The 144179-nt window shown below is 41.6% G+C and overlaps 1 protein-coding gene across 1 annotated transcript; it reads left to right on the plus strand.

Moving 5' to 3' along the window:
* Positions 1–8191: 8191 nt before the first annotated feature.
* LOC126412392 (transmembrane protein 184C) lies at positions 8192–93619 on the plus strand. The gene is made up of 8 exons (XM_050081969.1): positions 8192–8581; positions 14148–14184; positions 25507–25709; positions 33779–33853; positions 39908–40114; positions 44195–44297; positions 74643–74817; positions 90592–93619. The coding sequence occupies exons 1-8, from the start codon at positions 8319–8321 to the stop codon at positions 90879–90881; spliced, it is 1353 nt and encodes a 450-aa protein (XP_049937926.1). The 5' UTR covers positions 8192–8318; the 3' UTR covers positions 90882–93619.
* Positions 93620–144179: the final 50560 nt, after the last annotated feature.

Genomic DNA, 144179 nt, shown 5'->3' on the forward strand with positions numbered 1-144179 from the left:
ATGAGAGGAATAGATTTACGGCGAGGAGCGTTAAGTGTATTTTACTGACGTGTTTAAACTTCAGTAAATACCGTTGCACTGAATTCTATTCATACCTATTAGGCAAACCTGAGTTGATGAATGAAATTTCATCTTCGAAGAAATATGATTGCAGTGTGGAATCCACAAAACCATAAATTCCTTGTGTTCACGAAGAACTTTTTTTGTAGTGATTGTTACTGTATGTCTTTCCACATTCTGTGTTATAAATGTTACATTTCTTAATAAGTAAATTTCTGAAAACTTGATATTTACTTCTTTCCAGTCTTTCCATTCTTTGTTTGGTTTTGTATACACACACACACACACACACACACACACACACACAAACAAATATCAGTGAAGGCTATATTTGCACAGGAAGAAGAAATGTTAGCATTAAAAGTGATATTTAACGAGAAATAAAAATTGTCCCACTTTTTGGCCAAGAAAATGTATGAAAGTCCCACTTTTGTCCGAAGAAAATATGGTCATCTTAGTTTAACTGCTAGTGGTCTCGAGTGCTTTTGTACACAGATATGGCTAGAACGGTTCCCAGCGAAAGTACCATGTGTTTTGAGCTCGAAAAGGCATCTAGAAATGTGCAATCCAGTTCCCCGTAAATTTATGAACGCATTGATGATATCATTGCATCACCTCGGACCAGATCCACACGGCGTACTATGACATGGCCAGTACTGTTTTTGGGTAAAGTGTCTTAACCCGTAAAGTTGTGCTGAAAACGAGAGGAAAAGCAGAACTCCGGAATCAGGGTCAACCAGTGAGTACAGTGGAAATGCCGATATAGAATTTAAACGGGTTCGATTTTTCAGTTGGCCATCGGAAGTTGACAAAAAAAGGTTCAAATGGCTCTGAGCACTATGCGACTTAACTTCTGAGGTCATCACTCGCCTAGAACTTAGAACTAATTAAACCTAACTAACCTGATGGACATCACACTCATCCATGCCCAAGGCAGGATTCGAACCTGCGACCGTAGAGGTCGCTCGGCTCCAGACTGTAGCGCCTAGAACCGCACGGCCACTTCGGCCGGCGGAAGTTGACAGTTACTTTCTAAAAGACGTCCTTGTAAAATACGGTGACATCAAACAAATCAGAAACGAGAAATGGTAAAGCCAACACAATTACAATACTATAGCAGGGTTCGTTCATTTGACATTAACATTCCCTCGTATACTGTGATTTGTGGGTATCAGATGCACGTAATTTACAACGGACATGTAGGAACTTGCTATATATGTAACGAGAGTGATCACCTACGTGGTGGCTGCCCCAGACGAGTTTTTGTGCTTAAAAATACAGGATGTACATAAAGTCCGGAACACTTTAAATTATTTTTTACACAAGAACCAAACATTGTATAGATATCATACATATGTCATTTTGAAGACGAACCCTGAAAGTCTTTTTTTATATTTTTTATGTATACCGGCACAGCGTAGCTTGGTAATTTGCCGATAGGCAGCGCTAGTTGCAAACATGGCGAGTTCAGGTGCTGAGCGAACTTTCTGTGTGTTGGAGTTGGACTAAAACAAGTGTGCTACAACTGTTCAACGGATGTTTAGAATCAAGTACGGTAAGAAGCCACCAACAAGGAAGGTCATTTACCACTGGCACAACAAATTTGTTACGACGGGTTGCTTGTGCCCAGCGAAGAGAAGCGGACGTCCCAGTGTGAGTGAGGTGATGTGGAGCGCATCCCGTGAACTCGAAATGGCTCCAAGGACAGTGTGGAAAGTCCTGCGACAGAAGCTGTCTATGAAACCACTTAAATTTGAGCTAGTGCAGAAGCTCAATGACGACGACAAAGACAAGCGTTTTGAGTTTTACTCGCAGTTGCAACAATTGAATGAGGATGGGGATGGCATTGTTGATCGCTTAATTTTTAGCGACGAAGCCACTTTTCACACTAATTGGAAAGTGAACAGGCATAATTGTCGAATATGGGGTACAAAGCATCCACACGAAAGCATTGAATTTGAGCGTGATTCCCCCAAAGGCTTTTTTTTTTTTTTTTTTTTTTTTTGCCACATCGAAAACTGTACAGGCCATTCATCTTCATCGAGAGCAGTGTCATTGAATATTCCTACTTGGACATGTTGCAGCAATGGCTGACGCCTCAAATGCAATCGGACTCTCCGTTCATCTTTCAGCAGGATGGGGCTCCACCCCATTTTCATTGTGATGTCCGTGGGTACCTGAATACTGAGCTGCCGTATCGATGGATCGGCCGTGCTGCTGAAGGGGATAGCTGCTTCAGGAAATGTTCCCGGACTTTATGTACACCCTGTACATTGCAACAACGTCAAAAGTTGACGTTGGGAGATGTCCTAACCCTAAACCAGACAGTGGGAGAGATATAACTGCGATACAGTACGTCAGTTACCGAAGGAAATGATCTTACCAAAGAGATTTTCCCGCCATTAGCACAGAGGAACGTTGCCAAGCACAATACCATCTTACTGTAACAAACGCCGCCGCACAGGGGACGATAGCGGTACAAATGAAGAATTGCTAGAAAAAAATCACGCTGATGAAACGGACACAGGAGCTTCCTTATAGGAAACAAATTCCGCGCTTTTCCCATATGACATACTGAAAGCCTTGGATCAGGGCAAGCACGTTCTTGCCGCATTTCTTGATTTCCGAAAAGCATTCGACTCAGTACCACATCCAATGGAGTATCAAGTGAAATTTATGATTGGTTTGAGGTCTTTTTGGTAGGGACGACACAGCATGCATTGTTTGGATGGAGAGTCGTCGTCAGATGTAAAAGTAACTTTGAGTGTGTCTCAGTGAAGTGTGTTGGGACCATTGCTGTTCATGTTGTATATTAATCACCTTCCAAACAATATTAATAGTGAAATCAGGCTTTTTTGCAGATAATGGAGTTATCTGTAATGAAGTACTATCTGAGAGAAGCTGCATAAATCTTCAGTCAGACCTTAATAAGATTTCAAAGTGGTGCAAAGATTGGCAACCAGCTCTAAAAGTTCAGAAATGTAAAACTTTGCACTTCACAAAATGAAAAAACGTAGTATGCTGTGACTGTAATATCAATGAGTCACTGTTGTAATCGGCTAACTTATACAAATACTTTGGTGTAACACTTTTTAGGGACATGAAATGGAATGATCACATAGGTTCAGTGGTGGGTAAAGCAGATGGTAGACTTCGGTTTATTGGTAGAACACTGGGGAAATACAATCAGTCTACAAAAGAGATTGCTTACAAATCATTCGTGCGATCAGTTCTGGAATATTCCTCACGTGTGAGGTTGTCTCCGTACCCGTACACGTCCATCTGCTCGATACAGTTTGAAATGAGGCTCAACCGACCAGGCAACATATTTCCAGTCATCAACAGTACAATGTCGGTGTTGATGGCCCCTGGCGAGGCGTAAAGCTTTGTGTCGGTCAGTCATCGAGGGTAGGCGGGTGGGTCTTCGGCTCCGAAAGCCCATATCGATGATGTTTCGTTGAATGGTTAGCACGCTGACACTCGTTGATGGCCCAGCACTGAAATCTGCAGCAATTTGCGGAAGAGTTGCACTTCTGCCATGTTGAACGATTCTCTTCAGTCGTCGTTGGTTCCAGTCTTGGAGGAGCTTTTTCCGGCCGCAGCGATGTCGGAGATTTGATGTTTTATCGGATTCCTGATATTCACGGTACACTCGTGAAATGGTCGTACGGGAAAATCCCCACTGCATCGCTACGTCGGAGGTGGTGTGCCCCTTCGCCCGTGCGCCGACTGTAACACCACGTTCAAAATCACTTAAAACTTGATAACCTGCCATTGTAACAGCAGTAACCGATCTAACAACTGCCTGTTTGCATATCTCTGTATTTGAACACGCATGCCTATACCAGTTTCTTCGGCGCTTCAGTGTAATAATACTGCGTACGGCCTAATTTAGTTACTGCTGTGTCGTGCTGTCAATTAACTCATTTTCCTGTCTTGAAGCGACAGTAAAGCAGTTTCTGAAAGACTGTAGGTACTATTTTACAAACTGGAAAACACATTTTCTTGAGATATTTAGCATTTCCTGTGCGAATGCCTCACTTTTGTCATCAGCTGTCTACGAGACAAGGCACAACATACGTGTTAGTGGGTGGACCACGTGAGGAACCTGTAACCTCCACCGGATTAATGCCACTAACTGACAAAAAGTAACTGATGATAAATTATATAATCACTATTAGAGTCTTACACAATTGTGATAATAGTAATGATCTTTTGAAAATAATTTAGTTTCACGACTGAAACAGAATCGAATCGTTTACTTCTTATCCCTCAGAAAATATAAAAAGTAAATTTTGGCCCTCAGGTGGTAATTACCCCAGGTTGAGAACCATTGATCTAGATATACACACAGAGAGTAGCTGTCTATACACACAACGACTAACAACTCCCGTAATATGATTTACTTGATATTCCTGCTTGTTCCTGAATTTTTATTTGCATATCTGATCTTTCCAAACTAAACTTGGGAACCGCAAGGGTATTATCGCTGGAGGGGCAAGTAAATTTCATATGGTCCTCGCCTTCTTTTGCTTGCTCTCTTCGCGGTCCTCGAATCTCGCTCCAGTCATCATCCGGCGCAGACCTGAACAAATCGGAACCCTTCGCTCAAGTAACACATTGGCTTCAGCATCCATTCACCGACCTTTGAGAACCTACATCATGGTCAAGGGGCTCCGGAAAGGCTCAAAATCATGAAAAGTTCAATTTTTACTTTTTTGCGTTTTCTGAATCTGCAGACTATTACCTTTTAATAGATATATAATTTATTCTATTCCGAAGACTACAACTATTTTTAAATTTTTTTTGAAATGTGTTCAGTGTGATGTTACAAAATAGAAGTGATGTTGCTATTCAATGGAAAGTTGGAAATTGAGATTTAACTAACTGTTTTATCAATCACAATTGGCGTAAGAATCATGGATTGACCATTGTCATAAAATATTGCATTATGAGATGTGAATAGTTTTTACTTGCGGTTTCGCGTGGCTTGAGGCAGTCACAACTAGCGTGCTATTGATTAAGAAGTTGCGTTATCGTCTTTCTAATTACTTCATGATCGTAGATACGATCATACCCGGTTGTGAAGTTATTGTTATGACAAAAAAAATTTCCTAAGGGACCAGGAAGTTCTTAAGGGCGCAAAAACAACTGTAACATCACACAAAAGAGAAATTCAATATTAAAGCTGATGCAAGAAGACGATAAAACAGTTTTCTTTTTATCAATGCAACACGCACATTGGACTGCTGATCTTGGTGTCTGTAATATTAGCAAAATGCATAATTAAAATGAAAATAATACTGAGGAGATAATAGAAATGAGCACTGCTAAATGATTCAGTATTCCCAGAACAAATATTTATTATAACTAAAACATATATCGTACCTTAAGCTTAATACTACAATGACGGTAGATTTTTATGTCCATATCATGTCCATTGAGCGCTCTTTTATATAGCCATTGTCCTCTTGAGTCGCTCGTGCTTCGTCACGGTAAGTTACAACAGTTCTTCTTCCTACACTTCACTCAAAACTTAGACGGAACACGTTTTTATTTATTTAGTAAAAATAATTAGATCAGACCGCCACAAATCTGCGTCCGTCTTACTCGAGAAAAACAGTAAAAGTCTTCTTAGCGCTCCAGGCTTCATTTGTTCTCCAGCGAACAAAATAGTGAAGGATCGTATATCTATCCGTATTTTTCTGTTTTTATTGCCGCCCAAAGACGACGAATTACATTATCTAGAAAATTCCACCGTCGCCATGCGACGCCTTATTATATATTAATCATTCTTTATAAACAAGTATTTGCCTTCTGGCTGAATTTGCTGTTTTAATTAAGCCAAAAATAGCGAATATCACACTCTCTTCGCGGTCCTCGAATCTCGCTCCAGTCATCATCCGGCGCAGACCTGAACAAATCGGAACCCTTCGCTCAAGTAACACATTGGCTTCAGCATCCATTCACCGACCTTTGAGAACCTACATCATGGTCAAGGGGCTCCGGAAAGGCTCAAAATCATGAAAAGTTCAATTTTTACTTTTTTGCGTTTTCTGAATCTGCAGACTATCACCTTTTAATAGATATATAATTTATTCTATTCCGAAGACTACAACTATTTTTAAATTTTTTTTGAAATGTGTTCTACATGGGCGTGACCCACTGTGGCGCAGTTAAACTGCTGTCAAATGGTGTTACTATTAACGTCCGTGTTCATCAGGTACATTGTAGTGATGTGAGATAAAGTATGTGTTGTGGCTAACCTGTGATGGTTCAATATATATCGCTCGTGTGATTGTCGATTGTTTCATGTTTATTTACTCTGTCTTTATCTCGAAAATATTCGTAATTCATTCTGTTTCTTGAGTCTCTGTTTTGTTGAAGTATAATGGCTCTGAGCACTATGGGACTCAACTGCTGTGGTCATAAGTCCCCTAGAACTTAGAACTACTTAAACCTAACTAACCTAAGGACATCACACACATCCATGCCCGAGGCAGGATTCGAACCTGCGACCGGAGCGGTCGTGCGGTTCCAGACTGTAGCGCCTTTAACCGCTCGGCCACTTCGGCCGGCTTGTTGAAGTATAATAATGAGTAAAAGTAAAGTTATTAGAAATCCTCTGAAGGCTTTTAAGAAAATGAGAAATGTTGGAAAGCCAAAGGTATGTGTTATTACTGTAAACAATAAAGACGATAACCAAGTGAGTGAACCTAATCTCTCAAGTACACCTGCCCATAGCAGTCAAAGTGGGAAAGAAAATACTTCACAGAAGAAGCTTGGTTCAATGAGTGAAAACTATGAATGTTTTATGGGCGAATCGGATGTGAATGAAATATTTGATATGTCGGTACTCAAAGGAATTTTTTCAAACTGTGTAAGATGTATTCATTGTAGTGAAGTTGGTCTGGAACTCTCCATAATAAAGCACGTAGGACTTGCTATTGAAATACAACTGAAATGTGATAAGTGTTCATACATGACCACCTTTTGGAACAGTGTTGCAGTAACTGCAACTGAAGAAAATGGTAGCAAAATCTACGAACACAACAACGAGCGATGCTTGCTTTAGACAAGGAACGCCTTCGGGCTGCAGACAGGGCTGTAAAGAGTCTAGAAATACAAACAAGAGTGAACAGGAGGAGGTACAAGAGGAAGCTGGAGGAGGAGTTTGCAGAGGATGAAGATAATCCATCCTATGGACCTGGAATGCACTAAAAAGTTAATCCAATCTTTGTCGCTCGATTCCCAAAACTTTTATTTTCTCATACTAATTACATGTTTTCTAAGGATCTTCCAAACATATTTGTTTCAAACTTTCAGTAAATGTTACACAGTACCTTCTGGATAATTTTACACAGCCTTTTTCCAAAAAAAACTATATTTTTGAATATATAAATAAAAAATTGCAAAAAAAATGTTGTGAATTTTCATTACAATTGAAAAAAAAATCATCTTTAATAACTGAACTAAAATTTTGTAAAATCCCTGTGTTAAGTTGTTGCCCATATTCCAATAAATAATCTGTAAAAAGTTCAACTTCCTACCTCAAATACTTTGTGATGAAAGATGTAATTTATAAGCGTTATTTTAACATTGCAAGTATAGGGCGTTCCGGAGCCCCTTAAGTAGCAATAAGAACTCCACTGTTAAACATGAGCGAACTATGCAGGTGACAGCAGTGTGAACGAAGTGCACTGTGTTAACAGTAGACGGTAAATTCTTAAACCGTCCTTCCTCTTTTTTATTCGGTCAGTCTTCGTACCACCCGTGTTAGCAATAGACAGTTAATTCTTAGACCGTCCTTCTTCTTTTTATTTCAGTCAGTCTTCGTGCCACCAATATGCCTGCACTCTTCGCGCAGGCACATCTCGGCGGCACCCCAGTATGGCCTGTTAAGGCCACAAAAACAGCAACAGTAAAATGGACAGTAAAGAATAATGGCTAACTTACAGCGTCCAAACCAATTCAGCATACTGCGAGAAATAGCCCATACAGAAAATCCTCCGTCTCTTTTGCGGACGACATACGTACACGTCTTGTGCGGAGTGGTTCTTAAAAAACCCGCGTAATCAATCAAATGCTAAGTACTTCGGTGTCGCCATCTGACGCTGATTCTGTAAATCGGGTGAAGCGTTGTTGAACTTCGTTTGTCGACATTAGCTATGGCGGATGGCAGTCAGCTGCGGATAATACTTTGACATTTGAAGTTGCTCGATATTTGGTTGCTACTGTGTATGTAATGATAGCGAAAAATGTGTGGGGAGTCGTGCCGCGAATTCTTTCAGAAATGGCGGATGTGGATAAGACCTGTCGTAGTGGTTATTTATGTTCTTGTAATAGTTGTAGTACTACCAGTACTTGTTGTAAATGCTATGAACAATGGTTTCACGAAGGAAGACCAAGGGACACTCGTTGGTGGAGTCTTTGCATTAATGGCCTTACCCATCTCGATATGGGAAATCATTCAGCATATGGTATTTTACACAAAACCGCATCTACAGAAGCACATTATCAGGTAAGTCTGTGTTTACAAACGTCTCCTGTCACCTAATGAATGGAAGACAATAACGAACTGCAAGTAAGATCTTACACGTTTGTAATGTCAAACCTAATCCGTAGTTTCAAAATGCCAGGTGAGCAACTTGGATAGTTTTTACCATCATAAAACTGTAATAATTGAACTGGGGCTGATAATTTTTATTATTTTAAAGTAATATCTATGACCTAGACAACTGTTCTGGGTCTTTCTTGGAAGTAGGTATGTTTAGTAATGCAGCTTAATGGCCTGTACCATTTTGAAACATAGCATACTCAGTGCAGGTTTTTAAGGCCTTACAGCAGTCTCCCATTTGCTTACAATTACTTGATTACAGTGTACTGGTACCCCACATAAACAAACTGTGAGTGCCAATTTCAGGTAGATTATACAAAACGTAAATGACAGAATACTAGTAGCTGATATTCTCTGTGACTTATGAAAATCATTTGAATGAGCAGTCCATTGTATTTTCGTAGAGCAGCTCTAGTATTGTGGTATGTGACCACTTCCTGATTACTGGGTTTCATCCAGTCTAATAAAAATAATGCACTGTGTCACATTATGAAATTCAGGGATTGCATAGCTTCCTCAGAATGGCCAATAATCACAGCTGATGTACCCAAGGAACAGTATTCAGTCTGCTACCATAGATTCAAGAATCATAAATTATTCTCTTTGTTGATGATGCAAGTGTTATAATCAAGCCTAATGCAAAAACTTCAGCTCCTGAATATGTGAATAAAATGCCCGTAACAGTTAAGTGGTTCTCTGCACAATGTTAATAAAATATAACAGGCAGAACCCACAGCTCAGTATTGCACAAGGCCTGACCACACCATTATAAGAGAATATTTATTCAGCTTTAAACATGTTGACATGCAGTTATTGTTGCCATGTAAAGGCTATATACATTTAGTTCTAACATTACACTATTCAGTTATGTTACAAAAAGGCATTAACTATAGTAATGCACACTGTTATACATACTGACCTTTGTTCATAAATCTAATATGGTATGCCAAATGAATCAACATGTCACATTAAGAACTTCTTAAAATATTACAATTCATAATTTTATATAGGGAATGTACTCCAGAATCAAAATTCAGTCATTTATTGTACACACTTAAAATCTTTCACCTTATAACATGCTATACCCTTCATCCATTGTATTATTGTGATCTGAAATTTATTCAGATTCACTAAGTGGATATTTTTAGGTAGTTTGTTAAAATATGTAAGACAAAGGCACATACTACTGATGTGGTACTTTGCAAACCTGACATTTGGCATATAGATTACATGTCCATTTGTTGTCTTATGTTAGTCTCTTGACATCCTAAGATCAAAGTTAACCACGCTTTCTTTAGTGTATATTAGGTAACTACAGTATAAACATACATGCAAGAGACTGTCATAATACCAATTCCCTTGAAATAGTGTCTACATGATACCCATGGCACTAGTCCCACAATGTGTATGGCGTCTCATTTTACCATTTAAATACAGGCTTTAACCTATGCGAGTTTCCCCATAGCAGAATTCCTTATGTCAGATGGGAATGGAAGAAAGCTGAGTGGATGTATAGTAAGAAAGTTTCATTAACATAGTCTAGAAATAATGGATGAGGAAAAATCAGTAAATAAAAAAAAAGAAACAGTTGATGTTTTAGGTTTTTACAGAAGGCTTCATTACATTATTTACATTCCATGGGTCCAAGGGAGTGTGGTCTCTGGGACATGGAAAGAAGTCAAAGACATACATTTAATTCAATCTAAGTGCAGTACAATGAAATGGGTTGACTCTATTGTTTTACAGTGCTAATTATAATTCTAAATTAACCTGTGAAGATATTCTTCAATGGTATAAAAGCAGTTGCATAATAGAAATTGGGTAATTCAGTCTTAATTTTCTCATAAATTCTCTACATGACATTTGATGTGCTGCATCAGATTGTTGTATACGTCTGTACCTGTACTCATGACTGTTTTCTGTACTCTCATTGCCCCTTGACGTCTTTGTAGAGCTTGTTTTTATTCCTACTACACTTTTAATAGTTTTCACTCTTGCTAATGATGAATGACATTACTGAATATATGTATTGTGTAGTACTTGTCAAAATACCCAGCTTTTTGAAGAGGTCTGTGTGGGATTGATAAGAACTTGTTATAGTTACTCTGGAATGTCAAAACTCTACAGCTCCTCCCAATTTACATTCAGAACCTGTCTGTTACACTTGAGAGACTGATTGTTGTTGTTGTGGTCTTCAGTCCTGAGACTGGTTTGATGCAGCTCTCCATGCCACTCTATCCTGTGCAAGCTTCTTCATCTCCCAGTACCTACTGCAGCCTACATCCTTCTGAATCTGCTTAGTGTATTCACCTCTTGGTCTCCCTCTATGATTTTTACCCTCCACTCTGCCCTCCAATACTAAATTGGTGATCCCTTGATGCCTCAGGACATGTCCTACCAACCGATCCCTTCTTCGAGAGACTGATATGAGGATAGGAGAAAGTAATTTTTATTTTTCACTGATAACATAATATGTTTCTGTTGCAATTTTCATAAAACAGAATTATATTTTAGTGCCACCATGCTCCATTTTAATCATTCAGTCAAATTGTTGGGTCTCATATTTTACGGATGTCTCTCATGGCTACCAGCATTTCAAAAACCTTAAAGTTCGATCACTCAAAGCATTTTTAAAGTGTATCATTGGAGGAGATGTCTAGGATGCAGACAGGTCTTGTCTACAACAATGCATCCAAGTCTTCATCAACTACTATACAGATTACATTTGTACCATCTAAGTTTCAGCTTGAAAGTTGTATCTAAAGAGGCTGGATGTATAAACCATTTAGGTCTCAGGCAGTCAAAGGAGACTTATAGCTCTGTGGGGACTTAACTCCATGGGGTCACCCGGAACAATATCGCTGCCCTGAGGTAGCTCAGCTAACCTCTCTGGACCTGCAGTTAGTTCGCTCTGATCGATGTTTGTGACAACATGTTTTTTACCTTGTAAGACAACAAAATATATTTCTGTGGAATCATACAACCTGTTAGTTATTATATGTAACTACAGTCCCGAGTATCATACTTCCTACAGCCCTATTCCAAGCCTCTGCATGGAATCTAGTGAACCATCACTTTCTACCTCTTTGAAGAAATGGTGATTAGGGTTGTTGGTAATTAGGGTTGTTCTGCTGGTACTAACATGCATCATAATCAGTTTTAGTAGCAAATGCAGTGACACAGTGTAAGGTCTCCTTGCAGTCAATGATGTAACTGGTGTGAATGTCAGTTATTGGTATATGGAAAAGAGAATTGCAGGAAGAGAATGAGAATGAACATAAACACTTAAACTGATTTGCTTGACCAGGTACTGGAACAAAATAAGAGCATTATAGCTGTACTTGAAGTAAGGTATTGTCATGTGTCCATTTAACTCTGCAGCGGAGTGTGCACTGATATGAAACTTCCTGGCAGATTAAAACTGTGTGCCGGACCGAGACTTGAGTTAGAGTCTCGGTCCGGCACGCAGTTTTAATCTGCCAGGAAGTTTCATATTGTCATGTGACCTGTGGCTTCATACTGCATCATAATTAACTTCAGAAGGCTGCATAAGTGTTGTTAAAAACTGTTAAGACACCCAATCATGAAACTAAGCAGCAGGTTCCTAAAGAGAAAGTCTATCACCAGATACTTTGGCACCTTTTTGGACAAACGACAAATCATAATGCACATATTGAAGAATTGTGCAAGAGAGGCGGTACAAGATGAGCAGAATTATTGGTTTAGCCAGTTGTGATTATAAACTACCAAGACAAATAATAAAATGAATCATTAAGGCTATCCTAACTGTGGTAATGGGATACTGTGTGAGTGCTTGGGTACCTAGTCTTCTGCTAATAACACCAACATAGGTGGTTAATAGGGTCCAATGCGGAATACTTCTGTGGGTGATAGAAGCTTTTGATACTGTAGGTAATACTTTGGATATGCTCACTCAATCTCCAGAAGAAAAAAAAAAAGAAAAAAAAAACGGTGATACATAGGCTAAAGGCACAAATCAATTACGAATTTCAGAATTTAATTGGCAGACGGAAAACGGGCAAACACTAAATCCAAAATAAGACCCCCCTCCGATGATGGAAACTATGGGATGATACCCAAGGTTATGGGCCTTAGGCCACCTACTGGCATGGAATGGGGCACAGTCAAACTTACGAACATACCTGTAGTGAAGAAGGTGCACCAGAAAATACGGGGGGGGGGGGGGGGTTGTCCTCTGTATGCCAATGTTGCTGATACTAGTTGACAACAACTGAACTGAACCATCATGTAAGACTTGACATCAAGAATATACTGTGTTGCAAGACAAACTGGCAGATCTTTGGACAGTACTGCCGATGCTGTTTGAGGAAAAGGCTTGGGTAGCGTGTCATCTTATCACTCAACCCCTATCTGCTGCACATTGGGTGGGTGTAAGGAAAACCTTATGGAGTTAACAGCTGCAGCAGATGAACCGCCAATAGTACTCGCACGGCAATCATAACGATAGCACTGGAGTGGAAACACAGGTGTGGTTTGTATCTTTGCCGCCCAAGGAACTAGAACCAGAGTGATGTGAGATGGTGTGTGGCTGCGCTCCTCATCAGCAACAGTGATAATCTTTCAGGAAAGGGGAGTCATCTCTTGCAACTGTGGAGCCAGCAGACAACAGAAGAGGCAGATTCTACCATAGAAAACTCCTCAGGACCCAAGGAACCAGTAGGACATGCCTTCTGACCAAGGCATGACAGAATGTGTTGTGAACAGTGGCAGACAAAAAATGGTGTCATTCTATTCCTAACCAATTTCAGTTAGTTATAGCATATGTCAGTTGCCCATATGAAGGAAACAAGTTGTAGGACAGTAATAAGTAGATATAGTTGGGTATGACATAATCATCATTAATTGTAAAAAACTTGCAAGGTTAGGAAGAAGTATTGTGTTAACTTTAACAGTCCATTTTCTATCATTGGATGCTAATGTACAGAGAAAGGAATGTCTGTTGATTAGTAATAATTTGAGTCCAAATGAATACAGCTTGTACTTCAATCATAGGCAACGTGCTACACTGTAATTAATAAATAAATAAATAAATAGGCACACCTTACTAAAGTTCCTCTAGAATGTGCCACATGTGACAACTCTGCAACAGTGTGCCATATTTTAACTGAATCTTGTTTTTGTGATGACAAGAGAGCAATAAATGGTTTGGCTAGAGGTATGTCCACTGTTTTAAGTGACTACTGGGTTAATGTAAGACACATTTTCAATTTTTTTGAGGAATTAGGGCCCTAAAACCAGTTGCTTTATCATCACTAAACATTGAGAGATGGTGTGTACTTGTTCTGTTGCTTGTATTCCATCTATAATTTGCCAGTGTTGTATGTTTTGCGTAATTTTCTTTCTCTGTATCTGTCGCTGTCTGTAAATTACATTCTGGCTTTTTTGTTTCAATTTATGTAACTTACTTCTCCATTGTTTCTGTTTGCAGGATACTATGGATGGTTCCAATATATGCACTGAATGCTGTAAGTATATTTGGAATCAGTTTTAGTGACTAACTCACAAATTTCTATGTTGGGATTTGAACTAAAAAGTCCTGGAACTTTTTGTTTCTCAATAACACGATAGCCATTGCAGTGGGAAACTATTTTAAAAAAAACATCACAAAAAATGTAATTGGATAATTCTTTGTAATTTGGCACTGGTATTTCAGTGAGGTCTTCAACCACCCTCCCTGATGAATAATAATAGTGTCTTAACCACTGCTGTACCTAATTCGCAAAGTAACTTTTCATTCTTAAACAATTCAGAAGTTACTAGGAGGAACCAGATGTGTTATTTGCCTTTTGAAAAGGAGAGAGATAAGATTTTCATCATCATGTGTGTTGATTATATTGTTAATCATCACAGTGATGAGAGGTATAATTATCCTTATTGTGCTTGGAAAAAAGTTGTTGCTATGTGTAAAAGATTGTAGTAAATTAGAAACTCTGGAGTTTTAGCTCAGATTGACATGCAAGACACCCCCCCCCCCCCTCCACACACACACACACACACACACACACACACACACACACACACACACACACACATACACACATACACACACACACACATACACACACACACAGCCGCAACTGTTTGTGAAAATTGGAGCACCCGGAGGTAATCATCTTTGAGTCACTTCAAAATTGGAGTATGTGCAGAACATTGGAATCATAATAAGTGATTAAGGTTGCAGAGAGATGGCATACATGTTGGCCCCGCAGTAACCTCTTTTGTGTGACCAGATACATCACTGTTGCAGCACACACAATAGGTGCAAAATTGTCAAACAAAGTGAAAACAGTGAGCAAGTGCTGGTATGACTACCAGTGTCAAAGGATGTAATATCAGCATGTCAGTGAGTTCAAATGTGGCAGACTGATTAGTCTCTAGGAAATGGGTTTATCTTACTGTGACACTGTGGCTCATACAAGCCACAGGCTATGACAGTGACGTGTGTGCGCGTGCATGGGTTCACATATGCTCACATGTGTGTGTGTGTGTGTGTGTGTGTGTGTGTGTGTGTGTGGCGAGAGTTTGATACCGTGTGCTGAGGGCTAGACTGGTGGCATGCAAGACATAGTGTCAGCTTCTACTGACCAGAAACCACTAGCACCTCAGACTGCTTTGGGCATGTGAACACATCACTGGCATTCTGAGTGGTGGAATGTAATTTTTTGTAAGAGTTGTGCTTCAGTTTGTCCAACTGTGATGCTGTGTATATGTTTCATGCTACTCTGGTGAATGCGGTGGAACAGACTGCATTGTCGAGTGGCATAATGGATGAATGCCAAATGTGAATGCCATTAGCTATAACATACATCCTTGTATCCTACGCACTGAGAGAAAGCTGAACACCAGCCACTCAATAAGGAAGTTCTAGAGCCTGAGGCATTTTTCTCTCCTGCAGACAGCTGCACATGTCACACTGCAACAGGACAAAACCTGCCCACATGTGGCAAGAAATGTGCGAGCCTTCTTTGAAGAATGACCTGCATGACTGCTTCCCTGGCCAGCAGGTTCACGTGTCAAAGTTGGCCAAACATGTCTGGAATATGACCCTGTGGCAATATGTTCATTCTTGTCCTTTTGTAACCACTTCTGGAGTTTTATGGCTGCATGTACAAACCATGTGGCAGTGTCTTACCCAAGAGCATATCCAGGACATCTTGGATTCCGTGCCACATCATCTAGAAGCTCTAATTGCACCAAGTGACAGCTTCACACCATTCTTAAGCCTGGCAGTCAAAGTGCATATACAGTTCTGTAATACTAATAATTTGTATACTGTCATGTCCCTAATCTGTGGAATAAATTTTATTGTAGGATTATTTGAATACATCTGATCCTTCAGTTTGTCCCACATGTAAAAATCACAGGCGGAGAGATCCGGTGACTGAGGTAGCCATGAGACTGCACTGCCTCTGCTGATTGTCCTCTATTCACAAAACACGTCATGCACTCATAAGAAGGTTGTGAAGGAGGTGTGTGCCACTGTTCCATCTTATTAAAAATGTTCATACAATGTAAGAGGACACTGGGAGGCAAAATCATAAAAATATATTCCATTTCAGTATATTAGTTATTTACTTTTCTTCTATATATTTAAAATAGCTTAAGGGCCATTCCTTGTCAAGTTTCAGAAAAGGTTCCCACATGACTGTTGCGGATTTTGATGGAGCTCTGTATGAGCATATGCATATGTTCCCAATGAAAAATGGTTAACTTTTACTTTTAGTTATGTCGATATGCTCATTTGTTCTATCCCATAATGCAGCCTTTGATACTGTATGCCCCCCTCCCCCTGCTGCAGGGGGCCCACAGTTCTTTTGTGGGTACGTGGGTGGCGCTTACGGATCCCTGTGCTATTGCAGCCATTCTTATTTTCTGGACTAGTATACCTTACTGTTCCTTCTCCTTCCCTGCCCTTTTCCTTTCCCTTTGGCCCTACATTTATATGTCTTGGTGTTCTTATTTATGTCAGCCTGGCTATCCTTTTGACTTCGCTTCATCTTGTGGTTTCCTCTTCCTCTTCCACCTTTGTTTTTTGGTTGCCCTCAGAGGTTTGACATCCATCTCTAAATCTGAAATCTGTAGTGTGATTCAGATGGGGAAGAACTCTCTCCTTAGCGTCTTTGGCATGGGTTTCTCTCCCTCTCCTCCTCACCCTCTCCTCCTCACCCTCTCCTCCTCACCCTCTCGTCCTCACCCTCTCGTCCTCACCCTCTCGTCCTCACCCTCTCGTCCTCACCCTCTCGTCCTCACCCTCTCCTCCTCACCCTCTCCTCCTCACCCTCTCCTCCTCACCCTCTCCGTGCCATAACCCTTTTACCGTCTTGCTAGATCACCAGATCAGTAGCCAGTCCGTATGGTGGGGCTGTTATGTACCCATTTTTCTGAGCCCTCTGACACCACAGGGATTATGCTACTGGTACCTGTGCTGTGAACCCCTTGTGCAAGCCTGTGGTTGCCCATCTTTTTGAGGCATCGGAACTCCTGGCAACGACCGTCCTGCCAGGCGGCCATTGTTATGGCTGGGTGCACTCACGAAGTGAGCCCCTGTTCAGAATAGGTGGTACCAGGATGGACGTTTGGCACATGAGACATGTTGAACACTCTGGCCACTCTTTTGTGGTGACATTTCTCCCTAGGAATATTTCTGTCTCAGTTCCTGTTTCTGCCTTTCCCCTCTTGGCTACCCCTGGGAGGAGGGCCAGGTTTGCTAACTTGGGGGAAACCCTTTCCATGGTTCCTCATCTGTACCAGGACTGATGGGGAGACTTTTACTACCATGAAACACCTTTTCTTTGTGGAACACATTGAGGAAATGTTCAGTGAAGTTGAGTCCTTAGGCAGGATGAGATCTGGCTCCTTCCTTATAAAGACAACTTCTGCCAGTCAGTTGGCCTCCCTCCATGCTTGCAGCCATTAGGAGACATCACATTGAATACCACTCCTCACAAGTCTCTCAAAATGACACAGAGTGTAATTTTCCATAGGGGCCTTCTCCTCTAGGCTGATGATGAACTTGGGGTCAATCTGGAACGACATGGTGTTCATTTCATCTGGTATGTCCAGAGAGGCCCTAAGGACTATCGTGTAAACACTAGCATTTGAGTGGGATACCGTGCCTGAGAAAGTCAAGATAATTGTATATAAATGCGACGTCAAACCATACATTCCACCTCCCATGCATTGCTTCTGTTGGCTCAAGTTTGACCACATGTCCTCGTGATGTGATGCCACTCCCATCTGTGGTGACCGTGCTACCCTCTTCTTGTGGGGAGCCCTTGCACGCCACCACCTAACTGTGTAAACTGCTCTGATTTCCGTGCTCCCCACTTACTGGAGTGTCCAATGTACCACCCTGGGTGCCGTAACACATCAATTACTGATGACAGTGTTGAAGAATTAAAGCAAGTGGTTCTGTAAAATCTCTGAATCACCATCAGAGAGGTTGCTGATGATGCCGGCATATCCTTTGGCTCATGCCAAGCAATTTTTTGGATCTGTTGGACATGAAAGATGTAAGCAGCAGTTTGTTCTGAAACTGTCGAATTTTGACCAAAAAATGATGTCATGTAGACATCGCTGCAGAATTGCTGAATTAAGTCAAAAACAATCCAAAACTTCTAAAGTTTAGGCTATAACAGGTGGAGAAATGTGGGCATACAGGTATGACATTGAAACCGAGGCTCAGTTGTCCCAGTGGAAACTGTCTGAAGATCCAAGACTGAAAAAAATTCAACAAGTTTGAACACATGTAAAGCTTTTTCTCACCGTTTCCTTCGATTACAATGGGACAGTGCATCACGAGCCTTATGGTCATACGGTCAGTAAGGAATACTAGCTGCAAGTTATGCACTGCTTGCATGAAGCAACCTGCAGAAAATGGCCAGAATTGTGGCACAACCACTCATGGAAACTGTATGATAATAATGCCCCTACTCACACCACAATGCTTGTTCATGATTTTTTGACAAAAAATAAAACCATTACGTTACATCAGCCATTGTATTTGCCGGACATGGCCCCCTGCGACTTCATTCTATTGCTGAGACTGGAGAGAACCACGAAAGGACATAGTTTTGTTGCAATTGATGAGATAAAAACAAAATTGCTGAAGGAGCTGGACACCATAATGAAAAGTGAGTTCCAGAAGTGCTTTCAAGATCGGAAAAAGTGCTGGCACAAGTGGGTTAATCTGTTTGGAATTACTTTGAAAGGACAAAGTTGGCATTGATGAATAAATAAAGATTCTTTAAGAAAAAGAATAATACACATTACATTTTGATTATACCTTGTGTATAAATACTTTTTGATCATAAGGTTCTGGACACCTATTAGTGGACATTACTACAGGGTGTGTCCACCCTTTGCATTTATGACAGTTTCAACTCTGCTGGGCACACTTTCGATAAGGTATCTGAATGCCTATGGGTGAAGGGTAGCCCAGTCTTCCTCAAGAGCCGAAACCAGAGAAGTTAATAATGTTGCACACTGAGGTCGGAGTGAAGTCGACATTCTAACTGGTTCCAAAGATGTTTCATTGGGTTCAGGTCAGGACTCTGGGCAGGCCAGTCCATTTCAGGAATTTTACAAACGATTGACTCACAGATACTGCTTTATAAAAAGAGTGCATCATCCTGCTGATTCGGTTGGTCATTATCTCCAAACTGTTTCTGTACTGTACACATTGTACAGTGTTGTAAGATGTTTTCATATCCTTCCACATTTAGCAAACACAATACAGAGACCATGCCCTAACAACAAGAAACACCCCCTTACTGTAACATCTCTGCACTTCGGTATTGGAACTACACATGATGGCAGGTAATGTTCTCCATACATTTGCCAAACATTAACTCTTCCATCAAATTGCCGAGGATACAGCATAATTCATCACTCAAAATTACTCATTTCCCATCATCCACTGTTCAGTATTGTTGCTCTTTGCATCACCACAAGTGTCACTTAGCTTTCAATTGCAAAAATACGTGGGTTAGGAGTAACTGCTTGATCATTATACTCCTTTCTTTTTAACTACCTGCAAACGGTCATTGTGTTAGCTGTACTGCTTGTAGCACTTCGTAGTTCACAAGTGATTCCTTCCACTGATTTCATGTGAGTTTTTTACAACCAACCACAACCCTCAACAGTTCTTGTCCATCAGTACATGAGATATGCTGTGGTTGTTCCTTCACATTTCCACTTAACAATCAAATCGTCATCAACTGACTTGGGCAACTTAAACTGCCCATCATGAGTTTGTTACTCGAGTGACATCCAATGACTAGTCCATGTTCGAGGTCACTGAACTCTCTTGACCTACCTATTCTGCTATATTAAATAGATTTACCATATAGTGATGTTATTGTTAAAATGAACTTGCAGTAAATAATTAACTTTATACAGGTCAATAAAAGTGCAGAACTGGCTGTAGATTCATCCTTCAAGAAATTAAATACAAAAATTAGCTTAATTATTGCCTTCACACATGGGTGGCATAAGTTATGTAAGATTTCAAAGACTTGCTTGTGTAGTGCTGAAGGAACAAATGGATGAGTTTTTCTGTTCAGAACCTTACAATTCAACTTGCTGCTTATGGCTGGAACATCGACAGGCCTAAATTGAAGATAAGATGCAGTATCTTTTTTAAAAAATCCTGAAGTTCCTTGTCAGAATCATGTGCTTGTGCTAGCTGCATGAAGTCAACTGTCTTAATGATACTGCTCACCTGGGACAGGCAGGCTGCCACTACATTGTTAGTTTTTGATATATTCCTTACATTGGTGGTGAATTGTGCTATGAATTCCAGTTGACTGTATTTTCTCAGGGAACATTTATCATTATTTTTCCGAAAGGCATAATTAGGGGTTCATGATCTGTACAAACAATGAAATCTCTTGCTTCCAGCTGTGTATGAATGTATTTAATGAACTCATAAACCACCAACAACTCTCAATCGTATACACTCCATTGTTGCTGATCCAGAGAGAGTTTTCATGAAAAGAATGCTAGAGGCTGCTACGCCTCGTCTACATACTGTTGCAATGTAGCACTGATTGCAGTTTGGTTAGTATCTACTATGAATGAGAGAGGTGCTTCTAAAGCCAGATGTGCAAGAAGGGCTGTATCTGCTATACTTTTTCTAGCTGCTTTGAACGCAGTATCTGTTGATTCGGTCCACTGCACTGGCATTTTGCCTTTAACATTAGGACCAGCTAAAGCTGCAGTAAGAGACTCTTGGAGTTTGCCACATGAGGTAGGTGACATCAGTAAAAGTTAACAACTCCCAGGAATCTTCGTACTTCTTTAGCAGTTTCTGGCTCCGCAATGCTTAAAATAGCTTCAACTTTCTCCAGTAATGTCAGTGATCTGGCTGACGATATAAGATGGCCAAAAAGCACTTTGAGGTGTTCAACATTATTCTTTATTTATCAAGGCATCTAAATACCTCAATCAGGTGCTGTTTGTGTTCATCTGGTGTTGCTTAAAAATTAGTCTTCCATCAAGATATGCAAAGCAATACTGCAAGCCCTGTGAAACTCAATCTATAAATCTTTGACATGTCTGGGCAGCATTTCTCAATTGAAACATCATAAACATGCTTTCACATATATCAAACGGCATTTTAATGTCAATTTTTGGAATATCTCTATCAACTACAAGAATATGTGTGTATTCCCTTGCACAGTGTTGTAAGTTAAAATCTTTTTCCCAAATAGTGCATAATTATAATCCCTCAATAAAGTAACATGGTAGCAGTCCGGTGTTGACCTAGCATTTAGGGCACAGTAATTACCACATGGCTGCCATACACTGTTCTTTGGTACTAAATGTAGGGGTGATGGCCAAGATATGCTAGACAGGCAACTGATGCCTTCCTTCAACATGGCATCAATTTCTGCCTTTGCACCTTTGCAACAGCTTACCAATAAGGGGCAATATGTATGGGTCTGCATGAAGTCAGTGGGTCTGTGGTAGTGTTGACATAATGTGATGTTGTGACATATATTTTGTGGGGCCCAGGAGGCCTCGTGATTCCAGGAAAGTGTTCTAAGTTTGACGTACCCATAGCCCTTCGACTGAATCAATTTGGCATCATATAATGTCGCATTCTTACAGAATCCATTGGCAGATAGACCAGTGATGTTGTCTGTTAGACGAGCATTTGTGATGTCTGGCAGCAGACTATAATGCGCTAAAAAAAGTCAGCTCCAATTATAGGTTTGGCTACATTCACCATAGTGAAATTTTACGCCAAAGCATGTTGTAGTCCCATGACGAACTCAGTGTGCTGCATTCCAAACATTGCGATGGTTGATATATTGTTAGCCGTGGAAAGTCAAAATAAACTAGCTGGTTGGTATTTGTGTAACTGAGTCTGTGACAAAATATTTAGGTGAGAACAGTGTCCACTAAAAACATGCATCCTGTGTTGCGATCTGTGATCAAGAGATGCAAGGACGATGACTAACTATCTGGAGTGACTACTTCTGCCTGTTGTTTACCACTCAGCAAGGTATGCAGCACAGTACACTTCTGTACCTGGTCTCCAAACTTCTTGTGGTACCAACACACGTCTGCCTGGGCTGAGTCATTGGCTGATGGGGAGTTCGCTGTGGAACGACTTCTCCATCTTCTGCAGAACCATTCTCTAGCTTTGCGGACACAGAAAAGTTCATCCATCTGCTTACTTAGCACATCGGTCTTGTTCATGAGACTGTCATAATCCACTCACGTTACCACCGAGGTGCTATTACATGCCATCTAGTACCATGGCAGGGGGATGGTATGATCACAATCTGATTTCAGTCCACCAGGTCCACTGCGACGTCGAGCAACGTGTCCATATTTGATGCTATAGTGGCCTTCACCTGCACTGGCAGACGGCTGCTCCACAATGTGTGCAGTAATGCCTCAGGCACCATGTATGTGTCAACCTTGCTTCTTAAGTGACGAAGGTACTGGGATGGTTTTCTGTCGCTGATACCGTACTGCATGAGAATCTGCCACACTCGTTCTTCCTGTAAAGTGGACACCCTTTGAATTAACTTAGCCTTTAGCTTTGCAAGAGTCCATATTCAGAGGTGAAACTATAATGTCTTGAACCTTGGCTGTGTAGTGGTGGTCCAGTTTACTAGACACCAGTGCAAATTTTGTGGAATTGGTTTCACGTCAGCATGGAGGAAACTTGCCTCTACCTACATGAACCATAGTGCCAAGCTGTGTGGCCAAAACAGGGGTAGCCGAACTGAAAGTCTAGATATTGTTGGTGTGTCCATCATTTCACTAGTTTATGATTCACGAAGGAAGTTCGCCGCAATACTTCTATATCACTGGTTTATTTTTTCAAGCTGTGATCACATCAGGATCAGCTCTGTCACATGTCTGTGGGCTTGCAAACTCGATATTGTGTTCTGGTCATAGCAAGAATGAGATATGTATCAATGTGTCGTTTATAATACCACTTTATTGTGATAAATCACTTTCCTTCACATTCAACATATGAACAATAAAATTTGATGTAATCCCTAACACACAATATACACAATCACAAGTTTTGGTGGGTAACCAAGCGATCAAATACACAAGGAAAAGCATAAAACACCAACAGAATTAAGGTCATGGAACTCTGCATTGCAGCAAGGAGAAGGAATTTCAGAGGCCAGCATGTGAATCCTGTTAACATTTGCCAAATAATTAGCTGATCTTCTGACATCTGCTGTGGCTGTCACTTGTCATCACTACAGGATATTAAAATATTGAAACAGTTGTGTTCTGTTTGTAGTAAACCCTTTCTTCTTAGTAAGGTGGTACAATACAAGAAATACCAAACAGGCTTTCAGAAGGAAGAAGTAGGGTATAAATAACAATCAGGTCACCCAGATTTAGATATTTTGTAGTTTCTCTAAAGCAGATTAAGCAGACACAAGAATGTTTTCTTCAAAAATTGTTGTAAAATCCATATTTGCATTCATGCTTCTAATGATCCTAATGCTGATGAAACATTAACTCCTGACTGTCTTCCTTTCGTTTGTAAAGAAGGTAAAACAGTCGTGGACAATTTGTTTTGCTGTTCACTGTGTACGTGTGACAGAAAAGCTTAAAAATACAATAACTAAGTTGTAGAAATAAATACATTTCTTGATAAAATATCTGTTTTTGTTGTTGTTGTTGGTGGTGGTGGTGTTGGTGTTGGTGTTGGTGTTGGTGTTGGTGTTGGTGTTGTAGCCTTCAGTACAGAGACTGGGTTGATGCAGCTCTCCATGCTGTTCTGTCCTGTACAAGCCTCTTCATGTCCAAATAACAGCTGCAACCTACTCCTTCTGAATCTGCTTAGTGTATTCATCTCTTGGTCTCCCTCTACGGTTTTTACCCTCCACGCTCCCCTCCAGTACCAAATTGGTGATCCTTTGATGCCTCAGAACGTGTCCTACAAGACTATCCCCCCTCCTAGTCAAGTTGTCCCACAAATTCTTCTCCTCCCCAATTCTATTCAGTACCACCTCATTAGTTACGTGATCTACACATATAATCTTCAGCATACATCTGTAGCACCACATTTCAATAGCTGCTATTCTCCTCTTGTCAACACTGTTTATTGTCCATGTTTAACTTCCATACAGGGCTACATTCCATACAAATACTTAAAACTTCCTGACACTTAAATCTACACTCGATGTTAACAAATTTCTCTTTTTCAGAAACACTTTGCTTGCCATACGCAGTCTACGTTTTGTATTCTGTCTACTTCGACCATCATCAGTTATTTTGTTCCCAAAATACCAAAACTCATTTACTACTTTAAGTGTGCCATTTCCTAATTTAATCCATCAGCATCACCTGATTTAATTTGACTACATTCCATTATCCTCACTTTGCTTTTGTTGATGTTCATCTTATATTCTCCTTTCAAGACACCATCCATTCCATTCAGCTGCTGTTCCAAGTCTTTTGCTCTGTCTGACTGAATTACAATGTCATCGGCAAACCTCAAAGTTTTTATTTCTTCTCCATAGATTTCAATTCGTATTCCAAATTTTTCTTTTGTTTCCTTTACTGCTTGCTCAATATACAGATTGAATAACATCGGGGATATTATGCAACCCTGTCTCACTCCCTTCTCGACTACTACTTCCCCTTCATGCCCCTCGACTCTTATAACTGTCGTCTGACTCTTATAACTGTCATCTGGTTTCTGTTCAAATTGTAAATAGCCTTTCACTCCCTGTATTTTACACCTGCCACCTTCAGAATTTGAAAGAGAATATTCCAGTCAACATTGTCAAAAGCTTTTCTTAAGTCTACAAATGCTAGAAACATAGGTTTGCCTTTCCTTAACCTATTATCTAAGATAAGTTGTAGATCAATATTGCCTCATGTGTTCCAGCATTTCAACGGAATCCACACTGATCTTCCCCGAGGTCGGCTTCTATGAGTTTTTCCATTTGTTTGTAATTAATTCATGTTAGTATTTTGCAGCCATGACTTATTAAACTGATAGTTCGCTAATTCTCGCACCTATCAACACCTTCTTTCTTTGGGATTTGAATTATTACATTCTTCTTAAAGTCTGAAGGTATTTCACCTGTTTGATACATCTTGCTCACCAGATGGAAGAGTTTTGTCATGGCTGGCTCTCCCAAGACTGTCAGTAGTTTTAATGGAATGTTGTCTACTGCCGGGGCCTTGTTTTGACTTAGTTCTTTCAGTGCTGTATATCTGTACAGTCACTTATTTGGTACTGTTGTATTCATCTTTTAATCTAGTTTTCGTATGTCTTTTGTCTGTTGCAGTGGATAGGTCTTCTCTGTCCGCAGCAGTCAATTTATTATGATAGTCTCAGAGAATGTTATGAAGCATATGTTATATACAATTTTATGACTTATCTTTTAAATTATCTGAATGCTGAGATGGATCTGGAGGCCAATCTAGAACTGAAGCCACAAGTGCACCACATCTTCCCCCTGTGCTGTCTTGGTCCATGGGAAATGGGATGGTAAGCAAAAATATATTATTCTAAGATTATTTCATTCTCTGTTGTAATGTGATAGTCATAATTGTCACCACCATCATGCATTGTCTTTGAAGTCCTCAATATTGTATAATTGTGAGCTAATTTAATATATCTCAAAAAAGTTTATAAAGTGATAATTATTAATATCAGTTCACTCCTTTATTTTATAAAAGAGTCAAAGAAAAACATTTTATGTTGGATATTTGCACATAATATATTGCAGTAGTTCAAAAATACAAGCGGGTCATGCTTTAAAAGCTTTCAGGATGAAATTTCAATAAATCTGCAATCTCAGGCGACATGACGCACCTCAGTTGCATAAGACCTTCCCTGTCACGAGAGCTCATACTGGATAAATATTTCCATGGCTCTTCACAAGACTTCTTTGGAGCTCACTAGTCTTATTAAAACTGTCCCCACCACCTTTGGATCAAATGGACTCGTGGTGAGCAATTATGTCCACTTGAGCACTCATGAACAAAAATAATATGGCAGTACAACAACAAAATGCAATTCCTCCAGTACCAGAAAGTGTTTATAATTGTAAGGAGACAACAGGGAAGTTGTGAAGCTATCACATCTTTTTATTCAGAAAATATTGTCTGGAATGGCTGGAAGCTGGAAACAAGTGAAAAAGTGTAAAGGTGTAAAAACAGAGATTTGCTAATAGAGACCTCTACCTCGCATCAAGCAGTGTCACTTTTAAGTGCCATGCTTCTAGACAAATACCACATTGTGACCGAAGTGCACACCATGGTAAATTACACCTAAGGGACTGTGTCGTGCAAGGATGTTATGGGTACAGAAATATGTGAATAATGGGACAGAGGTGGTGTCACAGACATCAGCATTATTATGAAGAGAGTTAGTGACATGCTGGTGACACCTGCTATTATCTTCACTTTTAATATACCTGGGCTCTCAAAGAACGTAAAATCAGAGTTCATCTCCCTAAAGGTATGACCTTAACCTAATATGTTTAGCTGCTTTAAGCACCATGAATTTGGATACAACACACTTACATGTATGGGGCAGGCAAATTGAGGAAATTACTGCCCATGATCAGGAAATATCTGGAATGAAATTTTCACTCTGCAATGGAATGTGTGCTGATTTGGAACTTCCTGGCAGATAAAAACTGAGCGCCGTACCGAAACTCAAACTCGGGACCTTTGCATTTTGCAGGCAAGTGCTCTACCGACTGATCTACGTAAGCACGGCTAACAACCCCATAGTGAGTTGTGCTTGGGTAGAGCTCTTTCCCACAAAAGGCAAAGGTCTCAAGTTCGAGTCTCAGTTCGACGTACAGTTCTGATCTGCCAGAAAGTTTCGGGGGATATATATTTTGTTTCCGTAATCCAGTCTTAACTGTTGTGGAAAGCAAGTGGTGTGGAGTTGAGATTGATTGCTTCATATACCACAAGGAAAGAAATACTCAGGAGTTAAAGACCACCAAGCTGGTATCTTTTACAGAAGCTAAGAAGATGTTCAAGTTAATGTAGCCAACTATCTTTGCCACATTATACTCATCAATTGTGAAGAAATAGCCTCTAAAAATAACTCCAGCAAAACAGATTCAGGCAACTGATGCAAAATTTACTACATTTTACCGATACACGAAAGACCTATATGCATGTGTCCATAAGAAACACATTTCAAACATACTGATGCTCCTGTGCTTTGTGACAGGGCAAAGAACTGGGTGGCAGTGCTTGTCAAGCTCACATACCACCCCTTACCTGTGCCCTTAACCACAACGCTGCAAGTGATGCTGTTATAGATTGAGCCTGAGTTACCCAGTGTGCCTTGTATACCTCCTGCCACACAAGCCCATTGATGGTGAGACGCTCAGGCAACTTGCTGCTGAACTCCCCTCCCCTCCACTTCTTTCAGAAGATTTCAATGTACATGGTGTGCTATGGAGCTTCGCCACTGCCTGGACTTGCAGTCAAGAAAATAAGAATTTCACACAAAGTGAGAACATCATGTTAATGAGAGTGGTTCGTACTATTTGTTTCAGTACTGCTACAGGTTGTGTATAGCTGGACCTCCTAATTTCTTCGTTTCCTCCTTGCAGACAATTTTCAGTGGGAAGTGGATTTTGACCTCCGCGGAAGAGGCAACTTCTCCATCTGGGTCCACGTGCCAGGCAGGGCTGATGAAATGGGTACTCAGAAAGGCTGGCTGAATGCTTTATAGCCAGTTGGCTGATTCTGAACAGCATGAAAGTTTCCAGGACTAGGCCAGTCATGTGCCAGCATGATCTGTGAAGCTGCTGATGTACGCAACCCAGAGTTGCCAAGAATACTTATGTTGTTGTTGTTGTGGTCTTCGGTCCTGAGACTGGTTTGATGCAGCTCTCCATGCTACTCTATCCTGTGCAAGCTTTTTCATCTCCCTGGGTACTTATGAGGCAACCTATTCTTGGTGGAATGAAGAGTGCCATTCTGCTCTGTGAACGACAAAAACAAACGTCATTTTAAAGAGTGTAAGAAGATGTCACAGGAAGAGGTCCTCAACTCCATCAATAGATCAACATCTGCAAGTCAAGTATGGGAAGCCATTAGGAAAATTTCCAGGCAGTATTGATGACCATCAATAATGGCTGTACAAGATTAGATGTGTTGTGTAACAACTCCAGGTGACATTTTCTGGACAAATGCTGAATTTTATAAGAATATTGTCCAGCTTTCTGTCAATATCAGACAATACAGGGGAGGTGTGTTTGTGATTTCTGTAGAGCTAACGTCACCAACATCGAGGACTGCAGTTGCTCTACCTCCCTGTGGGAGCTGGATACTGCATTTATCGCAGCTTGTGACACTGCATCTGGTCACAACCAAATAACTTACGACTTGCAAAGACAGTTAAATGGGCACTGAAGAATGTCATTCTAAAGTTTTTCAGTGAACTCATGAAAGGAAGTGGTTTGATAGAAATTTCAAAATCAGGAAAGGACTCGCTTGTGCCAGCAATTGCCTTAGCTCCAGTCTAATTAGCTGCCTGGAGAAGAACCTTAAACACATCATCAGCTGGGACCTTAATATAGGTATGAGATGTACCACTCCACACTCAATAACCAGACCCATCTGGAAAGCGTTCATGTGCAAGCAACACTTTTTTCAGGTATTCTTCTAACTGGAGATAGCTCAAATTACAACCTGCAGGGACAACATTCTGCTGCACAAATGGGGTTTCCATGGATATCTCCCCATCTTCAAGCAATGTTTTCTGCTGGAATGATTGTTTTTTAATACCAAGTTAGAAATGTCCTATCTGAATGTTTTAAATGGGAAATGATGTCTGTTATGATAGTGTTTCAAATATAATGACATTCACCATAGCCATAGATAGTATAATGTGACAAGGAGCCCTGTATATATAATGCTCCTTACTCATTGACAATTTCTCCACCTTCTGTGCAACTGCCAGACATGCAACAATAATATGTTAGTTGCAGATAACTGTCAGGAGGATGGAGAAATGGGTGAGTGAGTGCCACAGGTTGTAAGTTCTCTTCTAAGAAAACTATTTTTGTCATTTTCAATTACTCATGTTCTCCTTTTCATTTACCTATTTTAAAGCTGAGGGGTACTTCCCAACTTAAATTAAGATGCCTCAAGATTTAAAAAATCTTTCAAAATGAATAGTCAAAGAACTTGGGGAGTAAAACCAGCAAGCCTGCTCCAATCTTTTAAAGCTTTCATGTGGTCCCAGCTCAATTATGCATGCCAGATTGCAGAACAGCTAGCCCTACTTCAAAATACTTGACCTAGTGCACTCTGAGAGGATTAGATAATCAACTGAGGGTTACCACACAAGCCCAGTTCCTAGCTTCTGAGCAGAGATAATGCTGTTTGTTATTATGGTGAGCACAGTGCACATAGTGACTTCTCCTCTTGGTGTGCCAAGCATATGGGGTCTAGTTTGTTCCAAAATCACCAGTATCCATCTCTATTGCCCAACCACCACTGGAACATTTGTTCAGTAACTATCCACGGACAACAAGACCTTTTGAGATTTGTGTAAAGGAGACCCAACAAGGGTACTTTAACAGCTGCTCAGTCACGTCCCCCCAATTGAGTTTTCGGGATAAGGCTCACAGAACATTGTTCTTTGCTATCCTAAGGGCAGTGGAACAGATGAGATGACATTATGGCAATGCTTTTGTCAACAAACAGAAGTAGTCAGCAGACAGGATGGTCCCCACATCTATGTACATACCCTGCAAGCCACCTGTACCACTAATAGTCAATTCCTTTACTGTTCCACTCACAAAAAGAGCGAGGGGAACAACTGTCTATACACCTCCATACGAGGTTGTTTTTCCTATTCATGTGCATTAACTTACTTTTTTCTACATTTAGAGCTAGCTGCCATTCATCACACCAACTAGAAATTATGTCTAACTCACCTTGTATCCTCCAAGCGTCACTCACGATGATACTTTTCGTACACCACAGCATCATCAGCAAATAGCCACAGGCTGCTGCTTGCCCTGTACAGCAGATCATTTTCATGTATGGAAAATAATAGTGGTCCTATCACACTTCCCTGGGGCACTCCTGACAATACCCTTGTCTCTGATGAACACTCATTGTCAAGGACAACATACTGAGTTCTGTTACTTAAGAAGTCTTGAAGCCACTCACATACCTGGGAACCTATTGTGTATGCTTGTACCTTCATTAACAGTCAGTAATGTGGCAACTTGTGAAATGCTTTATGGAAATCTAGGAATATGCAAACCACTTGTTGTCATTCATCCGTGCTTCACAGGATCTCATGTGAGAAAAGGGCAAACTGAGTTTCACATGACCAATGCTTTCTAAAATCATGCTGATTTGTGGGTAGAAGCTTTTCGCTCTCAAATAATTTCATTGTATTTGAACCGAGAATGTGTTCAAAGTCTCTGCAGCTAACCGATGTTAGAGATATTGCTCTTTAATTTTGTGGGTCCATTCTTTTACCCTTCTTTTATACAGGAGTCATCTGTGCTTTTTTCCAGCCACTTGGGAATTTGTGCTGGGAGAGAGATTCCCGATAAATGCAAACTAAGTAAGGGGCCAGGGCTGTAGAGTACCCTCCATAAAACCAAATCGGGATTCCATCAGGACCTGGTGACTTATTTGCTTTCAACGCTGTTGTTTCTCTACAACTGCAATGGTTATTACTATATCCTACATATGGGAGTCTGTGCGGTGGTCAAACAGTGGTATGTTTGCTCAAACACTTTCTTGAACGTGAAATTTAAAACTTCAGCTTTACTTTTTCTGTCTGCTACTGCAGCACCAGACCAGTCAGTGGGGACTGGATAGAAGCCTTGGACCCACTTATCAATTTAATGTAGGACCAGAATTTTCATGAGTTCTTGGCAAGATTTATTGCTAAAGTATGACAGTGGCAGTTGTATGTTTCGCGTGTCTGTCTTTTTTACAGATGCATGAATTTCTATTAATATTTAGCTAATTCTAATTTGAACAGAGAGTGCAATAGCCTTTGCTTTCTTAGCATATTCAAATTTTGTTACTGAACCACAGTGGGTCTTTTCTGCCCTTAATCCACTTACTTGCAATTACTTCTCCAGACTATGGTTTACAGTCCATTTAAACTTTGCCCATAATTCCTCTATGCCTATAGTACTGAAACTAAATGATACGAATTCATTGTCTAAGAGGGATGCTAACAACTGTCTATCTGCTCTTTCTAGCAGAAATGCTCTCGTAGCCTCCTTGATTGATTTGTTAACTTCAGTGACCAAAGTTGCTATGATGAAATGATGTTCGCTGATCCCTGTCTCTATACTGATGCCTGTTTGTAGCTGTGAGATCTAAAATATTTCCATTATGTGTGGGCTGTTGAACTAGTTGGTCAAGACAGTTTCCAGAAAAGTGTTCAAAAGAACTTCACAACACTGTCTGTCTGCATCGCCTGCAATGAATCCATAGATATCCCAGTCCATACTCAGTAGGTTCAAGTTGTCTCCAACTAATATTGCACAGTCTGAGTATTTCCAAACTACCGACCATAGACTTTCTGGCAGCAACTCCAAAACCATCGCAGCAGAACCAAGTGGCCAGTGAAAAATCCAACAGTGAACTTGATTTCATCTACACCTGTTATACTTGATCAGATAACTTCACTGTCATGGACAAATTCGACCTCAGTAGAGACAATATTTTTGTCAACTGCAATGAACATTCCTCCGCCTACAATGTCTAATCTGTGCTTTCGATATACATTCCATGAATTGCTAAATAACTCGGATGTTCATACTTCAGACTTCAGCCAGCTCTTGGTCCCAAGAAGAATTTGATAATAATATCAACCATCATTCTGAACAAAATAGTCATATTTTAATGAATCATACTGCAAAATCATATGCCCAGGGTCTGTGATGGAAAATTATAATCTCTTACCATTTTCTCGATAATGGCATAAGTATCATCAAAGTCCTGACGCTAGCTGAAAGGGGAGGAAGGGCGCGCGCGCGCGCGTGTGTGTGTGTGTGTGTGTGTGTGTGTGTGTGTGTGTGAGGGGGGGGCAGGGGGGGGGAGGGTGTAGGTGGGTGGGTGATGATTTGATACAAATGAATAGAATAGTTTCTGGTAAGATTATATTATTGTATGCAGCATTAGTTTTTTTTTTCTTTTTTTTTTCCAGTTAAGATGAAATGTCTGACGTTCTCTAGTTGTTTTCTGTAACGGTACTGATGAACCTACAGTTTAGCATCTTAAATCATTATCATCATCTTCAACAGTCTCATGCAGTACCATATTTAAAAGGCTTCTTATCATTTCATTTCTATCCTACAAGCATAGCTTTTCTTGTATCTTATATCTAGTCCAAGTCCAAATCAAACGATGGAAAGTGAAGGATGGAATAATGACAGTATTTAAAGGACATATCAAGGGAAACATTCCACGTGGGAAAAATATATCTAAAAACAAAGCTGATGTGACTTACCAAATGAAAGCGCTGGCAGGTCGATAGACACACAAACAAACACAAACATACACACAAAATTCAAGCTTTTGTAACCAACGGTTGCTTCATCAGGAAAGAGGGAAGGAGAGGGAAAGACGAAAGGATGTGGGTTTTAAGGGAGAGGGTAAGGAGTCATTCCAATCCCGGGAGCGGAAAGACTTACCTCAGGGGGAAAAAAGGACAGGTATACACTCGCGCGCGCACACACACACACACACACACACACACACACACACACATACATATATCCATCCGCGCACACACACACACACATATATATATATATATATATATATATATATATATATATATATATATACACACACACACAAGTACAACTTAACGCACACATGACCTTTATCTCTGGTTGGCCTGGTGGCTAAAGACAGTGGTTGTGTATGTGTGTGTTATGCTTCCACGAATGTGTGCGTGCATTGTCTACTTTTGGCCAGAAGCTCACAATTGGCAGTTTTTTGTTGAGCCTGTCTATGATTACTCATTTTATCTAGTCTGGGGAGGTGGAAATTCTGGCCAGTACTAACTTACATATCAAACAGGTTCTAACTTTTTCACTATACAGACAACTGATAGTATTCTCTAAAATCATTATGGCTATGTAAATTCCTAGCATGAAATAGTGAACAAAACCAAAAGCTCATGAGTGCAAGACGGAGAGTATTGGATTTTTTTTCACAATAGCTGATTTTTTACTAATACAGACAATACTCTGATTTATAAAATGGTAAAAAATATAATCTAGAAATAAATCCCATGTGTCACAATGTTGAGTAGATTAGCATTAGTTGTAATGGGTTGTTAGTATACGTCACAGAAGCAGCCTGCAATGGCGGGTTCTACGTATTGTTACACAATTTGACTCTTTGGACACACAAAAAGGCTCTTGTCTATGATGGAATTTATGAGAGAAAATATGTGAAGGGGTGTATGAATTATATGTGTTGATACAATTTCATAAGTCATCTTAGATATTTCAAAATTTAATTTAATATTTTTATGTTGGTTCTTGTTCATTTGTTAGTGTTGAAGTGTTCTTATTTTTGCAGGGAGTTCATTCACATGTGTAAACATGGAATTTTACAGTATACTGTGGTACGGCCTTTAACAACATTCATCTCTTTGTAAGTATATACAAATGCAAATATGTTATTACATAACTTCCTTGAACTGAGAAAATAATTCTATCAGCAATCATGGAGTTATGTCGTGACTGACAACAGTGTGAATATTTTGAAATAAAATTTACTTTTGTGACAAAAATGAAACAGCGACCTGTCTCTAGAGATTCTGATTTGCACCCAGATCTAACTTGTCAAATGTAAAATAATATGTTTTTCATTTATTTGGAATGTTTCAAAGTAGTGAACAAGATTAGTTGTTAAGAGTAACATTCTAGTTGCTGCATTCTTAAAGCACAGAAGCACTGTAGCAAATATGTCTGAAAAGGCAGCACATAGAATAGTGGTCCTCAGTTCCTATTTGAGCTGTGAACATGGGGTAAAAAAAATTTGGTTTACCCCAGACCGGTGGTCATTTGTATAGCCATTTGAACTTTGTCTCACTGGGGCTGTTACAGTATATTAAGCAAGGTTTGAATGATGAACTGAAGCTGGTGTCCAGGCCAATTGTGCAAATCAATTAATTCATTTTGCAAAATATTTTAATTGGACTGAAATTAATGCTCAGTAATGGCACCATTGGGATGTTATGTGCAGGAACACTTTTTTCTGGGAGGTTTTTGAAGCACAACACTTCTATACTTGTATGAATTGGTTCAAATTTTGCACAGAAGTAGATGAATAGATAAAGTCAAGAAGATTTTTTATACAATGATCATTATCCATCGTTGGGACGCAATGGATGAAAGTCGAAATAAATGTAATATGTGAAATTCATTCTTACATGTGAACTGAATGTATGGGAATGGTTTAAATTGAATCAAATAAATACAAATGCATTCTTGTGATAAAATTGAAATGTTTCTTTCAAAATGTAGCTTCATTCAGATTGTACATTCAAAATACACATTTTTTGTGAATTTCGTGCTTATGTGAATCGGTTCAGATTTTGTAAGAAGGTATACAAATACATTTAATTAATGGCTGTGCTGTTGTTTTGTGAGGGCTTTAACCACTGCCACTCATAAGCAACGTGGTTCAAAAGACAATGAAAAGCCTATACCTGATAAGTCATCACGCAAGTTAACAAAAATCTACGTTGGTTGCCAGCCTACAGTGATCCAATGTCATAGTTATGGTAGAGAAAAATTGGGAACCCCAATGAAAACTGCTCTTATCATAACACAAAAAAGTGAATATGTCTTGGGCAGAGTTAAGAATGTAAAAGAAGGGAACTTGTTTTTTGGCTTATCTGGCAGCTTCAGAGACATTTAAATCAAAACATCTTGTCATATTTACACTTTTTTATGAGTTGACCTGACTTATCCAACGCAATGTGCTCACTTCATTGCAAGGTGTTGGCACACCTTCATCTTGCAATTTTTAAACTAAAGTCCCTGATACTGTGCCAAAAATGTAGAAGATTTGCCAGCAATAGTAAACAGTATATATAATCATATGGCTTAAGAGCATACATTTCTTCTGGGGAGATGAGATTGGGGATGGATTTGTTCCTGGGAAGATGTTAAACAATTTTTTAATTTCTGGGTGGAGAAGGGATTGATTTTTTTCCGGAAGGTACCATTTCTGACACCAAACCTACCGTATTTACTTGTATCCAAGCCGTACTTTTTTTCTGGTTTTTGTAATCCAAAAAACTGCCTGCGGCTTAGAATCGAGTACAAAGTAAGCGGAAGTTCTGAAAAATGTTGGTAAGTGCCACCACAACTAACTTCTGCTGTCGAATATATGTAGCGCTACACAGGCATGCTTTGCAGGCACAAAGATAAATACTGGCGCCAAAACCTCTGCGTCAATAAATACAGTTAAAAAAAAAAGGTAAAGAGCTTTTTTGTCTGCCCCGAGTTTCGACCACTGCGCTTTCATATATTATCCAACGAAGTAAATACAAATTCCGTATTGTTCGTCTTCGAATGTAGCAGCCTTTCAAATATTCATAGCAATTTCTTTACACAAAAATACTAACAATGCACAAGGCTTTAGGATTGTTGCACGAGTTGATACGCTGGGGCTCATTAAGATATCATGTAGCGGCACCTATTGCTTCATGGAAGTTTGTCAAGTGCTTGTTAGTGTTAATGAACCATAATGAAGCGCTTTCATTATAGTGTCAAATTCAAAAGGGGAGCTATTTCTTTTGTGGAACAAAGTTCTAATCGTGCTGCAGGTCTGCGATACGGGACTGATTAGAGCAACGTCAGGCGATGGTGACTGCAGAGAGACAAATTATTTGAATGTTCAAGTAGCAGGAAAACATTTAGTGGGCCAAAGTGTGGCCAACATCAAGCACTAGACGTGATTTTAAATGAATTTGTTAAGCAACAGCGTCAGCAATTCCTGCCTGTGAATGCCGAAATTTTAAAAAATTTGGCACATGAAATTGCTAGAGAGCAAAAAATCAGAAATTTTATGGCTAGTTGCAGCTGGATTGACCTGTTTATGAAGCGCTGGGATTTTTCACTTCGGAGACGAACTTCAGTTGTTCAGAAGCTGCTGAAAAATTATGAAAAAAAACTTGTGGAATTTCAGCGCTTCATAATCAGGCGGCGCACAGAAAAGAAATACCTTCTTGGTCAAATAGGAAACGCTGACCAAACTCCCTTATATTTTGACATGCCGTCAAATTATACGGTTGACGCAAAGGAAAGAAAGACATAAGTCTTCTTACATCGGGGTGAAAACCAGCGGATGTCCGTTATGCTGGCTTGCACAGCAAGCAGATGGACGTAAATTACCCTCATTCATAGTTTTCAAGCAAAAGACTTTACTGAAATCGGAAGTGTTTCCAAAAACTGTAATTGTACCAGCAAACGAAACTGGGTGGTTTTTGGAAGACTTGGTGCTGGAATAGATTAGGCGTGTGTGGAATCATCATCCTGGCGCTATGCTTGGTTTACTCAGTCTGTTGGTATTAGATGCGTACGCAGGCTGTACAACACCTGCAGTCAAACAAAAATTAGGGGAAAGCAAAGTGGACTTGCCAGTTATTCCAGGTGGGATGATGTCAATTCTGCAACTACTTCACATCTGTTTGAATAAACCATTTAAGGACAAGCTTAAACGCATGTACACAGACTGATTTTCGAAAAGCGACAGACAACTGACACCAACAGGACGTGTAAAATGCGCAGTGTGCCAATGGATTTATGATGCACGGAAGTGTGTTCCAAATCAGACTGTGCAATAAGCATTTAAAAAACGTTCGATGTCCAATGCTCTAGATGGTACGGAGGATGATGCTCTGTATGAAGAAATGAGCAACAAAGAATTGAGTGATAGTGACTCAGAATCATGACTGATATTTTAAACATTTAGTATAAGATGTATTACAAACCTAATAAAATTTTGTTTTAAGTTTCAGCATTTAATTTCTAAGTTATTTTCATCCTTTTTTATATAAGGGTTGCTACTCTGCATTGCACAGGATAAAAAAGCGTGGGAGCTGCATCAAACCAGTCTACGGACTGAAGACAACAACAACACACTCTGCATTTGAAGTCATCACTAAAAATCTACCACGAAAATCTGATTGGCAAGACTGTTTGGGATGTATGTCAATATGGCCAACTCTACGTTCTGAATTTTTTCCTGCTTGTTACAAGAGACTGTTGCTAATAGGAACTTTTATGAATCGTGAATCACATGCAGTATTTTCTTCACCATAAGAATAATATGAATGTAAACATTATGCCATGTATACTTTCATGTTTGCTGCTATCTCATTTAAGACCTGTCTGCCTAATAAACTACGAAACTAGAATGAGACAACAGCAAACATGGAAGAATATACATATCATGTCATGTTTATATTCGTATTATTCTTATGCTGAATAGAAATGCAGTCAGAAATGAAGCACGGCAACTGACTAGATTTTTAAATCTAAGATGACTCTAATATCTGTACAGAATGCAATGTACTAAATAGCCATCTGCAAACATTTTCAATCGGAGAAAAATTTACGCTAAACTCTCGTTCAGAACATTTTCTGTCATACGCACTCTATTATTTGGTTCTTGTTATCAAAGAAAGCAGCAGTGTGAGTAACAACAAATTAGCAGTCTCTTGCCATTATTTCGCTAATGAGACAATTCCTCTCTCTCTCTCTCTCTCTCTTTTTTTTTTTTTAAGCGGCGGAAGCGCACACAAAAGCAAACCATGCAGCGAGCGGCAACAGGTCGTAAACACTCGTTATCGGAATGCGACAAACAATGCATGACACACTACAATAATGCATTTTCAGCCTAGAGTGACGTAAACACCTATAACAAAGAGAACAGCACTTATCAGATCAAAGCAAAATACGCAATTGATTCAAACCAGACAAAGCACGTGAAAAAGGAAGGGTATCCGTATAAATACAGACGGAGTGCCTGACGCATAGCAATGGCTACCTGGTAAAGCTTAATTGCTAAGCTTACAACTCGAACCAAACTACTGTAGCTGTATCTTCATCCATTCGACCTAAATTGTGTCTCATGTTACAATGACCAACTTCGTTTTGATTTGGAGGTGTGGTCTAAAACTTTTCTCTCCCCTTGAATTTCGAGTCTCAAATTTCAGGTGCGGCTTAGATTCGGGAAAATTTTTTTTCCTTGATTTCGAGTCTCATTTTTCAGGTGCTGCTTACATTCGAATAAATACAGTATCTCCTGTTACATGTGCGGTGAGGGGTGTAAGAGCAAGTAGACACACATTTATGTGATTCTAGAGAGTTGGATGCATGTACAGTAGGAAGTATCCAGAGTGGGGGTGCATCTATAATAGGAAGTATCTCAGAGTGGGAATGCATGTATCCTAAACTTTAATGACATGTTGTGTCATACTGCACGTCATGACAAATGCCATGTTGTATGACATGAGGGCATATGACATCAGGCATCATGTTACTTTTCTTGACACATTGAATTATATTACTTAGTATTATTACTAATAACAACAAGTAAAAGATCAAAAATGTGTCAAGATATTTGATTTAAGTGTCTTTGAAGTTGCCAGAAGAGCTAGTTCCCATCTTTACATCCCTAACACTGCCCAGGACATAGTCACCATTTTTGTGGTATGATAGGAGCATTGTTCATTCTGGTTACACTGTAAACAGTTGTGGAATAGAAATGTTATTAGCTGTGTTAGAAATATGTGTCAGAAATTTAAAAAAATATAGATGATGGAGCTCCTGTGTCTATAACAGGTGGCATTACACATTTTGATTGTTAATGCACAACTTGGCTCTTTTCACATTTGTAAACTTCTTCCTTCACGATGGGGTCTGCAGAACATGATGAATAAATTGATGATTGGTTCTGCTCTTAATCAATTAGTTTTGCTATCTATGGACTGTTATTCTCTTCGCAAATTTCTCTCCAGTACCTCCCGTACATGGTTTCTTTTTTGAGTAATGGTGGAATGTCACTATTTCTGTACAAATATTTCTATTGAAAATACTGTACATGTTATAGATGATGTAGCACATGTAAGAGAAACCCAGTGCAATGGACACAATTCCTTTCAATACAGTAATTTTTAGGGCAGTGGGTAACACTGCTAATTTTTGAAATCAGGCAATTCGGTGGCATAGCTCTGGACTCATACTTGAGTGGAGAAATGCTAAAATTGCCTCCAGTGTGGCGTTTTAGGTTTCTTGTGGTGTTCCCTAGACCACTTTCGGTAAATGGCGAGATGGTTTCTTCAGAAAGTCATTGACAGATACTTACCCTACCTTCTCAAAGTGAGCTACACTTCACCTCTAATGACATTACACTCAACCATTCATTTAGATAATAAATAATCATACTAATACAATAATGCAAAACTATGTTGGAAGATAAAAAATTGTAGGATATGGAGCAGTCCCATCCAAAGTGATTGATTGTTCTACGTCTTAAGATCGAATACTTCATTTCCTATTTTTCATTTTTATGCAAACATAAGAAATGTATATCTCTAAACTATCGTACCACAAGCTTTGTTGTTATGAATTTTAGTTGTATTGTGCAGTACAATATGATATTTATAGGCTGTATTACATTTCTGTGCAGTATTTGTGAGCTGAATGGTGTATACAACGAGGGTGAATTTCGAGCGGATGCTGCATTTCCCTACATGATAGCTATCAACAACTTTTCACAGTTCATTGCTATGTACTGTTTGGTGCTATTCTACCGTGCTAACCGAGAGGAGCTCAACCCTATGCACCCTATTGGAAAGTTCCTGTGCATTAAAGCTGTAGTGTTTTTCTCATTCTTGTAAGTATAGTTTTTTCTGCGTACTCAACAGAAATTTTATTGTTAAATTAATGAAAATATTCATAAAATGTGAATGATTTAAACATGTTTAAGTACTGTAACACAAGAATGTTATACTTTGAGACAACAAAGTGAGCTAGTCCAGATTTAATACCCCTCACTGAATTAATGTTTGTTTTTCTCTGACACTAGCCAGTCTGCATTTGCTATACCAGTTATAGCTGATTTCCATCATTTGTTTTGTGAATGCTAAGGTGACCTTTCATCTGTATCTCAGAAAGACGAAAAATTAAAAAAAAAAAGTAACTCCTCAATGAGGCCTAAAGGATCACACAGTATTGGTCAATCACTGTGTTAGCCTCTGTCAGATGTTGACATTTGGACATAGTATGCACCAATGGCGGAAGAAGGAAGCGCGATTGATGTCCTCTCTCGCCTTCCTTTCACGGTGCAGAGATGAAGATGCTACACCGATGTTCTCGAAATGTAAGCACCTATTCATCACCGCCCAAGCACATCGTATCTATGACAGAATGGAACAAGCTTTTCTTCGTGAGCGAATTCATACATCATGGAGAGCCTTGGCAAGAACAGATCAGGAACTTTTTGACATGTTCTATCAACTAAGTAACAGAATGCATCGAGACGACTGGGACAAGATCGACAGCATCACTCACAGGAGCATGCAGAACGAAGTCAAGACATGCACAAAAGAAAAAGTTAGAAATATGCTGGAAGCAGACTGACAAGGCGATTCCCGGTATGTCACGCACTGTGGTCAACCTCACTGAATGACAGTTGACCAAAGAGGAAGTGTCTGTTCTTCAAAAAGGAGGGAATTTCGCCATCATCCCAAGAACTATACCTATGGAGGACATCATTGCTAACACCGAAGTGGCTATTTGGATCCTTCCTTGTGAAAGGACAGAGGAAATACACACTGAAACAGCCAGGATACTGCACCAAGCTAAACCACCAGATTGCAATATGAAGAAAGAAGAGGTACAAGCTATTAAGAATCTTAACCCCAACAAGAGTATATTGGTACTGCCTGTCAATAAGGGGAATGCGACTGTCATAATGAAGGCCAAAGATTATGAGCAAAAGATCCAAGAACTATTAGATCTGACAACGTACCAAAAACTAAGCATAGATCCGACACAGCGTATCACACGGAATACGAATCTCTTAATCAAGGCATCTTCTCTGCTGGCAGACATACAGAGAAACCTGCGCAACACAGAAGCCCTACTACCTCGGCTGTATGGATTACATAAGATCCATAAAGAACAATGTTCCACTAAGACCAATTGTTAGCACTCCTGGCTCACCGACGTATAAACTGTCAAAACACTTGGCCTCTCTGCTCCACCCGCACGTGGGGAAGACCGACACATACATAAAGAACTCAGGACATTTCATTGAGAAGCTGAACAAACTAAAACTTGCACCAAACGACATCCTCATCAGCTTTGATATTCAGAATGAGATTTTCACTCTGCAGTGGAGTGTACACTGATACGAAACTTCCTGGCAGATTAAAACTGTGTGCAGGACCGAGACTCGAACTCGGGACCTTTGCCTTTTGCGGGCAAGTGCTCTACCAACCGAGCTACCCAAGCACGACAAATGCCCTGTCCTCATAGCTTTACTTCTGCCAGTACCTCGTCTCCTACCTTCCAAGCTTTGCAGAAGCTCTCCTGGGAACCCTGCAAAACTAGCACTCCTTAATCTGCCAGAAAGTTTCATATCAGTGCACACTCCACTGCAGAGTGAAAATCACATTCTGGAAACATCCCCCAAGCTGTGGCTAGCCCATGTCTCTGCAATATCCTTTCTTTCAGGAGTGCCAGTTCTGCAAGGTTCGCGGAAGAGCTTCTGTAAAGTTTGGAATGTAGGAGACGAGGTATTGGCAGAAGTGAAGCTGTGAGGACGGGGCATGAGTCGTGTTTGTGTAGCTCAGATGGTATAGCTCTTGCCCCCAAAAAATCAAAGTTCCCGAGTTCGAGTCTCGGTCCGGCACACAGTTTTAATCAGCCAGGAAGTGTCATATCAGCTTTGATGTTGGTTCTTTGTATATGAAAGTGCCACTCAGTGATGCTCTGAGCACATCGGTTCCATTTTCCCGCAAGACATCACAAAGCTCTTCCATGCATGTCTCACGACGAGCCATTTCACGTGAAATGGCAATTTCTACAAACTGCTGGAAGGCGTTGCCAGGGGTAGTCCTCTTAGTCCAGTGGTGGCCAACTTCTTTATGGAACATTCCGAAGCACAGCCACTGGACTCAGCAACTTGTAAACCGAAGGTTTGGTACAGATACGTCCATGTTACTTTCATTGTGAGGCGCCATGGTGAAGAACTGCTAGGTGACTTCCTAAGACACTTGAAAAGCCTTCGCGCCAACATGAAATTTACCATGGTAATAGAAAAGGACAAAAAACCTACCATTTCTGGATGTGCTGGTCACAAGGGATGATGAAAACCAAGGACATAGCGTGTACCAAAAACTGACACACATGGACCAATATCTGTACAAATTATCAAACCACCACCCGAGCCAGAAAAGAGGCGTGATTCATACACTCGTAACGCGAGCAGGATGACTATTTGAGTCAAAGCACCTCAAACATGAAATGCGACACCAGGAAAATGTTCTGAGGAGCAGTGGGTACTCCACAAATGATCTTAGAAGTGTAACAGAGCCAAACACTCGGCAAAGTAAGAAATCAGAAAAATAAATGGAACTTCCTGGCAGATTAAAACTGTGTGCCGGACCGAGACTCGAACTCGGGACCTGTGCCTTTCGCGGGCAGGTGCTCTACCAACTGAGCTACCCAAGCATGACTCACGCCCCATCCTCACAGCTTTACTTCTGCCGGTACCTCGTCTCCTACATTCCAAACTTTACAGAAGCTCTCCCGCGAACCTTGCAGAACTGGCACTCCTGAAAGAAAGGATATTGCAGAGACATGGGCTAGCCACAGCTTGGGTGATGTTTCCAGAATGAGATTTTTGCTCTGCAGTGGAGTGTGCACTGATATGAAACTTCCTGGCAGATTAAGGACCGTACGACCTTGAGGCAAAAATTCATGATGCAGTTCGCCACGGTAGTTGAAAAAAACAGTGAGTAAAACTTTGACATTTGATCGAACTTGACGTGCTTTTTTCGATCTTGGATCTCTGGGATGCACCCATTGGGACAATTGGGCTTTGGTTTCAACGTCACAATCATAAACTCATGTTTTGTCACTAGTTATGACCCTTTTGAGCAAATCAGGATCATCACTGACGTCATTCAAGAGCTCCTGAGCAATGCTCACGTGACAGTTCTTCTGATGAAAACTGAGAAGTTCTGGAACCAACTTCACTGACACACATCTCATGCCCAAAACATCCGAAAAAATTGCATGACACAAGCCGACTGAAATGCCAACATCCTCAGCAACTTCTCTTATGGTGATTTGACAATTTTCCAAAATGATTTTCTTCACAGCTTCGGTATTATCGTCTGTTTTGATATGCTGGGTCGTCCAGAGCGAGATTTGTCATTGGCATCTTCTCAGCCATCTTGGATAAGCTTGTACCACTTGTAAACATTATTTTTACTTAGAGCAGACTCATCATATGCCACTGTCAACATTTAAAGTTTTTTAGGGCACTTGATTCCATTGTTCAGACAAAATTCAATGCCGAATTCTTTGCTCCATTTTTTATAATAATTTAAAATCAGCGAGCACATTAAAACACATCTAACCTTTCTATCTGTCAAAAACAAAAAAAGTATGCTCCATGCTTGAAACTGTGAATGTATGTTTGGGACATGTGTACCAACATAACAAAAAAAAAAGGTTGATGATCAAATGTACGTTGCCCGTGCAATTTGAAAAGTCACCTCACTTTTTGAACAGCCCTCATATGCCATATACAACTTCATAGAAGTTCTGTTGTGACCAGAATGAAATAATTCACTATGAATAATTATTAACTTTAGTGGTTGCTGCAAAATAGTTGACAGATTCTGTTACCTTTTCTTTAAATGTACTAATTTTATCTTATTTTTATTCTTTTCTTTTATAGCCAAGGAGTAATTATAGCAATACTTGTGTACACTGGAGTTATATCATCTGTATTTGATGCCTCAGATCATGATACAATTAAGGACATCTCATCAAAATTGCAGGTGAGCTAAAGTATAATTAACACTGAAGAAAACCGTTTGTAGTGGATGCATTATTTAGTTATCAAAGGATAGTTTTGCTCCTCAGTCTTTTTTGTGCGAGGGTCACTCATATAAAGTTTGATGCTCAAATTACCTATATTCTTGTTGTATACTGGCAGTTAGTGTGTTCAGCTGGCTACAATCTCTTGTTGTACTCTACGTCAATTATTTAAACTAACACCACTCATCCATCCTAGCGGCAGCTGCCAGCATTAATTGCTGCCCTCTGCATATTATTATGTGTGCAAGTAGAGTCAATGCATGTTACATGAAACAAAATATTAACACTCCAAAGAGAGAGATCAAACTGAATTTTTTCATTTCAGAAATCTGAAAAATCTGGGACACTGTGGCTGTGGGATTGTTGTGCCCCTAAACATTCTCTCTTTAAAACTTCTCGACATTTTGAAAACCTAGACAGTCTTAACCTGCTATCCTTTAGAAATTATTTTACTGCTTGAATGAAAAGCTGTATAATTACATGAAGAAATACATCTTTAGCTTGTTTATTAAAAGCCATGCAGCTAATTTTTACAATTGAACTTTGGGTTCAGTAAAAATTTTCCTGTTAGCCACCACGAGAGACCGCAGTTGCAGTGTGTATCTTTACACTGGCTTGTTCCTCACTGTAATAAATAAAGATATACAAAATTCTCTTCTACCAACAATATGAAATTTGTCATGAAGCCATTATGAAACACCGTTGAAATTACCAGTTCAGATCCATAAAATTATACTTTCACAGCCATTTATGCATACTTAAAGTACTTTTATTTAATGTGTTTCCAGAACTGTGTCAATATACTAACTGAGCACCTTCCCCTACTGTAAATCTAAACTACAGCCTCATGCTGACCATCAGACAGACAGAAAATCCATCATTCTTTGTAGCCACTCTCCAAAAATCTGATCATGATCATCTATCCTTTGCATAGCAGCCAAATTTGCCTCAGTTGATGCTCAACTTTCTTTTTCATTCATTTATTCATTCATTCACTTGCACAACATGTTTCATAAATCCCATCATGAAGAAGACTATTCAAGTATGTGAAACTAACTCAGTTATACATTAATAGGTCACTGCAGGCTATTTCTGTGCAGTATGATAACAACAAAAGATGAGTCATTCTAATGTACTCACACTGATTATTGTGGGAATTACTAGTTGATTGGTTTATATTTGTATGTATGTTTGTTATGTGAAAAACCTTTACTTTGGAGAAGACCATTGCTCTTCCTTCCCCTCATGAACCATGGACCTTGCCGTTGGTGGGGAGGCTTGCGTGCCTCAGCGATACAGATAGCTGTACCGTAGGTGCAACCACAACGGAGGGGTATCTGTTGAGAGGCCAGACAAACGTGTGGTTCCTGAAGAGGGGCAGCAGCCTTTTCAGTAGTTGCAGGGGCAACAGTCTGGATGATTGACTGATCTGGCCTTGTAACAATAACCAAAACAGCCTTGCTGTGCTGGTACTGCGAATGACTGAAAGCATGTGGAAACTACGGCCGTAATTTTTCCCGAGGGCATGCAGCTTTACTGTATGGTTAAATGATGATGGCGTCCTCTTGGGTAAAATATTCAGGAGGTAAAATAGTCCCCCATTCTGATCTCCGGGCGGGGACTACTCAGGAGGACGTTGTTATCAGGAGAAAGAAAACTGGCGTTCTACGGATCAGAGCGTGGAAAGTCAGATCCCTTAATCGGGCAGGTAGGTTGTAAAATTTAAAAAGGGAAATGGATTGGTTAAAGTTAGACATAGTAGGAATTACTGAAGTTCGGTGGCAGGAGGAACAAGACTTTTGGTCAGACGAATACAGGGTTATAAATACAAAATCAAATTGGTGTAATGCAGGATTAGGTTTAATAATGTATAAGAAAATAGGAGTTCAGGTAAGCTACTACAAACAGCATAGTGAACGCATTATTGTGGCCAAGATAGACACGAAGCCCACGCCTACTACAGTAGTACAAGTTTATATGCCAACTAGCTCTGCAGATGATGAAGAAATTGATGAAATGTATGATGAGATAAAAGAAATTATTCAGATAGTGAAGGGAGACGAAAATTTAATAGTCATGGGTGACTGGAATTCGAGTGTAGGAAAAGGGAGAGAAGGAAACATAGTAGGTGAATATGGATTGGGGGTAAGAAATGAAAGAGGAAGCCGTCTGGTAGAATTTTGCACAGAGCATAGCTGAATCATAGCTAACACTTGGTTCAAGAATCATAAAAGAAGGTTGTATACATCGAAGAATCCCGGTGATACTAAAAGGTATCAGATAGATTATATAATGGTAAGACAGAGATTTAGGAACCAGGTTTTAAATTGTAAGACATTTCCAGGAGCAGATGTGTACTCTGACCACAATCTATTGGTTATGAACTGCAGATTAAAATTGAAGAAACTGCAAAAAGGTGGGAATTTAAGGAGATGGGACCTGGATAAACTGACTAAACCAGAGGTTGTACAGAGTTTCAGGGAGAGCAAAAGGGAACAATTGACAGCAGAGGGGGAAAGAAGTACAGTAGAAGAAGAATGAGTAGCTCTGAGGGATGAAGTAGTGAAGGCAGCAGAGGATCAAGTAGGTAAAAAGACGAGGGCTAGTAGAAATCCTTGGGTAACAGAAGAAATATTGAATTTAATTCATGAAAGGAGAAAATATAAAAATGCAGTAAATGAACCAGGCAAAAAGGAATACAAACGTCTCAAAAATGAGATCGACAGGAAGTGCAAAATGGCTAAGCAGGGCTGGCTAGAGGACAAATTTAAGGATGTAGAGGCTTATCTCACTAGGGGTAAGATAGATACTGCCTACAGGAAAATTAAAGAGACCTTTGGAGAAAAGAGAACCACTTGTATGAATATCAAGAGCTCAGATGGAAACCCAGTTCTAACCAAAGAAGGGAAAGCAGAAAGATGTAAGGAGTATATAGAGGGTCTATACAAGGGCGATGTACTTGAGGTCAATATTACAGAAATGGAAGAGAATGTAGATGATGAAATGGGAGATACGATACTGCATGAAGAGTTTGACAGAGCACTGAAAGACCTGAGCTGAAACAAGGCTCCAGGAGTAGACAACATTCCATTAGAACTACTGACGGCCTTGGGAGAGCCAGTCCTGACAAAACTCTACCATCTGGTGAGCAAGATGTATGAGACAGGTGAAATACCCTCAGACTTCAAGAAGAATATAATAATTCCAATCCCAAAGAAAGCAGGTGTTGACAGATGTGAAAATTACCGAACTATCAGTTTGATAAGCCACGGCTGCAAAATACTAACACGAATTCTTTACAGACGAATGGAAAAACTGGTAGAAGCCGACATCGGGGAAGATCAGTTTGGATTCCGTAGAAATATTGGAACACGTGAGACAATACTGACCTTATGACTTATCTTAGAAGAAAGATTAAGGAAAGGCAAACCTACATTTCTAGCATTTGTAGACTTAGAGAAAGCTTTTGACAATGTTGACTGGAACACTCTCTTTCAAATTCTAAAGGTGGAAGGGGTAAAATACAGGGAACGAAAGGCTATTTACAATTTGTACAGAAATCAGATGGCAATTATAAGAGTCGAGGGGCATGAAAGGGAAGCAGTGGTTGGGAAGCGAGTGAGACAGGGTTGTAGCCTATCCCTGATGTTATTCAATCTGTACATTGAGCAAGCAGTAAAGGAAACAAAAGAAAAATTCGGAGTAGGTATTAAAGTCCATGGAGAAGAAATAAAAACGTTGAGGTTCGCCGATGACATTGTGATTCTGTCAGAGACAGCAAAGAACTTGGAAGAGCAGTTGAACGGAATGGACAGTGTCTTAAAAGGAGAAGATGAACATCAAAAAAAGCAAAACGAGGATAATGGAATGTAGTCGAATTAAGTAGGGTGATGCTGAGGGAATTAGATTAGGAAATGAGACACTTAAAGTAGTAAAGGAGTTTTGCTATTTGTGGAGTAAAATAACTGATGATGGTCGAAGTAGAGAAGATATCAAATGTAGACTGGCAATGGCAAGGAAAGCGTTTCTGAAGGAGAGAAATTTGTTAACATGGAGTATAGATTTAAGTGTCAGGAAGTCGTTTCTGAAAGTATTTGTATGGAGTGAAGCCATGTATGGAAGTGAAACATGGACGATAAATAGTTGGGACAAGAAGAGAATAGAAGCTTTCAAAATGTGGTGCTACATAAGAATGCTGAAGATTAGATGGGTAGATCACATAACTAATGAGTAGGTATTGAATAGAATTGGGGAGAAGAGGAGTTTGTGGCACAACTTGACGAGAAGAAGAGACCGGTTGGTAGGACATGTTCTCAGGCATCAAGGGATCACAAATTTAGCATTGGAGGGCAGCGTGGAGGGTAAAAATCGTAGAGGGAGACCAAGAGATGAATACACTAAGCAGATTCAGAAGAATGTAGGTTGCAGTAGGTACTGGGAGATGAAGAAACTTGCACAGGATAGGGTAGCATGGAGAGCTGCATCAAAACAGTCTCAGGACTGAAGACCACCACAACAACAACAACATTGCTCTTCCTCTTAAGCTACTCAGCTGCAGTTTTTATTTAATATAACAAGCAAAGCATTCATGTAACTGTGCACAAAACATTAACAGCTGTTTGTATATTGGCAAAGTCAGCATCTGGTTAATACAAAAGTAATTAAGTGGATTTATGTCCCCGAGTCCAAATATTTTGATAAATCACAGGAATAGTGGATAATAAGGTATTTTTAATTTTGTTTTTTCAATATGTGGGGTATTTTCCATTTTCTGCTTGATGTCCATGATCTACATAGAGCCTTTTCCAACAAATATGAAATTCCAGTTTGAACCCTAAAAAATGAAGCATTGTCTATATGGAGAATATTTTTCTTCTAGCACTGTGACTGTGAATTTTGCAGTTTATCCTAAATTCATTCTTGTTAATGTAAATAGTGTTAGGGAGCAAATGTACTGGTATATAAGAGTAAGAATCCTTAGTTTCCTGAAGAGACCTATGCAAAATGCTTGGTTACCAACTTTATGCAGATTCTTGTATACAGAGATGTAGAATAAATACTTTTCTTACCTTAAGTGCATTTCCTCAGTTGATTAACCTGTAGTACAATATAGAATGCCAAGTATTCTCTCATGTGCATTTCAACAGATTGAGATAGATTTTCGAGATCATGGGAAGGAGGAAGATGGATCAATAATTAAGGTCACTTGCTTAAGTCCACTGTGATAAATGGGTGTCACCATTAAACATTTTAGTCTCTCAAGAAGTAAACCTTGACTCAGCAAGTCACAAAGATAACTCAAGGAGATCAGCATAAGATTATAGTGCTAAGGTTGACATGCCATCATAGGCAAAAGAGTTACTGCTTTTCAGCAACCTAATTATTTTTGTGATCTCTCTTTACCATTTATTTGGCAACACTGATGTCTGATAGTGGACTATGCAATACCTATCTAAATAAATCTAATGGCTCTGTTTGTAGTGGTCTATTTCTTCTTTTCAGCTATCATCACAATAATATATATAAATTAATTACCAGTCGCTTTTCTTCTATTCTTGTTGGGACTATTAGTAAAGCTGGACATCAGTAACTCTAGATACCGTCAATCAGTACTATTGAACAGGAATCAAAATTGAAATTGCACATACTATCACTTTGCAGATATTTCTACAATGTCTTATCAGTATACTCTCTAATTGCCTAGTCGACTTTTTGGAGGCCTCCTTACTTCCAGATTCATTGTGTTTTATGTTCCTAAGCCTATTAGTAAGTGCTGTGCTCAAGGAGTCGATCAGCACATTAGTCATATAACCACTCCCTATTCTGTATAGTATGCCTATAGTAATGTGATAGCAACTTGTGCAAAAGTACACCTGGTCAAATTCTGTTATTTCAGACTATTTTGTGTTGCTATAGGTCATCTGTAGAAATTCCTTTATTTTTTTCAGTTTCTTGCAGTGGTAGAAGAAATTCATCTTTCTTGCTCATTAAATGTCAGGTATGCAGCACATAAATTCCATTTCTTCTTATAATATTTCAGCTGTATATCATTCAGCTGTCTTCAGAGTAAGCGAAAACATGAAGATGTTCACCTTTCTTATTCTACCATCTTTTAAGTTTTGATGGAAAAAGTGTTACGATTGACACTCTTTGTGTTGTCCAAGTTGGTGTCTTTTGTTTCTTCACTGATTCTTGCAGTTAAGTTTTATCTATTAAGCAGTTCTATTTCTGGAAACATTTAGTATGAAAAGGACCCAGACATAATACTGGAAACCTCAGGGACATGATAGATAGTGCCCTAATTACATTGAATGCTTCTGGAAAGCATTCGGGAGGACGACGGTTCAATCCCGTCTCCGGCCATCCTGATTTAGGTTTTCCGTGATTTCCCTAAATCGCTTCAGGCAAATGCCGGGATGGTTCCTTTGAAAGGGCACGGCCGATTTCCTTCCCCATCCTTCCCTCACCCGAGCTTGCGCTCCGTCTCTAATGACCTCGTTGTTGACGGGACGTTAAACACTAATATCCTCCTCCTCCTTCTGGAAATTAGGAACATCTTAGTGGAAACTATATGATGTGGTAATCAATGTGCAATGTTCGTCACCAAGGTCTTTTCCCAGAGAGACTAAATCATCAAGCTCTTCACTAAGCTTTAAAATACAAGTTGCCTGATATCCACTACTCAGAGTTATATACTACTTAGACATTTCCTTCCTATGACAAGGCCCTAGCTGGGCCTTTTCTTATCAATGCTTTCCTGAACTTCTTGAGTTCTCTACACACTTACAAAAATATTCACGGAATGAACAACTGTGCAAACAGCCATAGAGTAGCAAGAAACAGTCAACTACGTGAATCTGCCTACAATTGTGGAGCAACACGGCCATTTGGGATCAACGTGCAGCATGTGCTGGAGTCACTTGGTACAGGACAAGTACAACCCCAAATCCAGGTTTTAACTGCCTGCCACCCTGGTTACTGCAGAGGCTCAGAGATTAATTTTAATTTAGTGTAGTAAGAAAGACACGATTGCATTCCCACATATGTTTTTAATACAGCATAACCCCATTTGTACATTTCCAGAATTAACGTTTTCCCGCTGTTCATGACATCTTTTATCGCTCCCGTCAAATTTCCTATGTCCATACCCGATTTTGCGTCAACATATTTATAATTTTCCCACAATTTATGCATTATGAAAAAATGTTTGTGGAGAAAAAAACGACGCTGGCTGTTCAGTAGTGTTTACAAATATTATGTGGTTAAGTTTCTTGACACCAGAGCACTCTACTCAACGGATTTGAACCGGTAAACGTGTAAAAGTTGGAACAATTCATGCAGTATCTCCCGCCACTGCCAAGCTCTCCTTGGCACGGTGGCTGATGGGAGTAACTTGATTCGTTCGAATAAAGATATCATGATCAGTCACAACAATTTCCAAACTGTCTCTACTGTGCAAACGCAGTTTTGTGATTGTTGTGATAATTGTCAAACCATGTTCACCATGCTTCAGCATTTGGCCACTTGTAGTGCAAGTTGACATCGTCATGCACTTTGCATTGCTCAAATGTTTTTAGTTTAAACATAGCACTGGTTACCTTTTTTTTTCCTGCTGAGCAACACGTGTTTCAAGAATTTATTCTCATTGTCAAGTGCAGTATTTACTTATGTATTTTTCTTGATATTACACAAATAGTGAGTGATTGTTTGCATGTTTGTGGTTTTCTACATAACTGAGGAGGCACAGTACTTGATAAATTTAAAAAGATGATTACAGTGCAAAGAGATGCAGAATAACAAACATTCAATCACCACACAAAATATTTATGTACATATTTACACTTGACAACGAGAAAAAATTCTCAAAATGTGCCATGCCCAGCATGAAAAAATATGTAACTAGTGCAGAATTTCATTATTTAAATAATGAATGGTGGCTGCAGGCTTCCAAAAACATTGTGTATGACGTATGAAATTGAGTCAAACTTTCCTACTTCCTAGACAGTTATCAGTTCCAGTTACATCAGTGGTTTTATTAGATAGTAAACCTTTATTAGATAATAAATAAGTCCCTGACAAGTTGTGGCGGAACGCCACATGTATTTATTTAAGAAAAGTGGTTTTGTATTGTGTTGAATAATTCGTCATGTGAGGCTAGAACTGTTAAAGTGCGACATGTTTTGTGCAATGAATATTAACATTTGGAAGAAAAAGAAATTATTTCTAGAGACCTAAAGATAAGATATTGAACCTTCTTTATTTTATCTGTGTTGGTCAATGAAAAAGACCAGAGGCATTGTATCATGTTACTCACTCTCTTGTCTTCGATTCTTGTATGGATGATAGGCGCCATTGTACAGCGGATATAATTGTGTGTAAGTTCTGTAAAACTGTTCAGTATATAAATAATATTTCCATATAATAACATTTACTTTTTGTACAGCTCGCACCTCTCATATTAGTAAATCAATATTTTGTGTAAATTTGTTGTTTTGGCATGTGCTCCGGAGGGGACCAACATTTCTCTTGTAGCATAGGTCAGTCATTATGCCGGCAAAACAATTATTCTTATTAAATCATTTATGAAATGTAAGTCTAAATGTAGGAGACTTCTCTGTTTTTCCCATCCAATATTCTAAAGCCAGTAAAATTAAATTAAAGCTTTAATCATTAATATTTTTGCTGCATTGACTTCTTGGACCACTTAATGACAGATGACAAGAATCTCCTTAGCTTTGCCTTCCTAGTGAAAAATAATCAAAGCAATTTATTACTTATCATGAAAACAGAAATATCTCAGGTATTAATTGTCATTTTAAAATTGGTACATAATTAATTAAACCAGTTGCCATCAAGCCCCCTGAGAACTAATTTTTATTACAACATTCCACATAATATATACAGATTTTTATTAATAATACGAGCCACACACGCAAACTTAACCATAGAAGGTGGTGAGTGGCACCGTGGCATGCAGTGTTTCAAAAATTGTTATGTAAGCACTGTGGAAAATGCTTCTGGTGGTATTGAGTTTGTTGAACAGTTTCATACTAGCCAAGATCAGAAGCCAATGCTAATGATGACCATTTCTCTTTAAATCAAGTACCACAACAGAAACAGGAAATTACAAATTTATGTCATATTATCACCCAACAAATAAAAATATTATTTTTTATACAACTGGCACCCCACATTGAGCACCCTAAACCCAAAAATGCTCGTAGGTGTGTCTGCGTGCACCAACGTACGCGTGTGCATGCGTGCACACACACACACACACACACACACACACACACACACACACGGAGCCATTGAATCTTGTAGTAGGCATACCCGTGTATCTATGAATCACAGTCTTCTTTACATTCAGAGACACGGAGAAGAGTTTCCATGCAGTAGCATTTTGTCTACAAATCTTCAAAGAATGTATTGTTTTCTACAGATGCCGCATCACAAGTGAATAAGAGGTTGCTTAGAAGTAAGTCCCCACTAAAGCAATTGGTCTGAGCAGCAATATGTGAAGCTTCCTGTCAACCATGGAATGTAGACAGATGACCAGGTTTGTTCCACCAAAACACACTTTGAGAAGTAGCAAGAAGAATATACTAAACAAGGTAAGGGCCAGCACACAGCCTTGATGAACTCATTGTTGCACAGAAAATGAATCAAACGTTCCTCTGCCAAATATCAAACCATCCTCCATATCTTTGTGAGAAACTCTGATCATCCTCAGGAGTTTTGGAGGACATTCTACTTCACTAGTGAAGTATACAGTTCCTCCGTGCTGGCTATGTCAAGAGCCTTATGTAGGTTGATGAAAGCTATGAAAATGGGGTCTTCTGCTCATACCGCATTTCCAGAATTTGCTGCAGTGTCAACAGTCGATAACTGAGCTCAAAACCCTTGCTGAGACTTGAGGGTTCACATGCTCAGCAAGCTTCTCCAGTCTGCCTAGCACCACATGGGCAAACATTTTTCCAATGACACTCAGCAGTGAAATTCAGTGGTAGTGGTTGCAATCACCATCATCACCTTTACCTTTGTGTGGTGTGATGGTGTTGGCACTGTATTGAGCATTTTCTGTGATGCAGTACCCTCATCCCAAAATTTCAATAGGATGTTGTAGTGCACTTGGAGGAGTAGTGTCAGCTTGATAAGTTCAGTGTGGCTATCTTCTTTACCAGGGCATGTCCCACATATAAGACATGCAACAGTTCTTTGAAGCTCCTCTAAGGTATGGTTTACAGCTCTTGGAAAGTTGATGTTTGAGAAATTGCGCCTTTTTTGTGCTGATTTGGTTGGACATGAATAGATGATGGAGTACTGATCCACCTGTCATTGCAGTTGTCGATTACAATCTGTGATGGCCGTTCCATTGAACGACTTAAGTGGGACAGTCTTCTCAGGATGAGTCCAAGAACCCTATTGATGCCTGAGTATACTCTATTGGTGTTTCCAGTGTTGTCACATGCCTGTACCAGTTGCAAAGCTACTGCTGGCATGGCCCTCCATGTCATGTGACACAAACCCTCTCACCCACATGAACATTGCTGCATTAAGGAGGTATCTTCTAAAAGCATATTGAACATAAAAAAATAAATAGCAAGCATTTTAACTTCAAGATGAAGAATAACAATATTATGTTATATATAGCTGATAATTCCTTAAATTAAATCATCACCATCATCATTATTTTTCTGCTGTATTAGGAGGTCCATTGCAAATCTATTTCCTGCAATCCATTGCTTCCATCTTAATTTTGCTGTATGTTCTGTCATCCATCGCATCATCCAGAATCTGAAATCTCCTCATGATGTAAGTTCTCTGATTGCCTGGTTGTCAGATCATTTTGTTTGGTGCCCTCAGGGGTTCAGCATTGATTTGCTGGGTACCAGCTTGGCGACCCCAGAGTTCCAGAGCTGGGGACTGGTAAGCGCCGCCAATCCCGTCACTGTAAGCGCTGGGTATGCTTCAGTGACATCTGCGCAGCACAGCGGTGGAATGTTGTGTTTCTTAGGGAACAATCAATCATGGCATGACTGCCAGGATCGTTATAAGGGAATACACTTCTATAAAAATAAACCTCAATCTGAAGGTGTGCTGCACGCTGATGGGAGGCATGGCTGTTGAGGTAGAACAGTCATTAGCAGGCAACCTCTGGGGAACCTGTTGCACTTCAGTTGTATAAGGCTAACTCAGGTACGAGGGGCTCTGTTTGAGTGGACCCTTATTTCCCTAGCTGCTCGTGGGACTGAAATGGAACCCTCGAAATTATCTTCTTCTCCTCCCAGCGGGAAGGGTGTACCGCCTGGGAGTATTCACACTCATGCATCCAAAAGAATGAGAGAGACTAGTCCTCCTGATAATAAGAATACTTTGGACTGCAATAACAGGGGCCATGGAGTCATGAATAACAATGTGTTTCTGGTGATAAAGAGGAACGTGGGGACATTTGAAAAAGTGTCCCCCTTTTATATCCATAAAAGTTCGAGAGCCTTGCTGGAATATTAAAATCTATAAAACGATTGTGTAATGGCTCATTGTTGGTCAAAACTAAAAGGTCAAAGTAGGCAGACCTTCTTAAGAAATAGCAGAAACTGGGTGACTGTGATATCATTGTTGAGATGCACAACCCTCTCAACTCCAGTAAGGGCGTCGTCACTTGCCGAGATATTGTGGACGTGGACATAGCAGAACGGAAGCAAGAATGGGCATCCCAGGGAATAGTCGATGTGGAGCAATGAATGCACAGGAATAATGGATCAACTGAAAAGACTGCCACTTTCATTGTCACATTCAATTCTCTGACACTGCCTAAACATCTTATATGGCAGGGTTCCTTTCATGTAATGTTCGGCCTTACATTCCAAACCCTATGTGCTGCTATAAATGCCAGCATTTCAACCATGCAACCACGAGTTCTGGAAATGAAGTGATGTGTGGGAACTGTGGAAAAGCCACTAAAGATGCTGGGACTGACTGCCAGTCTCCGGCGATCAGCACCAATTGCTCTGGGAACCACCCAGTCTGCAGCCAAGACCACCATGTTTTTACTGAAGAACGCAAAATACAGGAGATAATTGACCAGGCAGATCCCCTATACCTAGGTCAAAAAAGAATATAGCACAACAAATCCCTGTCTTTGCCACTTCACAGTCTTCCATGGTGCAGAAATCTATTCCCAAGGCATACACTTCGACACAGACGATGCTTAGTGTGCGTATATCCACCACAAGCACCTGTACTAACACATGTACATATCAAGGGAAAAAGAGCAAGGACAAAGCAATCCAGGCAGCTGTGCCAGGAAAGACCAACAACAGTTCTGCAGTGAGCATCCAGAAGGTACAAGAAAAGCAGAGTGCCTCTCAGCGCCCCCTTTCACCCTCATCCTCGAAGGACAGGGTGAGGGAAAGGCTCATGACGTTCAGGTCAAAACCTGTTCCGAGCACCATTAGACATCATTCTTTCCCATCTGACTGATGAGGAGAATATCATGGAGTTAGATAACTTGGATCCAGGCAACGCCTCCACTCACCCTCGCTCTTCAAGTGCTTCACCTCCCCAGTAGTGCAAAGATAGGGGTATATTAAAACCACACGGATGACATGGCTTCCATACTACAGTGGAACATGAATGTGTTCAGGTCTAATGTGGAGGAACTGAAACTCGTAGCACAGGCACGTCTCTTGTGGTTTTGTTTACAAGAAACGCATTTTAAAGATACAGATGTCCCTGTGCTACAGGGATATATGCTATGCAGCAATGATGACTTATCGGGGAAAAGGGCCAAGGGAGGTGTCGCAGTGTTTGTCACTAATGCGCACCACTCCTCTGTCCTCCCCTTGGCTACTGACCTGCAAGCAGTTGCAGTTCAGATTCATGTGTGTCAAAGAATCACTGTTTGCTCAATGTATTTACCTCCACAAGATGCACTAGACTCTGAGGATCTCAGGGATTGTATCGCACATCTCCCGTGACCATTCCTCCTGCTGGGAGACTTCAATGCCCATCATGTTCTGTGGGGCTCGTCCAATACTTGCCCTCGGGTTCGGGTTGCCTCATGATGTCTCTTGGGCTGTGCATCCTCAACACAGGTACTCGCACACATTTCTCTACTGCTACTGCGTCATTCTTAGCCATTGACCTCTTTTTCTATTCTCTCACCCTCGCTCACTCTGTTCAGTGGGAGGTCATTGATGATCTTCATTCCAGTGACCACTTCCCAATCCACCTTCACCTACAAACTGGCTTACCATCTGAAGTTAAGCCCCCAAAATTGATGGTCAGCAGGGCTAACGGGACAAGTTTCAGCCAGCTGGCTGTGTTCTAACACTGCGACAGCATCCAAGGATGGGTGGACCACATCACATGAGTGATTCATTGTCCCACTGACCTCTCCATCCCACAGTCCTCAGGTCATATTATGAGGCGACCAGTACCTTGGTATACAGGTGACTGCCATTCTGCAATCTGGCAAAGGCATGAGACTCTTCAACATTTTAAATGCCGATCAATAGCAGATAACCTTAGGGCCTTTTGAGTCGTGAGGGCCAAGGCTCGACGCTTCATTAGGGAAAGTAAGAAAAGGTCATGGCGAGTGTCCTGGACTCCATCAATCATTCCACTTCTTCTGTAAAAGCAGCTGTTTACCAATAGCAGCAGTGCCGAAACAGGGATGCCTCCAAACACCCAGAGACATCACTTAGACACTGGCCAAACATTTTGCACAAACTACTGTCAATGCAAGCCAGGATCCGGCATTTCGTTGCTATCATGCGACTGTGAAGAGCAAGAAGTTGAACTTCAGGTCCAACGGTTCTGAGGCCTACAACTCCACTTTCTCCATGTGGGAGCTCAAATCTGTACTGACTGAGATTCGTGACACGGCATCCAGTCGTGACCAAATCTAGTACTGCATGCTTCAACCCCAAATGTTTTAATCTAGTACGGCAGACAGGCAACTTCCTCAACTTGTGGAGGGAGGCAATTCTGATGCCTCTTCTCAAACCAGGATGAGACTGGATGTCCCAGTAGTTATTAGAATATCACCTTAATGAGGTGTGTAGGAAAGACCCTGGAGCGAATGGTTAACCATTGTCTCTTCTGGTTTTTAGAGACCAGGCAACTGCTTAGCTGTTCTCAGTGTGGATTCCAAAGATTTCGGTCCACTGTTGACAATCTGACCTTCCTAGAGGTGGCTATTCAGCAGGCTTTCCTCTGTAAGCATCATTGTATCGACATATTCGTCAATATAAGTAAGGCATACGGTACTACTTGGAGACACTGTATTCTCGCACAACTGCATGAGTGGGGCTTACATGGCCACCTCCCCATCTTCATATGGTCTTTCCTTTCTCAGCAGTTTTTTAGGACCTGAGTTGGTGACACACTGTCTGATCAATTTGAACAGGAGAATGGTGTTCCTCAGAGCAGTGTTTCAAGTGTTACCATACCCTCTTTATCATAGCCATCAACAGTATCACATCTATGGTAAGGAGTCCTGTACAGTGCTCCATATTTGTAGATGATTTTGCTGTTTTCTGTTCCTCCTCCAGTGTGGCAACAGCGAGCCATCAGGTGCAACTTACAGTGTGGAGGTTAGAGAAGTGGGCTGCAAAGATGGGTTTCCAGTTTTCCGCAGATAAGTGTGTGTGTGTTCATTTTAATCATTCTCGTCATCTTTTTAATTTGCCTGCCTTGAATATGGGGGACACCATCCTACATTTTAGGGACACAGTGCGGTTTCTGGGCCTCATTTGTGACTCTCAATTTCTGTGGTTACCACACCTGCGAGACCTGGATGTCAGAACCCTGAAGGCACTGATCACATCATTAAGTGCCTTAGCCACAGGTCTTGGGGAGTGGACAAGGTGCATCTCCTTCAGTTTTATCAGGCTTTCGTGCATATGTGGCTGGACTATGGTTGCACAGTGTATGGGTCAACAAGGCCCTCTTACTTCCAGATCATTGATGCTGTCCATCATGGGGGGCTGGCCATGGGTGCTTATCGGACCAGTCCCATACCTAGCATCTGTGCTGAGGTGGGGGAACCACCTCTTACCATCTGGCACCAGCTCCTCATGGTGCGTCTGGCATGTAAGTTCCTTGCAGCTCCAACTTCACCTGCACACCATACTGGTGCTCGTCCACCTCTGGAATGCCTTTTTTCCAACCATCCATGAGCCACAATGCCATTTCGGATGCGCGTGCAGCGTGTGCTGGAGTCACTCGGTGTGGAGCCAGTACAACCCCAAATCCAGGTTTTTAACTGTCTGCCACCCTGGTTACTGGAGAGGCCCAGAGTGATTTTAGATTTGATGCGGTACAGGAGAGATTGCACTCCTGCTTCCATTTTATAGTGATATTCTCTGATATTTTATCTGAGTACCACGACCATGTTGCTGGTTGTACGGATGGGTCTAAGCAGGGGGACTCTGTTGGTTGTTCTGTTGTTTCCCCATATTGTGTCCTCAAGATCAGACTGCCTCCAGAATTCACCACCTTTGATGCAGAATTACATGTGATCTGGTGAGCACTGGAGCAGATGAGACATTCTCCCAGTGTTAGATTTCTTGTCTGCTCAGATTCTCTGAGTGAGTGTCCTTTACTCTCTCCAACATTTGTACCCAGTAGATACAGTAACCCAGAATATCCATGATGCTCTCCTAAAACTACGACGACTGCGGAAGGAGGTGTCTTTCTGCGGAGTGCCTAGGCACATCGGAATTGTGGGGAATGGAAAGGTGGATTGAGCAGCCAAGGAGGCGTGTCATGATCCTTTGGTATTTCAGTGTGCTGTGCCTCTACATGCTAACACTTCACTGTTGAGGTACAGTCATGTGTCAATGGGAAGACGATTGGCTGGCAGTGACCGATAACAAGCTCCATGTCATCAAGCCCACAACTTGGCCGTGGAGTACTTACTTTCAGCCACGTCGGCGAGACGAGGTCCTTCTTACTCGTCTTCACATAGGCCACAGCCCTATGACACATGGATTCTTACTCTGGCGAGAGGACCCTCCAATGTGTGGTGCTTGTGGCATGCAGATCATGGTGTTTTGTTTTCTCTTCATTTTAATTTCTTGATTAGCTCTCTTCCCTCCTAATTGGTTTTAGTGCATGTGAGACAGAATGACTGTGTGGTCATTTCGAGTGCATGCGTGTACAACACTTTTAGTTCATCTCCACATTCGTTTGTTTTCATAAGTGTAAGGGCACTGATGACCTCACCGTTGGGTGCCCATCAGATCAACGCGCGCGCGCGTGCGCGCGCACACACACACACACACACACACACACACACACACACACACCCTTGTTAAGATAATAGCCTCATTCTCAGTTGATGAGGTCATCCCTGGCAAGAATTTCTGTGGCCTCTCTACCAACACTGTCCCAGTATTTGAAAGTCTGTGCCAAGATCCTGGTATGTTTGTACTCGATCGCGTGATTCTCGGACAAACAGTGCTCTGCGACCACTGACTTGTTGAGATACATCTGTCGAGTATACCTCTTGCATTCTTGACAACAGTCTTTGACAGTGCATACTGCCTGTTCAATACATGTTTTCCCACATTAACATGGAATCTGGCATATGCTGGCCTTCCATAAACTATCATCATCTTTGACACTTCCCAATAATGCTTGTGTTTATATGGTGGGCAAAAGATGGTTTTTACTTTGCCTTTCTTCAATATGCATCCAATTTTTCACAATAGTGCATCAGTATACGGTATAAAGGCAGTGGATGCCTCTTCCTCTGTGGCTTCTTCTACATCCAAAGATTGTACTGTTGTGGTGGGGTGGAGAGCGCACCGAATCTGCCATTCTGGGTACTCGGTTTTTTCAGAATTCAGTTCTGAGGTGTTCCAACTCCTAAGGCCGACTCTCTGCATGTGAAATGGTGCATGCCCTGTGAACTAGTGTTTTTTAGTACTCTGTTTCACAGGGTGGTTGCAGCTCTCTGTATGCAAATATAAGTCAGAGTGCATTTTCTTCAGATACACATCGTGGCCCAGTATGCCATCAGCTCTCCTCTTGATCATGATGTTAAGGAATGGTAAGCTTCCTTCTGCTTTGGTCTCCATAGTAAATTTGATGTTGGGATGTATGGAGTTCAAATTTGTAAGGAAGTCAAGAAGTTTGTCCATTCTATGGGGCCAGATGATGAACGTGTCATCCACATAACAGAAAAAGGTGGGTTTCCTTTTGAAAGTCACCAGGGCTTCCTCCTCAAAGTACACCAAACACAGATTTGTGACCACAGGTGAGAGTGGGCTGCCCATAACAACTCATTCCATTTGTTCATAGTATTCGCCATTAAACAGAAAATATGTTGAGGTCAGGACAAGCCTGGAAAGGTTGATGGTCTTCTCATCAAATTTCTGACCAAGAACCTCTAGTGACTCTCATAGAAGTACCCTGATGAATAACGAAATGATTTCCAAACTCACCATGTTAATTGAGTCTTTCGTTCTGAAGTTTTCAAGGTGTTTTACAAAATCCACAGAATTGTGGAAGTGGTGAGTGCATTTACCCCCATAAGGGCTTAGTATTTCCTTCAGGTGTTTTGCCAGCAGGTGCCCTAATGTAGCTGGCAATGGGATGCAATAGTGTCTTGGTGGGCACAGCTCCTTGAGGTCACAGTTTCCTTCACTTTCACTGATGCTTTTTGATTTAAATACAATGAGTTTACAAGCTGCCCAGTTTTCCAGCCCATTCTGTTTTCCCTCATTGTTGTGCAAGCTTATCTCAAGGTGCATTATCAAATTTCCTCTCCAGGTCTCGTAGTTACATACTCTTCTCAAACAGGAATTCCCCTGAGCTATGGGATCTGAAAATATGAACACAATATTCAAACAGAAAATTACCATAAAAATAATTACCAAAAGCAATAATATTGGATTCATTGCAGTGATGTTCTTAAAAGTAGAACATTGTGACGTTCCATGTATATGTTCTCAGATTTTGGATATTCGACTTCCCATAATTATGAAGTTCTGAACCTGAAATTTGTGTTCCGATCATGGCCGTACAGGTCCATTGGACTTTGTCGCTGCTGCAGTCTTGAGTAATACATGAATTGACATTCTCAGAGCTGTATGGAACTTTTAAAACAATCTCCATACAGTGTTGCTTAAAATACAACAGCTTCTAGACACAACTTTACAACATAGGGAACATGACATTAGAGTGCGTATGTCAGTTCGACAGCTCGTTACAACAATGAATGTGGTGTAAGCTTCTTTGTGTATTCATGGATCTCCCACAGTTTTGTTATGCTGCTGGCATTCACTCTGGGCTTGCCACACCATTCAACCTGTGACAATGGTGCTTGAAACATGCACGTACACTGAAAGGTACTGCATCTTGTGGAGTTAGTGCAATCACCATGATACCTGGAAAAAATTATATAACGAAATCCCCAGCTAGTTTCAGTCTCATAACTATTAAACTGATATATCTCTTAAAGGTCATCCCCCCTGCGGGTTCAGGGGTTAGAATAGGCCCGCGGTATTCCTGCCTGTCGTAAGAGGTGACTAAAAGGAGTCTCAAACGTTTTGGCCTTAATGTGATGGTCCCCATTAGGGTTTGACCTCCATTTTTCCAAATTCCACAGAAGTACGAGCCTTTTGGGGAAGGACACCTTACGTGGTGCACCATCAGTCCTCTGTGCCCTACGACCTTGGCACTCTTGATCGTCTTGGCGTCGTACCTGCCCCCTCCATCCCTCATTTTGGGCATAGACACCTGATGTATTGTGTAAGTACCGCCCTTAGTGCGTCACCACCAGCACCCACGATCACTATGAACTACCCATGGCACCCAAAATCCAGCGCGGTAGCCAGCCCGTTGTGGTGGGGTCGTCATGTACCCTCTAGGTTGTAGCCCCCTGACAACACAGAGATCATACTGCCGATGCCTGAGCTGACACCTCCCCACGTAAGCCAAGGAGTAGATGCTCGTCTCTCTGGGGCATTGGGACTCCCGGCAACGGCCATCCTGCCAGGTGGCCTTTGCTGTGGCTGGGTGGCGCCCGTGGGGAGAGCCCCTGGTCGGAGTGGGTGGCATCGGGGCGGATGCCCCGCAATGAAGCGGGTGAAATCTCAATCTGGTGGTCGTCCGACCGCCAATGTCTCTAAGCGTGGTAAGGTGGAATTTAATGCTGTGACATACAACCCGAAGTCGTTCCCTTCCCTAGCCACACCATGGGAGGAACGTAGGGCTGCAGACAAACAGGAGCCGTATTCGCCACGATACCTTGTATGCAGCAGAACTGATGGGGATTCGTTTTTGGGGACTAAGCCTCTTTTCTTCGTGCACAATCTCGAAGATAAGTTTGGGGAAGTGGCGTCTCTTTCCAAAATGAGGAGCGGGGCCATTTTGATACAAGCAGCTTCATCTGCGCAGTCCCAGGCATTACTCGCCTGTGAGAAGCTCGGTGACATCCCCGTTACTGTCACTCCCCATAAGTCCTTAAATTTGGTCCAGGGGATTATTTTTCATAAAGATCTTCTGCTACAGTCTGATGACGAGCTACGTGAGAACCTGGCACGACGAGGTGTACACTTTGTCCGTCGTGTCCTTAGGGGGCCGAAGGATAATAGGGTCGCTACCGGTGCTTTCATCCTGGCCTTTGAGGGCGACTGCTTGCCTGAGAAAGTCAAGGTCATGATATACCGGTGCGATGTCAAGCCCTATGTCCCGCCCCCTATGCGATGCTTCCAGTGCTGGAAATTCGGACACATGTCCTCCAGGTGCACTTCCAGCCCCACGTGTCGTGATTGTGGACGACCTCCACATCCTAATGCTCCATGTGCTCCGCCTCCCACCTGCGTTAACTGTGGGGAGCATCATTCTCCCTGCTCACCAGACTGTGCAGTCTATCAACGAGAGCGGAAGATACAAGAAATTAAGACCTTGGACCGTTTAAGCTACCAAGAGGCAACGAAGAAATTAGAACGACTCACCCCTACACCTCTGTTGAGGAGTTATGCTACCGTCACACTGCCGCCACCAGCTCCTGCACAGACTACCTTCTCTGTTGGCCCACAGAGAAATCAAGTAACGTCTGCCCCACCGCTGGGACAGGCCGCTCTCTCTTCCACTGCTCCCAAAACACCGAGTTTGGGAGCAGTGCGCCTCAAGCAACCGGGGACGTTAGTCCCCAACTCTCAGCCGGAGCGGCGACAGCCCTCTCCGGCTCCTCAGCCGGAGAAGCGACAGCTCTCTCCGGCTGCTCAGCTGGAGGCGCAACAGCCTCCTCCGGCCTCACTTGTTCGGAAGGGATCCCTTGGGGGAGTCCCTTCCAAGGACTTCCCCAGTGTCTCACAAGACACTAGCCAGTGGCTGAAGAAGCCACCAGCTGCTGGTAGAAGGGCTTCACACTCTTCCTCTGTTCCTGGTAATGGGTCAGGAAAGCCCTCCCAGCATGCCAACCCTCCTCCCAAAGACAAGAGAGAGAAGAGGAAGCTCTCCAAGAAGGATAAGGACCCAGTGGTTCCCGCACCAACGCTCCCTGTCAGCTCAGCCTCTGAGGACGAGGTCGAGCTCTTTGCGTCCCCTGATGACCTGGATCTCGCCGTCTCCTCAGAAACGATGGCCGTAGTGACGTCCGTCGCTCAGTCAGTGGCAGCATGTGACCCTGCCAAGTAATTAGCCTTTTCAGTGCCTGAATGCCCCTACCGGACACGCTTTGTACAATCCTCCAGTGGAATTGTGGCGGTTATTTTAGCCATCTCCCTGAGCTACGACAGCTTCTAAGCCTGACACCTGCTTTCTGCATTGCCCTCCAGGAAACCTGGTTCCCGGCAATGCGGACCCCTGTCCTTCGTGGATACAGGGGCTATTACTGCAACCGTAGCACTTACAATTGTGTGTCAGGTGGAGCCTGCGTGTATGTCCTTACCTCTGTATATAGTGCTCCTGTGCCCCTTCAAACATCATTGGAAGCTGTGGCTGTCCGTGTAAGGACTACCCAGGACATAACCGTCTGCAGTGTCTATCTCCCTCCAGGTGGTACAGTCTCCCTGACCGAATTGGCTGCACTTGTTGCCCAACTCCCCACGCCTTTTCTTCTCCTTGGGGATTTTAACGCCCACAATCCCCTGTGGGGTGGAACGAAGGTTACTGGCCGAGGCAGGGAGGTCGAGAATCTCATCTCCCAACCCGACCTCTGCCTCTTAAACACTGGCGCTGCCACACATTTCAGTGTGGCGCATGGCACGTTCTCGGCCATAGATCTGTCGTTGTGCAGCCCAGGGCTTGTACCATCGGTCCACTGGAGAGTCCACGAGAACTTGTGTGGTAGTGACCATTTTCCGATCTTCCTTTCACTACCACAGCGTCGCTCCCTTGCGCGCTCGCCTAGATGGGCATTTAGCAAGGCAAACTGGGACACGTTCTCCTCTGCTGCCACTGTTGACTCTCTCCCCCATGGTACCATCGATGTGGCGGTTGAGACACTGACTGCAGCGATTGTTTCCGCTGCGGAACGTACCATTCCTCGTTCGTTAGGGTGCCCCCGGCGAAAGTCGGTGCCTTGGTGGTCTCCAGAGGTCGCTGACGCCATTAAAGAACGTCGGCGGGCTCTTCAGCGACATAAGCGGCACCCGTCGTTGGAGAACCTCATTTTATTCAAACGTCTCCGTGCTCAGGTACGGAGGCTTATCAAACGGCGGAAACAGGAGTGTTGGGAGAGGTACGTTTCCAACATTGGTTCCCGTACTTCCCCCTCCCAGGTGTGGCTGAAGATTCGGCGCATCTTTGGATTGCAGTACTCTACAGGTGTCCCAGGGCTTACCATCAACGGGGCAGTATCCACCGATGCCGATGCAATCGCCGAGCATTTCGCACAGCACTATGTTCGGGCCTCTGCGTCGGGGAATTACCCGCCTGCGTTTCGCGCCCTCAAATGCCGGGAGGAAGGCAAACGGCTTTCTTTCGCTTCTCGCCACCCTGAGGCGTATAACGCCCCATTTAGTTTGTGGGAACTCCAGAGCGCCCTGGCACAGTGCCCCGATACAGTCTCTGGGCCAGATGGCGTCCACAATCAGATGCTCAAACACCTGTCCCCGGACTGTCAGCGATGTGTTCTTGCCATCTTCAACCGCCTATGGGGTGATGGTGTCTTTCCGTCGCAGTGGCGAGAAAGTACCATCATTCCGGTGCTGAAGCCTGGTAAGGACCCGCTTACTGTGGATAGTTATCGGCCCATCAGCTTAACAAATACTCTGTGCAAGCTGCTGGAACGCATGGTGAGTCGCCGGCTGTGTTGGCTGCTCGAGTCTCAGGGTCTTCTGGCTCCATGCCAGAGCGGCTTCCGTCAGGGCCGTTCCACCGCCGATACTTTGGTCTTCCTTGAGTCTGCAATCCGCACTGCTTTTTCCAGGCGCCAACACCTCGTCTCCGTCTTTTTCGACCTCTCCAGAGCATATGACACGACGTGGCGGCACCATATTCTCGCCACGTTGCACGGGTGGGGTCTCCGGGGCTCTCTCCCCATTTTTATTCAGAATTTTTTATCTGTTCGGACATTCCGCGTTTTAATTGGCACATCCCATAGTTCACTTCATATCCAGGAGAACGGCATTCCACAGGGCTCTGTATTGAGCGTGCCCCTTTTCCTTGTGGCCATTAATGGCCTTGCAGCAGCAGTAGGGTCGTCTGTCTCACCCACGTTATATGCTGACGATTTCTGTATCTTTTTCAGCTCCTCCACCATTGGTGTTGCAGAACGTCGGTTGCAGGGAGCCATACGCAAGGCGCAGGCGTGGGCCCTAGCCCATGGGTTTCGGTTTTCTCCTGCGAAGACTTGTGTTATGGACTTTTGTCGGCGTCGCACTGTCCATCCCCACCCTGAGCTCTATCTTCAGGATGCTAAGCTCAGGGTTGTTGACACTTACCGTTTTCTGGGATTGCTGTTCGATGCCCGGCTTACTTGGCTTCCACATATTCGTGAGCTCAAGCGTCAGTGCTGGCAGCATCTGAATGCCCTCCGCTGCCTCAGCAACACAACTTGGGGTGCAGACCGTAACACGCTGCTGCAGCTCTACAAAGCCCTTGTGCTGTCCCGACTGGATTATGGGAGTGTTGCGTATGGCTCAGCGTCGCCCTCAGCGTTGCAACTGCTGGACCCCGTTCACCACTGTGGGGTTCGACAGGCGACAGGAGCATTCCGCACCAGTCCTGTTAATAGCCTACTTGCTGAGGCTGGGGTTCCTCCGCTCCACATTCGGCGTCAACAACTCTTAGCCAACTATGCTGCCCACGTCCGTTGTTCTCCCCGTCACCCTAACTACCGTCTCCTTTTCGCCGATGCGGCAGTCCATCTTCCACGCCGGCGTCCGCGATCAGGCCACGCCATTGGGATCCGTGTTCGGTCACTCCTTAGTGAACTCGAGTCTTTGCCTCTTCCATCTGCTTTTCAGGTCCGCCCACGTACACCACCTTGGTGTATCCGTCGGCCGCAGCTTCAGCTGGACCTCTCCCAATGGCAAAAGGATTCAGTTCCTCCTGCAGTCTTGCGCCGCCAATTTCTTGCTCTCCTCGACGCATCCCGTGACTCGGAGGTTATCTATACCGATGGCTCGATGGTTGATGGCCGTGTGGGGTACGCTTACGCTCATGCGGACTATGTCGACCAGCGCTCCTTGCCGGACGGCTGCAGTGTTTACACCGCAGAGCTAACAGCTATTTTTCGTGCCCTTGAGCGTGTTCGTACCAGCACTGGCGAGTCTTTTGTCATTTGCAGTGACTCTCTCAGTAGTCTCCAGGCTCTTGACCAGTGCTACCCATGCCATCCCATTGTTGTTGCCATCCAGGAGTCCGTTCATGCTCTTGAACAACGTGGTCGTTCAGTGGTGTTCATATGGACCCCGGGACACGTTGGGATAGCGGGCAACGAACACGCCGACAAGTTAGCTAAAGAAGCCACCCGCAAACTGCCGTTGGAGATCGGCCTCCCGGCAACTGATCTCCGATCTGTGTTACGCCGTCGGGTCTTTGGGATGTGGGCAGACGAATGGCGCACCCTGTCTGTACCCAACGAGCTGCGGCGTGTGAAGGAGGCCACGACCGTGTGGGGTTCCTCCATGCGGGCCTCTCGCAGGGATTCTGTGGTTCTCTGTAGGCTCCGCATTGGTCACTCTTGGCTGACGCATGGTCATCTGCTGCGTCGAGAGGACCTCCCTCATTGTCGCTGTGGTGCGATTATGACGGTGGCCCATATATTGTTGGCCTGTCCTCTTTTAACCGCCCTCAGGCAAACTTTTAATCTCCAGGGTGCTTTATCATCTCTTTTAGGTGACAATGTCTCTATGGCGGATCGGGTTTTAAGTTTTATTCGCGCAAGCGGCTTTTATAGGTCCATTTAAGTTTTTTTTTTTTAACATCACCCTCTTTTGAGCTCTCTCTTTTCATTAGTTTTGTGTTGTGATTCGACTCCGCCCTAAACTTTTAGGCTGGAGGTTTTAACGTGTTGCAGAGTGGCTGGCTCATCCTATTATTTTCGTGATCAGCCAGTCACAGTCCTCTGCTGTGCAGTTTTAATTCCTTCTGCCTTTGCTCTCTATGTTGTTTTTGTTGCTGTGCTCTGTTTTCCGTGTTGTCTTACAATGGACTATGGGGCTTTTCTTCCCCCGGAAATTTTCTTTTAGTGCTTCGCCTGCCTGGTGGATAGTTTCACTCTGCTCTGTGTTTTTATGAAACAAGGGACCGATGACCTTTGTAGTTTGGTCCCTTTAATCTTTAACCCAACCAACCAACCTTAAAGGTCATGACCGTCATTCATTGGGAAGGTAGACATAGGCTTACACATCACTCTACGTGAGTGATGTGGAACACTACAGCGCTGCAACTTGTGAATACCTCCACCAAGAAGTCGTGTAGGTTTTTATTATTATCATAAGCATCAATTGCAACAAGTCTAATTTACATTCAAACAAAAAAATACCTTTTTGCAACTATTTACACTACACAAATGTTAAATGTACCAAACTTCACACAAATTTCATTAGATTCAACCAGTGGATTGACACCACTAGGGAAATGTGGACACTCATTTACAATGTGGTTCATTGTCTGAATGTCTCCAAGCTCATATGTACTGTCATTGCAGAAATCCCACTTGTGCATGTTGTGTTTGCACATACTTCCTTCAGTCTCGTATCTGTTAAGCTGTACTCTCACCTCCTTGGATGATGAAAGCCTGGAACTATAACATTTGAGTTGTCAGTAAGTTTGTTGTTCCAGATTTTTGTGGCTTGTCACTCAAATTTCCGCTCATCGTCTTGGTTGAACCCACTGGAGAGCATTTGGACTCCTGGTCTTCTGGATTTGAGATGTTTCCTAGAATTGTGCTGGCAAAAATTGTTGAGTGGAAACTTTCAATGAAGATGAGCTGGACAGATGTTTGATAGTATTGGCAGTTAGCATGTAGGTGTAGATCTGAATGTACCACTAATGGTTCTCATAGCTGCATTCAAATGAACATCAACTTTATTCACATGAGCATTGCAGAGCCAATCTGGTATGCAGTATTCTGGTCCAGAATATACCAGTGCAGAGGAAGCTCCATGGGGAACTGAAGTATTTGCTTCCCACATTTGTAGGTTGTAATAACACAACATGTCAAATATGCTTGTGAAAGTGATCTACAGGTGAGTAAAACTACAGGGTGGTTTTAATTAAACTTTCGCAATTTGAACCAGTGTAGATGGAAAACTATTTATGATATGGGTTACAACTTTATAGGAATGATGTTCAGACTTTGCCTGCATGATTTGTGTTGTTAGTAATGTTAGTTTCACCATTAGTTGATGTATGGTTGAAACACAAGCATCAGTGCACATTACAGTCACAGACAGTCAATATTGGTTCAAACAAGATGAGCTGGGCTTTACTTGTAAAGTTGTTTTCTCAAAACAACAGCAATAGTGTTGCTGCTCTTCACAAGTATTGATGCATTGAAGGAAAACAGAGGGGTTCTCTTTCTGCATCGGGGTTGAAGAACAGTATTTGAAAGTTTGAATTAACTGGCAATTTGGGAATTGCTCCTGGGAGGAGCTGATAGCCAGTTGTGCCACAAATTATTTAGGAAGTTGCTGCTTCCATGGCTGAGTGCCAGACACAGTGTGCACGAGCTGTGTCATGACAGCTGAACATTCCGTGACCCACTGTTCGAAAAGTGCTGCAAATAGTTGTGAAACGGTATCTCTTGTACGGTTCTAGGCCATGGTGGGTGCAGATGGTCATCACATTGAGCAATGTTTGTCAGCTGGAACATAAAAATATTAGGCAATAAACAAATGTTACCCTCTCATGTGGAAATTAAGAAGTCAAGCAATGGAAACCCCAGGATGGAATATAACAATACCAGAGAAGGAAAGTTGCTACTCACCATGTGACGGAGATGCTGAGTCATGATTGGCACAACAAAAAGATTCACTCAAATATAGCTTTCGACCATTAAGGCCTTTGTCAGCAATAGAGACACACACACACACACACACACACACACACACACACACACACACTCACACACTCTCTCATGCAAATTCAACTTGCACACACGTCTGCAGTCTCAGAGAGCTGAAACCACACTGCAAGCAGCAGCACCAGTGCATGATGGGAGTGGCGACTGGGTGGGCGTAAGGAGGAGGCTGGGGCGGGGAGGGGGAGGGATAGTATGGTGGGAGTGGCGGACAGTGAAGTGTTGCAGTTTAGATGGAGGGCAGGAGAGAAGGTGCGGAGGGGGGAGGGTGTAAGTAGCGGAAAGGAGAGAAATAAAAAGAAATGAAAAGACTGGGTGTGGCGGTGAAATGATGGCTGTGTAGTGCTGGAATGAGAACAGGGAGGGGGCTGGATGGGCGAGGACAGTGACTAACAAAGGTTGAGGCCAGGAGGGTTACGGGAATGTAGGATGTATTGCAGGGGAAGTTCCCATCTGCGCAATTCAGAAAAGTTGGTGTTGGTGGGATGGACCCATATGGCACAGGCTGTGAAGCAGCCATTGAGATGAGGGATATCATGTTTGGCAGCGTGTTCAGCAACAGGGTGGTCCACTTGTTTTTTGGCCACAGTTTGTCGGTGGCCGTTCGTGCGGACAGACAGCTTGTTGGTTGTCATGCCTATATAGAATGCAGCACAGAGGTTGCAGCTTAGCTTGTAAATCACATGACTGGTTTCACAGGTAGCCCTGACTTTGATGGGATAGGTGATGTTAGTGACCGGACTGGAGTAGGTGGTGGTAGGAGGATGTATGGGACAGGTCTTGCATCTAGTTCTATTACAGTGGTATGAACCATGAGGTAAGGGATTGGGAGCAGGTGTTGTGTAAGGATGGACGAGTATATTGTCTAGGTTCACTGGATGGTGGAATACCATGGTAGGAGGGGTGGGAAGGATAGTGAGCAGGACATTTCTCATTTCAGGGCACGATGAGAGGTAATTGAAACCCTGGTGGAGAGTATAATTCAGTTACTCCAGTCCCAGATGGTACTGAGTTATGAGGGGAATGCTCCTCTGTGGCCGGACTGTGGGGCTTTTGGAGGTGGTAGGGGACTGGAAATACAAGGCACGGGAGGTTTGTTTTTGTACAAGGTAGAAGGATAATTACAGTCAGTGAAGGCTACAGTGAGACCTTCGGTATATTTTGAGAGGGACTGCTCGTCACTGCAGATGTGATGACCATGGGTGGCTAGGCTGTACGGAAGGGACTTCTTGGTATGGAATGGGTGGCAGCTGTTGAAGAGGAGGTATTGCTGGTGGTTAGTAGTTTTGACATGGACAGAGGTACTTATGTAGCCATCTCTGCGGTGAAGGTCAACATCTCGGAAGGTGGCTTGTTGTGTTGAGTAGGACCAGGTGAAGCAAATGGAGGAGAAGTTGTTGAGGTTCTGGAGGAATGTGAATAAGGTGCCCTCACCTTCAATCCAGATAGCAAAGATGTCATCAATTAATCTAAACCAGGTGAGGGCTTTAGGATTCTGAGTTTTTAGGAAGGATTCCTCTAGATGGCCCATGAATAGGTCAGCATAGGTTGGTGCCATGTGGGTGCCCATAGCCGTACCGCAGATTTGTTTGTAGGTAATGCCTTCAAAGGAGAAGTAATTGTGGGTGAGGATATAGTTGGTCATGGAGACTAGGAAGGAGGTTGTTGGTTTGGAATCCATAGGGCGTCTGGAAAGGTAGTGTTCGATAGCAATAAGGCTATGGGTATTAGGAATGTTAGTGTACAGGGAGGTGACATCAATAGTGATGAGCAGGGCACCGTGTGGGAAAGGGACAGGAACTGTGGAGAGTCGGTCAAGGAAATGGGTGGTATATTTTACAGAGGAGGATAGGTTCCGGGTGATAGGTTGAAGGTGTTGGTCTACGAGAGCAGCGATTCTCTCAGTGGGGGCACAGTAACCGGCCACAATTGGGTGTCTTGGGTGGTTGGGTTTATGGACTTTAGGAAGCATGTAGAAGGTGGGAGTGCGGGGAGTGGTAGGGGTAAGTAGAGAGATGGACTCTGCGAAGAGGTTCTGGGATGGGCCTATGGATTTGAGTAGTGACTGAAGATCCTGCTGGATTACCAGAATGGGATCACTGTGGCATGGCTTGTAGGTGGAAGTATCTGACAGCTGATGGAGTCCTTCTGCCACGTAATGCTTGCGATTCAAAACAACGGTGGTTTTGTTAGCAGTTGGGATTATAAGGTCGCAATCAGTTTTTAGATGGTGGACTGTTGTTCTTTCTGAGAATGTAAGGTTATTTTGAATGTTGAGGGATTTGGGGAATGATGTTGAGGCAAGGTTCGAGGTTAAGAAATTCTGGAAAGTTAACATGGGGTGGTTTGGAGGCAGTGGGGGTGGATCACGGTTGGATGGAGGAGTGAACTGAGTTAGGCAAGGTTCAATTGAAACTGTGCCATATGGGTCCTTCCCACTAACACCAGCTTTTCTTAATTGCACAGATGGGAACTTTCCATGCAATACATCCTATGTTCCCATAACCCTCTTGGCCTCAACCTTCGTTAGTCACTGTCCTCACCCACTCAGCCCCTACTTGTTCTCATTCCAGCACTACAGAGCCGTCATTTCACCGCTACTCCCAGTCTTTTCATTTCTTTTTATTTCTCTCCTTTCCGCTACTTACACTCTCCCCCCATCCACACCTTCTCTCCTCCCCTCCGTCTAAACTGCAACACTTCACTGTCCGCCACTCCCACCATACTATCCCTCCCCCTCCCAGCCCCAGCCTCCTCCTTACCCCCACCCAGTTGCCACTCCCATCATGCACTGGTGCTGCTGCTTGCAGTGTGGTTTCAGCTCTCTGAGACTGCAGACGTGTGTGCAAGTTGCGTTTGCATGAGAGTGTTTGTGTGTTTGTGTTTGTGTGTGCGTGTGTGTCTATTGCTGACAAAGTTCTTAATGGCCGAAAGCTATAATTGTGTGAATCTTTTTGTTGTGCCTATCAAGACTCAGCATCTCCGCTATATGGCGAGTAACAGCTTTCCTTCTCTGGTATTGGAAATTAAGAAGTGTTTCTTTTGGTAATTTATTCATTATTTCTCTTCCTCACATTCTAATAAATATTTCCACAAAGTATCATTGTGCTACAATCACCCGATTTTCATGGGGGCCTTCTTAAGTAGTGAAAGTTTAATTACAGCCTCCCTGTATCACCACCACCACCACCACCACCACCACACTGACAGTTCACTTCACGATGGCAGAGAGAGAGATTTTACTTAAATTTGTAAAGAAAAATGAAATTAATAACTCTCAACAGCATTTTGTGTAGTGAAATAAAATTGTACAAAAAACTGCTCAACACAGTTAAAGAGACAACTAAACAAAACAGCTAGATAAAGCAGACCTTCTAGTAAATGCATACTTATTACAAGGATTAGTAAGAGAGCACCAAAAAAGAGGTGGTAAGAAAATAAAATGATAATAATACACCTTTGTCATTATATGATTACCCATTTTATTAGAAAAATCTTATAATGCTTGAGGTATAATAGTAATCCTCTTTAAAACTTTCTTTTAAAACATTCCACTGACTTATTAGATATGCTGACTGTTATTCAGAAGGACAAATGTAAACGTGTGAAGAATATGATGGAAATATAGCAGTATTACTATGGTCCAAGACGTAAGCAATGCACTTGGATAGGGTGGGCAGGGGAGGGGGGTCATGCGTCAGTCACTTTAAGTATCAACTTAAATTTATTATTGTGTCATCTCTTTTGATCAATTTAGTATTGTAAGCTAAACATTTAAATAAAGTGCCTCTAACAAGGTTATTATTTTTAGGATTTCCTGATCTGTATTGAGATGTTCTTGGCTGCCATTGCACATCATTATTGCTTCTCATACAAGGATTATGTCAATCCTAACTCTGAACAGCTGTCATGCTGCACAGCTTTCCTTGCAATGTGGGACGTATCTGATGTTCGACGAGACATAAAAGAACATCTGGAGGTAGTAGGTAAGTGACTTTGATTTTGTCTGTCTTATTCACAATGCAAAAAAGAGTAGTCATTTGTATCATCACTTACCAGAAAAGGAGAAGGAAGTGTAAGACAAGACACAAATGAAATTGATACTAAAAGTTGTTGGATATGTGACTTTTATCATACAGTGCATGCAGAAAAAAAAGACTAAAGCCAGGCATAAGAGAAATAACAATACTGAAAATAATGGAATGTGAGACATATATCATGTAGTGCATTCTATATCAAAATTATGATTAGGCCGTGTATTGCCAAAAGGAAATACCACTGACAAATGAGAAATTCGGAGACCGTATAAACAGAATCAAGGCTTGCAGTGTAGTTTGTATAAAACATAAGAGATGGATGGCAATTTACTTTTAAGATCTTCTCTGACTCAATTGAAAATTCAATGCAAATAACTATGACAATCCGTTGCCCCACAGCAAACCTCATGATCATCAGCACAGCTCACACAAAGTCATTGTAAGGGACATGCGAAATGGAGGCACCATCTAGTGAGATGTATTGTATACTAGTCATATACTCATGTATAGGATCATCTGTTGTTTTCCTTTAACGCTGCAAGTATTGATTCTGTTTATATGGTCTCCTAATTTCTCATTTGTCACTGCTGTCTGCTTCTAGCTGTGTAAAGCCAAATCATCATTTCAGTGTAGGGTACGTGTCACCGTGTCACACCTTCTGTGACTCAGTATTACCATTTCTCTTATGCCTTGCCTTACTCTCCCTTCCACTAGATACATTGTATACATGTCATGCATCCTGATGACCTTTACAATTAATTTCTTTTGTGTCTTACCTTACTGTATCTCCTTCCTTCTTCCTCCTCCCCCCCCCCCCCCCCCCCCATTTATTGACATATGTGCCATGACTTTGAATTGGTGTTAACTTGTGTTTTATATTAGGGTTGCAGAGAATTGTACATTATGGTAATTGGTGATTTCTTGTCATGGTCTGATACTGCATTCACATAAGATTTTCTGTCGATTGACATTAGGCCATGGTATCAGGAATGGCCATTAGTTTATATTGTGCTGTATGTGTGTTGTCATGAACACACAGTTCCTATCATTCATCATTTCAAGATTCACATACTTTCAGCTTCTGTTTTTACACTATCTCATGACTGCTCATCAGTACTACTGTGATAAGTTTTTATTTTATGATTTACGTGCTCTTACAGATCACTCTTTCTTTTCATTTAAAAAAAAAAAAAAAAAGAAAGAAAGAAAGAAAGAAAAGAGTGGAGCCCCTCCACACCCACACCAATGTGGTGACTGTCTAAAAATATTTACTGTCACCTCCAAGTTTGTTAGTTAATAATCAAGGTCTGTATGGCATGTGGGACCATGATGTTATCCATGCATCTGGGTAGGATTACTTACCAACACAGTCGCATCTAGGAGATAGATAGTAGATGAACAGCAAATGAAGGACAGTCAAGTGCTAGCTTTTTGAATACCTCTGAGAGAGTCTCAAGGTGGTATTCTCTGTGAAGGTCCTCGGTGTGTATCATGGAGCATTATTTATGATACATAGCATGTTGTTCTGTATGATCTGCAGGCTGCACAGACATGTTATAGCTGTGAATTCCCAAACTGAAGCTGCATATGTCATCAGTAGCCCAATTAGTGTTGTGTACATGGACTTCGACACCCTCCTATTCAGTGTGCTTGGGGTAAAGCTGTTGAAGCCTTGTGTTTGCGCAGTTGGCTACGTATTTGATGTGATCCTCCCATGTAAGTTTCTGTTCCAGCCAGATGCTGAGGTACGAGGGTGGTTTGAAAAGTTCTTGGAATCACCACAAGAGGTCAGCACTAGTGCAACGAGTTGTTCACATGATATTCATTGGACTGTTGCCTGTAAACACATACCACATTAGTGCTCTTGGAAGAGAGCTGTGGCGGTGATGTGGCTCTGTTGGTGTTTCCACGAAGTGATTTGCGAAGCTGGAAAAAAATTGAGATTCAAGCAGCGATTAAGTACTTTGTAAAGAAAGGTATTAAAGCAAAGGACATACATGCCGATTTCCAGAACACACCAGGGGACTCTGCTCCTTCATATTCAACTGTTGCCAAGTGGACAAATAAATTTAAATTTTGTCAGAAGAGCTTAGATGATGATGATCTGCACAGTGGTCGGCCAAGATGTGTCACTACTTGAGAAATCATTGCAAAAGTGCACAAAATGCTCATGGAGGATCACCAATTGTAAGTGCGTGAAATTGCTCATGCTTGCCAGATGTCATCTGAAAAGGTATATCACATTTTAACTGAAGAATTAGAAATGAAAAAATTTATATTCAAGATGGGTGCCATGACTCTTGACGCTGGGTCAAAAACATGTGCCATTGCCATGGCAAAATTACATGAACTAAGGTATGAACTGTTGCCACATGTGCTTATTCAACTGATATGTCTCCGCCAGAGTTCCATCTCTTCCCAAAACAAAATTTTCCTTGGTGGACAAAGATTCACTTCAAACAAAGAATTGATAGCCGGAGTTGATAACTATTTTGCAGGCCTGGAGGAAACTCATTTTCAAGATGGGATCAAGACACTGGAACATCGTTGGATCAAGTGCATTAATCTACAAGGAGACTACAGTTCTGAGAACTTTTCAAACCTTCCTCGTATCTGACTTTCTTACAGAAACATATTGGGCGTGTGTGTAGTGTTATTTGTCTGCAGTTTTGGTGTTTGTGCAGGTGTTTTGGTTTTCGTGTGAACAGAACGGCCTTGCACTTGTCGATGTTTACTTTAACATGCCATTTTTCTAATTAAGGCTTGACAGTCCTGAGTGCTGGCTGTAAGAGTGAATTACAGTATCATTCGCATAGATGGCTATCGATGTGTTTTGTGTAGCTGGGAAGCCATTGATGTAGAGGATAAACAAGAGGGCCCCCAGTATGCATCCATGGGGTACTCCCGCTTGTATACTGTTTTGTGTTGACTGTGTACCCTGAATGTCAGTGTGCAAGCATCTGTTGCTGAGATTAGTGTACATGAGATGTATGAATCCATTGGGGAAACCAGCATCAGTGAGCTGGCGAATGAGACCTTTGTGCCATAGATGATCGAAGGCCTTTTCTGTGTTCAGGAGCAGAGCTTCTGTTGGTTTGTTGGTGTTGTGGCCATATATGATATCTTCAGCTACACAAAGGTGGTGGTGTGCTGTTGAATGGTGATCCCTGAATCTGAATTGCTCCGGCCTCAGAGTGTTATTAGTGATGCAGTGCCTAGTGAGCTGAGCTGTTTAAGAATTACCTACTCAACAACTTTGCTGAGTAAGCACAGCAGGCTGATCGGTCAGTAATTTTGTGGGAGGGAGTGTTCTTTCCCTGGCTTCCTGATCATCAGGACCTTGGCTGCCTTCCAACAGTCAGGGAAGTGTTGGTGTCACTGGATGGCATTCGCAGTGTAGGCAACTGGAGGACACGATTTTGAATGCCATCAGGACCAGCAGCTTTTCTAGCTATGGTATGTCTGATGACCCATAAGATCTCAAATGTGCTAGTTCATCTCATTTCATTGCGCGTGGGCCGTGAACAAGTCATGTGGTCTCCTGGTATGTTTCAAGTGTGAAAGCTGGGCCAGAGCAAACCAGATTTAGTACTAAATTTCTGGCCATCATTTCAGCTTGCTCCACTGCATGTATGCTGGTCTGTCAGGTCCTTGTAGAGTTGGTATGTAGTGTTTCTCCTTGGTGAAGTGACGTGCTAGTTTCCACACACCAGGTTGTGTGGGATCTAGCCTTGCAAGTGTGTTGTCCCACTATGGGGTTTAAATGTTGGTAACTTTCCCTGTATGATACCCTGGAGCCTGTTAATGTGCTGTTTGTACAGCATGTGCTTGGTATGCTGGCAATATCTCCTGAGATGGTTTCTCAGTGAGATCATCTCCTGGAAGATTGGCCCCTGGATTTCCTAGGGCAGTGCCGCTGAGTGTTGTTGTGGCATGATTGTTGGAATGGCGTCAGCTACTGCACCCTGAACCGTGATGGTGGGCGCTTTGACAGCTTGATCAGTCTGTGTGGTTTGCATAATTTCATGAGTCACTGGGATAAGACTATCAAGCATTTCCTTGAACAGTGTCCAGTTCGTGCCCTTGTAGTTCAGTATCCTGCATTGTTCATTGTAATGCAGTGTCTCTTCCATGTGAAGAATAACAGGGATGCAGTTTGAGGCCAGTGCGTTTACAATTTCAGCATTGAGTATGACTGTGATGACTTTAATGAGGGCCACATCTATCGCATCTGGCCTGTGATCACTCTGATGGGCTATGAGCGTCAGCTTGGCCGGTGCTAGTGTAATGTAGTTTCGGCTTATTGCATGTTCGTATAGTTTTCTGCCATTGGCATTTCATATGTGAGAGTTCCAGTCAGTGTGTTTAGCATTAAGATCATCAGCATCTATTACTCATGGTGCTGTGTTGAGTATTGTGCTGGTATCGTGTGTTATAATGTTTGCTCCATTGAACTTGACCCTGACAGCTGTGGCCTCTAATCTTTCAAGTGCAGAGAGCTCGCTGTTTGTGTGTTCTGTGTCTTGGTGTATGATGATTGCTGATCCACTTACAGCTGCGCTGTTTGGTCAGTCAGTATGATATATGCAATAGCCTGGAAAGTGTAGTTGTCTGTGTGGCTGGAGCTTAGTTTCGTTCACAATAGCATCTGGATACCCTCCTCCTCCATAAACATGGCTAGTTCAACCCTTTTATTGGTGACCCTGTCTGCATTCCAGAACAGGATCTGTGTCAGTGTTTCGTTGTTTGTGTTTTGGGGTGGTTGTGATGTATTAGACATGGAAAAGTGTAAGTAGTGCAGTGAAAGCTGTTTATGTAGCAGCCATGCACTGGTGGGGAGGGACCATTACAAGTTATGTGCCGTATGTGATGACGAAGCCAATATCGTTCTGGAGGATATCTGCCATGTATGCATGGGGGCTAGTGTGTGCATTGCACCTTTGATTGTTGTAAAGATGTGTGTTCTGTTGGCTGATGTGTTGATTGTTGTGTTTGAGGTCATTGGTTTTGTGTTTGCCTAGTGGTTGGGCTGGCTTGTGTGTTTGTGTTTCATTTGAGGTCGCCTGTGTTGCCAGTTTGGTGAGAATGGGGGGCAGTAATGTGAGTTGTGGTTTGGCTGTCTTGTTGACTTTGTACCTGTGTTTGTACATTTCATTATTTTTGTTTCAGTGTGGCAGCATTCACCTTCTTGTTCTTCATGTTCCTTTGCTTTGTTCCCTGGGAATTTTGTTGCCCCTGTGTGCCACAATCGGAGTTGATTCGGTATTGCTTGGGAAGCAGCTCACTGGATGAGGAGGAGGGGGGGGACATCTTAGAGCTGTTCTGGTAATCACTAGGTTTTCCTCGGAATTATTACACCTCAGAGCATCTTTGCATGTGTTGCACGCTCTATAATTCACCACATGTGCTCCACCACATTGGCGCATTTAGTGGTTGTGCATGGGCCTGGTTTGCGGTGTCGTGCTGCATGGCTGCCAGCACATTTGCTACATTGTGTGGCCGCATGGCCAAACCACTGGCATTGTTGGGGGGGGGGGGGGGGGGGGGCTCATGGTGGTGTGTATATTTCGAACACTATTAGCGTATGAAGCAGGAGTGTCTGCTTCAAAAAGCTGCAGGAGTGAGCCATGTTGGCCAGCTCCACAAGGTAATTTGGTTGTGGTCTGTGTGTGAAGAAACTGTGCATCCAGCTCATGCTCATGTAGCACCAGCCGAGTGAAGCAATTTCTGCCTGTATGATGTCATTTGGGATTGTTAAGTCAGCCCTTTTCAGGACATATATTTGTGTTTATTTGTCCTGGGTTCTGTACATGTGATGTTCTACTCTCTAAGCTTTGAGGAAGCTGAGGAGGTTTGTGTAATGTGTTTTGTTTCCCACGTACAGTGATGCACAGTCCCTGGAACGTTTTGTGTGGTATGTGGTGGGGGAGTGTTTCCTATTGGCTTAGCTTGCTGAGGCAAGCGTAGTTTCATATTATGGCCAGTGGAAAGCTGGTCAGTGTTGTTGTGGTATTCTGTGTGGTGGCACGTGAAGAGCTGCGTGTATTAGCTGCTGCAGATTGTTTGTGGTGTCCCTTGTGTTGCTTGTGTTTGGAACCAGTGTTGGTAGTGTCATCAAAAGCAGTCGGCAGTTGCCTTGTCAGCTTGTGGGCTCACATGTTTTTGCATGTTATTCCTCTTTGCGATGTGAACCTGCCAGCTGCCAGGGTTCATTGTTATCCGTTCAGGGACTGGTTGTCGTGTCGTGTTGTCTTCATCAACATTTCATCCCCATATGGCGCGCAGGTCGCCCAGTGTTGCGTTGAATGTAATAAGACCTGCACCAATGTGGCCGGACCTGCCCCGCAAGGGGCCTCCTCACAACTATATTTGGCATTGATACACAATGCTTCTCTTACAATCGGTTTAGCATAGGTTTCATTTTTAACTTTTTATCACAGTCTGTTTGTAAGTTTTTAATGAGCTGTATTATCAAGTTATTGTCTGTCATTTTATGTTTTAATGTTATCTACATACACGTAGATTTTTAACTTCTTTTTTATTACTGTATCTCCTGGGATAAAAAATATTATGTTATCCTAACCGATACTGTAAAATGTTTGTAAAACAGTCATATTCCATGTCTTTATTAAAATTGTTTATGTCAAAATGTTTCTTTATTTATATATTGTAATTTTTTAAATTCCTCTGTGTTTTATAATTTTAAAAGCTAACTTTTTGCATGAAAATGTAAACTGAAGGAGGATGACTGCTATCAGCTGCATTGGGACATCAAGCGGAATCAGCGGTGACGAGCGAAAATGTGTACCGGATGGGGATTCAAACCCCAGAACTCCTGCTTACTAGGCAGGTGTAACCACTGCGCCATCCAGGACACAGCGTTATGGCAACTGCACGGACTCAGCTGCACAGACTATCTCAGTATGCCTCATGGTCGATCCGCACTCTCACCGAGAGCCACCTACCTGCAGTCCTGTACTGAGATAGTCTGTGCAATTGCAGTAACGTTGTGTCCCAGATGGCGCTGTGGTTACCACACCTGCCTAGCAAGCAGGAGTTCCCGAGTTCGAAACCTGGTCTGGTACACATTTTCACTCATCACCGCTGATACTGCTGAATGTCCCACTGCAGGTGATAGCAGTCATCCCTATTCAATTTACATACGGTGTTTCACAGCTGCGGGATCTGCATGGTGTCTGTCCTTCCAAAGTAACAGACACCATACATTCAAAAACTTTTTGCGTTAAGTCTTTATATTTTGTTACATTTACTTTTTACCTTGTACATTACATAATTCACATTTTTTAAAATATTGTGCCTGTATGGCTTCCTCCAAGGTTTCCATACTCGCACAGTACATAATCGATATACTCATCATATGCTTCCCCATTGGTTATGTTCTCTGAGAGCGAGCTATTGTCTGTATTGTTACTAACACTATCTGTTGATGGCAACTGTTTCTGTTGATGGCAACTGTTTTCCTTACGACTACATTTCTCAGTGTACAATCAGTTTGGCACCTGGCTCCATATACATGAGAGCTGTATTTTCAGTATCTTCTGTGCCCAGTTTAATGTGGTTTGTTTATGTACTTTATTTTCAGTATTGATGGAAACTGTGGTGCACTGTTGCACATATCTTTCCTTAGACATCATTTATATTGTATTTCTTTTTTCTTACTACAGCTATGTCTGATGATGTGTATCGAAACGCATCAATAAATTAATTTGCAGCAAAGACCTCCCACAATACATTGTATCTGTACCTTCATTTCTGTATCAGCTGTAACACGTCAGTTTTACATACTACAAGTGCCAAAATGGAAAAAAATACATAGAACATTCCATTTAAAGAGAAAAGAGTTATTTTTGGACCTCATTAAAACAATGGAAAAACCGAAATGAGATAAATATACTTTGGATAGATAGGCCCTAACCACATAGAAGAGTGTTAAAGGTCAGTCAGGTACATTGGGAAGCAGGCTGTTGGAAAAAATCAACTTTCAAACAAAGTCCTTCATCAGATGAAAGACAAACATACCCACATTTATACATGTACAACTCATGTACACACATGGTCATTGATTTCTCTGGGTGCTGTGGTGTATTGCTGCGATTAGTAGTGATCTTGGCTGGTGTGGGTAGTGGGGGTACAGAAGAGGTGTGGAGCAGGGAGGAGGAGGGGGAGGGAGATGCTTAGGGAACTCAAATTGGAATCTTTGGAGGAAAGATGTTCTTTTTGAGGAGCACTATTGAGGAAATTTAGAGAACCAGGATTTGAGGCTGATAGCAGAATGATTCTACTGCTTCCAACAGACATTTCATGTAAAGACCATGAACATAAGATTAGAGAGATTAGGGCTCCCACTCCCCAAAGAAAAAGTACATATTTTATATTCCAAAAAGGTCCTTTTGCGGGACTGCAGTTTTCCGGGTTTTGCCAAGACCTTCTTTACCTTTCTTATTTGACAGTAATCATCAAAAATACTTTACAATTTCCCTGTCAATATCTGTAAGTACATGGTCTAAAGCTGATACTGAAATTTTTTATATCTTCGTAACAGTGTTTACCATTTGTGCCATGCAAAAAGTGCTAAAAATGAAACTTACTGGCACATTAAAACTGTGTGCCGGACCGAGACTCAAACTCGGGACCTTTGCCTTTGGCGGGCAAGTGCTCTACCATCTGAGCTACCCAAGCACGATGCAGTAGTTTTTTCCACTGGGGGGACTGCAGTGGCATGGGTGTTGGGAAAGTGGATCAGGCTCATCAGTGGTTATGTAGGATTTGCAGCAGAGATAGGAAGATAGTGGAACAGGAGGGGAAAATTGCTGCCCTTCAGGCTGAGCTAGATCAGGCTAGGGAAGATCTGGACAGGTTAAGGAGGGAGAAGGGCAAAGAGAGGTGGGAAGTGGCAACAGGTAGCAGAAGGAACAGGCCTAGAACTAAGTCTGACAGTTTTGTGGTGAATGTCAAAAATAAGTTTGACCTGTTGCTTCAGTTAGAAACTGATGAGCCTCAAGCAGAGGTAGGTGTAGACAGGACACAACAAACTTTCAATAGGAAATTGAAAAAGAACGTAGGAAAGTCATCGAAAAGGAAGAAAGTTTTGTTGTTAGGCAGTTCTCATGCCAGAGGTGTAGGCCAACTTCTGCAGGAGGAATTAGGACCAGAATACCAGGTCACAAATTTTTTCAAACCAAGTGCTAGTCTGGATCAGGTGACAGAGGATTTAGGTTCACTCTGTAAAGGATTTACCAGGGAAGACACCACGGTTATTGTGGGAGGGCCAGGGAACAGCATCGACAGAGATCCTGGGTACAGTATAGAGTATGACCTGGTAAAGATTGCGTCGGCATCGAGACACACCAGTGTTGAATTTGTATCTGTCCTGAGACGCCATGACCAGCCTCATTTGAACTCTTCTGTTGGGAGAGTTAATTTGGAGTTGGAACGGCTGCTTGTGTCGGGTGCGGGGGCTCATATTGGTGTGGTTCCTGTTGATTATCTCAGTAGGTGGGACTATACCAGGCACGGCCTACATCTCAACAGGAAAGGGAAGGGGAAACTGGCTGGGGTAATAGCAGGAAATTTAAGGGGGGGGGGGGGGGGAGGCACTGCCATGAATGGTAAAATACCAGTGGTTACAGGTGTTGGAGCAGCACCTTTTTTAGGATAGGTAAGACAGAAAGATGTCAAGTTCTACGAGAGGTCAGGATTGAAACAAATCTTCAGTTTAGGAAAGAAATTCAACAGCACAATTCTAGCACATTGGATCACCAATCACAGCTATCAATTATAAATTTTCACCAATCACCAGAAATTTTATCTCCACCAAGTTGTATCTCAGTCCTAGGTAATTGCATTGATGAACTGAAGTCACCCAACCCAATTGACATAATCTGCCTCTCTGAACACCATGTGACCACTGGTATAGGAACTAGGCCTAAGCACAATGAGAAACTCAGACAGGAGAGTACTGCAAATGTTAGAATAAGGAAAGGTTCTCATAAAAGTATAATTAAAAATAATGTAAGTATATTTCATCAAAATATTGGGAGTTTAAAGAATAAAGTAGATGAGCTTCTGGTTTGTTTGGAAGATTTAGAAGCTGAGAATGAAATAGATATACTATGCCTGTCTGAGCATCACATTGTTACTGATATGGATAAGGTAAATGTAAGTGGTTATAAGCTCTCTGCACATGTAATGAGAGAAAATATGGAGAAAGGAGGAGTTGCCATATATGTCAAAAGTTATCATTGTGCAAAAAGTATAGAAACAAAAAAGTTTTGTGTAGAGAAACATATAGAAGCATGTGCCTGTGAGCTTAAATTAAATAAAGGCACATTTATAATTGTAACTGTATATAGGTCCCCATCAGGAAATTTTCATCTATTTCTGAAAAATTTGGACTCCTTGTTGTGCTATCTGTCAGACAGGGGGAAGCAAATTATTATTTGTGGGGACTTCAATGTAGATTCTCTAAAAGAGGGTAATAGGAAAAATGACCTTGAAGTATTACTCGGTTCTTTCAATTTGACACCTGTTATTGATTTTCCTACTCGGGTGGTAAAGGATAGCATCTCACTGATAGATAACTTCTTTATAGACCAAGATAAGTTTAACCAGATAAATGCTCAGCCTGTTGAGAATTGTCTTTCTGATCATGGTGCACAGCTAGTTACAATATATGACATAGCTCCATTCAGCAATACTAAACAGTCCTCCAAAGTAGTACGTTCAGTCAACAATTTAACAATTGCAAATTTCTGGGAAAGCCTACAGCAGTTAGACTGGGATGGTGTGTACCGTGAACCTGATGCCAATTTAAAATATAATTTATTTCATGACATTTTTGTAAATGCATTTGAAAACTCCTTCCCCAAGAAAATAGTTAAATATACTCGTAAGAAACCTTGTAACAAACCATGGCTTACTAAGGGTATAAAAATATCTTGTAACCGGAAAAGGGAAATGTATCTGACAGCAAGAAAGAGTAGTGACCCAGAAACTATCAAAAATTATAAAAACTACTGTGTTATATTAAGAAAAGTTATTAAAAAATCCAGGAGTATGTGTATCATGTCTGAAATCAGCAACTCTGATAATAAAATTAAAACAATTTGGAATATTATTAAAAGAGAAACAGGTCAACCAAGAGCACAGGAAGACGGTATTACCATCAAATTGAATGAAAACTTTATGAACAAAAAGTCAGAAGTTAAAAATATTTTTAATAATCATTTTCTAAATGTTGTGGATATAGTAGGATCCAGGTGTTCATTAGAAGATGCTAGGCTGTTAATGGAAGAGGGCATACCTATGCAATTTGATACAATTGAAATCTCACCCACTTCTCCCTCTGAAATTAGGAAAATAATAAACTTCCTTAAAAGCAAAAACTCACATGGAATTGATGGCATTTCCAGCAAAATACTAAAAGCTTGTTCTCAACAGATAAGTAAGATTCTCAGCCACCTGTGTAATAGCTCTCTGGAACAGGGCATTTTCCCTGATAGACTGAAATATGCTATTGTTATACCTTTGCATAAAAAGGGGGATAGATCTGATGTCAACAATTACCGTCCAATCTCCCTTCTAACAGCTTTATCCAAAATTTTTGAGAAAGTAATGTATTCAAGAGTAGCTTCACATATCTGTAAAAATGAAGTACTAACAAAATGTCAGTTTGGTTTCCAGAAAGGTTTTTCAACAGAAAATGCCATATATGCTTTCACCAGTCAAATTTTGAATGATCTGAATAACCGAACACCACCCATTGGGATTTTTTGTGATCTCTCAAAGGCTTTTGATTGTGTAAATCATGAAATTCTGCTAGACAAGCTCAAGTATTGTGGCATGAGTGGGACAGTGCACAAATGGTTTAATTCGTACCTAACTGGAAGAGTGCAGAAAGTTGAAATAAGTAGTTCTCGTAACATGCAAAGATCAGCACATTCCTCAAACTGGGGAACTATCAAGAATGGGGTTCCACAAGGGTCAGTCTTGGGTCCTTTGTTGTTCTTATTATATATTAATGACTTGCCATTCTATATTCATGAAGAGGCAAAGTTAGTTCTCTTCGCTGATGATACAAGTATAGTAATCACACCTGAGAAACAAGAATTAACTGATGAAATTGTCAATACTGTCTTTCAGAAAATTACTAAGTGGTTCCTTGTAAACGGACTCTCACTGAATTTTGATAAGACACAGTACATACAGTTCCGTACAGTGAATGGTATGACGCCATTAATAAATATAGACCTTAATCAGAAGCATATAGCTAAGGTAGAATATTCCAAATTTTTAGGTATGTCCATTGATGAGAGATTAAATTGGAAGAAACACATTGATGATCTGCTGAAACGTTTGAGTTCAGCTACTTATGCAATAAGGGTCATTGCAAATTTTGGTGATAAACATCTTAGTAAATTAGCTTACTACGCCTATTTTCACTCATTGCTTTCATATGGCATCATATTTTGGGGTAATTCATCACTGAGGAATAAAGTATTTATTGCACAAAAGCGTGTAATCAGAATAATAGCTGGAGTCCACCCATGATCATCCTGCAGACATTTATTTAAGGATCTAGGGATATTCACAGTAGCTTCTCAGTATATATACTCTCTTATGAAATTTGTTATTAACAACCAAACCCAATTCAAAAGTAATAGCAGTGTGCATAACTACAATACTAGGAGAAAGGACGATCTTCACTATTCAACATTAAATCTAACTTTGGCACAGAAAGGGGTGAATTATACTGGCACAAAAGTCTTTGGTCACTTACCAAATAGTATCAAAAGTCTGACAGATAACCAACAAGTATTTAAGAAGAAATTAAAAGAATTTCTGAATGACAACTCCTTCTACTCCATAGAGGAATTTTTAGATATAAATTAAGAAAAAAAAGAAAAAAAACAAAAATATTAAAAAAATATAAAAAAATAAAAATAAAAAATAAAGAAAAACAAAAAAACACAAAAAAAATAAAGTTGTTATATTAACTTAAGTATGTTGTTAAATTAACCTAATTATGTCATGTATTGGAAAATTCGACTCGTTCCACATCATTACGAAATATCGTATTCATGATCCATGGAACTAGTATTAATCTAATCTAATCTAATCTAATCTAATCACGCCCCGTCCTCACAGCTTTACTTCTGCCAGTATCTCGTCTCCTATCTTCCAAACTTCACAGAAGCTCTCCTGCGAACTTTGCAGAACTAGCACTCCTGGAAGAAAGGATGTTGTGGAGACATGGCTTAGCCACAGCCTGGGGAATGTTTCCAGAATGAGATTTTCACTCTGCAGCGGAGTGTGCACTCCGCAATATCCTTTCTTTCAGGATTGCTAGTTCAGACTCTTCCAGGACTTTGATTAGTTTTTTAAAGATTGTGTCCCCATTGCACCAGGAGAGTGGCACGCAAGCGCGCGCGCGCCCGCACACGCACGCGCCCACACGCACACACACACACACACACACACACACACACACACACACACACACACGCACACACACACGCGCACGCACACGCGCACACGCACACACACAAATAATAACTTCTCATAGATATCTAGCTTCGTTAGTTCAGTGGCTGCCAGTTCAAATGTATGTCTACACCAATATTAGGGAAAGGACAGATTGCTTCACTCACCATAAAGATGACCCACTGAGTTGCAGGCAGGCACAACAAAAAGACTGTTACACATCTAGTTTTTGCCCACAGCCATTTTAAATTCACTACATTTTACTAAGGATGGACAAGGATATTGTGGAAGATGGATGAGTGGATGTCAAAACACCACTATAGAAGGGCTGGAAGGATCTTGGGTAAGATGTCCCTCATACCAGGGCATTACAATAGGTAATACCTATCATCATGCCCTGAAATGTGGGACATCCTACCCAAGATTCTTCCCACCCCTCCTAAAAGTAATGTTCTGTTGCCCACCCACCCTACACAACATCCTAGTCCGTCCCTTTGCCACTCCCAATCCCAACCCCTTGCTGCAGTGATAATATCCCCGTGGAAGATCCAGGTGCAAAACATGCCCAATCCACCCACCCAGCACTTCCTCTTCCAGTCCTGTCACAGGCTTCTCCTACCCCATCAGAGGCCGGGCCACCTGTGAAAGCAGCCATTTCATATACCAGCTCTGTTGCAATCATTGCGCAGCTGTTTATATTGGTGTGACTACAAACCAGCTGTCCACCAGGAAGAACAGCCACTGCCAAAACTGTGGCCAAGATCATGGTAGACCACCCTGTGGCACATCATGCAGCTGAACATAACATGCTTGATTTCAGTGGCTGCTTCTGAAACTGGGACCTCTGGGTACTCCCCTCCTCCACTAGCTTTTTTGAGTTGCAGTGATGGGAGTTATTCTTACAACACATTCTCTGCTCCCAAAATTATCCCATCCTGAACTTATGGTAACTTATTGTCACCACACCCTCCATCCAACAGTTTCTGCTCCCTCTATCCTGTCACCTCCTCCCTATTCATGTCCCCTCACCCTCATTGTGTGTCACCCTCTGCCAATGCACCCACCCGTCTTTCCTCTTCCCTGTTCCTCTCCTTTTCTGCTCCTGTCCCCGTCCCCACTCTGTGCCCTACAGCCTCCCAACACTGTGCCTGTCAGTCTTTGTCATGCCTCCATCTAGTCCCTGCATGCTCTGCCAGATAGCGCTCTTCTCTCCCCCTACCTGTACCCTATTATCCCTACCCCTTCCCTACCCCACTCCAGATTGATGCTGAACTTGACAATGCATTCCGGTCTGAGTTGTTGTCTGGAACTCAACGTGTCACCTATATGATGCTGATATTCCAACTTACATTTTCCATTGTCTAATTGTGATCACATCATCTGTAGTTTTAAAATGGGTGTCATCTCTGATGTGAATACAACATCCTCCACCTATTGCAGTAGTTTTACAGTAGCAACTTGCACATTCTTAAGACAATAGCTCTATATGCTACAATTCATTATCTCGGCACCAGTGTTCTGTAATGCATACCAACTTCAAGTTGGTGTACTTTATTTTGAATGGATTGCACATTTTGATGAATAATAGATAATTTTGAACAAGTATCTGTGGTGTCTATGTTCCATGCTCATGATCAAGAAAAAAATAAACTTTTAATGGAGGATAGTCAGTTTTCATGGTTTACCCAAAAAAAGTCCTAGTCCTCATATCCATGACAGCAGATATAATTTGACCATTATTGCCCCATACCAACTTTCTATACTCTCACTAATTAACTTCACCAACCTCACTTTTCCATTGATGTTGGAGTCCAGGCTGTACCTCAGATGAAAACTGCTTTGACAGTCATAACCTTAATTCAACATAATAAAACTTGGTTCTGGCATGACATAACAGGCACTTTTGGATATAAAATTGTTTGAAATTTCCATCCCTTTCTTTATCAATCTCGTTAGTTATTTTTATTTTATCAGCTTTCTTCATGTGATTAAAGTTTTCATATTTTGTATCTCTTTGAGGAATTACCTGCAGTTTCTCTGACATATCTTGGAAGATGGAACCACCTCCTATTGCAGTGGCGTAACAGAATGGGTTCCAGCATGTTCTACTAATTAATACAATTTTGCACACACATAAGAAAAAGAACATTTGTAAACACAGAGATTATTACTTTAAAATATGCTGCTCCTAAGTCATGATTGTGCTATCTTTTATTCCAGGAAGTTCACTCAGTCGACGTATAAGAGGGCGTGGTGCATACCGGTATGCTGCAGGCAGTGCATCGGAAAGTTCGCGCTTGTTGGTTCCAGCACCTGATGCTTCACCAGCTGCCGACACCAGTAGGAGTGCTCCTGCGCGCCTGATTGAACAACGCACGAGCTATGAGAGTATTTCATCTCCAGATGCTACCTCTCCTAAACAAAGTGCCCAGCCTGTGGATGAACAAGATCCACTTATTGATTTTAGTCCAGATGAAGCACAGCCTGCTTCAAAGTTCCCTCAGTCCTAGTCATCAGATTTCACTTTCCAGAGAGAGGAAAGTGCAGTGAAAAAAGACATTTAAGTAAGAATCCAGAAATTATACATAGAAGAGCAGGATATATAATGGTAATTTTTAATGTAATTGATTTCACTGCTGAATTTTTTATTGCATGTGCTCAACTTTTAGATGGGTCTTGTTTAATTTGCAATTTCTTTATTCTATACTAAACAAAATAACTCTGCCAAGTAGTGGAGCTAAATAAAGAAGTTCCTGTAACAAATAGACATGCCTGATACATTTTACACTATCGCCATTGTTAATCGTCTTGAATGGCATAATACACAAAATGCAAATACTTGTTACGTGGTTGAGCATTAACCATTTTATTCATCTGCTGATTACAATTTGTTTACAATATGACTGATGTATAGTACATATTTAGCCATCGTCACCCAAGCCAGTCAGTAATGTTATCAAATCTGTGACTTTGCAATGATGGAAAAAGTCAAAATATGCCAACAAAGTCAGTTCTCTTTATTAATGATGACGCAACATTCATACAGTTTTATGTACAATTTACTGCAGTTTCTTTTCTAATAATTAATCTGTCATTATCCTTGAGCAATATGACAGTAGAAACTCTGTGCTGAGGAATAGGAACCTGTAATAGACACTAAATCGATGAGGTAAATAATACCATCCAAAGCACTTAGAAGTTTGGATAACTCTGGGAAATATAGTTTGTATTTTCACTCATTGTCAGTAACAAAGCTACTTGTGTCACACACACAATTGATCAGTGGCAGTAAGAAGTGCCACTGCTGGTTGTTATGAAAACAGTAAGTCACTGAGTAAGTGGCAAACTGCATGAGAACAAAGGGCAGGCAGATAAGCCGCTCCATTGCAGCAACATTAAGAGGATGAAACAAGTGACAAGTGGGTCAAACTAATAGTTTCCGTATACATGTTCACGAGTTTCTTGGATCACATCCTTTCCATTATTGTTGCAGACCGGTATGTCAGTAGCAGGATCAGGAGGTAGCACTGGTGTGTGTGTGTGTATGTGTGTGTGTGTGTGTGTGTGTAAGCAAGCTCGCGCACCATCACATGCTGCACTTGCTGTAGAGGTAGATGTGAATGGTAGAGTGATGTCAGCACTAGGGAGTGGGAGATACATCTGGAGAATAAAAGAAGAATATGGTGATAGACACACAGCTCAAATAGGTGCGGAAAGAGAGATGAGTGAGGGTAGGTTGGAGACTTTTTAGTTCTCAGTAAAAGGTAATTTTTTCTACTCACTGTCACCCTGCCAACCTCACTACTTGGCATCAGACTTTCCACTAAACAGTTATTTTTAAGGTATTTTATAGACTTGACATAATAATTGATATTTAAGATCCATCATCTGGCAACTTTTTTTGAAAATAAAGTGTAATGTTAACGTCATTACACAAAATACAGATTTGGACTAAAAACACTTTCTGCAGATCAATACTAGTATTACAGGACTGTTACTGTTTTAACATTGTATTTTGTCTCCTGTGATGTAAATAGTTCTGTAATAATTTGTTACTTTTACACAAGTGTCTGCAGTACTTCAATATTTCTGGTTTTATAGTCAGATGTTTCAATGAAACCCATCATCAGATAACATGGCAGTGTTGCTAGACTGACACAGTGTGTAAGTATAGTATTAAACAACAATGCATTGTATAAATTATACAGTGAAACTGGTTTCTTCCCCTGTACTTTGGTAGTGGAGAAAAATTTAACACTTTTCCACAGCTTTTATTTTGATGATGTGTTTGTTATTTTGGTAGCGAAGATCAGTGAAATGTTTCAGAATTTCTGAAGTCACTACATTGATGAAACTTAGAAAATTAACTGTAATTTAGCATTGATTTGATGCTAAGTAATTTTATTTTACAATTTGTCTTAACACTAGCAGGTAGTGCTATGAAGAACAGTATTTTGATGAATGTATTAGCTGTACTTCGTCCAAGTTTTATGTATTAAGAGTTGCTTTGTGCAGCTGTGAGATGTTAAAATATTTCCATTGATCATGTTGCAATAATGGAAATTACTGGATGGAGCAATATGTAAAATAAGGGAAAGGCAACCCCTCACCTATAGTGGATCGATGCATGAAGCACAGTTACACGTAACAGAAAACAGCCTTCACACTAGCTCTTTTGTCAGCAATAATACACTTATTCACACACTGAGACCCAACCGCACACTCATGTGGCCATGGCAAATCTTGTCATCTTGGGTATCTTTGCTGGAAAAGGAGCTAGTGTGAATGCTATTCTCTGTTATGTGTTACTGTGCTCCAAGTATCAGTCTGCTGCATGTGACTGGTTGCCTTTCTCTCATTTTAGACAATGTTTATGCTGGTTATTTGAAATCCAAAGTGTTTCACTTCTCCACATAACACCATTAGAACAACAGTAAATTGGAATTGGAAGCCTATGGTCGCATATATTAGAGAATAGTTGAACACTGACAGAGGTTGACTGATTTTTCAGTCAGATTTGTTTTTTTATAAAGTGATAAGTCAGCTGTTGAACCACAACAGTCAGCTATATGCATTATTAGTACTTAAAACTGCATTTTTTATATGCAGGAAATGGAATTTCTCCTTGCTTTTATGTCTGCATTTCTGTTGCAGCTGTATCAGCATACAATATATTTTATACTGTGATATTTTTCAAAGAGAACACTTGTTGTAATCATGTAACAAAATAAATATTTTTCAGAAATTATTTTATTGGGCTGTCTGCAGTTATACACTCTTTTGCACAAACACCCAACACATTAAGAGCAGTCTGGCTCCAGCAGCCAGAGACTGTGATCATGTGTGTGTGTGCGTGTGTGCGTGTGCGTGTGCGCGCGCGCGCGCGCGCGCGCGCGCGCGTGTACTGTCTATTTTTGACAAAGACCTTGTTGGGCAAAAGCTACTTTTCAACAGTCTTTTTGATGTGCCTTTCTGCAACTCGGCATCTGCGCTATGTGTGAGTAGCAACTATCCTTTCCATTGTGTTATAACAGCATCATACCCATTCATAAATGCAGGGCAAATGTTAATACCCTCACACATGTGCCATTTTAAATACAATAGTAGATGGATGTTTCTTATGTTTCTTTGACCGGGTAAGTTTATTTATTTATTCGTATGGTGATTTTATTCAATATACAGTTGATATAAGGCAAATGATTTTATACAATATACATATGATATAAGACAAGATTAAACCTTAAAGTCCGTGTTTTTCAACCAGTTAATTAAGCTGGGTGTGAGAGCGAACAAGTCATTGGGAATTCCAGGGTATGAATGAAGTGGACAGCGTTGGACTAGATGTTCAATTGTCTGCTCTTCTTGATTACATTCACACATTGGTGAACTGATCCAGCCCAATTTGTACCTGAAGTAGCTACAACAACCATGTCCAGTCCTTAACCTGTTGAGGCGGCACCAAAGTTTCCTCGGTAGATCAAAACCTTTTGGCTTCTTTGTGGGATCAAGGTGATGGGCTCTTGTTCCCAATGTTTTTGTTGACCATTCATGCTTCCAGCTTTCATTTAGATCAAAACTATCCACGATGAGTTGTCCTGCAGTAACACTTGCTGGTCGTCTTGATCGCAATCATTCCTGTGGCAGATGACAGAATTCCTGGTGCAATGGTAGAGAAGGTGATGCAGAGATTTTCTTGGCCTCCCTCAGTAGAGCTTGTTTCCGCCTTAAGTGAGGTGGAGTGATGTGACTCAGTACAGGTAACCAGTGGCATGGGTTTGATTTGATGGAACCAGTAAAGCCGTGCATTGTGTTGTTAAGTTTTGTGTCTACCTTCTTCACATGTACACTTTCCAACCAGACAGGTGCACAATACTCGGCAGCAGAGTACACAAGACTGATGCCAGTTAAATGCAGACAGTCAGCAGAGGTTCCCCAGGTGGTACCACTGAGCTTATGAAGTATGTTGTTCCTTGCAGCAACTTTATGAGAAAGCTTGGTGATGTGCTCTTTGTAATACAGGGTTCTATCTAGAGTGATTCCGAGATATTTTGGGAAAGGATTGTACCTCAACATTTGTCCATTGAGCAGAACTCTTGGTTTGTAGTTCGCACCATTAATTCACTAGGTGGACAGAAGAGACTTCAGTTTTTGATGTGCTTGGGATCAATCTGCAGGTCTTAAAGAAAGTTGACATCTTCTCCAGATTCATTCACCATCTTCGAAATTACTGCTCTGTGCTACCAGTGCGATGTCATCAGCATAGATGAATTTAGTTGATATTGTGGTTGGTAAATCATTAATGTTCTGATTTGATCCATTATAAAAGACTGGTAGCAGAAGATTTATTTATTTATAAACAAACCTAAATCATTAATGTATAAATTGAATAGTGATGGGGCTAAAACAAATCCCTGTGGTAGTCCATTATTTAGCTTCCGTTTGTGGCTTTGAGAGCTGCCTAGAAACACTTCAAATTGCCTTTCACTAAGCATGCTGGATACTATATATCGACAATTTCTCGACTTGGTACAACTTGCAGTAGCTTGTAAATCAGTCCCTGTTGCCAGACAGAGTCATACAAGGCTGTCAGGTCGATGAAGACAGCTGTTGATTTCAGGTGGCCTTGGAAACCTGCTTCAATATGGGTAGTTAGGGCAAGAACTTGATCGGTGCAGCTGTGTCCTTGTCTGAAGCCAACTTGTTCAGGAGGGGTGGCAGCCTCGATGAACGGTGCTATTCTGGTTAGGAGGACTCGTTCCAAAAGTCTGAATGTACAACTGAGCAGTGCTATAGGGTGGTAACTTTCAGGGCTGTCGTCAGGCTTGCCAGGTTTGAGAGTGGCTATAACTTTCGACAGTTTGAATGGTATGGGAAGTTTGTTCTTTTTGAGTATGTAAATGAAGAGTGAAGTGAGCCAGCATATGCAGTGTGGGCCCATGTTCTTAATAAATTCATTATAGATGTTGTCGGGGCCAGCAGCCTTACCGACTTTCAGTTGTTTGACAGCACTTTCTGCTTCCGCTATGGGAAGGCCCTGGAAAGCGGCTCGTTTCTTGGGCACTGCGCTTGAGGTTAGAGAGTTTACATTTTACTGCTCTGGTATGATTCTTGTCTCTCTTTACCCTTGTGAGGTCTGCGATCCGGTTGGCAATGAGCTTGGGACTCAATTTAGGATACAGCTTTTTGAGGTGAGATGTTGCTTGCCGGTTAGCCCATTCATGCTTTCCTACTTGACTTGACAAAGTTCATTTCTTTGAGTGTTGCTTCCCATTTCTCTGGTCTGTTCTTGTTTAAAGAGTGGAGTAGCTGTGAGCCCACTGTTTGGTTTCTAGAACTTTGGTATTCTTGATTTGCTGTATAAATTATTTTATTACTGTAAACCATAATTGTCCAAAACAAACCAATTATTTTACATCAGAATTCACTCAGATTGTTTAAAGATTTCTTTTCCCATTTTGCCTTGACTTTCAGGTGGGTATCTCTCCCTCCCTCCCTCCCTCCCTCCCTCCCTCCCTCCCTCCCTCCCTCCCTCCCTCCCTCCCTCCCTCCCTCCCTCCCTCCCTCCCTCCCTCCCTCCCTCCCTCCCTCCCTCCCTCCCTCCCTCCCTCCCTCCCTCCCTCACTCACTCACTCACTCACTCACTCACTCACTCACTCACTCACTCACTCACTCACTCACTCACTCACTCACTCACTCACTCACTGGGCATTTAGCATGTACCATGTGAATGTGGTACGGCATACATCGGCCAGATGACCAGGACTGTGGACATCAGGTGCAAAGAGCACCAAAGGCACACCAGACTGAGAGAGGCAACCAAGTCAGCAATTGCCGAGCATTGTTTAGAACTCAATCATTTTTATGAAGTACAATGAAGCCAAGATTTTAACACTAACATCAAGATACTGTGACAGCATTATCAGAGAATGTATTGAGATTAAGATAATGGAGAATCTCATTTACCGGGAGACCGGTTTCCAGCTGAGCTTGGCTTGGAACTCAGCACTGGATCTTCTGAAGACGCAACGTAGGCAACATCCACATCCCAAGGTACACAAGTATAATGATGGAATTAGAGATAACAGCCCAGTACATGTAACAAAGGACATACGTGAAATGGTACCTCACACAACAGACACAATACCTGAGAACGTTCTTCCTAGTCTTGAGCAACAATTTGAACACAATCAGCCTGAAAATAACACTGCAGCCGCTCCTGGGTGGGGGGGGGGGGGGGGGGGGGGGGGGGGGGGCGGGAACTTCGGACAGAACACCTAACATGGCACACCACAGTAACAATATCCTAATTCACAGAAGACTCAAATGACGACAATCAGAAGATAAAATGTTTAGCACAGCTTGGACACCATTCAGAACTTAATTCCGCTATATTGACAATGGATAATAACCAGAAAGTACATGCACAGCATTCGGAACAGGCATGGATAGAAGAAAATGTTAGAGCCATTGCAATTGGATAGCGCACACCGTGGACATAGCACCAGATGTGATGCAGACTGCAGAGAGAATGCCTAGCAGAATGTAGCATAAACACTGGACTCTTTCCACACTGGAATCAGTATCAGACAGCACCTGAAGAATTCTGCAAGAGACGCAGTTGAAATATCATGCAGGAAAGATGCGAATAACCGGCAAAAATCCGAGTAATCAACACAACACTTTCCCGATTGTTCTGATCCAGTTCTGGCATTTCCTCCTGCCAATAAGATGTTCTTAGTCTTCTTAAAACTTTAGTTTCTACAGTTAGCTTGCACTGTATGCTCTGTGGTGTGAGGCTGCTTCAGAACTTCTTGGATTGTCTGTCTCAGCCACCAAACTACTGATGCAATCAGATTTGCAATGTCTCTGTGATCTTTCCACTGATTTGGAAGGACTGACTGTAATATGGTCTTCTTGTCTTGGCCTTATATTTCTACTGCAAACTGAAACTCACAAAACTGCTAACTCCTCTTGTGTCATTGCCAAATCAGCTCAAAGTTCCAAGTTACGCTGCCCCCTTTTCTAATTTCGTGTAGCAGTAGTGACAATCATTGTGTTTCTAATAATGTCCAGCTTCAAAGTTTCAAGTTAAGCCACCCATTTTCTAATGTTGTGTAGCAGCAGTGACAATCATTGTATATCCCATAATGTCCAGCATCATTCCTCAAGTAGGTCATATTACAAGATCCAAAATGAAAATAATGCAGACATACCTCACAGTGGTTGCCATTCCTGATGATTCTGCAGCAGTTTGCACTCGTGTCCACTGTGACAGTCAGGGTATTTGATTAAAATGCTTTGCTCAGAGAAAGATAGCATATAAAATTGTTTAAAAATGAGAATTAGTAACAGTTGCATTACATAATTTAAATGTACTATATCTTTTAATCTTAAAAACTTCACCAAAATAAAATTTCCTTGTGAAAGAAAATTACTCATGAGAGACTATTTAATTCATGCAAGATTATGTTCACATGGTTTTTAAGACGACCTTATTTTATCTCAAGTGTTGATTGGTGAAGATGTTGCAATGTGTAGTGGTGCAGGCTCAAGCCACAGTCTGATGCCGAAATCCAGGAGCTTGCTGATACCCGTTAATGCAGCATTAATACCATGCCAGTGGCTCTGCAATCACAAGCCAGACATTGGGCCAATAACCAGCGTTCTGAAAATTTTCATCAGCACTTGGCAGGCTGCATATGCATTGTCAGCCACAGCTAGATCTACATTCAAAATGAAAGTTCTGCTCTGCAGTGGTGCGTGCACTGATATGAAACTTCGTGGCGGATTAAAATTGTGCGCCTTTCTGAGACTCAAACTTGGGACCTTTGCCTTTCACGGGCAAGTGCTCTTCCAACTGAGCCACCCAAGCATGACTCACAACCCATCCTCACGGCTTTAATTCCACCAGTATCTCATCTCCTACCTTCCAAATATCACAGAAGTTCTCCTGTGAAACTTGCAAGACTAGCACTCCTGGAAGAAAGGATGTTGCAGGCTGAGCTACCCAAGCACAATTCATGACCCATCCTCACAGCTTTAATTCTGCCTGTACGTCTCCTACCTTCCAAACTTCACAGGAGTTCTCCTGTGAAACTTGCGAGACTAGCACTCCTGGAAGAAAAGATAACCACAATATCCTTCCTTCCAAGAGTGCTAGTCTTGCAAGATTCGCAGGGGAACATCTGCGAAGTTTGGAAGGTTGGGAACAAGGTACTGATGGAATTAAAGCTATGAGGGTGGGGTCATGAATTGTGCTTGGGTAGCGCCTCGGTAGAGTACTTGCCTGTGAAAGGCAAAGGTCCCAAGTTTGAGTCTCAGTTCAGCACACAATTTTAATCTGCCAGGAAGTTTCAAGTTCTACATTGTCATGTATAAGATCTAGGCAGGCTGGGCATTTTGCAACATTTGGGCTTCAAATTGGCATCCCCTGTGTGTTTACTGTCACCACGAAGCCACTAACTTCTTCTGCCATCTCCCATCCTGATGGGACAACCAGCCAGGCTCCAGCTGAAGCCTGGATGAGCCAGGAGTTGAGCTAAAGTACTCCCAGCTCTGAGCCACTGGTGTCTGACAGTGCCAGTCACAACCATCTGGGCAAAAGTCATGAAGTCCTGAACTTGGGCCATCCACTGTCTCCCACTGGGGCCACACACTGACTCCTTCTGACTGCAGTTACAAGAACAGATGTGCTGCAACTTGACACTGCACTAAGCCGGAACAACATGCAACTAGTGTGGTCATCACCAAACTGAAACACTCCGCTGTAGAGTGAAAATTTCATTCTAGAATCACCAAACTGTATTGACAAAAAGCGCCGACATCAGCGCACCATTGCCAGTCTGCCACAGCTGCATTCACCGCCCACTGTGAACACCACATGCATCCTGTGGTAGTATGTCTGCACCGTAACTTAGAAATCAATAAATTATTTGTCACCATTGGCTGCCTTCATCTTCTGTAACTACTCACCACCTCCACGAGACAACCACTCACCCATATCCCTGCACATCCTTTACAAGAAGGAATGACAACAATGACAGTTGCAGTACACCAGTGGTAGTCAACAGAATGTACAAATAAATGCTGACTGTAAGTTTTTTTTCTATATGGGCCTGTATAGTTATTTTCTGCCCTTCCTTTTTTTTTCTTTTCTGATGTATACTGTATGCTTCTGGTAGTAATAGACAGTGTCTGTTATTGCATCGGTGCTGAAGTTCAGTGTCTCACCTTCGGTGGCAATCCAGCACTCACTTAACACTTAGCGTGCAGGTGATGTGATATTACAATGCTTGTGGGAAATGCAAATATGCCTTAGACATAATATGACGTCGTACCAGTTGTGATGGTTTTCCACAGTGTCAAATGTAAATTTATGACTCCTGCAAACGTCTGTCAGGTCTGCAGGCTTTGTAGTTTTTGTAAAATTAGTAGTAGCATTATTACTAGAAAAATTTGTTGCTTTTCGAACCCTTGTTATCATCTCTTGTTTTGTAGGTGTTAGCCGACATTCAAGTTCTCCTTGTTTTGTGTGCTTTTGTATTCAAAACAGGCAGTGTAGAGCAGAAATGTTTGGAGCAAATGATTTACAAAGGCACTGACGAGTCAGCAGCTGATGGAATGAAATGTTTGATGACGATTCAGGTTACACCTTTATCATACTATTTTCACACATTGTGTTGTTATGAGTAATTTTCCTGCAGGTTAGTCAGGAAATCAATGCAAGCATATGATTCTAGAGAGTGTAACGTCGGTCTATGCATCTCTCCGTGTTTGATTTGTATCCCATTGTACTCCACTATGAATGCTAAACTTTGCTTTGTTCTTGGGTTTTGTGTGTTTCTTTAGATTTAAATTTAAACAGAAAGATCACTTGTTTCTTACCAGGGCCTGTACTCAAATATCAGAACTCGTTTTCCATCTTTTCTGTAACAATAATAATAATATTGTGAATTGAAGTTTCATGTGTGAATTCAGATTTAACACTAGCAGTGCCAAAACATATATATTTAAAGCAGAAAGTCCAATAAACCTAAAAATATTTTGAAATTCCAACTATATATTTGTACATACAAGTTATAACTTCCAAAATATCACTTATTTTAACCAGTCGACAGGTAGTGGCCGTTATGTGCTAGACCAGCACTGTAAATGTTAATAAAGTTTCTCACAAGTTAAATTAACAAGAAGATAATGTAATATTAGTTAAGGATTTTATAAGTCTAAGGGAAGAAAGAAGGGAACAGTCAATTCCTAACATATCCCCACCTGTTCTGGATGCAAACACCATCTCATTAGTGACTTTGTTCCTGGGTAAATCTGGGAAGGATTTTATATATGTGCAGACATGTTCAAATTTTTAAACTAAACGATTATTTCTGATACTCTTTAAGTTTTCTGGTGCAAAAATAGGAGAGAAAAGTGTAATAATTGATTTGTTTAACAATGAATACAGTTTTGTGTAGGGAAAATGCCACAGATATTCACACATGCAGAGAGTGCTGACATGGTGTTTGTCTATGGTTTGTCCAAAGTGAATTCCAGAGCTGCTGTCAGAGAATACCAACACTGATTTCGGAATCGCAGAGTGCCAGATAGCAGGGTGCATAGCAGGGTGTTTCACTGATTGCGTGAGCATGGTATGCTTCCCAGCATAAATATTGTGTCTGAACATCCCATACAACAAACTCTTAGTGAAGCTGAGAACATTCTTCAAGTAGTGGAACGCTACCCTACTACTAGCTCTAGAAGAATTGCTGCCCACTTGGTATTCCACAAAGAAGAGTGATATGCACAGTATATGAGCATGGTCTGTATTCCTTTCATCGGCAGAGTGTACAACATGAAGAAGATGCTGCCACCCGGCAAGAATTCTGTCAGTGGATCATTGCCAGTGATTGATTAATTCCACATATTCTGTTCACTGATGAGTCAATATTCATCTGCAACGGAATCAACAACATGCGCAGCTCTCATATATGGGCAAATGAAAATGTGCACACTACTGTGGAAACGAATTTTCAGTGACGTTTCTCAGTCAACGTGTGTGGTGCGGTATTATTGATGGCCAACTCATCGGTCCAGTTATTTTAGATAACCATCTTACTAGGACACAGTATCTTGAGTTTCTTCAAAATGTGTTACCAGGATATGTGCAGGATATCCCTTTGGCAACACGAGCTCGTATGTACTTTCAGCATGATGGAGCTCCTACACGTTCTGTATGGCCAGTGATGCAGTATCTCAACACAGCGAATGCTGGTCATTGAATCAGTCGCCGTGGAGTCATTGCTTGGCCACCAAGATCACCTGAACTTATCCTGTTGGATTACTGTTTATGGGGGTGCCTGAAGAGTGACGTATACAAGCGCAGAGTGGACACAAGAGAGGAACTTCTCGCTTGTATTTTACGTGCTCGTGCCAGGTAAAGTAATGCAAAACTGAGCTCCAATTGGTGACACAACTCCTGTCTACAAGAGCAGCAACATGCATTGAAGTTGACAGTGGACTGTTTGAATTTCATCTGTGAGGAAATGTACACAATTAAACAAACCATATCGTAACAGTATCTTGATTTACGTCACCTGTACCTTTCCCATTCTTAGCTGTTTTCATTGGCTTAATTGGAGACTGTTAAGAAAAGGGCATATGTTTATTAGAAGTTTTTTGTTCAGAATCACCAATAGTATCACCCGTCAAAGCATGTACCTTTCCTCCTGACTCACCCTGTATACTGTAGCTCGTGAACTTGCGTGTTTTTAGCTATAGGAACAAATCATGGTGTTTCCAAAGAAAGTGAGGTTATGGGGAAGACAAAAGATGTTTGACCTCAGAAAGTTTCAGCTGTGGTAGCACTTGCCAACCTCTGGTGGCCGAGCGGTTCTACGCACTTCAACCTGGAACTGCGTGACCGCTACGGTCGCAGGTTCGAGTCCTGCCTCGGGCATGGATGTGTGTGATGTCCTTAGGTTAGTTAGGTTTAAGTAGTTCTAAGTACTAGGGGACTGATGACCTGAGATGTTAAGTCCCATAGTGCTCAGAACCATTTTTTTGTGGTAGCACTTCTTGCTGAAAATCATTATACACAGCAATAAATTGCTGACAGAATGAGAATATCACATAAAAATGTCAGCAGAATCAAACTTTCAGCACAGGAAGGTGGTGAATACAAGCCAAACAGGAAAGGAAAACGTGGACGTAAAAGAAAAATCAGTCCTAGAACAATGAGAAGACTTACGAACATTGCAACAATGAACTGTAAACTTACTTCTATATACATGAGCCATCAGATGAAAGGTTTGGGTGTTGAAGTATCACCTGTGACAATGAGGAGGAGGCTGTTTGAATGTGTTTTAAAGGCATGAAGACCAAGGAAAAAATATAAAATCACACCTGGCATGAAAACCAAAAGATTGCAGTGGGCTAAACAACTTTAGGAGTGGACAAGTGAGGATCGGGCTAAGGTATGCGCAATGATATGGTAAATTAAGTGAGTCTGATGTATAAAGTGAGGAGTTTTGGCTTGAAATTCTGATGTTTTATTGATACGGAAGAAATGCACATTTGAATTTTGGGACTGTTGTGGTCTCCTATGCTACTATTCCCAACTTTTCTAACTTGCAAATTTGTACACATGCTTCAGGTGCGCTTCAGTGATGAACCTGTATTCACTGTGATGGAAGAAAGAAGCCAGTATGTTCATCACAGACCTGGAGAACAGTTCAAAGCTGAGTGTGTGCAGCAATGTGTGAATTATCCAACTTCTGTTATGATCTGAAGTGTGATGTCCGTGAAAGACCCTGGCAGATTACACATTGTTGAAGGGACAATGAGGCAAGAATATGATAAATAAATCCTTGAAAAGGAACTTTTCCCCCAAATTAAAGAGTGGTTTCCTAATAAAGATGCCATTTTATGCATGTTGGGGCACCTTGCCACAAAGCCAAATGTTTTTCCAAGTACTTAGAAGAAAAGCAACTGAAAGTGTTGCTCTGGCCAGGTGGTAGCCCTGACATGAACCCAACTGAGAATTTATGAGCTATTGTGAAACAGAGGATAAGGAAATTTACAGTAACCACCAAACAAGATCACAAGGAGAAACTAGAGTAAGTTTGGTACCATGAAAATGATATTAAAATGTCATGTGAAAAGTTAGTAACAACTATGCCAAACAGAATAAAAATGTGGATTAAGAACAAAGGCATGCAGACAAAGTATTCAATGTACAAATATATTCTGTATGTGGATGTAAATGTGTAATAAATGTAAAGTTTTGGAAAAAAGGTCTTTAGTCTAATAATTTGAACACATCTGTATACAATTTACATACATGTGCAAAATTAGGGAACTGAAATGACAAACAGTACTTAAGTATGGCCCAACTGAAATTAGTGACTAATGCTAGAGCATATGTGATGTTGCAAAACTCTCAATCTTTGCAGGATCTGTAGGAAGGACTAGTGGAGCATTATATGAGAGGTGTTCAGAAAGTTACCTCTATTTGGCTGTACAGAAAAAAAACTTGCATGGAAAAAAGATTTTATTATATACATCTTGAATCGATGGCTTATTGCTATTTTTCTACATAGTCATGAGTTAATTTCAAGTGTTTGTTGCAGAGTTTCACAAATTTACTATTTCCTTTTTCATGAAGTTCTGCTGCATGGGCATGTAGCCAATCTTTCACAGCATTTTGAATTTGTCATCATCAAAGTGCTGCCTTGCAAACCACATCTTCATGTGAGAGAAGAGTTGAAAATCACTTGGCGCCAAGTCTGGGGATGATCAAAACTGACCCATCTGAATTGGTTCTAAATCTCTAAAGAGTTTTTTATGAACTGTGAAGATGAGCACTGTCATGGAAAAACACAACACTGGATGTCAGCATACTGCAAATCTTCAAAGATTCACAGTAGACATCTAAAGTGATCATCATTCCATGTTCAGTACATTCGAACAGCAAAATTCCCTCGTCCTACTACAAAACTGATGCTATAACCTTCATCGAGGACAAAGTTTGGTGGGCTTTCTTTGGCATACATGGGGAACTGACATGGTTGTAAACAATCAACTGTTGCTTCATTTTGGCATCTATGTATTCCACCTCAGTTTTGTCAACAGACAATTCACTTAAAAAAAAAAAAAAAAAAAAAAAACATTCTCTTTCTGCATCATAGCAAGAACGTAAGTCCAAGGCAGATCCCATTCATTTGGTTTTGTGGACATCTGTCAGCGATTTTGGTACCCACTGACCATAGAACTTTTGTTCGTCTAAGTTATCGGTAACAATTTCATACAAAACCATATGAGAAATTTGCAGGACTTGTTCAAAGATAGTGAATTGTCAGTTTTTATGTTCTTCAGTTTTCTTGACAAGATCAGTACTCACAATAGAAAGCTCATCATGAAAATTTGTTGTACCACTTTTAAAAAGACCCATTGCCAAACAAGACCTTCACTCAAAACGTTTGAACTGTATGCAGTACATTATTAACAATCCATGACAGCTTCTGAAACTTTTGCACTGAAAGGAATCCTATTACTTCTTGCACTTCACGTTTTGCGGGATTTTTTATTACATTGCTTATGTTTTGAGCTTATAACAAGCAAATGCACAAAAGAATGAGGTTCACACTTTCACAGCTGGACGCTTACTGAGACAGGGAAGATGCAAAGGTGACAATGGCGGTACTGCACACACAAATACTAATGCCATGCTAGAATGGTGGTAACTTTCTGAATTGCCGTCCTAGAGGAAAGAACTCACTTAGATACTGCCAGGAATGACTTAATGGGATAAGTCAGAAACAGGGAAAGTCAGTGGACAGTTTTGTCAGATGCATAAGTAAGACAATATATGAAGTGACAGGTGATGACAACACCAATAAGTCCATTTTGCAGGAGGTAGAACATATAGCAGTAGAAATATTTTCATGTGGTTTGCCTCCTGAGATGCCTCTTAGAGTTTCCACAAACTTTAAGCTAGGCTGTAATAGCAATGGCAGCTACGGCCAGGATCACTGTACTAACCAAGCCTATAGAAAGGAAAGCAGTTTAATTCTGAGACCATATGTGGTCAGCCAGGCCACATTCAGTGTTACTGTAGAAAGTCATAATGTAAGAGGTGTAAACAGGTTGGATACTCCGAATAAGATTGCTGGCATGGGGATACACAGACATGAGGTCAGGGATCACATGGAGGTTCTTGCACCCCAGTGTTAAACAGAAGAGGGAACAGTGTAGCCACTGTGCAGTATTCTCAGGAAATGTTAGCACGAGGTTCCCCTATGCATAATCGGTGACAGACTATTGTTTAACTGGCTGTGTAGGTGGAAGTGTGTGCAAATTTTTTCTAGATACAAGACTGTATGTACCTGTTGCCAGTTAGGTCATATTAGGTGTAAGAAATTTGAATTTATCTTGTTGTAGGCTAAGTGGTGAAGGTGGAGCTAGTATTCACTCACTCAGTTCAGCAGTGTTGTTTTTTGAGTGAGGGCGAGGAGGCGGGGCGGCGGCGGCAAGGCTTCCAGGCTTGCAGGCTTGCATGGAAGTTCACCGTAGTGTAGGCTTAGGCTCATGGGTCTCCATGCCCTGTGAAGGTAGAATCATGAGCCTGCCTCAGTGCTTCATCGCTTTAAACGTGTCAGCGTGGTTATGCATCAATCACACATTTTTTGCTTGTGCAATTCTCCGTTGTCAGCATTGCAGTGAGACTTTGTTGCGAACAACTGACAATTGTGGTCAGCGGACTGAGCATTTTGCTACTTGTCTGCAGGTATGGAGTGTGAACTGACCCTCAGCTTATACAAGCCGTGCAGGAATTCCCAAGGTCTAGAACAGAGAAAGAACTGCAGTCCTGTGGGAGACATACTGCTACTCAACATGTCTGGATTCCCACGTGTGACTTCAAAATTGAACACGTTTGACCACATAGCCCACCACGTCAAGCAGTAACACAGATCTTTAAGGACCCAGAGCCATGTCAGTGCTGCAGGATCTGTTATAACTGTAAAACATCGACTGTTACAAGAAGCAATGAAAATAATTTATTCCATTTATCAAACTGAGCTTCCCTGATTTCAGTAATCAAATAATTTTGGTCCGTCTTATTTAGCTGTCTAGAATCATAAGCAATCGGATGCTCTGTGATTCCTGACTCAAAATGCGCCCCAAGGCACACAAACTGTTTCTGATAATACAGAATAGTGAGGATAGGATCAAGGGTCAAAAAATCCTTTAATTGTACAAAAGCTCTTCAAATTCCAGTATCAATTGAAACTTCATCCCCTTCTTTAATAAATGTGTCAGGGTTTTGATATTTCTGCAAATTTTGATGCAAACTTCCTATAACAATTAGCTGTTCCAAAATAGGACTGCAGTTCTTTCTCTGTTCTAGACATTGGGAATTACTGCACGGCTTGTATAAGCTGAGGGTCAGTTCACACTCCATCCTGGCTGATAATGGGGCCAAAATAGTCAACTTCTTTCAGTACAAAATGATACTTTGCCAAACAAAGTTTTAGTTGAATCATTCGTAATCTATTAAAGACATTGTGTAATCATCTCAAGTGTTTCTGGATGTTCTTAGAAAAGACTACAGTATCATTCAGGTACACCATGCATTGTTTTGTATTCAGACCACACAGTACCCTGTCCAAAATGTGCTGTTTTAGCCAGCACATTCTTCAATCCGAATGCATTCGCCAGTGCTGAAAATGACTGAATGGGACTGCACATGCCATCTTGCGTTGATCCTATTGTGCTACCTCTAATGGATGGTATCCACTTTGCAAATCCTTGGTCGTAAAACAAATAATCACAACAAAATCTATAAGCCTTATGTCTGTCTGAGCTCTTTTTTGGTACAATCACTATCACTGCTGAATAGTGGCTGGTACATTTTCCCATAATTCCTTCACACAGCTGATGGTTAAAAATTCTTCCATCACTGGTTGTAGACTACATGGAATTTGGTATGGTTTTCTATATCTGCTGGTTCATTTCCAGTGGGAATCCTATGCTGTATTTGCGAGGTAGCTGATAACAGTCCTGGAGGGTTATACAACTTCGCATATTCTGGTAAGAATCGTTTCATCTTCTCCCTATCACATACAATGTGACACTTTCCTGCAGTGTAGCTAAACTGACAGACTCTCATGTTTTCGAATTTTCCTCCCTCTGTCTAATTCTTCCTCCTCTAATACTTCCAAGTCAGTTATCAGTGCACCTCTTGGTAACTGTACTTCTACTGAACCAACATTATCCAAATTGACAGGCACTATCCAACTTACATCATCCTTTTGAACATAGGATAAATGCAGCAAATGAAACACTGTACCTTATCCAAATCTTTGTTTTCCATCAAGGACTACACACAAACTATTAACTTGCAATTGAATCTCAATGTAGACAAGTGTAATGTGCTGTGAATACATAGAAAGAAAGATCATTTAGCTACAATATAGCAGGGCAACAACTGGAATCAGTTAATTCCATGAATTATCCGGGAGTAGGCATTAGAAGTGATTTAAAATGGAATGACCATATAAATTTAATCATCAGTAAAGCAGATGCCAGACTGAGATTCATTGGAAGAATCCTAAGGAAATGCAATCCCAAAACAAAGGAAGTAGGTTACAGTATACTTGTTCACCCACTGCTTGAATACTGCTCACCGGTGTGGGATCCATACCAGATAGGGTTGATAGAAGAGATAGAGAAGATTCAACAGACAGCAGCGCACTTCATTACAGGATCATTTAGTAATCATGAAAGCGTTACGGAGATGATAGATAAACTCCAGTGGAAGACTGTAGATAAACTCCAGTGGAAGACTCTGCAAGAGAGACGCTCAGTAGCTCGGTATGGGCTTTTGTTGAAGTTTCGAGAACATACCTTCACTGAGAAGTCAAGCAGTATATTGCTTCTTCCTACATATATCTCGCGAAGAGACCATGAGGATAAAATCAGAGAGATTAGAGCCCACACAGAGGCATACCAACAATCTTTCTTTCCACGAACAATACGAGACTGGAATAGAAAGGAGAACTGAAAGAGGTACTCAAAGTACCCTCCGCCACATACCGTCTGATGGCTTGCGGAGTATGGATGTAGATTTAGACTGAGAGCTGCAGAATAATGTGTTGCGAAAAATTATTGGAGGAGACTGCATAAGTGGGATATAGTACTGTACGCCAAAAAATGCATATTGTGTATGCAAAGATCTCAGCTCAGTTGTTAACAGATTCCATTATAAGATTAACTGGGGCCAGTAGACCATTCCAAATAATTTGTCGCAAAATCCACTATTAAGGGATGAAATGCGGCATTAAATTCAAAGTTGTAAGCGAGGGGCCGCTTGGGAAGACGACAGAAGTGTTGATGCAGTCGGGTATTCAAAGAGCAACAGACTGGTGATGGTCAGTGCACAGGCTATGTACACATGGAAACAGCCTCTGGTCAGCCAGTGTGTGACCGAGGCCCTGTATAGCAGCTCGTGACAGTGACACAAGTGCCTTGTGAGTTTCCCATATACGGTAATGTACACACCTCATTGACAATGTGCGTCAGAGGGGATGTCGTAGAAAAACTATGAGCATTATAAAAAGGGGACCCGCCCCAACCCAAGGGGGAATGCATTTGGTAGTCTGGGATGCTACTCCTGTGCCAGGCATCGCCAGGCTGAGGACTTAGAACAGTTACAGTCAGGTCTGGATTGAGATAATACTGAGAAGATAGTCTCAGGACTGCGAGATAGAAGGCAGCTGAGAGTTAGAGCCATGTGAAGCCATATATCCTAATGTTATGATTTGAATAGAAGAAGCTAAAGTCAGAAGTGAACTTCCAATGAACATTATTAGTCTGAGATTGATTAGACCAGAGTTTCCTTGCATTGTACACCACGTTCTGTGTCCCTGAACGCCCTCTTCAGCCTATAGATTCTTTACAGGGTAGATTCCTGCAAGCTTCCTACACAAAATTTGCCCATCAATTACATCGATCAAGGTAAGCCCTTGTAATTACAACATGTCCTTCTCACTCCCTCTCGGGGCGCAACAAGGGTGGTGAACTCTTTTTGGTGCCAAGTGTGGGGTAGGGTGTGTTTTGAGTACTGAATAGGCGAATTGAGTCAAGTACTTACGCGTATCAGGGTACTGGAATAGGTGTAGGGGAGCTCAGTGGATCACTAACACTGACCATGAAGGTGTAGAGGGAAAAAATTTCGAGACCAAAGGGGCTGGCACTGCCGCCGCTGCTGCCACGGACACCGTTGCCGTCACTGCTGCTGCCGCTGCCAACACACCCAACGTGAGTGAGAGGCTGAGCTAACTCTGAAGCAGACATCGGCAGAATGACGATGACAGTACCACGAGGTTAGTGAACATGAATCCACATAACGAGACAGGAAGTGACTTCCCAGACATTAGGGATAGAGGATTTTTAATTTATAATGAAACAACCAAACTAGTGCCACGAAAATTCGATGGTGATGGTGTCCAAATTCATAAACAACTGTGATAAAGCATATGAGTTAGTGAATCCTAGTTGTAAGAAAGTATTTTTAAAATTTATCACAGGACAAATTACTGGGTCAGCTCGTAGTAAATTATTAGTACATAATCATAAGAAACCCAGTCCACAGTTTTTTTTTATTGTAATTGGAAATTTTGAAAATAAGCAAACTTTAAACTATTACACTTGCAAATTATTCAGCATTAGGCAAGCACAGGATGAAAGTGTGGCTCAGTGGAGCACCAGAATAGATGGGATGCAATTTTATTTCAGAGCAGCCATGAAAAGCATAATGAGTGCAGATGATGTCTCAGGAAGTAACACATTGATTGGAAAACTCGGACGGGCAGTTTATATTCTGATATTCAGGATAGGATAAAAACGATCGTTAGAGCTCAGGAGGAATGTCTGACATTGTTGGAAACTGTTGATTTAGCTGTGATTGAAGAGACTGCCGTGATGCCATGACCTCAGATCGAGAAAAGTTCAAGGGGATAGCCCCTCTAAAACAAAGCTGTGGAGCGAGTACCAAGTGTTTTGTGTGTAGTCAGGAAGGTAACTTGGCGTGCGATTGTAGGCACATATATCAAGTAAGGCAAATCTATCAGACTCAAATCTCTCCAAGACAAGGTCAGAGTAGCATTCCTATTAAAGAGATTGACATTTGTTACTTCAGAGGAAATGGGTCCAGATTGCAGTGTCCACCTCCAGAACAGTGCAGTCAGTGCAACCTGACAGGACGTACTCCCCCGTGTACAGAAGGAAGACCAGGGACGTGTTTTACCTGTCACCGCTTGGGACACTACACCAGGGATTGTACAGAGAGCCATGGCTGAATATGCACGAGAAGACTGGGTAGGGAAACGAACACAAAGCGTAATGGATCAGTCATGTTACACTCCATCCAGCATTATACATGCTGCAGACTGCACCAGCAAGAATGATTTTATTCAATTGAACTGTGCAGATTCATGTAACCTACAGGTAAAATTATTAATAGATAGTGGAGCACGTAGTGGGGCCCGGGAAAATCTAGGATAAAAGGAAAGCTGTCACTATTCAAAATATTGCGAATGAGGACATCTGAACTAAAGGCAGGGTGAGATTATTCTTGTACACTCCACAAATGACAGAACATGACAAAAATTTCCAAGTTATTGGGCCAATCACTGATTTACACTTTGATGGGGTATTAGGAAGGGGCTTCCTGTACCAGCACAGCATAATTGTGGACTACGCTGGCCAAAGACTTAATATATGGAATGAGTGGGTTGAGTTGCAAAAGGCAGACAAATATGCCACAATTGCTAAATTGGGAAGGCCACCAAACAGAAGTACTGACATAAGAGTTACAAGGAACCAGAGGTACACAAACAGGGAAGCAATAGCACAGAAAGTAGCAGCCGCACAGTCATGGAGGGGATGTTTACCCAAGCAAGTAAACACAAGCAGAACTAGAGATACGGGCCCCCAGCAGAGGCAGCCAAACAGACCATTAACACATGTTTCATGCGGCCAAACTAAGCCTGTCAGCATCACAGAAAGAAAGGAATCATAACCACAAATTTCACCAGAACATGTTGCCAGGCAGCAGAGGAACAACAGTAGTCAAACAATAAGAAGCTAGCAGCAACGGCAACCAGCAGTTAACACAGAAGTGCAGATAGGAGCACAAGAAGAGTGTTTTGTGAAAGTAAGATTAATTTGAAAAAAGGGACCGAAGCTATTATTCCAAGACAAGAAATACGACCAGGTGTGTTCACACCAGATGCAATAGTGACCTTGAAGGATGCAATGTGGATTACGAGCATGATAAACACTCGTGAAGAAGAAGTGCAAATGCCAATACCAGAGTTAATTGCAGAGCCTGTGCCTCCACCAACCGACTGCAAAATCAGACTCAAATGAAGAGGACCAACCGTTACTGTTAAGTCTAGGAAAAGCCTTCTGCTAGGGAACATGCAAGTAGGTCACATGAAAACAAAGAGAAACAATCGCTTACTGAATTGTGTGTTGCTTACAACAACATGTTCCATTTAGCAGGTGATCAACTAACACATACAACAGTAGTGAAGCACCAGATACCACTACTACAGACGCAGCAGGCTGGATTATCAATCAGTGGCTGTACAGAATTCTGCACACCCAGCAAGAGGCACTGAAGGAGGAGGTTGACAGTATGTTAGAAGATGGAATAATCTCCCCTAGTAACAGTCCTTATAACCATTAAAGATAACATCCCCCCCTAGAATTTATATTCGAGTGATGTGATGTGGACATAGTGGGTCCATTGCCATAATTGCAGGCTGCTAACAAGTACCTTTTGACATTTCAAGATTCCCTGACGAAATTCCTTGTGGCAGAGCCACTGGACAAACAGGATACAGATACCACCGCGAGGAAGTTGGTAGAGAACATTATACTAAAATCTGATATACCAACTGCACTGCTGAGCGATATGAGCAGTAATTTCGTGAGCGACATGATGAAACGTGTATGCAAACTGACAAGAATGGAGAAGCTGCAAATGATGAGCTACCACCCACAAACAAATGGAGCACTGGAGTGAATGCACAGAACATTAACAGAAATGCTAAGACAATGTGTAAACAGAGATCAAACTAACTGGTATATGTGGGTGCCATTTGTAACATTCGTATGCGATATGACCCCCCATAGTGCTACAGGGTATATGTCGTTTCATTTATTCTTCAGCAGAAATTGCAACATACCAGAACTTTTGCAAAAGAAGCTGCAAACATTATCTATAACTACCATGATTATGTCACAGAGATATGCCATAGGATGCAATTGTTACACCAAGATGCCAGGGCAACCACACAAGAAAGTAAAGAAAGGAATAAGATTCAGTATGATAGAACGCAAAATCCCAAGACATTTAAGTTTAACAACAGAGTGTTATTGTATGATGAGAGGGTACAAAGGGGTAGATCGAGGAAATTAGACAGCCAATGGAGAGGACCCTATTAACCAGCAGTTAACACAGAAGTGCAGATAGGAGCACAAGAAGAGTGTTTTGTGAAAGTAAGATTAATTTGAAAAAAGGGACCGAAGCTATTATTCCAAGACAAGAAATACGACCAGGTGTGTTCACACCAGATGCAATAGTGACCTTGAAGGATGCAATGTGGATTACGAGCATGATAAACACTCGTGAAGAAGAAGTGCAAATGCCAATACCAGAGTTAATTGCAGAGCCTGTGCCTCCACCAACCGACTGCAAAATCAGACTCAAATGAAGAGGACCAACCGTTACTGTTAAGTCTAGGAAAAGCCTTCTGCTAGGGAACATGCAAGTAGGTCACATGAAAACAAAGAGAAACAATCGCTTACTGAATTGTGTGTTGCTTACAACAACATGTTCCATTTAGCAGGTGATCAACTAACACATACAACAGTAGTGAAGCACCAGATACCACTACTACAGACGCAGCAGGCTGGATTATCAATCAGTGGCTGTACAGAATTCTGCACACCCAGCAAGAGGCACTGAAGGAGGAGGTTGACAGTATGTTAGAAGATGGAATAATCTCCCCTAGTAACAGTCCTTATAACCATTAAAGATAACATCCCCCCCTAGAATTTATATTCGAGTGATGTGATGTGGACATAGTGGGTCCATTGCCATAATTGCAGGCTGCTAACAAGTACCTTTTGACATTTCAAGATTCCCTGACGAAATTCCTTGTGGCAGAGCCACTGGACAAACAGGATACAGATACCACCGCGAGGAAGTTGGTAGAGAACATTATACTAAAATCTGATATACCAACTGCACTGCTGAGCGATATGAGCAGTAATTTCGTGAGCGACATGATGAAACGTGTATGCAAACTGACAAGAATGGAGAAGCTGCAAATGATGAGCTACCACCCACAAACAAATGGAGCACTGGAGTGAATGCACAGAACATTAACAGAAATGCTAAGACAATGTGTAAACAGAGATCAAACTAACTGGTATATGTGGGTGCCATTTGTAACATTCGTATGCGATATGACCCCCCATAGTGCTACAGGGTATATGTCGTTTCATTTATTCTTCAGCAGAAATTGCAACATACCAGAACTTTTGCAAAAGAAGCTGCAAACATTATCTATAACTACCATGATTATGTCACAGAGATATGCCATGGGATGCAATTGTTACACCAAGATGCCAGGGCAACCACACAAGAAAGTAAAGAAAGGAATAAGATTCAGTATGATAGAACGCAAAATCCCAAGACATTTAAGTTTAACAACAGAGTGTTATTGTATGATGAGAGGGTACAAAGGGGTAGATCGAGGAAATTAGACAGCCAATGGAGAGGACCCTATCAAGTGGTCATTGTGGATGGACCAAATGTGATAATTAGGGTAAAGGGACAGAAATGTATGAAGGTACATGCAAATAGATTGAAGGAATTATTCTAATTACAGATGGCAGGAGTAAAAGACTTGTGGGGGTGGCTAATCATCAGCAGTATGGTAACAAGCATAGAGGGGACAAACAGAGACGGTGAGGGGCATATGGTTATGACGACTCCAGTCTGTACCTGGAATTTATTGTGACAATCAAGGAACGCTTAGTTTATACAGTACTACTTGTTCCGTAGTGACATATTTTAATTTGAAGGACGTGCATGATGAGTCTGACAAGACTCGCCAAGCCGTGATCCTAGCGGTGTCAACTTGCATAAAGAGTTTACAAAAAGTGAAGCTGGCCACAGTCGAGTGTGAACATGCACAGCAAACCATAATGTGGCATGTGGAAAAAATAAATACAGCAAAAGAATTGATGGGCAGTTAGTGAGACATGAAACTGCCTAACAGAAAAGAGAAATTTTGAATTTTATAGGGGAATCAAGTAAGATTTTGTTTGGCACTTTAGATGAGGAGAACGTGTTGTTTTTCAAGGCTAAGATAGATGTTCTGGAGGAACAGCAACGGAAATTACTAAGGCTGTCCAAGGACCAAGTTACGATAGCGAAAACCTCCCTAGCAAGTTTTAATCAGACGGTCAATGTGGTCATGAAGAATGAGAAAATAATCGCTGAAGGATTTCAAAATTTAAGTAAACATGTGCCAGATTACAAAAATAGTATGTCTAAAAAGTTACAGCAAGCCTTAATTCTGATAACGATTTACATCTGTGTTTTTATGAATTGGAAAAGGAATTTGGTTTGCTAGTTACGGCCATAGTGAACGCACTGAAAGGGTTGTTAGAGGCTCACTTAATAAACCCGGTACAGGTAGTGCGATACTTAAGAGTTAATTAAATATGATATGAAAGACAGAAGGTGCCCATCACACTAACTGAGGTTGAGTGTTACCAAATGCTAAATATTATAGATTTAGATTTATTTTTAGCCGGCAGTACTTTAAGCTGTGTTATGAATGTACCATTAGTGGATAGCAATGGGTATACTGTATGTAAGGTACAGCCGTTACCTGCAGAAGTTAATACAACTAAGAGATTGTTTACAAGTATTAGTCCCACAACAGAATACTTAATAATCAATGAAGCCAATGTGCAGCTGTCTCTTGAACAGGTAAAATGTAAACGTAATAACAATAAGCATCAGACATGTAAGCAGAGTTTTGTACTTATGTCTACCTATGATCATGAGAGATGCGAAGCACGAATGCTGCAGCCAGTTCAAGAGGTACCTAAGAATTGCAATCAAAAATACATAATTCTAAACAAAAGTATCTGGGCACAGATACAGGAGAACAAATGGTTATTCGTGGCTCCCAAGGATGAAGGATTAACAGTTCTGTATAATGAGTTACAGCCGACCGGTGTCATAGTATGTGGTACAGGCAAGTTAACATTTCTAGGAAAATTTAAGGGCTATGGAGCTCAGATCATGCTACAATCAGAGCATATGCCATGTACCAATATAACTAATGTAGACATAGTACCTGCCTTAAATAGAGAAGTAGACTGTTGTATTATAGAAGATGAAAAACAGAAAATACCAGAAATACCTGTAATGTTACCTTTAGAGCATGTAGTTCGTCAGCTGGATGATTTGAAAGCTGCAGAGCATAAGATTGATGAGTTGCAAGTTGAAATTAATTATCAACAAAGAACGACCTTCAAGGGATGCTCGATGAGCGAGAATTCCACCTGGGGATACTCAGGATCCACTCTATTAATTATAATTATAATTTTGTGTTGTGTTTAATATAGATGTTGTAGGACTTGTGGTAAGAAATTGTGTAAAATAGCCAGTACAGATTCTTGTGCTAGAATCTGTGTAACAAATACCATTGTAAATGAACGTGCTCCAGGCACACATGTCAGACTGAACCGTGTCATGTGCCACGGTTCCTGGGCCCAAAAACCCAGGGCATGCGGATACAAGAGGGCGAAAATCTGTGCACAACGTTTGGTTTCTGTTCATTGGCTGGGGAAGCTATGAAGTCCGTCTGCAGCTGCTAATAACCTCCAGAAGGTGGTGTCATCACTGAAAGTAAGATTTTTCATCTAGTTAGTGCAACGGTCATCGTCTGGCGGGGCCAATCTCCTGGTGTTGTGGGAGCTATTAATAACTGTGCGGCAACTTTTCCCTGCTTTGAGTTTGTGATCGGGAATTGCCTTGCATGTGTGTCACTGCCCCTTGCATGATCATGCATTTGAACACCATGCTGACTTACTTAAGGTGCACGTCGTAAAGAGGAAAAAAAGAAAAATTTTTGGCTGTGAACCTTCTGCAAGCTGCTGTTTTCCCATGGATAGTGTAGGTCACTGTTTGGATAAGCACATTGTAAAATGTTTAAATAACCTTGTACTGTCTGGCAGAGAGAGAGAGTGAACTGTAGCCAATTAATTTTATGGATGTCTGAAATGCGAGATTATGTTAATGTTTGCTAATATCTGTTGTGTATTAGTACGTAGGCATATTTAACTTTAGTCACTGTTATTGTGTACATATTCTTGTGTTAAGGAGTTTGGTCCCCATGACATTTAAGTTCTCTATTTAGTTATATTTAAGGTAGTGCTAGAGTTTCTATTTGGTAATCCTCCTAGCTATGACTGGTGTCGGTTGCTTGGTCTGTCTGAAATGTTGGGTCTGTTGGGTAGAGACCGTTGTTGACTTGCTCCCCTCAGTCCTGAATTCCTGTATTGATACTGTGGTGGTACTTCTGCCAGAATCTCATTTGCAGAAGTTATCAATTCTTGTGAGCACAAATAAAGCTACCTTTGTCTCTGCAATTTTCGTCCACTGGACAGCAAGCTTTGGGTAATAATTAAAAATCACCAACTGGTCTTCATACAACTTAGTGGCTCGTGTTAGACGAGTTCCCTTTCCAGTTCGGGTAAATGTTTCCTTCTCCTGGTGGAGCCATCCTCTTTTCCGAGCCACGCTGGGATAAGAGTTGCCCGAGTGTCTATTGCTGCTCAATGTTCCAGGAGAATGAAGTAAGAGGTTAATTATCTACTCCACTGTTATGCCCAAGAAAGGCGAATTAGAGTAGTTCTGGATAACCTAAGGATTTGACACTATTAAGATAGTTCTAGGTTCTGTCTTGTGACAGCCAGAGCGACAGCACCAGCAGCAGCGAGTACTGTTTGTATAAAGCGTTTATTTTGCATTTTGTTTACGACCTTCCACTAAGGAAGGGATTCTATTTGTGTTTATCTGCTCTGCATAGTAACTAACAGTTCTTGATAAAACTTTACGTAGTTTTCGTGTTAGATTTCTTAGTGTTTTCTTGATCGTTTAGAACAGAAAGCGCCCTAAAACCGTCTTTTGTTTGTTTCGCGGCCGTTAGCCACTAGTCACTTGAATCAGCAGTTGTCTTGTGACAGCCAGAGCGACAGCACCAGCAGCAGCGAGTACTGTTTGTATAAAGTGTTTATTTTGCATTTTGTTTACGACCTTCCACTAAGGAAGGGATTCTATTTGTGTTTATCTGCTCTGCATAGTAACTAACAGTTCTTGATAAAACTTTACGTAGTTTTCGTGTTAGATTTCTTAGTGTTTTCTTGATCGTTTAGAACAGAAAGCGCCCTAAAACCGTCTTTTGTTTGTTTCGCGGCCGTTAGCCACTAGTCACCAGAATCAGCAGTTGTCTTGTGACAGCCAGAGCGACAGCACCAGCAGCAGCGAGTACTGTTTGTATAAAGCGTTTTTGTACTTATTTGCTGCGCTTAGCTTTTAAATAGTTTTTCTGGGAAAACCTAGCGTAGTTTTCGCGTCTCGTATTTCAGTGAGTGTTTCTTGATTATCAGAGTAGCTCATCAGAAGATTATCTTGGGAATTTGTCACCTTATAGAGTAGGGTAAACATAGTCATGTGTAGGGACTGTGGTTGTTGTGAGCGGACGCAAGGAGAATTGGCCACTCTTCGGGGGCAGGTGGAGGCTTTGTCTGTTAGGCTCATCGAGCTCGAGGCGCAGGCGTCGGCTCGTAGTGGCGTTGGGGCAACTGTGGTGAGACCTATGCCTACTTCGGTGGCCTTGGAATCACATGGAACCCCTGATGTCGCTGCGTCTTCCGGCAGTGAGCATCTTACCGGTCAGCCATCACTCCAGGGTGAATGGCGGACAGTGGTGGGCTCGCGCGTGCCTGGCCGAAAGGCGAAGGTGGGATCTGGCCGCGTGGCAGCTGCCTTACCCCTTTCCAACAGGTACGGGGTGCTTCCTAGTGGTGATGACATCGTTTCCGAGCCACCACAGGGTGCCTCGCCTGTTGGGCCAGTGGCCGATTCTCCGGCAAGGTCCCGACAGTCACAGAGGGCGGGCCTATTAGTTATAGGGAGCTCCAACGTTAGGCGGGTTATGGAGCCCCTCAGGAAAATAGCGGGTAGGTCGGGGAAGAATGCCAGTGTGCACTCGGTGTGCTTGCCGGGGGGTCTCGTCCGTAATGTGGAGGAGGCCCTTCCGGCAGCTATTGAACGCACTGGGTGTGACCGGCTGCAGATAGTAGCACATGTCGGAACGAATGACGCCTGCCGCTTGGGTTCTGAGGCCATCCTTGGTTCCTTCCGGCGGCTGGCTGATTTGGTGAAGACAACCAGCATCGCACGCGGAGTGCAAGCTGAGCTTAATATCTGCAGCATAGTGCCCAGAGTCGATCGCGGTCCTCTGGTTTGGAGCCGTGTGGAGGGTCTAAACCAGAGGCTCGGCCGACTCTGCGACTATAATGGTTGCAAATTCATCGACCTCCGTTATTGGGTGGAGAACTGTAGGGCCCCCCTAGACAGGTCAGGCGTGCACTACACACCGGAAGCAGCTACTAGGGTAGCAGAGTACGTGTGGCGTGCACACGGGGGTTTTTTAGGTTAGAGGGACCCCCCCTTGGGCGAAACGATAAAATACCTGACGGCTTACCAGAGAGGACATTATCATCGTTTATAAAGAATGTCCGTCCTCGGAGACCAAAAACAGGAAAAGTTAACGTAATATTGGTAAACTGCAGGAGTATCCAGGGCAAGGTTCCTGAATTAGTATCTCTTATTGAAGGAAATAGTGCGCATATAGTATTAGGAACGGGAAGTTGGTTAAAACCGGAAGTGAACAGTAACGAAATCCTAGACACAGAATGGAATATATACCGCAAGGATAGGATAAACGCCAATGGTGGAGGAGTATTTATAGCAGTAAAGAATTCAATAATATCCAGTGAAGTTATTAGCGAATGCGAATGTGAAATAATCTGGGTTAAGTTAAGTATCAAAGGTGGGTCAGATATGATAGTCGGATGCTTCTATAGACCACCTGCATCAGCAACCGTAGTAGTTGAGCGCCTCAGAGAGAACCTGCAGAACATCGTGAAGAAGTTTCGTGATCATACTATTGTAATAGGGGGAGACTTCAATCTACCAGGTATAGAATGGGATAGTCACACAATCAGAACTGGAGCCAGGGACAGAGACTCTTGTGACATTATCCTGACTGCCTTGTCCGAGAATTACTTCGAGCAGATAGTTAGAGAACCAACTCGTGAAGCTAACGTTTTAGACCTCATAGCAACAAATAGACCGGAACTTTTCGACTCCGTGAATGTAGAAGAGGGTATCAGTGATCATAAGTCAGTGGTTGCATCAATGACTACAAGTGTAATAAGAAATGCCAAGAAAGGAAGGAAAATATATTTGCTTAACAAGAGTGATAGGGCACAAATCGCAGAATATCTGAGTGACCACCATCAAACGTTCATTTCTGAGGAAGAGGATGTGGAACATAAATGGAAAAAATTCAGAAACATCGTCCAGTACGCCTTAGATAAGTTCGTACCGACTAAGGTCCAAAGCGAGGGGAAAGATCCACCGTGGTATAACAATCATGTACGAAAGGTACTACGGAAACAAAGAAAGCTTCATCATAGGTTTAAGAGTAGTCGAATCATAGCTGATAAGGAAAAGCTGAACGAAGCGAAAAAGAGCGTAAAGAGAGCAATGAGAGAAGCATTCAACGAATTCGAACATAAAACATTGGCAAACAATCTAAACAAGAACCCTAAAAAGTTTTGGTCATATGTAAAATCGGTAAGCGGATCTAAATCCCCTATTCAGTCACTCGTTGACCACGATGGCACCGAAACAGAGGACGACCGAAGAAAGGCAGAAATACTGAATTCAGTGTTCCGAAACTGTTTCACTGCGGAAAATCGTAACACGGTCCCTGACTTCAGCCGTCGCACGGACGCCAAAATGGAAAATATTGAAATAAACGATATCGGAATTGAAAAACAACTGCTATCACTTAGTAGCGGAAAAGCATCCGGACCAGACGAGATACCCTTAAGATTCTACAGTGATTATGCTAAAGAACTTGCCCCCTTTCTATCAGCAATTTATCGTAGATCGCTGGAAGAACGTAAAGTACCTAGCGACTGGAAGAAAGCGCAGGTCGTTCCCATTTTCAAGAAGGGTCATAAATCAGATGCGAATAATTATAGGCCTATTTCGCTTACGTCAATCTGTTGTAGAATAATGGAACATGTTTTGTGTTCTCGTATTATGACGTTCTTAGATAATACAAATCTCCTTCATCATAACCAACATGGATTCCGCAAACAGAGATCATGTGAAACTCAGCTCGCCCTATTTGCCCAAGAAATTCACAGTGCCGTAGACACTGGCGAGCAGATTGATGCCGTATTCCTGGACTTCAGGAAGGCATTTGATACGGTTCCGCACTTACGTTTAGTGAAAAAAATACGAGCCTACGGAATATCGGACCAGGTTTGTGACTGGATTCAGGATTTCCTAGAAGAAAGAACACAACATGTCATTCTTAACGGTTCAAAATCTGCAGATGTAGAGGTAATTTCGGGAGTACCGCAGGGAAGCGTGATAGGACCTTTATTGTTTACAATATACATAAATGACTTAGTTGACAACATCGGTAGCTCCGTGAGGCTATTTGCAGATGACACGGTTGTCTACAAGAAAGTAGCAACATCAGAAGACTCGTACGTACTCCAGGAGGACCTGCAGAGGATTAATGCATGGTGCGACAGCTGGCAGCTTTCCCTAAACGTAGATAAATGTAATATAATGCGCATACATAGGGGCAGAAATCCATTCCAGTACGATTATGCCATAGGTGGTAAATCATTGGAAGCGGTAACGACCGTAAAATACTTAGGAGTTACTATCCGGAGCGATCTGAAGTGGAATGATCACATAAAACAAATAGTGGGAAAAGCAGGCGCCAGGTTGAGATTCATAGGAAGAATTCTAAGAAAATGTGACTCATCGACGAAAGAAGTAGCTTACAAAACGCTTGTTCGTCCGATTCTTGAGTATTGCTCATCAGTATGGGACCCTTACCAGGTTGGATTAATAGAAGAGATAGACATGATCCAGCGAAAAGCAGCGCGATTCGTCATAGGGACATTTAGTCAGCGCGAGAGCGTTACGGAGATGCTGAACAAGCTCCAGTGGCGGACACTTCAAGAAAGGCGTTACGCAATACGGAGAGGTTTATTATCGAAATTACGAGAGAGCACATTCCGGGAAGAGATGGGCAACATATTACTACCGCCCACATATATCTCGCGTAATGATCACAACGAAAAGATCCGAGAAATTAGAGCAAATACGGAGACTTACAAGCAGTCGTTCTTTCCACGCACAATTCGTGAATGGAACAGGGAAGGGGGGATCAGATAGTGGTACAATAAGTACCCTCCGCCACACACCGTAAGGTGGCTCGCGGAGTATAGATGTAGATGTAGAAACTGCTGTTTGGTAAAATTAAGCCTTCTGTGTCAATAGTCTGACATATTCAACAATCCAACATTGTTATAGAACTGAAAGACTTAGTTTTGATGCATTTGCTGAGACGTGACTTAATTATTTGCAATTGATGTTAATTGCTTTAGATGAATTTTCGTTAATTTGTGGTTATAATTCTTAATGCTTGATCATCGCTAACAGTGTAATACTTAATGTACATCTGATTGTCCCATATGTCATCTTCTGACTTCATTCAGAGACTGAAAAGGTGATCATTGCTTTAGTTCTGTGGGGCTTTATTAACCGTTGATCCTTATCATTTAGGGTCTTAAATATATGTTTGTTTAAAGGAGTAATCATAGATTTCTGTCATTTATTAAGTAATTCTTAAGTTATATACAAAATATTATGAGTGCAAATATTCTCTCATTGTTACACTTGTGTGTTCTGTGATTTGCACTGAAGGGTGTGACAGTAAATGCAAAATCTAAACTGAAGCATTGGGGCGAATTAATCCTTTCCCTTATCATTACCTTTAAAGATAACTGATTGTTTGTCACTTGTTATTGAAATTGGTTGGGAGAATAGTTTATTGATTGACCCCATAGAAAGAGTATATCACAGATATAGCTTAGCTTGGCAAACTGATGTGAACTACGAGGAGAATGAGCTAGACACTTACGATGCTAGGTCAATCCAGCATCCTGCATCAGCTGAACTTCAACTAAGAAGGGCTACCAGTCCTCTGCCAGGGAGGATTAAGGAGAATGACTCCCTCAACCCTATAACAAAGTCCCCATAATTACGCACTGATAAACGATAAATTCCCAGCACAGACTGGACAATGATGCTTGCAGCATTAGGATGTTGAATTATTTTATAAATGTGTAACTATATTGTAAATGGAAAATAAGACTGGCTATACTTATAATGATGTAAAAATGTATGCTGACAATGAGAAAAATGAATGGCCACATGTAACGATGTATGTCATGTTGCATAATTCTGTTGATAGAACGGAACAAATGTAATGAACCAGTGATCCAGTGGCACTACTAATGATACAAACAGAACATTTAATAGTCCCTGAAGACAGGTTCTATAAAATTTTTCCTGGGCAATGGAAGATGTCGTGAAATCCACTATTAAGGAATGGAATACAGCAGTAAATTTCATTGTTGTAAGCGAGGGGCTGCTTGGGAAGATGACAGAGGAGTTGGCACAATTGGGTATTCAAACAGTGACAGACTGGCGACAGTTGGTACACAGGCTAAGTACATATGGAAACAGCCTTTGGTCAGCCAGCGCATGACCGAGGTCCCATGTAACAGCTTGTAACATTGAGACAAGTGCATTGTGAGTTTCCCATATATGGTAATGTACACTCCTCATTGGTGATGTGCATCAGAGGGGATGTTGTAGAAACTCAATGAGCATTATAAGAAGAAGACCGCCCCTACCCAAGGGGGAGCACAGTTGGTAGTCATGTAGTACGCTACCACTGTGCTGGGCACCGTCAGGCTGAGGACTTAGGACAGTTAGAGTCATGTCGGGATTGAGATAATACTGAGAAGCTAGTCTCAGGACCGCAAGATAGCAGACAGCTGACAGAGTTACGTGAAGTCATATATTGCAAGATTGTGCATTGAATAGAAGCAGCTAAATTCAGTAGAGCCGGAAGTGAACTTCCAATGAACTTTATTAGTCTGAGTTTGATTAGACCTGAGTTTCCTTGCACTTTACACCAAGTTCTGTGACTCTGAACACCCTCTTTAGCTTGTAGATTCTTTTCAAGGTGGAGTCCTGCAAGCTGGCTACACGAAATTCACCCATGATTACGTCGAACAAGGTAATTGTAATTACAAAGTGTCCTTTACACTCCCTCTCAGGACATGACAGATTGGTATGGACATTCTCAGTCCCTTTGCACGGACACTGACAGAGAAACGTATGCGTTGTCTAAAAGTGACCATTTTTTGCAATTTGTACCTTTGATAGTTATGCTGAATCAACAAGCAGAAAAAGTAGCTCAGGAAATGGTAAACTATTGCTTATTAAAGTCTGGGATGTCAGAGACCATAACAACCAATAAGAAAACTAATTTTATGTCCTAACTGATGAAGCCATTGTGTCGACTTGTGCAAATTGAAAAGTTGCGGATTACTGCACTACATACATAAGGACAGAGAGGCTGAACAGAACAATAGGGTAAACGCCAAGTTCTATTAATAGTCACCATCTACATCTGTACTCTGCAAACTCTCTCAGACGATCTTCCTGCATTTCACAGTGTCGTCTGGAAGAAGCCTCATGGAACTTCCAACATTAGCTACTACGTCATTTACACACACTATCCAGGCACATTAATGTGACCATCTCTCAAAATCCTGAATAACCATCTTTTGCAGTGCAGACTGCTGCAAGACATGAAGGAAGAGAGCCAATGAGGTTCTTTAAGCTACTGGCAGGGATGTGGAGCCATGTTGACCCTAGTGCCATGGCCAGATGCCCTAGGTTTCTCAAGCTTGATTGAGGTGGTCCCACAGGTTCCCAGTTGGATTTAAATCTGGCGAGTCTGGTGTTCTTTGAACCGTACGTGTATACTGCAAGCTGTGTGACCACTTGCACTGACCTACTGGTAGGGGTGGGCATGGTCCCCCAAGGATGAATGCATACTTGTGTTGATCCATTATGCCTTACAGAATGACGGGTTCACCCACGGAATGCCACGAAAACATTCCTCAGACCATAACACTTCCTCCTCCACCCTCGACCCTCCCAACAATCACTGCAGGATGTTCGCTTTCAGATGATCGTCTGTCTGATGAAACATAAAACATGATTCACCTGAAAAGGCCACCTGCCATCACTTAGTGTACATCCAGTTGCACTTTTGGCATGTAAGTTCCAGCCTTTATTGCCAATGAAGAGCAATCACCACAGGTGCATGGACAAAGTGCCTGCTGCAGAGACACATATGTAGCAACATTTGCTGACCGGTCATTGAGAAGACACTATTGGCAGCCCCTGGGTTCATGTGGGTGGGCACTTGCAAACAGTTGCTTGTCTATTCGTCTGTACACATCTCCACAGCTGTCATACACTCCAGTGATCTATGGCCCATGGTGCACCTCATTTGCTTTAGTGCTGGTTTTGCATACTACCATTTTGTTGTGGGCAGTATACTTTAACCATGGTGGCAAACAAAGGGTTTACAAAATAAGTAGTTTTGGTCTTCCACCATTCACCCAAAAGCCACTAATGATCATGCTCCTTTGGAAGTTAGATAAGTTTCTCTGTTTCCACATTACGATGATGGCTGCACTGTTTTCTGCATCCTCACTAACAGCGCTAGTGTGACGCATGCCATCTATGAGCAGTCATCATACATTAACATTGAACATGTTAATGTGACTGGACTGTGTATATTGTGAAAACTAATGGTCCTATAACACTCCCTTGAATAAACCTAAAGTTATTTTTATGCACGACAACTTCTCTCCGTGGAACGTTACATTCCTGTGTTGCATTTTCTAGAAACTCTTCAATCCAGTAACACAGTTGGTCTCACATTCCATACACTCCTATTTTGTTCACTGAGTGGCAATCCTGAACACTATCAAACACCTCCCTGAATCTGCTGCTTTCTGAGTCTCATGGACGAACAGAGCAAGCTGAGTTTCACAGGATTATTACTTTCAGAATCCATGTTGATTCCTACACAGGAGATTTTCGAAGTCCATAAATGTTGTAATATGTTGTTGTGGTCTTCAGTCCTGAGACTGGTTTGATGCAGCTCTCCATGCTACTCTATCCTGTGCAATGTTCATCATCTTCCAGTACCTACTGCAACCTACATCCTTCTGAATTGTTTAGTGTATTCATCTCTTGGTCTTTACGATTTTTACCCTCCATGCTGCCCTCCAATACTAAATTGGTGATCCCTTGATGCCTCAGAATATGCCCTACAAACTGATCCCTTCTTCTATTCAAGTTGTGCCACAAATTTCTCTTCTCTCCAATTCTATTCAATACCTCCTCATTAGTTATGTGATCTACTCATCTAATCGTCAGCATTCTTCTGTAGCACAACATTTTGAAAGCTTCTATTCTCTTCTTGTCCAAACTATTTATTGTCCATGTTTCACTTCCATAGATGGCTACACTCCATACAAATACTTGCAGAAACGACTTCCTGACATTTAAATCTATACTCGATGTTAACACATTTCTCTTCTTCAGAAATGCTTTCCTTGTCATTGCCAGTCCACATTTTATATCCTCTCTACTTTGACCATCATCAGTTATCTTGTTCGCCAAATAGCAAAACTCATTTACTACTTTAAGCATCTCATTTCCTAGTCTAATTCCCGCAGCATCACCCGATTTAATTCAACCACGTTCCATTATCCTCGTTTTGCTTTTGTTGATGTTCATCTTATATCCTCCTTTCAAGACACTGTCCATTCCGTTCAGCTGCTCTCCCAGGTCCTTTGCGGTCTCTGACAGAATTACAATGTCATCGGTGAACCTCAAAGTTTTTATTTCTTCTCCATGAATTTTAATACCTACTCCAATTTTTCTTTTGTTTCCTTTACTGCTTGCTCAACATACGTATTGAATAACATTGGGGATAGGCTACAACCCTGTCTCACTCCCTTCCCAACCACTGCTTCCCTTTCATGCCCCTCGACTTTTATAACTGCCATCTGGTTTCTGTACAAATTATAAATAGCCTTTCGCTCCCTGTAATTTACCCCTGCCACCTTCAGAATTTGAAAGAGAGTATTCCAGTCAACATTGTCAAAAGCTTTCTCTAAGTCTACAAATGCTAGAAATGTAGGTTTGCCTTTCCTTAATCTATTGTCTAAGATAAGTCATAGGGTCAGTATTGCTTCACGTGTTCCAACATTTCTACAAAATCCAAACTGATCTTCCCCGAGGTCGGCTTCTACCAGTTTTTTCAATCGTCTGTAAAGAATTCGTGACAGTATTTTTCAGCCGTGGCTTATTAAACTGATAGTTAGCTAATTTTCACATCTGTTAACACCTGCTTTCCTTGGGATTGGAATTATTATATTCTTCTTGAAGTCTGAGGGTATTTCACCTGTCTCATACATCTTGCTCACTAGATGGTAGAGCCGGCCGAAGAGGCCGCGCGGTTCTGGCGCTGCAGTCTGGAACCGCGAGACCGCTACGGTCGCAGGTTCGAATCCTGCCTCGGGCATAGATGTGTGTGATGTCCTTAGGTTAGTTAGGTTTAACTAGTTCTAAGTTCTAGGGGACTAATGACCTCAGCAGTTGAGTCCCATAGTGCTCAGAGCCATTTGAACCATTTTGAACTAGATGGCAGAGTTTTTTTAGGCCTGGATCATCTCCCAAGGCTATCAGTAGTTCTAATGGAATGCTGTCTACTCCCGGGGCCTTGTTTCAACTTAGGTCTTTCAGTGCTCTGTCAAACTCTTCATACAGTATCATATCTCCTATTTCATCTTCATGTTATTCTCTTCCATTTCTATAATATTGTCCTCAAGAACATCACCCTTGTATAGACCCTCTATATACTCCTTCCACCTTTCTGCTTTCCCTTCTATGCTTTGAACTGGGTTTCCATCTGAGCTCTTGATATTCATGCAAGTGGCTCTCTCTTCTCCAAAGGTCTCTTTAATTTTCCTGTAGGTAGTATCTATCTTACCCCTAGTGATATGTGCCTCTACATCCTTAAATTTGTCCTCTAGCCATTCCTGCTTAGCCATTTTGCACTTCCTGTCTATCTCATTTTTGAGATGTTTGTATTCCTTTTCGCCTGCTTCATTCACTGCATTTTTATATTTTCTCCTTTCATCAATTAAATTCAATATCTCTTCTGTTACCCAGGGATTTCTATTAGCCCTCATTTTTTTTACCTACTTGAACCTCTGCTACCTTCACTATTTCGTCTCTGAAAGCTACCCATTCTTCTTCTACTGTATTTCTTTCCCCCATTCTTGTCAATCATTCCCTAATGCTCTCCTTGAAACACTCTGCAACCTCTGGTTCTTTCATTTTATCCAGGTCCCATCTCCTCAAATTCCCACCTTTTTGCAGTTTATTCAGTTTTAATCTACAGTTCATAACCAATAGATTGTGGTCAGAGTCCACATCTGCCCCTGGAAATGTCTTACAATTTAAAATCTGGTTCCTGAATCTCTGTCTTACCATTATATAATCTATCTGAGACCTTCCAGTATCTCCAGGTTTCTTTCATGTATACAACCTTCCTTTATGATTCTTGAACCAAGTGTTAGCTATGATTACGTTACGCTCTGTGCAAAATTCTACCAGGCAGCTTCCTCTTTCACTCCTTACTCCCATTCCATATTCACCTATTATGTTTCCTTCTCTTCTTTTTCCTACTATCAACTTCCAGTCACCCATGACTATTAAATTTTCATCTCCCTTCACTATCTGAATAATTTCTTTTATCTCATCATACATTTCAACAATCTCTTCATCATCTGCGGAGTTAGTTGGCATACAAACTTGTAGTCCTGTGGTAGGCGTGGGCTTCATATCTATCTTGGCCACAATAATGCAGTCACTATGCTGTTTGTAGTAGCTTACCCACATTCCTATTTTACTATTCATTATTAAACCTACTCCTGCATTGCCCCTATTTGATTTTGTATTTATAATCCTGTATTCACCTGACCAGAAGTCTTGTTCCTCCTGCCATGAACTTCACTAATTCCCACTATATCTAACTTTAACCTATCCATTTCCCTTTTTAAATTTTCTAACCTACCTGACCGATTAAGGGATCTGACATTCAATGCTCCAATCCGTAGAATGCCAGTTTTCTTTCTCCTGATAACAACGTCCTCCTGAGTAGTTCCCGCCAGAGATCTGAATGGGGGACTATTTTACCTCTGTAATGTTTTACTCAAGTGGATGCCATCATCATTTAACCATACAGTAAAGCTGCATGCCCTCGGGAAAAATTATGGCTGTAGTTTCCCCTTGCTTTCAGCCGTTCGCAGTACCAGCACAGCAAGGCCATTTTGGTTAGCTTACGAGGCCAGATCAATCAATCATCCAGACTGTTGCCCCTGCAACTACTGGAAAGGCCGCTGCCCCTCTTCAGGAACCACAAGTTTGTCTGCCCTCTCAACAGATACCCCTCCGTTGTGGTTGCACCTACGGTACGGCTATCTGTATCACTGAGGCATGCAAGCCTCCCATCCAACGGCAAGGTCCATGGTTCATGCAGGGGGATGTCGTAATAAGCGAACATAAAACTTGTTCCAAAATTATACAACATACCAGTGTCATAGATATAAGCCTGAGGAGGATAACTGGGTTGGTTGGACTAATAATCACACCCATTTAGCAATAGTTCATTTATTAACCTTAACAACTAAGCCTGTAGTTTCGTGCATCTTTTCAACAACCCTACTTGACAACAGGAATCATCTGTGCTTTTTTTGAATCATTAGGAATGCTTTACTCCTATGGTACACTACTGCGAGAAGAGGGGACAAGCTCTTCCGCATACTGTATGTAGAATCAAAGTGATGTCCTTTCTATTCCAGTGGCCTGTTCTCTTTTGAACCAGTTCAGTTGCTTTTCTATCCCGTGGTCACTTATTTTGCTGTCATTTTGTTGTTTGTGCAATGATTTAAAGAAGGAAGTACAGTGCAATCCTCCCCTGTGCGATAGTTTTTGAACAAGAGGCATTTAGTATTTTGGCATTTTTCTTCGTTATCCTCCATTTCAATGCCATTATGACCACAGATTGTCTTTGATCCACTTACTTATTTAACATAATATCAAAATTTCCTAGGATTTTCTGTCCTGTCAGTAGACTGAATTTTGCTTTCGAATTCACTGAGTGCTTCACACGTAGCCCTTCTTTCGGTAATTTTGGCTTTGTTTCATTTTTGTTTGTCTGTGAGGCTATGGCTACATTTAAATTTGCAGTAAAGCTGTCTTTGCTTTTATAGCAGCTTTGTGATATGGTTGTCTAACTACAGCAGGTCTTTCCCATCCCTCACAACTTTGCTCAAAACATACTTCTCTGAAATGTACTGTACAATGCTCTTGAACTTTGTCCATTGATAATCAACAGTGTCACTGTTGAAGGTGAAATTTTCATGTTGACCTGTCAGATAACCAAAAATATGTTTCTTGTTGCTCTTACTAAATATAAATAGAAAGGTCCTCCTATTTTTCTTTGTGTCTCTATTTACAGCTGTATTCATCGATGCTGTAAGGCCCTTATCATTGCTGATTCCAGTTCTGTGCCAAGTCAAAAATTCAGACCTACTTGTCACCAGGTCTAAGATGTTACCTTCATTAGTCAGTTCCCTGGTTAACTGCTCAAGATAATTTTCAGATCAGTCACATACGACAATTCTGCACTATTCCATGCCCCTATTGCCAGCCGTAATCTCTTGAGTCTCCCAGTCTATAGCTGGTAAGTTGAAGTCTCCATCTAAAATTATAACATGACCAGGAGATTTACGCAAAATGTTCTGCAAGCTACCGCTCAGATGTTTGATGACCACTGTTGCTGAGGTAGGGAGTCTATAAGAACATCCAATGACCATATTTGATCCACCTTGAACACTTACTTTCACTCAAATTATTGCGCATTCTGAATTTGTACTAATCTCATTAGGTATTATCGTATTTTTTATGTTTATAAATTGCCTCCTCCATCAGTGTTCAACCTATCTTTGCAGTATACATTCCAGTCAGAGTTTAGAATTTCATTGCTACTAATTTTTGGTTTCTGCCATGTTGTCTCTCTAGTTCTACCATTAATAAGTGAGACTAGGTCTGGGACCTTTTCGTAGAGTCTCTTGCAATTATCTCGTTTATATTAACGTTTTATTTCTCCGATCTGCTATGATGAATGCTACCCTGTCTGAAATCAAAATGCATCTTATCGGGTCTGTAGATGGATTTCTCTATTATAAAAACACACATGTGCATGCCACATCTATTCCACTACCCTAATAGACACTTCCGGCAGTGCTCACCTGATCTCTTAAGGAAGGGGGGGGGGGGGGGGGGGGGAATCCTACATTTCTCAACCCAATAGCTGAAACCCAGAAGTCCACATCCAAGATTTGATCTTTGTTGATCCATTATGGATGAGCGAGGCCATCTGTAACTTCGCCAAGTCAACCAGCCTCCTGTAGGAACCGTGGATGATCTCTGAATCCGGGCAGCAGGTGGCATAAGTGATGACATGAGTCACAGACCACAGCCAGGTGCACCCAGTGCACTTAGTTGCTGCTGGCAGAGCCGCCTCCACATCTTGGACAAGAGCTCTGGAAAGTGAACAGAGTGGACACTAGCCTTCTTTCCTGATTTGCCTGACATTTCTCTGAGAGGCTCCACCATCCATGTAACACTGGCCCTCCCAATGAGAAGCAATGCCGCTCTCTGTCCTCATCCAGACCTCTCTGGAAGGTCAACCACAGTCCCAACAGGTGAGGTGCCCTGTGCTGGCTAAGGCATACTTACAGAAGTGGAAAATACCTCAGACCTGTTTCTATGGGGTGTGGGGGACAGCCATGTGACTGGCACCTAATTTTGCCCTCTGCCCAGAGTTTCTCGGCTCTGCCACTGTTTGGCAACCACTGTCAGGCAAGTGTCAACCAGCTGGTACTTGCAAATAGGAAGGCACAGTGGGATCAGGGATCCCAGGTGATGCTATAGGCTCCAGGGGAGTCAAAACCTCTCTCTCTGGTGCCCCAGTGCCACCACAGACCAGGGCAGTAGCTGGAAGCCTGTCAACTGTGGGCAACATAGCTTTCAGCTGTTTACAGAGTGTGTCCAATTCCCTTTGCATCCATAGACAATAGATGCAGTCCCTGTCCAATTTTAATCAGTTTTTGTCTGTGTCACAAGTAATGTAACACTAACCCAAGAAGTCGCTGGGTGCACTCTTAAGTTCTGCTGCTACACTACATGTAGTTTATACAACACTCCAAAGTTGGCTCATGCAAAGCTAACACACCAAAAATATACGCAAAAAACTTTCAGTAAGTTAATGCACATATAGTGGGAATTAGTGAAGTTCGGTGGCAGGAGGAACAAGACTTTTGGTCAGGTGAATACAGGGTTATAAATACAAAATCAAATAGGGGTAATGCAGGAGTAGGTTTAATAATGAATAAAAAAATAGGAGTGCGGGTTAGCTACTACAAACAGCGTAGTGAATGCATTATTGTGGCCAAGATAGACACAAAGCCCATGCCTACTACAGTAGTACAAGTTTATATGCCAACTAGCTCTGCAGATGATGAAGAAATAGATGAAATGTATGACGAGATAAAAGAAATTATTCAAGTAGTGAAGGGAGACGAAAATTTAATAGTCATGGGTGACTGGAATTCGTCAGTAGGAAAAGGGAGAGAAGGAAACATAGTAGGTGAATATGGATTGGGGGGAAGAAACGAAAGAGGAAGCCGCCTTGTAGAATTTTGCACAGAGCATGACTTAATCATAGCTAACACTTGGTTCAAGAATCATAAAAGAAGGTTGTATACCTGGAAGAATCCTGGAGATACTAAAAGGTATCAGATAGATTATATAATGGTAAGACAGAGATTTAGGAACCAGGTTTTAAATTGTAAGACATTTCCAGGGGCTGATGTGGACTCTGACCACAATCTATTGGTTATGAAGTGCAGATTGAAACTGAAGAAACTGCAAAAAGGTGGGAATTTAAGGAGATGGGACTTGGATAAACTGAAAGAACCAGAGGTTGTAGAGAGTTTCAGGGAGAGCATAAGGGAAGAATTGACAGGAATGGGGGAAAGAAATACAGTAGAAGAAGAATGGGTAGCTCTGAGGGATGAAGTAGTGAAGGCAGCAGACGATCAAGTAGGTAAAAAGACGAGGGCTAATACAAATCCTTGGGTAACACAAGAAATATTGAATTTAATTGATGAAAGGAGAAAATATAAAAATGCAGTAAATGAATCAGGCAAAATGGAATACAAACGTCTCAAAAATGAGATTGACAGGAAGTGCAAAATGGCTAAGCAGGGATGGCTAGAGGACAAATGTAAGGATGTAGAGGCTTGTCTCACTAGGGGTAAGATAGATACTGCCTACAGGAAAATTAAAGAGACTTTTGGAGAGAAGAGAACCACTTGTATGAATATCAAGAGCTCAGATGGCAACCCAGTTCTAAGCAAAGAAGGGAAGGCAGAAAGGTGGAAGGAGTATATAGAGGGTTTATACAAGGGCGATGTACTTGAGGACAACATTATGGAAATGGAAGAGGATATAGATGAGGACGAAATGGGAGATAAGATACTGCGTGAAGAGTTTGACAGAGCACTGAAAGACCTGAGTCGAAACAAGGCCCCGGGAGTAGACAACATTCCATTAGAACTACTGATGGCCTTGGGAGAGCCAGTCATGACAAAACTCTACCATCTGGTGAGCAAGATGTATGAGACAGGCGAAATACCCTCAGACTTCAAGAAGAATATAATAATTCCAATCCCTAACACGAATTCTTTACAGACGAATGGAAAAACTGGTAGAAGCGGACCTCGGGGAAGATCAGTGTGGATTCCGTAGAAATGTTGGAACACGTGAGGCAATACTAACCTTACGACTTATGTTAGAAGAAAGATTAAGAAAAGGAAACCTACGTTTCTAGCATTTGTAGACTTAGAGAAAGCTTTTGACAATGTTAACTGGAATACTCTCTTTCAAATTCTGAAGGTGGCAGGGGTAAAATACAGGGAGCGAAAGGCTATTTACAATTTGTACAGAAACCAGGTGGCAGTTATAAGAGTTGAGGGGCATGAAAGGGAAGCAGTGGTTGGGAAAGGAGTGAGACAGGGTTGTAGCCTCTCCCCGATGTTATTCAATCTGTATATTGAGCAAGCAGTAAAGGAAACAAAAGAAAAATTGGAATAGGTATTAAAATTCATGGAGAAGAAGTAAAAACTTTGAGGTTTGCCGATGACATTGTAATTCTGTCAGAGACAGCAAAGGACTTGGAAGAGTAGTTGAACGGAATGGGCAGTGTCTTGAAAGGAGGATATAAGATGAACATCAACAAAAGCAAAATGAGGATAATGGAATGTAGTCAAATTAAATCGGGTGATGCTGAGGGAATTAAATTAGGAAATGTGACACTTAAAGTAGTAAAGGAGTTTTGCTATTTGTGGAGTAAAATAACTGATGATGGTCGAAGTAGAGAGGATATAAAATGTAGACTGGCAATGGTAAGGAAATCATTTCTGAAGAAGAGAAATTTGTTAATGTCGAGTATAGATTTAAGTGTCAGGAAGTCGTTTTTGAAAGTATTTGTATGGAGTGTAGCCATGAATGGAAGTGAAACATGGATGATAACTAGTTTGGACAAGAAGAGAATAGAAGCTTTCGAAATGTGGTGCTACAGAAGAACGTTGAAGATTAGGTGGGTAGATCATGTAACTAATGAGGAGGTATTGAATAGGATTGGGGAGAAGAGAAGGTTGTGGCACAACTTGACTAGAAGAAGGGATCGGTTGGTAGGACATGTTTTGAGGCATCAAGGGATCACAAATTTAGCACTGGAGGGCAGCGTGGAGGGTAAAAATCGTAGAGGGAGACCAAGAGATGAATACACTAAGCAGATTCAGAAGGATGTAGGTTGCAGTAGGTACTGGGAGATGAAGAAGCTTGCACAGGATAGATTAGCATGGAGAGCTGCATCAAACCAGTCTCAGGACTGATGACCACAACAACAACAATTCACACTAATCTACAAAGTAAAATACACAGGTACAATTCACTTTTTTGGAGAAGTACATAAAAACAAATTAAACTGAACTACTGTGTATAAAATATAAACTGAACATCTGTGACAGCCGCTACATACTGACTTGCACCATAATTCAAAGGTACATGAAAGTAAAGGGTTATCATCGCACGAGGTTGTTTATGGGTAAAAGATGCCATCCCCATTGTAATTGTATAAACTATGTATCCTCTGATCAGAATTTTGCTAAGAGATTGAAATGCCTATGGTACCAGGTTCAGAAGATAAATACAAAAGCCCTCGAGTGGCAAGAGGGCACACAAAAAGGGAAAAATCAAACTACTCATGTATCACATTTGACAGAGGATAATGTTGACTAGCACCTATGTGCCATAGGGGAAAGGAAAAAAGTTTGTTGCATGGTATCAATGGCCATAGCAAGTAATGAAATGATGCCTCCAGTCAATGTAGAACAGCAATTTCTGAATTGTGCCATGGTTGTACATGTAGAGTGAGTCTGCCCATTTAAGGGTGCCCATGAAGCACTGCCTCATTTGCTGGCAGCTCCTTCACAAGCGAAGAGGGTTTGTGGTGGGGTGGGGGGGTGGGAGGGAGTGGTAAGGAAGAAAGGTAAGGTCAGGCAAAAGGAGCAAGATACCCCTGTGCTTACTGTGACATATCCATACACCCTAAAGTCATGAGATGACCTTGTGATCTGACTGTGAATCACTTTTCTTCTAAGACAAAATTCATATGTGAATTTTATCTATGTTTTCATGGCTTGGGCAATGCTAAACGGAATTGAATGGTTGGAGGAAACCTTCGAGAAACTGCAACTCTTGATCCACAATAAAATGATACTGAATGACTCTAAAGGGGAGTATCAACTATTATGGTTCTCTTTCGCATGGCTGCAGGGCCATGATGCCATGATATGGAACTGATTCCATGAGTCCAACAGAAGAGAGGCTTGATAGGCACAGGAGGTCAAGCAATAAAGACAATCTTCATATACTGTTGTTTTAATTGTATTTTATGATTTTATAGTCAAGATTACCACATATTCTTGGTTTTATAATGGTGTATTGAAATTTCTATTGAAACTAAGCTCACCTTGTGCATGTTTTGTCATGTGATAATATGTTGTTAAAGAGCTGTGGCAGACTTTTTGTTGCGTGCTGTTGAGTCCATTGGAAGTCACTATTTAATTGGAGGTTCATTCGTCAATATCCCCAGCATTTCTCCAACTCCACACTGATGTAGTGTAGCTGAAACTTTCCGTAGTAATTAGAATGACTAGAAAGATTAATATTTACATTCGAGTCTCACCTACTTGCTTAATTGAGTAGATAAAAAATTTACTCGCCAAGTGGTGGCAGAACACACACACAAAAGACTGTTGTGATTGGCAAGCATTTGGAGCCAGTGAATCCTTCTTCAGGCAGAAGAATTGAAGGGGAAGGAAGAGGGGTGAAGGAAAAGGACTGGAAATGTCCTTGAAAAGGGGTACATTTTGGGAAAGTCACTCAGAGTCAAGGGAGACTTATGATACAGGATGAGAGGGATGATGAGTTTTGATGAGAAGGATGATGAGCTTTGATGAGAAGGGTGATGAGTTTTGATGAGAAGGATGATGAGTCTTTCCCTCTCATCCCATACAGCAAGTCTCTCCTGATGTGAAGTTCTGGACGACTTTCCCAAACTGTACCCCTTTTCCTAGACCTCTCCAGTCCTTTTCCTTCACCCTTCTTCCTTCCCTTCAATCCTTCTGCCTGAAGAAGGATTCACTGGCTCCAAAAGCTTGCCAATCACAACAGTCTTTTATGTGTGTGTGTTCTGCTGCCGCATGCTGAGAAGATTTTTTATGTATCCAATTAAATAATTTCACCTAATTATCTATCAGAGATGAACTCTCATTTATTTCTTCCATGAATACAACTTTTACTCTTATTATTGAGTTGCAATATGTAATATTCACAATTACAAGTTCCCTTTATCTTTATCAGAACAAGAACAAAGTCAGAGTCATTAACATTACATTCAGCAACAGAGATAATAATAATCATGGATAATGGAATGACAATATTCACTTTTCTTATGCAAGGAGTAATGTCATTGGTTCCTACACACAGCACAGTATCTGATGTAGTTATTTCTGTAATAAAATGTGGTATTACATTTGCTACCATTGGTATGATAGACCAAGAGGTCTGAGGGATAATCGGTGGTACCTGATGCTGAAATCCGAGAACTTTTGAACCCACTAACTAAGCATTTACACCATGCCAGCAATTCTGCAACCATGACCTGGGTCCCGGGGCAATAACTGGCATTTCAAAATGCTTCAGTGGTACCTATCAGGTGGCATACATGACCTCAGCCACAACAAAATCTGCTTTGTCATGCAAAAAAGCTGTCCATCTGGCCAGGCTGGGCATTTTGCAACAGCCAGTCTTCAAATCAGTGTCCTCTGTTTATTGAGTGCTATTGTGAGGCCACCAACATTCTTCCACCCCCCATCCCAACAAGAGTACCAGCTGATGTCCAATTGCAGCATGGACAGGCTGGGAGTTGAGCTACATCAGCTCCAAGGCACTAGGGCCTGACAGTGCCAGCTGCCACCATCCAGCCACTGGTCCCAGGTCCTGACCATGGGCCGTCTGTCATCTATCACTGGGGCCACTTGCCAGCTCATTCTGTCTGCAGTTACAAGAGCAGAGGTGCTGCCACCTGGTACAGCACCAAGGCAGAACAAAGCATTGCGAGCAATATCGCCACCAAGCCATATTAATAAAACATGTTATTACATTGCTCAAGGATTATTGAAATCAGGATGTGCTTTAACACACAGATCAATGTATATCAAAGAAGAATATCATCTAATAATTAAAACTGTGAATTTCAGGGACAGTATCTCAACATAATACTATGATAGGAAAAAGTAATATATTTTGTAGAAGTTAACAAAAATAAAATGAAGCACTAGAAGATACTTATAATGTAAGTCAATATGTAAGCCAGTGTTTAGTATAACTGAGAATAGGGGACCCAGTATTATTGTTAGGAGTCCTGTGTAGTATGTAAACAATAGAAGGAGTAAAGTAGTTAACAGCATACAAACAAAACTGATATCATCACTTGGCATCCTTTATTGGATCTAATGAAACACCCTACAGTCCCCTCCCTTCCTGCCTCAAAAAAAGAGCCCATAGGCACACACAGCTGTTAGGTCCATGGGAAGCATTAACAGAAAATCGAGCACTAATTTCAATCTCATTTAGAGCTTTCAACAACTCGGTGACTCAACCATATGGCGAATCATATTTGAATGCCTTGTGTCTGTTCTTTTGAACATATCTGAAAGAACAGACACCACACAGAATCTGTACCTGTGATACATATTATGTAAATTTGAAGGTGGAGGGGGGGGGGGGGGGGGGGGGGGGGGGGAGAAAGGAAAGAAAAAGAAAAGGAAAGAAAAAGGAAAGGAAAGAAAAAGGAAAGGAAAGGGAAGGAACCAATGATATTACCTGCATTGGGACCATCTACATCTACATGGTTACTCTGCTATTCAAAATTAAGTGTATGGCAGGGGGTTCCTTTCCACTCCCGAACGGTACGCGGTAAAAACAAACGCTTAAATTTTTCTGTGCAAATCCTGATTTCTCTTATTTTATGGTGGTGATCACATCTTCCTATGTAGGCAGGTGCCAACATAATGTTTTCACAATAAGAGGAGAAAACTGGTGATTGAAATTTTATGAGAAGATCCCGTCACAACGTAAACACCTTTGTTTTAATGATTGCCACTCCAATTCACGTATCATGTCTGTGGTGCTATCTCCCCTATTTTGCGAGAATGCAAACTGAGCTGCCCTTCTTTGAACTTTTTTGATGTCATCCGCTAGTCCCACCTGATGTGGATCCCACACCACACAGCAATACTCCAGAACAGGGTGGACAAGGGTCTCTGTAGTAGATCTGTTGCACCTTCTAAGTGTTCTGCCAATGAATGGCAGTCTCTGATTTGCTCTACCCACAACATTATGTATGTGATCAATCCAATTTAGGTTACTTGTAATTGTACTCCCTAAGCATTTAGTTGAATTTACAGCCTTCAGATTTGTGACTTATCGCGTAATCAAAATTTAGTGGATTTCTTTTAGTACTCATGTGAATAACTTCACACTTTTCTTTACTCAGAGTCAACTGCCCTTTTTCACTCTACACAGGTATCTCATCTAAATCATTTTTCAATTCATTTTGGTCATTTGATGACTTGACAAGACGGTAAATGACAGCATCATGTGCAAATAATCTAAGAGGGCTACTCAAATTGTCTCCTATGTCATTAATATAGATCAGGAACAATAGAGGGCCTATAACACTTTGTTGGGGAGTGCTGGATATTACTTCTGTTTTACTCGATGACTTTCTGTCTATTACTATGAACTGTGATCTTTCTGACAGGAAATCATGAATCCAGTCACACAACTGAGGCTATATTCCATAGGCACACAGTTTGGTTAGAAGACGCTTGTGAGGAACGGTGTCAAAAGCATTCTGGAAATCTAAAAATATGGAATCAATTTGACATCCCCTGTCGATAGCACTCATTACTTCATGAGAATAAAGAGCTAGTTGTGTTTCACAAGAACAGTGTTTCCTGAATCCATGCTGACTATGTTCAATAATTTTCGTTTTCTTCAAGGTAATTCAAAATGTTCGAATGCGGTATATGTTCCAAAACCCTACTGCAAATTGACATACGGGCCTGTAATTCAGCGGATTACTCCTATTTCCCTTTTTGGGCATTGGTGTGACTTGAGCAATTTTCCAGTCTTTAGGCGTGGAACTTTCTGTGAGCGAGCAGTTGTATATAATTGCTAAATATGGAGCTATTGCATCAGCATACTCTGAAAGGAACCTGACTGGTATACAATCTGGACCAGAGGCCTTGCCTTTGTTAAGTGATTTAAGCTGCTTTGCTACACTGAGGAAACCTACTTCTATGTTTCTCAACTTCGCAGTTGTTCTTGCAGGAATATTTACTTTGTCTTCTTTTGTGAAGGAGTTTCAGAAAACCATGTTTAATAACTCTGCTTTAGTGTCACTGTCAACAGTGACTTCACCATTGTTATCATGCAGTGAAGGTACTGATTGTTTTGCAGAATCAGCTGTAATGAATGAAAATGTGTGCTGGACCAAGATTCAAACACGACATCTGCTTACTAGGCAGTTGCATTAACCACTGTGCCAAACAGCCAAAGCGTTTATCACAGATGCACGGATTACATCAGTATGCTCCCTGGCTGACTCACATTCCCACCTACCACTACCTATCTGTAGTCCCCATCCATGTCTTCCATGATCACTAACAACTACTTCTCATTTGAAGAGAAGATACGTAAACAAATCTGCAGCGCAGTCATGCGCACCCACATGGCACCCTCCTATCCCAACCTTTTTATGGGTCATCTAGAAGAGACCTTCCTAGCCTCCCAAAATACCAAACACCTAGTTTGGTTCTGGTTCACTGATTATATCTTCATGATCTGGACTTAGGACCAAGACACCCTATCTTTGTTTCTTCAAAACCACAACACCTTCTCTCCTATATGCTTCATGTGGTTCTCCTCAACTAAATGTGCCACCTTCCAAGATGTTGAACTACTCCTCTCTGATGGCTTCATCTGCACCTCTGTTCACATTTAACACACCAACCACCAACAGTACCTGTATTTTGACACCTCTCATCCCTTTCACACCAAAAAATCTGCCCCATACAGCCTGGCCACACAGGGATGGTGTATTTGTAGTGACAAAAACTCCCTTGCTGAGTGTCTCACCAAGCTTTCACAGACAGGCACTATCCCCCAGACATAGTCTGCAAACAGATCTCCCATGCCACTTCCCCTCACACCCCAATCCTCCTCCTCCCCCCCCCCCCCTCCAAGAACTAGCCACAAAGGAGTGTCCCCTTCATCACCCAATAGCACCCCGGACTGGAACGACTGAACCACATCCTTCGCCAGGGCTTTAATTACCTATCAGCATCCCATGAAATGAGGGACATCTTACCTGAGATACTTCCCACCCCTCCTAAAAGCAGTGTTCCATTGCCCACCCAGCCTCGACAACATCCTAGTCCATCCATATGCCATTCAGAATCCTGATCCCTTGCCACCAGGATCACATCCCTGTGCAAGACTCAGTGCAAAATCTGCCTAACCCACCCAAATAGCACTTCCTACTCCAGTCCTCGCACAGGTTTATCCTACTCTATCAGGGGCCTGGCCACCTGTAAAAGCAGCATGTTATTTACCAGCTCTGCTACAATCATTGCATAGCTTTTTATAATGGTATAACTACCAACCAGCTGTCCACCACAATAAATGGCCACCTCCAAACTGTGGACAAGATCAGAGTAGACCACCCTGTGGCACAACATGCAGCTGAACACAACACACTTGATATCAATGGCTGCTTCACTACCCGAGCCATCTGGATTCTTCCCTCAATCACCATCTGAACTGCGCAGATAGGAGTTATCCGTACAACACATTCTCCACTCACATAATTATCCCAGCCTCAACCTACAGTAACGTACTATCCCCATACCTTCCACCGAACTGTTTCCACCACCTCTGTCCTCTCACCTCCCACCCTGTTTATTTGCAGCTCTCTGCCAATGCACCTGTCCATCTTTCTCCACTCCTCTCCTTCTTTGCTCCTTTTTTCCCCACCTCCATGTCCCACAAACTCCTGACACTGCACCTGTTGGCAGTCTAGTCCCTAAATACTCCACTGGACAGCATTCGTCTCCCTCACCACCCACACACTACTATCCCGTACCCTTCCCTGCCCCCTCCAGATTGCTGCTTGCATCCCACATGATAGTTGCATTCCAGCCTGAGGTACCGGAGTTAGCGGTCATGTGTGCATGAGATGTGCTTGCTTGTGTGTGTGAGTAACATGTGTCTCTCTTTTACTGATGAAGGCTATGGCTGCAACCTTTATGTAAGTATCTTTTAATTGTGACTGCCTGCAACATGATGTGTCCTCTTTATGGTAAGTAACAATCTGTCTTTTCCTACATTGTTGAATCTGAATTTGTAATAACAATAAACAATGTCGAAGTCAGAGAGAAGGGGGAAGAGGTGATGGGCAGGAAGGGGTGGAAGAAGAAATGGAAATAGAGAGGGGGGAAGGAGGAGATGGACAGATGAGATGTCCAGCTCCCAACCTTAATATTGAATGGCCGGACACAGTTCCCTTACTTACCTCTTCCAAATGCAGGTAGTTATCACAGTTCCACCCAGGCCATGTTATATTTCACCCCTCTTACTCGCGTGCTCCATATTTTTCTTTACCTCAGTTACTATAATTTATCTTGTCGTGTTCAAAAAATTGTTTTGTATAGTCATAGCTGCTTTACTTACCTTCTTAATCTCACTAATATATTGTATCTGTTTGTAATTGAGGACCTATTACAGACAAGATTATTTTGTTCAGCCACACCTATGGAACTTGTCACCAAAGTTTATTGTTAAATTTATTTTCTTCTGTGAACAATTGTTGTAATTTGTGTATAGTTCATTAGTTAACATATCACATATTTTATCTTAGTGAAATAATCTTACATCACGTTTACAATGAAATAATTCTTCTCATTTTATTCCTAAATCTAACATTAACATTTTCACCTCTGAAAATGGAGATACTTTGTCAATGCACTAGTTTAAAATCTTTGATCCAACTAAGTCTCTCTGCACCACATATTTATCTATATACCTGGTGCTGGCATAACATCAAAAAGTCAATTTATGAAATTAATGATAAATGTTATAGAATATTACACGAGTATTCTGTGTGTTTTCATTCGTAGTGGATAGGATGTCTTGGTCCTGAGTCCAGGTAATGAAGATATCATCAATGAACCTGAACCAGGCTAGGGATTCGGAGGCTAGATGGCCCATAACCATATTGACGTTGGAGAGTGCCTTGTGGGTGCCCATGGCTGTGCTATGGATCTGTTTATAAACCTTCCCTTCAAATAAATCCACAGCACAGCCATAGGTATCCTATGCTGACTTGTTCATGGGCCATCTAGAGGAAACCTTTCTAACCTCCCAATACTCTCAATCCCTAGTCTAGTTCAGGTTTGTTGGTGATATCTTCATGATCTGACCTCAGGGCCAAGACACCCTTCACAAGCTCAACAACTTTTCTCCCATACACTTCACCCGGTCTTCCTGAACGTTGACCCCCATCTCTCTGAAGCCTCCATCCACATCTCTGTTCACATTAAACCCACCACCCACCAACAGTACCAGCATTTTGGCAGCCACCATCCCTTCCATACCAAAAAGATTGCTCCCATACAGCCTACCCACCCCACATGTGGATGACATGCCTCACTGATGAGAATTTCTTGCCCAGTACACTAAAGGCCTCAAAAATGCCTTCAAAGACAAGCAATCCCCCCCCCCCCTCCTCCCCAAACTAGTCCACAAACAGATTTCACATGTTGTATCCTCACACATCTCCATTTCTTCCCCAACCCCCAAGAATCAACTACAAAGGAGTTCCTCCTCATTACCAATTATCACCCTAGGCTGGAACAACTGAATCATTTCCTTTGCCATCTACATCTACATCTACATCTACATGGATACTCTACAAATCACATTTAAGTGCCTGGCAGAGGGTTCATCAAACCACCTTCACAATTCTCTGTTATTCCAATCTCGTATAGTGCGCGGAAAGAACGAACACCTTTATCTTTCCGTACGAGCTCCGATTTCCCTCATTTTATTGTGGTGATCATTTCTCTCT

This window comes from Schistocerca serialis, chromosome 7, assembly GCF_023864345.2.
Source record: "Schistocerca serialis cubense isolate TAMUIC-IGC-003099 chromosome 7, iqSchSeri2.2, whole genome shotgun sequence".
Classification (NCBI taxonomy): domain Eukaryota; kingdom Metazoa; phylum Arthropoda; class Insecta; order Orthoptera; family Acrididae; genus Schistocerca; species Schistocerca serialis.

What these genes read in the sequence shown, in the direction of transcription:
- LOC126412392 (XM_050081969.1), top strand. Translation starts at nt 8,319, where the DNA reads ATGTGTGGGGAGTCGTGCCGCGAATTCTTTCAGAAATGGCGGATGTGG. An exon ending in CAATATATGCACTGAATGCT is followed by an intron (nt 14,185 to 25,506) that starts GTAAGTATATTT and finishes TGTCTGTTGCAG; the next exon opens with TGGATAGGTCTTCTCTGTCC. An exon ending in AGAACATCTGGAGGTAGTAG is followed by an intron (nt 74,818 to 90,591) that starts GTAAGTGACTTT and finishes CTTTTATTCCAG; the next exon opens with GAAGTTCACTCAGTCGACGT.